At 56.0% G+C, this 133,265-nt stretch overlaps 2 protein-coding genes and 1 pseudogene across 17 annotated transcripts; 2 read left to right on the top strand and 1 right to left on the bottom strand.

Annotated features, from left to right (window-relative positions):
- Window positions 1–13,139: 13,139 nt before the first annotated feature.
- On the bottom strand, window positions 13,140–33,844 carry CA5A (carbonic anhydrase 5A; the record flags this gene model as incomplete). Its single annotated transcript, XM_080702864.1, has 11 exons — window positions 13,140–13,283; window positions 15,410–15,565; window positions 20,045–20,107; window positions 20,233–20,328; window positions 21,992–22,110; window positions 29,192–29,389; window positions 29,821–29,861; window positions 29,909–29,943; window positions 30,637–30,760; window positions 31,436–31,580; window positions 33,706–33,844. 11 exons carry the CDS (start codon window positions 33,842–33,844, stop codon window positions 13,140–13,142), a joined length of 1,260 nt encoding a protein of 419 aa, XP_080558990.1.
- Window positions 33,845–37,583: 3,739 nt separating this feature from the next.
- BANP (BTG3 associated nuclear protein) lies at window positions 37,584–115,514 on the top strand (the record flags this gene model as incomplete). 15 transcript variants are annotated; one of them, XM_080703151.1, is made up of 13 exons in its annotated part: window positions 37,584–37,692; window positions 60,911–61,033; window positions 63,423–63,514; window positions 66,641–66,840; window positions 74,512–74,628; window positions 76,035–76,210; window positions 83,708–83,947; window positions 90,845–91,012; window positions 95,193–95,323; window positions 97,295–97,366; window positions 98,736–98,774; window positions 113,079–113,222; window positions 115,443–115,514. In XM_080703151.1, 12 exons carry the CDS (start codon window positions 60,964–60,966, stop codon window positions 115,512–115,514), a joined length of 1,521 nt encoding a protein of 506 aa, XP_080559277.1. The 15 variants fall into 15 exon arrangements, with proteins under 15 accessions (XP_080559277.1, XP_080559276.1, XP_080559279.1 ...); XM_080703150.1 differs by having other exon boundaries at window positions 37,586–37,692; window positions 60,897–61,033; XM_080703153.1 differs by lacking the exon at window positions 37,584–37,692 and having other exon boundaries at window positions 60,964–61,033; window positions 66,665–66,840; window positions 97,304–97,366; window positions 98,736–98,778; window positions 112,993–113,222.
- Window positions 115,515–116,040: 526 nt separating this feature from the next.
- LOC308267916 (small ribosomal subunit protein mS27-like) lies at window positions 116,041–120,642 on the top strand (annotated as a pseudogene). The gene is made up of 4 exons: window positions 116,041–116,192; window positions 116,647–116,735; window positions 116,817–117,059; window positions 119,439–120,642. The product of its transcript is annotated as a small ribosomal subunit protein mS27-like (transcript).
- Window positions 120,643–133,265: the final 12,623 nt, after the last annotated feature.

Raw genomic sequence — 133,265 nt, 5'->3', positions numbered from 1 at the left:
GTTTCTGCCTAAAAGCAGGCAACTATTCCAATGTAAATTAACATGGCTAAAAGTAATTAACAAGTCAATAGGAGAGGAGAACTAGGCCTTTCTCTATCTAAAGACAGATCGACATGATAAGCCAGCTAAGATGGTAGGAGGGGTCGACCTTCATGAAAGGAGACACCTTGTCACACCTGGCTGGGGGAGGTACCTTACAGGGACGTTCACTACGGCAGAATTACGCAAATAAGATGGAGGTCATGGGTATAAAAATTCTGGTCCACGTGCTGTATCTTGGGAGTGGTGAGCATGGGGCTGTAACTATTTTCTGTATTTCTATCTTTTAATAAACTTTTAAAAATCTTCAGCAACTGTCCAAGCTATGCATATTTATTCTTAGCTTAGGACAAGAACCCACGGTAATTTTCTGGTTTTGGTCGTTTTGGGTTTTGTTATAGGTTGGGGGAAAGTGTGTCCGGGACCCTCGCAGAGGTTCCCGGGGAACAGTTTCCCCACAACCATACTCTCCCCAAACCATAACATGTTCCACCCCTAGTTCCACAAAATAAACAAATAAATGTATAAATGAGTGTGGCTGGGCGCTGCATGGCCAGCCTTTCCTCGGGGAGCAGCCGCCTGCCCGCCAGGCCTGGCGTTGGACTCTGCGCCATTTGCGTTCCTAGGTTGAGAATGTGTGTAGGGCAGCCCTCTCGGGAATTTCCAGAATCCCATAAAAAAAAGATCTACGGAGTTTACATTGCTCAAAAAGAACTCCCGAGTTCAGAAACATTTCAGCGCTACTCAAAAGGATTCCCAAGCTGACTGAGGAAATCCTGACAAAGAGACTAATCTTGACTCTGGAAAAACAGCCAGCCTTGATCCTCAGCTGGGGGCCAAGATGTCACACTTGGCGGGAAACAGAAGAGCTCTATTTCCTGTTGACACACTTGTTTGTGTGTGTGGTTCTGATGATGGACCCCAGGGGCATTCTACCTCCAGGCTACACCTCCTGCCCTATTTTTTATTCTTTATTTGGAAACAGGGTCTCACTAAGTTGCGGAGGCTGTCCACAAACCTCGATCCTCCTGCCTCAGCCTCCTGAATGCTGGGATGACAAGCGTGCGCCACCACGCCGGGCTCAGGTGACACACATTTGGGGGTTAAGACGTGGGAGGTGGGCCTGGCCACTGCCTGGCCTCCATTCTCAAAGCCAGACCGGACGGTACGAAGCATCGGGTCCTTCCTCTCTGCCCTGAGCTGTAAGGAGACCCCCCGCGACAGCTAAGGCGCTGTGCTTGGAAGCAGAAGAGCTCAGCAGCTCTGAGGGTCTGTGCTCCGGGCGCTGTGGTGTTCACAGCTTGCTGCATGGCCCTGAGCTTTGGGGGCAGCAGCCAAGGCCAGGGGCCTCACCGCTGGGTCACCGAGGAAGGTCTGAGCCATGGAGGCAGAATTGTTTAACTTTCTGTTGATTTTTTTTTTAGTATGGGGGATTGAACTGGAGCATTCTACCTCTGAGCTACACCCACCCCACCCCTGTTTATTGTTTATTTTGAAACAGAATATTGCTAAATTGCCAAAACTGGCCGGGCATGGTGGCGCACCCTTGTAATCCCAGCATTCCGGAGGCTGAAACAGGAGGATCGTGATTTGCACACAGCCTCAGCTACTTAGTGAGGCCCTCTGCAACTTAGTGAGACCCTGTTTTAAAATAAAGACTAAGCTAGGTGACCCCCCTCTCCACCCGGAAGGACCCTGTGGTCCAGGCCCCCGGACCCAGACCCTGGGCGGGTGGGCAGGCGCTGGCGGGGCGTCCCTAGGCGACCCCCTTTCCACCCGGAAGGACCCTGTAAAAAAAGGAAAAGAAAAAGAAAAAAGGAAAATATCGGAGAGGGGTCAAGGAGGTGGCGGATGCCAGGATACTGGAGATGCAGACAAAACTTATCCAAATGAACTGGAATTATTGGAAAAATTCCCCGCTAAGGAGGACTGTTTCTTCTCTACACTGTTAAGAATCTTGGACATCACCTGTAAGGAGAGAGACTTTAACGGAGACCAAGGAGAAAGGCGGTGCTGAAAGCGGTCTCCGCGTTGGCGGTGGAGACTTGTATCCATGAGGAGCAGAAATCGGAGCCTACCAACCTTATTTTTTTTTTTTTTGGAGAAATTACACCAAAGGTTGAATGCTACCGTCTCGCATGCTTAGGAAGACTGGACAACATTCAGAGTGGAAAAAGAACTTGGGAAAGACTTGAAATGGTGGAGACAGTGGCAGTGGCCAGTACTCAGGGGAGGCAGAAATCTGATGCATTACACCTGGAACCTTTGAAGTAATGACCCCAGAGGCAGACTGATACCACTACGCACCCTCGAGAACGTGGGACAAATGGTTGGGCAAAGAGGGTGCTCGGATTAGAGCCTGCCGAGGGTTGAGGCCAGCGACAGACACAGCAAAGCTGGGATCGGAGCCTGCCATGAGGCAAGGCCGGTGCTGGGGCCTCCGAGGCCGGGATCGGAGCCTGCCGAGGGGTTAGGCTGGTACTGGGGTCAGCGAGGCCGAGATCAAAGCCTGCCGCGAGGCAAGGCCAGTGCTGGGGCCTCTGAGGCCGGGATCGGAGCCTGCTGAGGGGTGAGGCCGGTGCCGGGGCCACTGGCTGGCACCGGAGCCTTCCGTGAGGCAAGGCCATTATTGAGGCCTCCAAGGATAGGATCAGAGCCTGCCGAGGGGTTAGGCCGGTGCTGGGGCCAACGGCCGGCATCAGAGCCTTCCGTGAGGCAAGGCCATCATTGAGGCCTCTGAGGCCAGGATTGGAGCCTGCCGAGGGGTTAGGCCAGTGCTGGGGCCAACGGCCGGCATCGGAGCCTTCCATGAGGCAAGGCCATTATTGAGGCCTCCGAGGCCGGGATCGGAGCCTGCCGAAGGGTTAGGCCAGTGCTGGGGCCAGCGAGGCTGGGATCGGAGCCTGCCGTGAGGCAAGGCCGGTGCTGGGGCCTCCAAGGCCAGGATCAGAGCCTGCTGAGGGGTTCGGCCGGTGCCGGGGCCACTGGCCGGCATCGGAGCCTTCCGTGAGGCAAGGCTGCTATTGAGGCCTCTGAGGCTGGGATCGGAGCCTGCCGAGGGGTTAGGCCGGTGCTGGGGCCACTGGCTGGCATCGGAGCCTTCCATGAGGCAAGGCCGCTACTGAGGCCTCCGAGGCCTGGATCAGAGCCTGCCGAGGGGTTAGGCCGATGCCGGGGCCATCGGCTAACATCGGAGCCTGCTGTGAGGAAGGCCGGAGCTGGGGCCTCTGAGGCCGGGATCGGAGCCGGCTGAGGGGTTAGGCCAGTGTCGGGGCCAGTGAGGCCAGAACCGGGGCCTCCCATGAGGCAAGGCCGCTGCTTGAGCCAGCGAGGTCTGGATCAGTCCACCGGGTAGCCAGGCCACTACTGGGGCCGTCAAGAGTGGGATCGGTACTTGCAATGTGGCATGCACAGAGAAATATCGCAGAAAATTAAAACCAGATGCTTCCTCTAATCAGCAAAAGCTAGGAGGAAAGGGGCAACAGGAAGTGGTCAAGCTATAGAAAGGGCCTATAGTGAAGCAACTAAGGTGACCAATCAGAGGGTATGGAATAGGGGAGGATGGAGCCTCTTTAAAAAGCAGGAGGTAGCCAGGCGTGGTGGCGCACGCTTGTAATCCCCGCGCTTGGGAGGTGGAGACAGGAGGATCATCGGATCTCACTGGTTCGGAGCCAGCCTTGCTGGCTTAAGAGACCCTGTTTCCAAATAAAAATTAAAAAAAAAATAGGTCTAGGAGTGTAGCCCAGATGTAGAAGGGCTTCCAGGAACCCCAGTACCACCAAAAAAAAAAAAAAAAAAAAAAAGCAGGAGGTACATAAATATATGTATCAAAGTTAATCACCAAACAAGCATGGGATCGAGGGAGGAGGAGGGAATGGGATGGGGGCTGGATGAGGGCTAATTGGATGATGTGTGCTTGTATATCCTCTCAAGTCTTGTATTCCAATGTGATGTATGATTACAATGCACCAATAAAAATAAATAAAATAAAATAAAATAAAACAAAGAATAAAGGCTGGGCGTGGTGGCTCACGCTTGTAATCCCTGCGCTTGAGAGGCTGAGACAGGAGGATCGCACGGGTTTGAAGCCAGCCTCAGCTACTTAGTGAAACTCTCAGCAACTTAGTGAGACCCTGTTTCCAAATAAAATATAAAAAAGGTCTGGGAGTATAGCCCGAAGGTAGAAAGCCTCTGGGTTCCACCCCCAGTACCACCAATAAATAAAAAAAGAAAGAAAGAATAAAAAGCCAGGTGTGGTAGCGCATGCTTGTAATCCCCGCGCTTGGAAGGCTGAGACAGGAGGATCGCACAGGTTCAAAGCCAGCCTAAGCTACTTAGTGAGACCCTGTTTCAAAATAAAGTATAAAATAGGGCTGGGAATATAGCCCGGAGGTAGAAAGTCTCTGGATTCTACCCCCAGTACCACAAAAAAAAAAAAAAAAAAAAGAATAAAAAATAGGGCTGAGGGTGTAGCTCAGAGGTAGAATGTCTCTGGGTTCCATCCCTGGTACCACAAAAACAAAATAAAATAAAATAAATTGCTGAGACTGTTCTCAAACTGGGACAATTCGGTCCTTCCTTCCTTCCCTCCCTCCCTCCTTCCTTTTTTTTTTCTTTCTTTCTTTGTATTTTTTTTTTTTTTTGTATTGAGGAATGAACTCAAGGGCATTCTACCCTAGAACTACACCTCAGCTGTTTTGTTTTGTTTTTTGTGGCACTGGGGGTAGAACCCAGGGACATTCTACCTCTGAGCTACACTCCCCAGATCTATTTTATATTTTATTTGGAAACAGGGTCTCACTAAGTTGCTGAGAGCCTCACTAAGTAGCTGAGGCTGGCTTCGAACCTGTGCGGTCCTCCTGTCTCAGCCTACAGTACTGGGATCACAAGCGTGCCCACCACCCGGCTAGCTGGTTTTTATTTTGAAACAGGATCCCATTAGGTTGCTCAGAGTCTGGTAAGTTGTTGAGGCCGTCCTAAGACCTGCGACCCTCCTGCCTCAGCCCTTTCTTTTGTTTGCAAACTATCTGGACATATGACCGTGGTGGGGGAGAGACGCCAGGGTGTTTTGTCCAGGCTCGTCACTGCACTCTGGGTGTGCTGACCTCCAAGGTTTCCCCAAATGCGGGAAACTTGACTTCAAATTTGTGCTACCGGAGGCCAGGCGTGGTGGCGCATGCTTGTAATCCCGGCGCTTGGGAGGCTGAGACAGGAGGATCACGCAGGTTCGAAGCCAGCCTCAGCTACTTAGTGAGGCTCTCAGCAACTGAGTGAGACCCTCTTTCTAATAAAATATAAAATAGGTCTGGGAGTATAGCCCAGAGGTAGAAAGCCTCTGGGTTCCACCCCCAGTACCACACACACACACACAAAAAAAAAATTTGTGGTACCGGGAAACTGTGTCTACTCTTTCTGGTATTTTTGGTCTCAAAAAGTCATTTGGTAGGCCGGGATGGTGGGATTATATCTGTAATCCCAGTGCTGGGGCAGGGGGCGGAGGGGTGGACTCACGGTTCACTGCCAATCTCAGCAACTTAGACCCTGTTTCAAAATGAAAAATGAAGCTGGGCGTGGTGGTGCATGTTTGTAATCCCAGTTCTTGGGAAACAGACACAGGAGGATTGCAGGTTCAAAGCCAGCCTCAGCAATTTGCAAGGCTCTCAGAACTAGAGATTCTGTTTTCAAATAAGAAATAAAATTGGGCTGGGGGTGTAGCTTGGAGGTAGAATACTCCTGAGTTTAATCCCCAGTACCAAAAAATAATAATACATAAAATAAAAAATAAAATCTGCTGGGGCCGAGCGTGGTGGCACACACTTGTAATCCCAGCATTTGGGAGGCTGAGACCAGAGGATCACAGTTTGAGGACAGCCTCAGCTACTTAGGCCCTTTGCAAATCAGTGAGACCCTGTTTCATAATAAAGAATAACAGCCGGGCGTGGTGATGCATGCTCGTAATCCCAGCATTTGGGAGGCTGAGACAGGAGAATTACAGTTTGTGGACAATCTCAGCTACTTAATGAGGCCCTTTGCAACTCAGTGAGACCCTGCTTCAAAATAAAGAATAAAAAATAGGGCTGGGGGCTTGGCTCCGAGGTAGAGTGACCCTGGGTTCCATCCCCAGTAGTGAAAACGCATGCTTGTAATTCTAGCGCTGGGGAGGCTGAGACAGGAGGATCGCGCAGGTTCGAAGCCAGCCTCAGCTACTGAGTAAGGTTCTCAGCAACTTAGTGAGACCCTGTTTCCAAATAAAATAGAAAATTGGTCTGGGAGTATAGCCCAGAGGTAGAAAGCCTCTGGGTCCCACCTCCAGTACTACCAAATAAATAAATAAGTAAATAAATATAATAAAAAATAAAAAAAATTGGCTAGGGTGTAGCTCAGAGGAGACAGAATGCCCCTGGATTCAATCTCTATTATCAGAAATGAATCGAAAAAAGGAAACTGTCTGGGCAAATGCTGCACAGTACCTTCATTGCGGGATCGAGGGCGTCCGGCCCTCCCAAGACTTGGGCTTTGGCGGGCCGGCCGTGGCTGGGGGAGGCTTGGGCTGGGGAGAGCACTTGGTCCCAGGTCCAATGAACAGGGAAACGAAAGTGTCAGTTTTACATTTCTCCAGGAAGAAAAAATCCATCCCCTGTTGAGAGCCCCTGGATTTGGAAGGCAGGAGTGAGGCTGGCAGGAGGGGCTAAACCCCGAGGCCAGGAGTGCCCTGCAGGTGGGCAGAGGGAGGGACGCCAGCAGGCGCTGCCAATGCCGGGCTGAGGGCTGACGGCCAACTTGGGCTTTGGGGCTGGGTGGATGGACAGGGCGGGGTGGTGGTGCTAAGTCGGCACACAGCAGTGTGCCCCACAGCCCAGCTGGAGGCAGATGAAGTTCGAGGCAGGCATGGGGCCACACGCCCATAACCCCAGAACTTGGGATGCTGAGACGGGGGATCGCAGGTTCGTAGTCAGCCTCAGCAACTTAGTGAGACCCTCAGAAGCTTAGGGAGGCCCTGTTTCAAAATGAGAGATAAAATGAGGCTGAGGGGTAGCAGGAGGCAGAATGCCCCTGGGTTCAATCCCCAACACACACACACACACACACACACACACACACACACGGTACAGCTGAGTGTAGACACTGCCCGAAGGTGAAGGTGCAGGGCCTTCCCCAAGGGTGGGAGCGAGGCGAGACGACATCAGGCCCAAGGGATGGACCTGGCCTGGGTGGAGGCTGGAGGCCCTGGGTGGAGGCTGGCGGCCCTGGGTGGAGGCTGGAGGCCCTGGGTGGAGGCTGGCGGCCCTGGATGGCTCAGAACAGGCTATGGGGAGAGAGCAGTGGGCAGGGGCCGCTGACCGCAGCCGTGGAGGCCTTCCTGGGGGCCGTAGTCGAGTTGTGTTTCTGGGCCCCGGCTCCATTCCCAGCGAATGTGCAGGAAGGCAGAGGCACAGTGGCGCTGTGCCAGGAGCAGACAACAGTTCTCACACTTTTAGATTCTTACAAAAAGGGAAAATAACATGAAAGCAAAGGCCGGAAGCCTGGGGCTTGAAAGGCTGGGCCGCAATCCCTCGGACAATGGCGGTCGGTCGGCTCTCTCCTCCCAGCCAGGCCACCTCGCGGGAGTGTTTGGGTTTTTTGTACCAGAGCTTTGAGGGCTGGAATCAATGTCTCTTCCTCTGTTTGTTTGTGGTTCCATAGCAATGTGTCCAGGCTTGGTCCACTTCCCAGGAGCAGGTCAGTGTCTCAGAGCTACCATCAGAGTTCAAAAATAGCAGACAGAAGAGAACGTTTTCAGGAGGCAAAGATGCCCGCGCAGGGCGGAGCTCCCGCCAAGGCGAGGACCACTGGCTGTGCGCCATGGGGCAGTACAGCGGGGCCTGCGGCCAGGACGCCTGGCCCGCTCCTGCCGACACGCGGCTCCTCTCTGCCCTGACATCCAGCCTCCAATCCCACACAGCGGTTGCTCCTTCAATGGGGCTCCCCTCAAAGTACAGCTGAGAGTGTGGAAGGAGCTGCCCCTAGTTTTCCCTCTCTCTCTCTCTCTCTCTCTCTTTCTTTCCTTCTTCTCCTCCTCCTTCTTATGGGGGTTGAATCCAGGAACATTCTGCCTCTGAGCTACAACCCCAGCCGTATTTTAGTTTGCATTTAGAAACAAGTTCTTGCTAAGTTGCTGGGCTGGCTTCCATTCTCCTGTCTCAGTTTCCCAAGGACGAGGATATGAGGATTACAGGTGTGTGCCACCGTGCACAGCTTCCCCTGGGTTTTAAGGTACAAGAATTCTGTTCTCTGCGGCATTTTCTCCTTACTAACTGCTTGAGTCAGAGAGGACAGGAGGAACCTGGAAATGCCCCCGTGCCTGGAGGATGGCCAACAGGCTTCTCAACCTCTCGAGTGAGCCTCAGTTCCCCTATTAAAATGGGATGATTTAGCCAGGCATGGTGACACACATTTGTAATCTCAGCATTTGAGAGGCTGAAACAAGAGGATCATGGTTCAGGGACAGCCTCAGCTACTTAGTGAGGCCCTTTGCAACTCAGGGGGATCCTGTTTCAAAATAAAGAATAAAGCCGGGCGTGGTGGCGCACGCTTGTAATCCCAGCATTTGGGAGGCTGAGACTGGAGGATCGCGGTTCGCGGACAGCCTCAGCTACATAGTGAGGCCCTCTGCAACTCAGTGAGACCCTGTTTCAAAATGAAGAATAAAAAATTGGGCAGGGGGTGTAGCTCAGAGGTCAAATGCCCCTGGGTTCCATCCCCAGACCTGCAAAAAAAAAAGAATAAAAAATAGGGCTGAGGGTGTCGCTCAGATGCAAAATGCCCCTGGGCTCCATCCCCAGTACCACACACACACACACACACACACACACACACACACACGGATGATTTCACAGGATGTTCACAGAACTTGTCACAGCAAAGAAAGGGGACTTCGGTGGCCCTTGGCCCTGCACGCCCTCCTGTCACCTGGAGAGCTTTGTAAACACATCCCCAGCCCACAGCACCCTGGGCTCTGGGGTGAGGGCGGCTTCCCCACGGGACGCCCACCTGCAGCGGGCTGAGAGTACGCAGGAGGATGCCAGCCTGGGGCTGAGCACAGGTGGGCGGTCACAGGCGCTGTCACACCCCACCAACCGGTAGATGCCTGCTGTCACTCAGTCGTGAGGGGATCAGCGTGGAAAAGGAGTGGGAGCCGAGCCCCCCGACGCTTTTTCCTGCTTCTGGTTGGACTCTCCCTTGAGCCAGCATGACCGTCAAGCTTGACCCCCTTTTAAGAGCCAAACGGTTTTTACTCTAAACATTTTGTCAAAAAGAATTACCCAGTCGGGCGTGGTGGCGCACGCTTGTAATCCCCGCGCTTGGGAGGTGGAGACAGGAGGATCGCGCAGGTTTGAAGCCAGCCGCGCTGGCATAAGAGACCCTGTTTCCAAATAAAAAGTACAAAATAAGTCTGGGAGTGTAGCCCAGAGGTCGAAGGGCTTCCAAGAACCCCAGTATCACCAAAAAATAAAATAAAATAAAATAAAATAAAATAAAATAAAATAAACTACCCACTTTAGGCCTCAGTAGAGAGCTGACTTCCTGGTGATGTGGTGGCCAAGAGCATCTCATGACACCTTCGGCAGCTGAGAAAGGGGTGCAGGCGGGCCTGTGTGGGGCTGCCACCAAGCAGACGAGGTGTGTCCCTGATCAGCCTCTGCCCTGTCTTCTTGCTGCCCCTTCAGTACATCCTAACCCTGGAGGTCTCTGCCCGCTTCACTCACTCACAGACAGGCTTGGGTGGCAATCCTGGCGCTCGGCGTCTGTCTGCGGAGGCCGGGCAATGTCTTTACCTTCAGGCATTGTGCGTGCACAGTGAAGTTTGCAAAGTGCATGAATATTGATGGGTTTTCCACATACATGCCAACCCTGATACACAGTGCCCGGGGAGATGGCTAGCTAAGCTGCCCAGCTCGGTAGACATGGCTAGCTAAGCTGCCCAGCTCGGTGGACGCTCACCGTTGTTTAAATCACAGCTAATTAAGCCGGGCGTGCTGGCACACCCTTGTAATCCCAGCATCTGGGAGGCTGGATGGAAGGGTCATGGTTCAAGGACAGCCTCAGCTACTACCTAGTGAGGCCCTTTGCAGCTCAGTGAGAGACTGTTTCAAAATAAAAAATAAAAATAGGGCTGGGGGTGTTGCTCAGAGGTAGAGTGCCCCTGGGTTCCATCCCTAGTACTGCATTAAAAAAAAGATTAATAATAATAATAATAATAATAAATATTCTGTTCCTCATTTGCAATGACCCCATTCGAGTGCTCAAGGGACCCGTGCATCTTGGGTCTACTGTACGGACAGTGCAGCTCTGGAACATTCCATGTGCTCTGGGCCAGAGCGTTTCAGCATTCTCCACCCAGTGGCTCCTCCTGCGTTCCCAGGACACTTCACCTCATACCCTCCTCGCCAGAGACCAACTTCAGGTGTCAGAGAGGGGTCAAAGCAGCCAGGCCAGTGGCTGGGAAGATGGAGGGAGGGGCTGTGAGCCAAGGGATAGGAAGCTTCTAGAACCTGAAACAGGTAAGAAAGCAGATTCTCCCTGGAGCTCCAGAGGGAGCCAGCTCCTGGGCCCCAGCTTAGTGTGAGCTCTGGACGCCGACCTCAGAACCGTAAGGGAGTAGGTTTGCCTGTCAGGAGCCCTGGGGTTTGCCACCGTCTATCACGGAGCCACGGAGCACACATCCTGCGGGCCCAAGTCCCTTCACCAGAGACTCGGGATGGCTGCGCTTTCCCAAAGCACCAGGAATACTCTGGGTCTGAACAAAGGTAGACATATTTCTTCCTCTCCTGGAGACCAGAGGCTTGCAGCATCCAGGGCTGTGCAGCCAGTGCGGCCCCAACAACCAGGAGCACCAGGACATGGGCCGGTCTCTGCGGCCTCCTCTAGAGACAGGCAAGCCGGTGCTGCCTCCAGGCGAGCGTGCCGCCCCGGGAGTTGCGTTTTCCAGGAAGAATCAGGTGTCAGGGATGGTCGCTGGTACCAGGGGGATTCTGGGGAGCCCCTGCCACAGTAAGCCACGCGTGCGGCCCAGGTCTGCTTGGATTTGAGCTGGTATTTGTGGACCATGGGAGGTATGTATTCTTTTTTTTGTGTGTAGTATTAGGGATGGAACCCAGGAGCATTCAACCTCCGAGCTACACCCCCAGCCCTATTTTTTCTTCTTCTTCTTTTTTTTTTTTTTTTTTTTGGTGGTACTGGGGTTCTTGGAAGCCCTTCTGCCTCCGGGCTACACTCCCAGGCCTATTTTATACTTTTATTTGGAAGCAGGGTCTCTTAAGCCAGCACACGGCTGGCTTCAAACCTGCGCGATCCTCCAGTCTCCGCCTCCCAAACGTGGGGATTACAAGCGTGCGCCACCACGCCCAGCTTATTCTTTATTTTAAAACAGGGTCTCACTGAATTGCAAAGGGCCTCACTAAGGAGTAGCTGAGGCTGTCCCTGAACCATGATCCTCCTGTCTCAGCCTCCCCGATGCTGGGATTATAAACATACGCCACCACACCCGGCTTGGTATGTATTCTTTATGTTATGGTGAAATATGTTGTGGTGTGGGAATGTTATGGGTGTGGGGAAACTGTCCCCGGGGACACCTGTTAGGGTCCTAGACACAATTTCCCTCAAACCACCACAAAACCCCAAAAACAGAAAAACAGGAGAAAAAAAAAAAACCGCGGGCTCTTGTCCTGAGCTAAGGATAAGTATACGTAGCTCGGACACTCGCTGAAGATTTAAAGAAGTTTTAAAAAGATAGAAATACAGAAGATAGTTACAGCCCCAGGCCAGAATGGCTGAGGTGGGTGGTCTGAGCCAATTCACCGCCCACAGACACTGCACGTGGACTTTTTATACCCCTGACCCCCATTTTGTTTACGTAATTCTGCCCTCCCTGCAAGGTTCCTCCCCAGCAAGGCGTGGCCAGGTGTCTCCTTTCACGGAGGTCGACCCCTCCTCCCATCCTAGCTAGCTTAGCTAATCATGTAGATCTGTCTTTAGACAGAGGAAGCCCTAGCTCCCCTCTCCTATGATTTGCTGATTACTTTTAGCCGAGTCAATCTAAGTTTCAACAGCCGTTTGCTTCCTGACCGAAGCCAAGCCTTTCTCTCTCCAGGTCTGCCATTTTGACACAGTTATTTCTGAAATACATCTATTGACAATCAGAGCTTTCTCGAGTGTTCCTAAGCCATCCCCAACACTGGTACACTTCACCCCCTCCCCGCACAATGGAGGCGGTCCTTGTTTGGACCCTGGGAGACAAGCTAGCGCTTGCTTATTTTTCTGTGCTGTTTTTCATTGTTTATCTGACAGTAAGGTAATGTTCAAAGATCACAGGATTAGGTTGTTTGTAGAACAGCGTCTCTACCCAAGGGGGAAACATGCTATAAATATAGAAAATACAACGCAGTTGGGCGTGGTGGCGCATGCCTCTGAGAACGCACTGCTGATATTTTTTCTTTTTTTCTTCTTGGTGGACTGAGTCTGGGGGATTCTACCTCTGGGCTACAACCCTGCCCTTTTTTATTTTTATCTTTTGAAACAGGGTCTTGCTAAGTTCTGAAGTTCTAGCTGAATTGCCAAGGCTGGCCTCGAACCTGCAACCCTCCTCTCAGCCTCCCCAGTACGGGGTTACGGCACGCACCACCATGCCTGGCACCGCCATGCCTGGCACCGTGCTGTTATTCCAAGCCACCAAGTCTGTGGCGCTGTGAACAGCAGCCGGTGGACACAGAGATTTGGAACTGGGGAGAAAGGTGCTGGTTCTGGTGTCGTGTCCCCCAGACTCTGGCACAGCCTTGAGCATGTCGGGAGGAGGTGGGGCGGAGAGAAAAGAACGTGTCTGAGCTGAGCTGCCGTGGCCAGGGGGCTGGACCAGCCACCGTGCCCTGCCCGCCCAGGACCCCAAAGGATGTCCGTGTCCCCGTGTTCTGCTCACTGGCACACCCTCCACAGTGAATTCTCTTACTTGCAACTAAAAGCCCATTGGAACGATGCTCTCCTTCTGTCTTTTAATGCAGGAGTCACATGTGCCGGGACCAGGGACGAGGGGAGCAGTGCCTCCTGCTCCTGTGGACTTGACGGCGTTAGGACCCCGCTCCTGCTTGAGGGTCCCGGAAGGACGACCAGACCTTCCGGTTCATCAGGGGCTGACGTGGGCGATAGTTGTCCACCATCGCCTCCTCCTCTTGACCCGGTGCAGAGAACAGGAGTCCGCGGAAGGCCGACAGCTGGGATGGAGAGCGAGTGTGGGTCCTGCGCAGGTACAGTGGGATCCAGCTTCCGGCACAGGTGGGCCTGTGTGGACTCCCACACTGCGCAGGGACGGCCCCCAAGGCAAGTGGGCTCACCCTGCTGCTCATTCTGGGGGAAGCCAGTCGCCATGAGGGTCCCAGAGCAGCCCCTGGAGAGGCCCACAGGGAGAGGCTGAGGCCCCAGCCAGCAGCCAGCCACCAGGACTGAGTCCTCCAGCCAGACAAGCCTACAGATCATTGTAGCCCTGCTGGCACCTGAGTGCATCTCCATGAGGGCTTGTGGCCAGGACCACCTGACCTGAACTGACAGATAATCAGAGAAAGAACCAATAATTGTTGCTTTCTTAATGGTGGCGCACGCTCGTAATCCCAGCATTCAGGAGGCTGAGATGGGAGGATCATGGTTTGTGGACAGCCTCAGCTACTTAGTGAGGCCCTTTGCAACTCAGTGAGACCCTGTTTCAAAAATAAAGAATAAAAAATAGGGCTGGGGGTGTTGCTCGGAGGTAGAATGCCCCTGGGTTCAATCCCCAGCACCACACACACACACACACACACACACACACACGCACACAAAATGGGCAAATACTATCTAGTTTTAGGGAAAAAAATAGAATGTTTGGAGAAGAAAAAGAACACTAAAAGCACTGCAGAAGCAGGGCCTTAGAGGAGAGCGCCCACTTCTTGGTGGACATGCATGCGACGGCCTCCCTGCGGCCAGGCCTCCGGTGGCTCTGCTGCCTCCTCCGCCCCGCTCCGCAGAGGCAGCCTCACCCTGAGAGTGGCTCTGGCCTGCAGGGCGTGGGCACATGACACAGGCCGAGGCTTGGATCTTGCCGTGCGGTTAGGAAGTTTCTGTCAGTGACCATGAGAACTGCCCTGGGCAGCTGCTGGTCCAAGAAGTGTAAGAGATACTGGGCCAACACGGCTGCCAACCCCAGCCTCCGGTAAGCCTGGCCGTTGGAGCCCAGGACCCTCCCTGGCCAGCCAGGAACCCAGAGCAAGAAGGCTCAGTGCTTGCTGTAGGCTACGGCAGCATGGACAGCTTGTTACGCGGCAGCTCGGTGGCAACAGCTGACCGGTACAGCCTGCCTGGACTCTTTCCTAGATACCACTGCTCAGCAAATCGTGAGAGGATGCCCTCTGCCCACTACATCTCTTACTGTTCCATCATCCAAAGACATGGATCAACCTCTAAAACGCTCTCTTCTCCCTCAACAAGCCGCCACCGCCGCCTCCTCCTTCTCCATCTCCAGGTCTGCCATTTTGATAGTTATTTCTGAAATACATCTATTAATAATCAGAGCTTTCTCGAGTCTTCCTAAGCCATCTCCAACACTGGCACATCTTTTGTAGAGATGGGGATTGAACCCAGGGCCTCCGTGTGCTAGGCAAGCACACTACCACTGAGCTATGTCCACAGACCATTCCCGCTCCTTTCCAGCCACACATCAATAACGCCACTTTCTTGGCTAATACATTAACCTACACACACCTGCTGAGTCCCCACAGTGGGCGGGGACTCCTGCCCAGTTTCTGGGTTCTTTGCCCCGACCCCTCCTGGGAGCCAGAGCTGCCCTCCTCCCCGTGTGTCCTCGGGGGGCTTGCCAGGAGACCAGCGCAGCACCGTGGGACTCGCCCCATCGCCGCACTAGCTCAGTGTCAGAAGAAAAGCCGTGGTCATCGGAGCCCGGCTCCATCTCAGCGAGCTCCCGCGCAACTAGAACATTCTTCTAGGTGATGCAGAAATACCCAAGATGCACCAAAGGCTGTAGGCCCATGATGCGCTTCCAGGTATTGGTTTTTTGTTTGTTTGTTTGTTTGTTTGTATGGTTTGTTTGATACTGGGAATGAACCCAGGGGTATTCTACCTCTAAGCTATACCCACAGCCCTTTATATTTTATACGTTGAAATGGGGGTCTTGCTCAATTGCTGAGGGCCTAAGTTGCCGAGGCTGTCATCAAACCCGCGATCCTCCTAGCTCAGCCTCCCAAGTGCTGGGATTCCAGGCGTGTGCCACCATGCCCGGCTTCCTTCGCAGTACCCAGCGATACCAGGAGGGATGCCCCTCCCAGACAGCCGAGTCAGCGCTCCTGCTCACCTGGCTCGGGGCCACCTCGATGGGCTGCTTCTGGATGATCCAGGTGACCGACTCGGCCAGCGGCGGGGTGGTGAGGGAGCCCACGTAGGTCCAGTAGTCCCGGCAGGCGGGCAGCAGGCAGGAGGGGTCGAAGGGGCCCATGGCAGCTCGCACGCCCTGGGAGTGATTGCCCCAGGCCGGTCAGTTCTCAGCCAGGGCAGGTGTGGAGGGAGCGGAAGCGGGGTTCCACCTGATCACGCTCTCAGCTCCGGGGGAGGGCGCACACGCCCAGGTGAAGGCTGTGCGGCCACCACAGGCACACTTGGAAGCAGGGATAAAGAATGTGGCCCGCGCGGGGGTGGGGGGAGGGACGTGGTGGGTGGCAGAGCGCCGGGCTCGCGTGCATGCGCCAGGCCCTGCTTCCATCCCAGCTCTGTCAAGGAATGAGGGAGTGAACAAGCGCAACCCTCTCCACAGAGCACACTCCACCTAATCTTATATATATATTTTTTGCGGTACTGAGGATTGAACTCAGGGGCATTCTACCTCTGAACTACACCCCAACCCTCTTTTATTATTTTATTTGATTTTTTGCAGTACTAGGGAGTGAACCAGGGGCACTGTACCTCTGAGCTACACCTCCAGCCCTATGTTTTATTCTTTATTTTGAAACAGGGTCTCACTGAGTTGCAAAGGGCCTCACTAAGTAGCTGAGGCTGGCCGTGAACCTGGGATCCCCCTGTGTCCGGAGTCGCTGGGGTTACAGGCGTGTTTCTACCTTATTGATGAAGATAACACAGGTATGAATAAGCTGCCCAGGGCCACATCGTCAGACAGTGGCAGGGAGCTCAGACCCCCGGGGCTCCACGGCTCTTTCTGCCTCTCGGGGCTGTAAGAATCACAGGTCAGCGCCCGCACCCCAGGCTTCGCACCCGTCTTCAGCCTGAAGGACACGTGTGCACTGGAAGCATCTGCTCGTCCCCGGAGCTCTGTAACTCGCTCCAGCATGCACCAGGCTCAGCGCAGCTGTGAGCTTACAGAAAGCTGCTCTCCCGGGGTCCCCAAAGCACGTGCGGCCAGCCCAGAGGGCCGGACTAAGCTGCTGGCCGGACCTGCTCTGGGCCTGTCCCCGCAGCGTGTGTGGCCCGGCCAGGGTGGAGTGTTGGGCGATGAGTTCATTTTCCTACGTGTGCGTCCCGCGTCTCCCACAGGGGCAGGAGGGGAGCAGCCTAAAAGCTCCATGCATTTCAGCAAGAGACAGCAAAAGCGAGGAGAAGGCCACAGTCACAGCTCAGGCCTGGCAGGTGGGGCTCAGGGCCTGTGCTACGCCCCGAGGTGCTGCAGAACCTCCCGGCAGCCCCTGGTTTGCAGGTGGGAACAGGGCCGGCCCTCCCCTCCTGCACTCTGATGAGGCCTTTTAAGTCTTCAAGTCCTTTTATCTCTAGGAGCCTGACTCTTATTTTCAGGGAGGAGACGGAGGCCCCCCGGCAGCGCTTCCTCTGTTGCAGAGAAAACTCTGCTGGCCATGGGGGCGAGGTGCTCAGGGCCTCCCCGGGAAGGAAAGCAGACCCTTGAGTCAACAGGCTCGGCCTTGGATCTTCTTTCCCACCCAGAGGGGCAGGCCCCCCATGAAGGGCCGGTGGGCAAACTTCCCCGGCCTGGGTTTATTCTGGCAGCCATCCAGTGAGGAAAAGGACGGCCCAGCCCTGGCCTTGAGGTGTTCCCAAAGTGGACCACGCAGCAGGCAGGGTGGACATCACAGTCCCCAGGGCGCCCCAAGGCCGGCGCAGGGGTCGCAGGCTGCAGATCAAAGGCCTCCGCTAGCGGAGGGAAGGGCTGGCCCGGCCTCTGTGCTGAGCAGCTGGCACTGTGGTGACGCAGGTGAGGGCGGCATCCGGCCCCTGCCGGCCGCCTCGACTCCCTGGCCTCCTCGGCATTCTTTGTTTGCTGCTGAATAAATAAACCTTGTTTCTTGGCAGTTTCCACTTCTCCACCAAAGTACCCCCCTCCCGGGCTGACTGTGGAGAAGAGGGACCTCCTCATCCTTGGCCTGATGTAGGATAGATGAAATAAGTAGGTAGAAAGGAGACAGACAGGAAGGAAAAGTAAAATACAACTTTAATATCAGAACCTGGAGCTGAAGCGCTTCGGCCTCTAGTCCACACACCAGCTCTCTTTCCCAGGCCTGACTCTCCCAAAATTCCTGGGAAACCTGTAGATCTGAAGTTAACAATATTTCCAAGGAAACCTATAATTTAGGATATCTCAGCTTATCCGTCAGTCAGCTAGTGAGGACCCCAATCAACTGGAGATCATCTACCCTAAGGCTCCCAGATCACCTGCCCACCATAAACCGCCCCGAGACTACCTGACCGAGCTCATCCTCGCATACCTTCTCCAGCCCACCCCTCACGAAAGTCCCCTATAAGAGAGCCCTGAACTCCCCAAAATGCCTTCCTCATCTTGAGGGCCCGCATTCTCTCTTGAATGCGTATTTCCTCCCCTTTTCCCCAAATAAACCTCTGTCCATGTCTCTGCCTGGCACGTGCTGGAATTCTTTTCCGTCACGTTAGCCAAGGACCCTGCAGAACCCGAGCTCCTGAGCTGAGGGCTCACCCCAACAGACCAACTGGGGATGGAACCCAGGGCGCTCGCCCCGGAGCTACAACCCCAGACCTATTTTTTTATTTTATTTTTTTATTTTTTTGGTGGTACTGAGGATGGAACCCAGGGGCCTTCTACCTCCAGGCTACACTCCCAGACCTATTTTATATTTTATTTGGAAACAGGGTCTCTTAAACCAGATGAGGCTGGCTTCAAACCTGCGTGATCCTCCTGTCTCAGCCTCCCAAGCCCAGGGATTACAAGTGTGCCCACCACGCCCGGCTTATTTTTTTTTTTTTTTTTTACTTTGAAACGGGTCTTGCTATGTTGTTAAGGCTGGCCTCAAACCTGTGATCCTATTTCAGCCTGCCAAGCACTGGGATTACAGACATGCTCCCTAGTCCTCCTCTGAGCTGCGCTAGGACCAAGGCCCTAAGTAGCTGAGGCTGGCGGTGAGCCTACGAGCCTCCTGTCTCAGCCTCCCAGGTGCTAGGATTACAAGCCTGCACCACCATGGCCTGCTCTATTTTTTTGTGTGTGTGGGTCTGGGGATGGAGCCCAGGGGCATTTGACCTCCAAGCTACAGCCCCGGCCCCATTTTTTATTCTTTATTTTGAAAATGGGTCTCACTGAGTTGCAAAGGGCTTCATTCACTAAGTAGCTGAGGCTGTCCGCAACCGCGATCCTCCTCCGGTCTCAGCCTCCCGAATGCTGGGATTACAAGCGTGCGCCACCACGCCCGGCTTCTATTTTTTATTCTTTATTTTGAAACAGGGTTTCACTAAATTGCAAAGGACCTCACTCAGTAGCTGAGGCTGTCAATGAATGGTGATGCTCCTGTCTCAACCTCTCAAATGCTGGGATTACAAGCTTAAGCCATCACACCCGGCTCTGGGACAGTCTTAATGACATTCCTTCCCAAAGATGGTGCTGGGTGGAACAGAGACAACATTCCTAATGTTAATAGTTAGGGTTTTTTTTTTTTTTTTTTGCAGGTCTAGGGATGGAACCCAGGGGCATTCTACCTCTGAGCTACACCCCCCAGCTGTATTTAGTATGTATGTATGTATGTATGTATGTATGTATGTATGTAGGACTGGGGATTGAATCCAGGGGCATTCTACCTCTGAACTTCACCCCTACCCCTATTTTTTAATCCTTTTTTAATTTAATTTTTTTTTTTTTTTTTTTGGTGGTACTGGGATTCCTGGAAGCCCGTCTACCTCCGGGCTACACTCCCAGACTTATTTTATATTTTTATTTGGAAACAGGGTCTCCTATGCCAGAGCGCGTGGCTGGCTTCGAACCTGTGCGATCCTCCTGTCTCCGCCTCCCAAGCGTGGGGATTGCGTGCGCCACCATGCCCGGCTAATCCTTTATTTTGAAACAGGGTCTCCTAAATTGCAGAGGGCCTAAGTAGCTTTCCGCTAACCGAGATCCTCCCATCTCAGTCTCCTGAGTGCTGGGATTACAAATGTGCGCCACCACGTCCAGCTCTCCAGACCTATATTTTATTCCTTATTTTGAAACAGGGTCTCACTATGTTGCAGAGGGCCTAAGTAGCTGATGGCGAACCCATCATCCTCCTGTCTCAGCCTCCCAAGTACTAGGAATATAAGCCTGTGTCACCACACCCACTTTATTTTTTAAAACAGGGTCACACTAGATTACTGAGAACCTGATTATGTTGTGGAGGCTGTCCTCAAACCTTTGATCTTCCAGTCTTAGCAAGCACCTCCACGCCGGCTAGCATCCCAAGAATTTTGAAACAAGGTGTGATCCTCCTGCCTCCCCCTCCCAGCCACCCCACCCTCTTATTTTAGGGAGGAGAAATCAGGGCCCTGACAACATCAGTCACACTTAGAGTCCAGTGTGTGTCTCTAAAGGCGCAGGGCCTGTCCTCAGCCAGCTGCGGACCCTCCGGGATCGGCCTGTTCAGTTCCAGCCCCACAATTGTAGCTGCATGCCAACCCAACCCGTTTCCCCATCAGTGTGTCTGAACCCTCGACGATTCTGCTTGTTAGCCTGATTTTGAGGCACACAGCAACCTACCTTATGCTTTATTTCCGGCAAGGTGTCCACCAACCTCTGCAGGGCCTGGTGATGGGCCCCCAGCTGCACAGACACAGGAAACGTTAGGTCCCAAGGCAGCGGGCGGGGAGGACACACTCCAGGAACGGACTGTGTCCAGGGCGCCGTTCTTCTTCGCGGGGAGATCCTTAGTCCCAGGAAGCATTTACCTTTAGAAACACACCAATCACAGCCAGGCCCTTCTCTCCCAGGGCAGCCTCCTGGTAACTTGGGTATTTCGCAGAATTCCAGTGAACCAAGTGCAGCTGAAACACAGCAGAAAGAGAATTCAAATCTACCGCCAGCGGCAGGGCATAGTCACCCTGCCCCCGGGCGGCAGGCCGGCGGCCACTGCATGACTGGTGTGTGTGCGGGGGTGCTGGGGATGGAACCAGGGGCAGCCGCCTCCAACCCGCACCCCCAGCCCTTTCTTTTTACTTTATTTATTTGGTACTAGGGATAGAACCCAGGGGCATTCCGCCTCCAAGCTATACTCCCAGCCCTATGTTTTCATTCTTTATTTTGAAACAGGGTCTCACTAAATTGCAGAGGGCCTCACTAAGTAGCTGAGTGCTGGCCACAAACCTGTCTCAGCTTCCCAAGTACTGGGATTACAAGTGCACACAACCATTATTTTATTTTATTTTATTTTATTTTACTTGGTACTGGGGATGAAACCCAGGAGCCTTCTACCTTTGGGCTATACTCCCAGACCTTTTTATACTTTATTTGGAAATAGGGTCTCACTAAGTAGCTGAGGCTGGCTTTGAACCTGTGTGATCCTCCTGTCTCAGACTCCCAAGTACTGGATTACAAGCATGCGCCACCATGCCTGGCTTACTTTTGCATTTTTAAAAAATTTTGATTGGTGCATTGTGTTCATACATCATAATGAAGCCGAACACTTGTGTAGACATAGATGCCCACACCACCCAGCCCTCCCCACCCCTCACTCTACTGCTTGGCTTAGTGGGTGACGATTTACTTTTGCATTTTAAAACAGGGTCTTTTTTTTTTTTTTTTTTGCAGGTCTGGGGATGGAATCCAGGGACATTCTACCTCTGAGCTACACCCCCAGCCCTATTTTCTATTCTTTATTTTGAAACAGGGTCTCACTGAGTTGCAGAGGGCCTCACTAAGTAAGTAGTAGCTGAGGCTGTCCGCGAACCTCAATCCTCTGTCTCTGCCTCCCCTACGCTGGGATTACAAGCCTGTGCCACCACGCCCGGCTCAAAACAGGGTCTTGTTAGGTTGCAAAGGATGTTTCTACTTGTTGAAGCTGTCCCTGAACCTGCGATTCTTCCAAGTACTAGGATTACAGGCATGTGCCGCTGTACCTTGCTTACAGCACTATTTAATTTTTTTTGGTACTGGGGATGGAACCCAGGGGCATTCCACCTATATTATTTTTATTTGGAAAAGGACTCTCATTAAGTTATGGAGGACCTCCCTAAGTTGCCGAGGCTGGCCTTGAACCTGCGATCCTCCTGTCTCAGCTCCCCAATACTGGGATTCCAGGCCAAGAAGCCCAGTGAGCCAGGGCGCCCTGGGTTGGAAGCACAGGGCACAGGGGTTGTGGTGGGCAGGGCAGTGACTCGGTGGACCCGGGAGCGTGCCCATCGAGCATGGGACAGCACCTTGTGTCCTCTCACGGCCCTGGCCTTTCTTTTTTTCTTTTTCTTTTCGCGGTACTGGGGATGGAACCCAGGAGCATTCTACCTTCAAGCGACACCCCCAGCCTGATTTTTTTTTTTAATTCTGTATTTTGAAACAGGGTCTCACTGAGTTGCAGCGCCTCCTCTTGGGCAGCGGTGTGCTTACATGGGCAGGCTGGTGCTAACCGGTCCGGGCCGGCGCCCTCACACCCGGGCTACCCGGTCACACAGGGGAGGCGCCCAGGTGCGTGTGCTTGGGGTGACACCTGCGAACCTCTGCGGGGTACACGTGGTCGTCCACCGTGTGCTCGGAGCCCCACTGGTCCGCTGCTCCCCAGTGAAAGTGGAACTGCTTCAGCCTGTAGTGGGTTTCCAAGGGCCCGCCGCTGATCCCTGCAGACGAAGCGGAGACACTGCTGATTTTGTGTATTCGCCCGGCTGCGGAGCTGCTCGCGGCCATGTCTACATCTGAGTTGCACGATTTCGCCCCAAGGTATTGGGGCACTGAGAAATGAGCAGCTAAGAGGCAGGCTCCACGAACAGCAGGCCGCGGGGGCCGGGTCCTCGCCCAGTGTTGCCCTAAAGAGCCAAGGTTTGAACGAGTGCAGGTCTGGGCCGGCCACGAGGGGGCGGTGAGGCCGCGGCGCCCTGCACCTGCGGTGCGGCACCGTGCAGACAGCGGGCAAGCGGCCCCACGGGTTTCTTCAATTAAAAGAGCGGTTTAGCCTGTCGTAGAGGTGAACGCTTGTAATCCCAGCTGAGAAGGGAAGATCGCGCGGTTCTCGGCCAGCCTCAGCTACTTAGGCCCTTTACTACTCAATGAGACCCTGTTTCAAAATAAAGAATAAAAAATAGGGCTGGGGTTGTAGCTCGGAGATAGAATGCCCCTGGGTTCCGTCCCCGGGACTGTCAAAAAAAAAAAAAAAAAAAAAAAGCAGATTACATCCTATCACCAAGTAATTTACTAGTACAATATGGAGTAAGGAGGTCTCTGGATTAACAAGTTCCAAGATGCACCAAACTGCCCTCCCCAACCCATCCTGACCGCACGCATTTCTCCCACTACGGGATCAATACTTGTGACTCCTCCCTCCCTCCCTCCTTGTACTGGGGATTGAACGCAAGGGCATTCTACTTCTGAGATACACGCTCAGCCCCTTTTATTCTGAAGAAGCGTGCCACCGCACCTGGCTGCCCAGTTTTTAAATCACTTGATTGTTTGAGGTTGTCACCTGCGTGAGCTGGGCATGGTAGCGCATGCCTGCAATCCCAGTACTTGGGAGGCTGAAACAGCAGAATCACAAATACAAGGCCAGGTTCAGCAATTTAGGAAGACCCTGTTTCAAAATTTAAAAATAGCATGGTGAGCCGGGCGTGGTGGTGCACACTTGTAATCCCCGCGCTTGGGAGGCTGAGACGGGAGAATCACGCAGGTTCAAAGCCAGCCTCAGCTACTTAGTGAAGCTCTCAGCAACTTAGTGAGACCCTGTTTCCAAATAAAGTATAAAATAGGTCTGGGCGTATAGCCCGGAGGTAGAAAGCCTCTGGGTTCCACCCTCAGTACCACCAAAATAAATAAATAAATAAATAAAAACAAAAATAAAAATAGCATGGTGGCGCACACTTGTAATCCCAGCATTTGGGAGGTTGAAACAGGAGGATCACGATTCACAAACAGCCTTAGCTACTTAGTGAGGCCCTTTGCAACTCAATGAGACCCTGTTTCAAAATAAAGAATAAAAAATAGGGCTGGGTAGCCAGGCGTGGTGGCACACACTTGTAATCCCAGCATTTGGGAGGCTAAGACCAGAGGATCATGGTTCACGGACAGCCTCAGCTACTTAGTGAGGTCCTCTGCAACTCAGTGAGACCCGGTTTCAAAAAATAAAGAATAAAAAGTAGGGCAGGGTATGTAGCTTGGAGGTCGAATGCCTCTGGGTTCCATCCCCAGACCCGCAAAAAAAAAAAAAAAAAAAAAAAAAAAAGGGCTGGGGGTGTAGCTCAGAGGTAGAAAGCCCCTGGGTACCATCCCCAGTACCACACACACACAAAATTAAAAAATAAAAAGGGCTGGGGTGTGCGACTAGAATGCCCCGGGGTTCAATCCCCAGTAAAACAAACAAACAAACAAACAAATGTAAATAAAAATAAGGGGAGCTGCTGGGCATTAGCTCAGCAGGAGAGGAGGAGGGCTGGAGGGCCAATGTGTCTCAGGCTGGGCTGGAGAGGCCCCTGGTGGCCATCGAGTTGAAGATGCCCCAGCGACCTGGCCCTGCAGCCCGCAGGGTGTGGAGCCTCTCTAGCCCTGCTCTCCAGGAGGAGTGCGCTGGACAGAAAGCACGGGCTCTTCCTGGGAGATCGCCGGCCTGCGTCGCCTAGAACCGCAGAGGGGCCGTCAGATGTGGCCCTCTTGAGCCCTTCCAAGTTGGAACAGAAGATTCTCCTTGTGGTGATGTTTCTAAAATTAGATCTGACTGGCAAAGACTGCAGCCAGCAAAATGACAAGCCTGCTTATTTAAAGGCTGGCAAGGCAGGCGGGTTGGTGCGTGCCCAGAATCCCAGCACTCGGGAGGCAGAGACAGGAGGATCGCAGATTCCAAGCCAGCCTTAGCAATTTAGCAAGACCCTTGGTAACTTAGAGCTACTCCAATTCAAAATAAAAATAAAATAGGGCTGGGGTGTACCTCAGAGGTAGAATGCCCCTGGATCAATCCCCAGTACCCAAATTATAAATAAATAATAAAATATAAAATAGGGCCAGGCGTGGTAGCACACACTTGAACTTCCAGTACTTGGGAGGCTGAGTCAGGAGGACCACAGACTCAAAGATAGCCTCGGCAAGTTAGTGAGGCTCTCTGCAACTTAGACCTGTTTCCAAATAAAAACACAAAACAGGGCTGTCGGTATAGTGTGGAGGTAGAATGCCCCTGGGTTTCACCCCCAGCCCTCCCCCCAGAGAGGTAGAAAATATAACATAGGTGGGTGTAGCTCAGAGGTAGAATGTTCTGGGTTCCATCCCTAGCACCATAAACAAATAATTTAATAAAGACTGGAAAAACCTCGATTTTGACTTTTCTGTAGCCGCGTGCCGACAAGGTGGCAGGGTGTAGGTCCAAATTGTCTGCCCTGGCTCACATACTGAGCCCTCTTCTCAACTGTGTGATCCTGGCTCAGGACTTTCACTCCCCCAGCCTCAGTTTCCCCATCTGTAAAGCGGGGGCACTCCCAGGACCTGTTCCATAGGGTTGCTGTAGGGATGAGGCCACAGGGGAAATTCAAAGTTCTTTTGTGTGTGTGTGGGTACTGGGGATGGAACCCTGGGGCGTCCTAACTCCAAGCTACACCCCCAGCCCTATTTTTTATTCTTTACTTTAAAACAGGGTCTCACTAAGTTGCAGAGGGCCTCACTAAGTAGCTGAGGCTGGCTGTGAACCTGTATCCTCCTGTCTCAGCCTCCGGAATGCGGGGATTACAAGCGTGCGCCACCACGCTCGGCTTTGTGTAGGGAACTTGATGTCCCCAAGGGGCTGACCTTTACATGCTGACCCTGCAGGGCAGGCGCCCACTCTGAGATGCAGCCGAGGTTACCTGGCCCCCCAGCCCAGGCCGCAGCTGCCCCGCCCTCCAGCCTTCACAGCAAGGTTGAGCCAGGGCTTCTGCTTTGCTTGCTAGTAAAGTAGGGTCACTGACTCAGAGAAAGTAATTTCTAACGGAATGTTGGGAATGAGAATCCGGTGTCAGGGCTGTTCCCTTTAATTAAAAAAATGAGAAGGCCGGCCGGCGTGATGGCGCACGCTTGTAATCCCAGCATTTGGGAGGCTGAGACAGGAGGATCACGTTTTGAGGACAGCCTCAGCTACTTAGTGAGGCCCTTTGCAACATAGTGAGGCCCTGTTTCAAAGTAAAGAATACAAAAATCGGGCTGGGGCTTGGAGATAGAATGCCCCTGGGTTCCATCCTCAGTACCAAAAGAAAAAAAAAAAAATGAGGCCCGCCTGAGTCGGGCGCGGGACTTTCAGGTTGCCAGCCCCACTCTGCCTCCGCTGCCAGCAGAGCCTCCGTCAGCCTGGCCTCCTCGGCCAGCAGGTGCATCTGATACAATAGCGCGTGTGGAGATATAATTGGGCAATTGCATAGCGAGTGTGAGATTCTCAAATTAAACAGCAGGTGACTCCACACCCGGCCCACTGGCCTCATACACAGCATCTCCGCAGCTACAACAGGGCCGCTCCCAGCTGCCTGTGTACGGCTCAGGTCTTTTACAGGAACAAGCAGCTGTTTGGCAGGTGTGGCTGTTTAAGGCTTAAAATTAGTAGCTGAGATGTTTTCATTAGTCAAAACTGCAAATGCCAGGACAGTTCGAAAGACAGCCCATTCTTGGGCTGCTCTGGAATGTGACTGGCGCTCCCAGCTGTCCCTTGCAGGGAGGAGGGTGTGTGCTGCCCCCCCGGAAGTTTCTTTCTTTCTTTCTTTTTTTTGCTGGTCTGGGATGGAACCCAGGGGCATTCGACCTCCAAGCCACACCCTCTGTCCTATTTTTTATTGTTTATTTTGAAACAGGCTCTCACTAAGTTGCAAAGGGCCTCAGTAAGTAGCTGAGGCTGTCCAGGAACCACGATCCTCTGGTCTCAGCCTCTTGAATGCTGGGATTATAAGCGTGCACCACCACGCCCAGCTGGGAAGGCCTTTCAGTTCCCTCCAGGCCACTAAGGGCCACAGCTGGCGGCCAGAAGGCTGTCCGTGCTGGAGGGCACCGAGAGCCCGCTCCCAGAACCGTGAAAAGGGAGCCCGTTTGCTCCCGGGGATCGGCCCTAAAGTTACCCAGCCGGAAGCTGGGTGGATTTGAGCTTAGCTCTTGGAGTCATGCAGCACGGAGCAGCATGGGTTATTCTCTGTCGACATCTTGGACCCAACATCACCTGGGAACGATGCCTACTTCATAGGAACAAGGCAAAGATCAAATACAGAGGTGGGCGCAGGTGGTGCCAGGTAAGGGGGCTTAGGTGCCTGGAGGTTGTAGTGTTTAGAAAATGGACACACCGCTGGGCTGGTGGAGCACGCTTGGAATCACAGTATTTGGGAGGCTGAGACCGGAGGATACAGCTTCGTAGACAGCCTCGGTTACTTAGGCCCTCCACAACTTAGACCCTGTTTCAAAATAAATAATAAAAAATAAGAATGGGGGTGTAGCTCGGAGGTAGAATACCCCTGGGTTCCATCCCCAGACCCGCAAAGAAAAAAAAAAAGTAAGGAAAAGAAAATGGACATACCGTACACGTCACACGCTTGTAATCCCCGCGCTTGGGAGGCTGAGACAGGAGGATCGCACAGGTTCGAAGCCAGCCTCAGCTACTTAGTGAGGCTCTCAGCAACTTAGTGAGAGACCCTGTTTCCAAATAAAATATAAAAAAGGTCTGGGAGTATAGCTCCGAGGTAGAAAGCCTCTGGGTTTCACCCCCAGTACCACCAAAAAAAAAAAAAGAAAAAAGAAAAAAGAAAAAAGAAAGAAAAGAAAAAGAAGATGGACACACCCAGCGCTGCCCACTATTTGGCTCCTCCGGCTCTGACCCAGAGCTCAGCCCTGGCGGGGCTGTGGGAGGAACCGATCTATCTAGAGCGTGGACCTTCCCAGTCCCTTGCAGGTCACCAAGTGGCCGGATTGAGCAGGGCGCCTGGAGGCCGCCCATGCCCGTTTGATACAGGTAGGGACACACACCGCCATGTGCCGCTCCGCCGTGGAGACAGCAGGAAGCGGAGGGTCACTGAACCTAGGAAAGTAGGATGGTACCCTGTCGGGAACAAGGTCGCACTCAACTTATTCCAAATTCCCGGGCAGCGGCTGGCCCAGCCCTGCCTTAGTCATGGGCGGGGCTCAAGGAGGAACTGTGATTGGTCCAGCCCTGCATCCGTGGGCGCGGGGCTCGAAGAGGAGCCCTGATTGGCCCCGCCCTACATTAGAGCGCATCCGGGAAGAGCTCTGATTGGTACAGCAGGGCTCGAGTGACGGGGGCGGGATCATGTTAAAGAGATTGGCAGCTGCCGGAGCCCACTGCGGTTAAGCTGTGACCGGGGGGTTCTGGTCGTCCCGCGCAGCTCCTTCTGGCGGCGCGGGAGAGTGCGGACGGGCGGACTTTTGTAAGGACAAAGGATTGTGTCTTTGGCCTGCAACTGAGACCGCCACCGATGGAAGTGTGTAGGCTTGAAGCGACACGCCTGCGTCGGCCGTCGAGCGCCTGCTGTCTTGACCGCTCTTGGCGCTGGGGATAACTCCACTGTCGGAGGACAGAGTGCCCTGCTGGCCCCGCGCAGACCTCTCACGGCCTGAAGTTCACCGCGAGGCCGGCAGGAGGTCCGCAGGCGGCCGCAGTGCCCGTCCCTGTCCGCGAGTGGCCCTCCGCGGCCACCGAGCTCGGGTTCCCGCTTCTTCCCCGGCCGCCTCTCGCGCTCCCCCTGCTGGACAGCATCGCGCATCTTCGAGGACCCCCGCCCGCTGGGCCCTCGGGCTGGGCGCGCTCGGCTGCGCTGGGCCGGGCGGGGCCCGCTCCTGGCTCGCCGGGTGTGACCCCGCGTGGCCGTCCACCGGGCCTGTCCATCGGGCCTGGCCGCCGCTGGCGCTGCCCGGCCTCGGACCCCAGCGGCCACGCTCCAAGCCAGCCCGCCGCCTGCTCCGTGCGCCGCCTGTCTTCCCCGCTCTCCAAGCGGGTTTTTGTTTTATTTTGTTTGCGGGTCTGGGGATGGAACCCAGGGGCATTCTACCTCCAAGCTTCACCCCCAGCCCTAATTTTTATTCTCTATTTTGAAACAGGGTCTCACGGAGTTGCACAGGGCCTCACTAAGTGACGAGGCTGGCGGAAAACCGCGATCCTCCCATCCCCACCCCGAGAATGCTGGGATTACAAGCGTGCCCACCACGCCCGGCTATCTCTGTTTTAAATTTATGAGGGTGTCGCGTTACTTTTATTTTCCTGCTGGAAAATCTTTCAGTGCTTTAGTCTCTCAACTGCATCCATCCATCTTTCTTTCTTTCTTTCTTTCTCTCGTTTTTTTTTCTCTGTCCTGGGAATGGAACCCAGGGGCATTCTACCTCCGAGCCACACACACCTCCGCCTTATTTATTTATTTATTTATTTATTTATTTATTTATTTGCGGGTCTGGGGATGGAACCCAGGGGCATTTGACCTCCGGGATACACCCTCTGCCCTGTTTTTAATTCTTTAATTGGAAACAGGGTCTCACTGAGTTGCAGAGTAAGTAGCCGAGGCTGGCTGCAAACCGCGACCCTCCTGTCTCAGCCACAGGAATGTTGGGATCACAAGTGTGCCCCAGGTAAACTGGGGGGTGGGATTTGTGCCGCTAAGCCTGTGTGCAGCAGGCCCCTCCTCTAGCGGGGCTCCTGGGCCCCACCCAGCTGACAGGAAGGCTGAGTCCCTGCCCTTGTCGTTGTCCCCCCCACCCCCCCACGCGCGCGCTCACCTGACCGCCCTGTGGCATCATTGAATTCCACCTGGAAGAAGTAGCCGGTGTTCCAGATGTACTGACAGGACGCTGCGTCGTAGGAGACCCTGAGCGGCCCCAGCCCGGGGTCATAGACACTGTCCCTGCGCTGGATGTCTATGGGAGACTGCCTGGTGCCCCCTGGCACCGGGACCTGGCCCGTCCAGAGGGGGTGACCTGGGGATGGAGGAAACCCAGCTGAGGCACCAGAGGACGGAGGGACAGACAACTTGTGATCGGAGGCCCTGCAGGTGTCAGGGACATCAGGGCCTCTCCCTGGTGCTGCCCGAAGCCTGAGGTGCCACCAGTAGAATTGTGTGAAGCCGGGCATGGTGGCACACACCTGGAATCTCAATACTTGGGAGGCTGAAGACAGGAGGGTCACACGTTTGTGGCCGGACTCAGCAACTTAGAAAGACCCTGTTTCAAAATAAAAATAAAAATAAAAAATAGGGCCAGGGTTTAGCATGGAGGTAGATGCCCCTGGGTTCAACCCCCAATACCACAATAAGATAAAATAGAACAGACTAGAATAGCGTGTCTGTTTCCCTTTAAGGGGCTGTGCTGCGAGGCAGGTCCTGAGTGAGGGAGCTGCAGCGGGCCCTGACCCTCATCCTTGCCCTGGGTAGGCAGCTGGGAGAGCTGGCGACTGCGGCAAGCGGGGGCGCGAGGCAGCCCAGCCGCCACTGCGCTCACCTGGGCGGCGCGGGCCCTCCGTGCCAGACCTTGCGCTTCCAAGAGAGGGTGAGAGTGCGGGTTTTTACGTGAAGTTTCCCCGTGTTTCAGTGTTGCCAAGCAATTCTGTTTGGGTGTGTGTGACTGGGATTGAGCCCAGGGACATTCTACTTCTGAGCTCCCCCTCCAGCCCTTTGCTTGCTTTGCTCTCTCGCTCTTTTGAAGGACTGGAGACGCAGCCCAGGTCATTTTACCTCTGAGATTCTCCCACAGCCCTATTTTTTATTCTTTGTTTTTTTCCTGTACTGGGGGTGGAACCCAGGGGCCTTCTACCTCCGGCCTACTCTCCCAGACCTATTTTATATTATTTTATTTGGAAACAGGGTCTCACTAAGTTGCAGAGAGCCTCACTAAGTAGCTGAGGCTGGCTTCGAACCTGCACGATCTTCCTGTCTCAGCCTCCCAAGCACTGGGATTACAAGCGTGCGCCACCACGCCCGGCTAGTTTTTATTCTTTATTCTAAAACAGGGTCTAAGTTTTGGAGGGCCTCACTAAGTAGCCGAGGCTGGCCGTGAACCCGGATCCTCCTGTCTCAGCCTCCCAAGTACTGGGATTGCAAGCGTGCGTCACCACGCCTGTCTTCCAATGGACACTTAATGCAGCTGCACAGGCCTTCATGTAGACCCAATCTGGGAGCTGCCAGATACTGGGGAGGCCCTGCCCAGCCTGGAACCCCAGCCTCCCTGACCTGGAAATGCAAATGTGTGGCAGAGCTGGTATTTTTAGGCTCAGTTAACCGAGCGGCACACAGGACATCACCACTGAACATCTGTGTCAGGCGCAGCGTCTGCTGCCGAATCCAAGGATGTCGCCTGTCGATGCATGCAACGCGGTGACACCGCCTGAATACTGGGGAGGCATCAGCCATTCATGGGTGTCACCTCGGGTCTCCACGGCCACAGCTGGTGCTCAGCAAGGTAGATCTGCCCATGAGAGTGGCCTCGGATGGGAAGTACTCAAAGTATCCAGCGCCACCTCGCCATCTGTTAACATGTGCAGAGCTGGGGCGGACACACACAGCCCCAGTACTCTGGAGGCTGAGACGGAGGACCGCAGCTCGTGAACAGCCTCAGCAAGTAGTGAGACTTGCCAGGCGTGGGGCGCAGCCCGTAATCCCAGCTTTTGAGAGGCTGAGCCTGGAGGATCACGGTTCGCAGACAGCCTCAGCTACTTAGTGAGGCCCTCTGCAACTCAGTGAGACCTTTTTTCAAAAGAATGAAAAAGAGGTCCAGCAGGTGGCGCCCCCACCACCCAGCGCGGGGAGAGTGCCTTGGACCACGGCCGCCTGCGAGCATCCTGGCCACCGCCGGGGGCTCGCTCGATCTCAGGCACAGACCCCCCACATGAAGCATCTTGCAGGGTGCCACCCAGGAAGACGGCCAGCGCCAGCACGGCGTCCGGAAGCCCTCGCCTCCCTGCCGGCGGAGGGACGGTGCAGAGCCCTCGGCTTCTCCCGGGAGTGGTTTTCGGACCATAGCACAGTTTACATCGGCACGTGGCACGGAATGGCAGTCCCTCCGGCACAAGTCGTGTGCACTGCATACGAGTGGGGTCTGCCACCAATGTCCACGGGCAAGGCGATGGCCAGCAGGGCACCCGGGGCCACCCGGGAGCAGTGACCGCGGCTGCCCTCTAGAGGGCGCGCGCGCACCGGAGCCCGCGCAGTTCTAAGTCCTGCCTGCAACCCCCTGAGCCAGCGCTGTTCTTAATCACCCTTTACAGGCAACGGAACCGAGCCTCAGAGAGGTTAGGACCCTTGCCGGGGGCGCACAGCATGCAAGGGCTGGGGCCAGGATTCTGATCTTGTGTTGTGGTGCATATTTATTTATTTAGGTATTAGAGATGGAACCCAGGGACGCTCTACCTCTTGATTTCTTGTTTTGTGGCAAGATCTCGCCAGGCTGCTACGAGTCTCCTGTGTTGGTGAGGCTGGCCTCGAGCCCATGATGCTCCTCTCTCGGCCTCCCAACCCCTGGGATTACAGGCGCGGCCACCATGCCGGCCTCGCTCTGTGCGCGTGATGGTCTTAAGGGTCATATCCCACGAAGAGTGGAGGAGGGCACAGGTTTGACTACACTTCAGGCAAGAAGATGGAGAACGGCCAGTACCGGACAGGACTTCTTTGTGGGTGTGTGGTGCTGGGAGTGGAACCCAGGGGCTTTTCTGTACCAGTATTGGGAAGGGCCTAGGAAGATCTGAGAGAGCTATGATTATTAATATATTAAAAAATTTGGGTGAGGGGCAAATCTGTGCAAGGACTTGGTTTCTGCCTAAAAGCAGGCAACTATTCTAATGTAAATTAACGTGGCTAAAAGTAATAAGTCAATAGGAGAGGGGAACTAGGCCTTTCTCTGTCTAAAGACAGATCTACACTATTAGCTAAGCTAGCTAAGATGGTAGGAGGGGTCGACCCCGGCAAGGGTCCTAACCTCTCTGAGCCTCGGTTCCACTGCCTGTAAAAGGTGATTAAGAACAGCGCTGGCTCAGGGGGTTGCCACGCCTTGCTGGGGAGGAACCTTGCAGGGAGGGCAGAATTATGTAAACAAGATGGGGGTCAGGGGTATAAAAAGTCCACGTGCTGTGTCTGTGGGTGGTGAATTGGCTCAGACCACCCACCTCAGCCATTCTGGCATGGGGCTGTAACTATCTTCCGTATTTCTATCTTTTTAATAAACTTCTTTAAATCTTCAGCAAGTGTCCGAGCTACGTATACTTATCCTTAGCTCAGGACAAGAGCCCGCATTTTTTTTTTTCTGTTTTTCTGTTTTGGGGGTTTTGTGGTGGTTTGAGGGAAATTGTGTCCAGGACTCTAACTGGGGTCCCGGGGAACAGTTTCCCCAAAACCATATTCTCCCAATCCGTAACAATTCACCATAACATTTTCTACCTCCGGGCTATGTTCCCAGACCTATTTTATACTTTATTTGGAAACAGGGTCTCACTAAGTTGCTGGGACCCTAAGTAGCTGAGGCTGGCTTCGAACCTGTGTGATCCTCCTGTGCGTCAGCCTCCCAAGCGCTGGGATTACAAGCGTGCGCCCCCACGCCCGGCTAGGACTTGTATTTTGAAAAGCCTTGCGTATGTGACCAGAGTCGGAAGGCCAAGGCTGTGCCCCAAGCTCCTCAGGGCGGTGACCTCTGGGAACAGGGCTCAGGGCCCCGGGGAGAGGGGCTCTGCATGCGGCGCCCCCTTCCACATCACTTGGACCTTACAGGCCGCTTGGGCCGGGGTGGGGTTCTGCACGTCCAGCGGGCTCCCAGGGCCTGGAGAGCTGGTCGCGTGTACGCAGGGCCGGGTGTGCACCAGGGCTCCTACATGCCCTTTCTTCCTACGCTTGCGCCGGGGCGCACCCTCCGCTCACGGCAGGCCTGAGGCTCAGGTGGGGCAGCTCCGCCAGGCTGTCCCCTCTCTCTGGGCTGCTGGTTCCAGCTCCAGTGTGTCTACCTGGGAGCCTGAGCCCTGCCGGGGCTGGAGTCGGGCCAGAGCCCACACACACCCTTGGTTGGCAGGGGAAGCATCTGAGACCAGAAAGAGGCAGGGCCCGGCCCAAGGTTGCAAGCGTGGCATACCCCTCTTTCCCAGCACCCCCTTTTCTCCCAACCTGGGAGACTGAGGCTCGGGGTCACCCCAGGCCAAAGAGACAGAACCGAAGGCTGAGCCCAAGCCAGCCAGCTCAGGACAGCGTCCTGTCTTGAAAGCCCCCCTAAAACCAGGCACACTTTATGTTGCATCTGGGGGAGCTGGCCGGTCTACTCACCAGTGTCGTTCTGATTTCTGTGGGCGCAGAGGCGCAGGGGGCAGCGCTGTGCCGCCGTGGGCCCCCGGGGAGGCCCCCGCAGCTGCTTGAACAAGGAGGGCTTGAGGGGGCCTCCCCCCAGCACTGTGGCTCTGAGCATCGGGCGGGCTCCTCGGTCACAGAGGGCAACTGTCCCCCGTCTGGTCAAGGGCACCTGTGGAGTGGGGTGTACCACCTGGAAGAGGGCACCCATGCCCCAGCCTCAGGGTTAAATTTCAACCCGGGCCTGTCCCAGCTCGCTGGGTGACGTGTGGTCTGGCTTAGGGGTGGGTGCCGAGGGTGAGTGTCCTTTCCTGGGGACAGGTCACGTAGGTCACTGCGCTTCGACCTGACAAACAGCTGAGCAGGTCCAGTGGGGAGGAGCTGGAGAGTGGGGAGCACATGGGAGCACTCGGGGCCAGGCTGAGTCCTCGGCCCCTCTGGTGTTGACCTTGGGGGCCACGCCCTGGGACACACCAGAGAAGCTCAGAGCTCTGTCCTCTCTGAGCGGTTGACACAGGGTCAAAAGCACAGGCGCAGGCCTGTAACGGCAGTACTTAGGAGGCTGAGACGGGAGGGTTGCAGGTTTGAGGCCAGCATTGGCAACTTAGTGAGACCCTGTTTCAAAACAAAATAAAATAAAAATAAAATAAAAAATAAAATAAAAAGGGGCAGGGGGGTGTAGCTCAGAGGTAGAATGCCCTAGGTTAAAGGCACAGAGATGGGGCCTGATATAGTGCTATGGAGAACCCACCACCCCTACTTCCACAAAACAGACCCAACCTGACCCCAAGCCACTCTCCTGAAGTGAGGTGCCCGTGGCTGGGCTGCCGCGGGTTATTCCTGTCGCTTAGCATACACTCAACCTTGCACGAAAGGGGTGGCACGTGGACGGTGGGCCGCCGCGTCCCCTGGCCACGCGATGGGTGATGTTGCCATCTGCGGCCGCAGAGACCCGCCGGCCTGTGACATGGAGCCCGCGGGAAGGAAGGTGTGTACCGCTGGGCTTGCTTGGAGGTCAAGCTCACGGCACGCGGAGGGCACAGACCGCTCGTTCCTGAGGCCGAATCGTAGACCCGCTGATCCCGTGAATGCGCAGGGTGCGGGGCAGGTCCGCCCGGGGCCGTGAGCCCAGTAAACCCAGGACCCTGGGAGCCAGCTCAGGGCTCCGCTTCTCTGCTGGTGTGCTGTCACGGAGCAGAATCACCTCTGGGTCACTCGCGGTCCACAGGGTGCTTTCAGCAGCTGTATTCATTCCTCGGCTCCAGCCCCACGTCCTGGGCTGTAGGCGGGGACGGTCACTCTGCTGCCCTGAGGGTCCCTGCAGTGCCCCGGGGCGCACTCCGCGTGGACCCCTGTGGCTGCAGGCTGAGCACGCGTCAGGGTTCTCCGCTGTGTCCAGTGGTCAGCAGGTCCGCCTCGGGCTGTCCTCGGCCACCCACCCGCAGCCTGACGCATCCCTGTGTGCCTGGGGTCTCCTGGACCCCAGCCCCCACTGACAGGCTACTCTTTGCGGAGAAAATGCCCCCAGCTGGCTGGTGGGGCACCGTTGGCACACCCATCGCCCCGGGTACCCGGGCAGCACCGATGGAATTCTCTGCCCCTGAAAAAGGGCGGGTGCCGCACCCGTGGGGACACCAGGAGACCTCTGGAGCAGCTCCAGAGAGGGACGCCAGAGCCGTCTATCCCAGGGTGAGCCGCTTAGCTATCGTCCCTCAACTTTCCTACATGTGTGTCCTTTAGCTTTTTATACAGGATGGGTCAGCGGGGCGTGGTGGCGCACGCTTGTAATCCCCGCGCTTGGGAGGCTGAGACGGGAGGATCGCGCAGGTTCGAAGCCAGCCTCAGCTACTTAGTGAGGCTCTCAGCAACTTAGTGAGACCCTGTTTCCAAATAAAATATAAAAAAAAGGTCTGGGAGTGTAGCCCGGAGGTAGAAAGCCTCTGGGTTCTACCCCAAATACCACCAAAAAAAAAAAAAAGTTTATATAGGATGGGTCATATAGAAAGATGCTTTCTCAATCACTTTTTTTTTTTTTTTTTTTTTTGCTATACTGTACTGTGGATGGAACTCAGGGCCATTTGACCTCCGAGCTACACCACCAGCCCTATTTTCTATTCTTTATTTTGAAACTGGGTCTTACTGAGTTGCAAAGAGCCTCACTAAGTAGCTGAGGCTGTCCGCGATCCTCTGGTCCCAGCCTCCTGAATGCTGGGATTCCAAGCGTGTGCCACCAGCCTGGCTTTCTCAATTACTTTCTGTATATTCACGCAATAATTTATTATGAACAACTTATATCCTCTCACATCTTTATTTTGGTGCTGGGGATGGAACCTAGGAACACTCTAACTCCGAGAGCACCCCCTTCGCCCTATTTTATTGTTGACTTGGAAATGGAGTCTTGTTAAGTTGCTGAGGCTGGCCTCGGACCTGTGATCCTCCTGTCTCAGCCTCCCTAGTGCTGGGATTACAGGCATGTGCCATCATACCTGGCATAGTTCTTAAAAAACAATTACAGAGCCGGGCATGCACCCTTGTAATCCCAGCATTTGGGAGCCTGAGACAGGAGGATCCCGGTTCGCGGCCAGCCTCCGCTACTTGGTGAGGTCCTCCTCAACTCAGTGAGACCCTGTTTCAAAATAAAGCTGGGGGTGCAGCTCAGAGGTAGAATGCCCCGGGGTTCCATCCCCAGTACTGCCAAAAACAAAAGTAAACAAAAACAACCAGGAATATTCCTCCAGAAGATGAAGTGTATTGTTACTCCCCTCAGGCACGAACATGGCACTTCCAGGCTGCCTGTTGCTTGTCTTGGGCTTTACACACGACGCCGGGCGGCACGTCTGTGGGTAGCATCCTCAGCCTTGGCATTCACGGGCCCAGGGATAATGCGCTTAACCTGCTGATGCGCGCCCGACTCGCGGGTATCCCAGGCGGCCCACCTGGGCGACAGGTGACCCGGCGGGCGGGCGGCGGGGGCCTGGGGTTTGGCTAGCGATGGGCTGGCGTCCGTCTCTGTCTGTGGCTTCCACGCGGGGACTACTAGCCAACGCCGCCGCTGCCCCACGCCGGCCCTCGTCCTGTCCACTCCCAGACCCCTCGGTTGTCAATCGGCCGTCTGCTGCCCGGTGCAGGGACGGCCGGGCGCGGCGGCGGCGGCGGCGCCTCTCCCTTCCCGAGCGCAGGGGCGCCGCAGGCCCGGGCTTCCCGCTCGGCGCCAGCCCAGGCGGGCAGCGCCTCGACGCGGCACCGTGCACACACGCACGCTAGTGTGGCCGCGGGTTCGAGTCCTGGGCGCGCAGCCCGCCGCACGGGACGAGAGCGAGGCCAACGTCCGGGCGCAAGACCCCGTCCGCGCCCGTTCCTTCGAGAAGGGCCGCCGCGCGACCCCGGAACCTCGGCGCCCGGGCCTGGGCGGGAGCAGGGGGGACCCGCGCCACTACAAGTCCCAGCAGCCCTCGGGGCGGGCACGGGACGCGATGGCCGGACTCTGGAGGGACTACAAGTTCCGGCATGCACCGCCCGGGGCGCGGGGACTACAAGTCCCAGAGCGCACCGCGCGACAGCACCGGGCGTGCTGGGATGTGTAGTTGGGGAGACCGGGTCTCTATTAATTCCGACTCAGAGGGCGCGCTTTCCTCACACGGTCGCGCGGAGGCGGTTTCTCCCGCGCTAGGGAACAGAGCGGCAGAAGGCCGAGGAGCGGGCGCCGCGGGAAGCCAGCCCGGGGAGCGGAGCGGCCGCCTGCGCAGGCTCGCCAGGGAGCGCCGGCCCCGCCCCGCCCCGCGGCCCCGCCCCCGCCCGCGGCCCCGCCCCCGCCGGCCGGCGCCCAGGGAGGCTGCGCGGGGGGCGGGGCCCGGGCGGCGGGGAGGCGCTCGCGGCGCCTGCGCAGAGCGGCGGCTTCTCTCGCGAGGACGGACGCCATTATCGCAGCTCCCCGACAAACACCACGAGAATTCCGCAGCCCACACGGTAATTGCAGCTCCCGCAGCCGGTCGCGCCTCCACTCCCCCTTCCCGCGGGGCGAGAGCGAGAGCGAGATCTCCGTCCGCCCGCCCCGCCCCGCCGCGCCGCCCCCCAACGGCCCGCCGCCGCCGCCAGCGCCATCGCCGCCGGCCCGGCCGGAGGGCGCCCAGCTCGCGCCCGCCGCCGCCCTCCCCTGCGCCGCCGCCGCCGCCGCCAGCGCCGCCCCGGGCCGCGGAGCCGCGCGGCCCTGCCCGCCGGCCCGGATCGCGGCGCCCGCCCCCCCTGGACGTCCCAGCATCCTCGCCGCCCGGCGGGCCTGGCGCCCGCGCCGGGAAGGGTCCGGGAGGCTCTTGAGCTTTTCTCGGGCTTTGCTCTGGCCCCTTGAGTTCCCGTGCGTGTGTGATACACGGCTTGGATTGGCCCCGTGTGTCTCGTATTTTACTTTTCTGCCCCGTGCCATTTTTCTTCTCATCTTGGAAGAGGGCTTCAGTGCATTTTCTAATCCCGTTGGGAAGTTTTTGCTTCCGCAGTCAGACTCAATTTCTACGCATGTAGGTGCCCTGTTCCTTTCCCACCGTACCGTATTGCTTTATGAACGTGTTCTCTCTCCCGGTGCTGATGAAATTAAGGACTCTTCAGTTCCCTTTTACTTTAATTTCTTGTTTATTCTAGGGTCACTTTTTTGGGTAAATATTGCCTGGTTTTGTACTGCAGGCCCTTCTCCAATATTGGTTGTGATTGCCAGCTCCAGGGTGCACGCCTCTAAGCATTTGGGAGGCTGAGACAGGAGGATCACGGTTCGTGGCCTACCTAAGCTACTTAGTGAGGCCCTCTGCAACTTAGTGAGACCCTGTTTCAAAATAAAGAATAAAAAAGAGGGCCGGGAGTGTTGCTCAGAGGTAGAATGCCCCAGGGTTAACTCCCCAGTGTCACGAAATAATAAATAAAAAAATAAGCTGGGCATGGTGGTGCACACCTGTAATCTCGGTACTTGGGAGGCTGAGACAGGAGGATTACAAGGCCAAGGATAGCCTCAGTAAGTAGTGACTCATCAACCTAGTGACACCCTGTTTCTAAATCAAAATAGGGCTGAAGTTATAGCTTGGAGGTAGAATGCCCCTGGGTTTAATTCCAAGTACCACACACACACAATACAAGAATAGGGCTGGGGGTTTAGTTAAGAGAAGAAGCCCCGTCCCCAGATTCAGCCCCCAGTGCCACCAAAAACTCCGATGCATAGGTTGATCGTGATGAATGCCAGAGGCAAGCGGAAGCTGGCACAAGGCCCGGTCTGGCCTGGTTTTGATAATGGGTGCTTACCCCTAGTCACAGAGTTTGTAGAGGTGGGACCTGGAATGTCAAACCACAGATGTCCCTGGCCATTCAGCTTCTCTGGGGAAGCCCCTTGGCTTGGGAGCTGTTCCACTTTGTAGGGGCCTTGGGAAAAACAGCCCCAGTGTTCCCCAGACTGATTTCCAGGAAGCAGACCCAGCGCTTCTGCTTGGGCTCTCGGCTTCTGCGAGTCCAGAGCCCACCCCTGTGTGCTCTGTTGCTCTTTCCTTCCCGTCTTTCTTTCTTTCTTTCTTTCTTTCTTTCTTTCTTTCTTTCTTTCTTTCTTTGTTGTAGTACTAGGATGGAACCCAGGGGCATTTGACCTCTGAACTATACCCCCAGTCCTATTTTTTATTTATTTTGAAACCGGGTCTCACTGAGTTGCAGAGGGCCTCACTAAGTAGCTGAGGCTGTCCTCGAACCGCCATCCTCCTGTTTCAGCCTCTTGAATGCCGGGTCATAAGCGTGCCCACCGCGCCTGGCTTGCTCTTTTCTCTCTTGTTGTATCCTCTCTGTGAGAAGTCTTTTGCCCACCCCCACAGTCTCTTGTGGTTCTATCATACTCTGTAAAAATAATTAATCATTTAAATAGGGCATGTAAAGATCACTGTGTGGTCACTCACCTCCAGCAGGAATTCCAAGCCTGGTCTCCTTGTGCCACTCTTCTGCCTCCTTGTGGCCCGGACATGGCCACTGTCAGAGGGACAGGATGGTGCTGCCTTCCCGCAGCCTTGGACGGGTGCCCGGCCCAGCTGGGGAAGGCCAGTCAGGCAGGTTGCACCGAACGCCATGGCTTCTCACCCTTCCCTCGGCTTCTCCTGGGACCTGAGGCCTGAGCTGGGGGTTCAGCGTGCCAGTTCAAGCTGGTCCATGGTCCAGCGGTAACTGCACTTGGAGCACAGCCTCGCTGCGGTCCAGGCCACACTTGCAAGTTATGCGGGTGAAGGGTCCCGTTTGTCAGAGTGGCCGTAGCGATCCTAGGTGCTGATCCACATCGCCTGGGGGTTGTGAGAAATACAGGCTTAGGCCCATCTAGACTTGAAATCGGAACCTGCAACTCGGTGAACTTAATTTTCAAGTAGTTTTCGTCTTTCCAGAAGAGTCGGGAGAATACTTTGATGAATTTACCTGTTTCCTTTGCCTACTTCCCCTCACTTTGACATTCATGTAAACACCAGACACTGAACATCAGCACAGCGCTATTAACTAGATGATAGACCTTACTCAAATTTCAGTTTTCCACTAATACCCTTTGTGTTTCAGGATCTGTTCAGGATCCCATGTTACATTTAGTTGTCATGCTCCTCCAACCTGGTATTTACACAATCCCAAAGGATTTTCCCCAGGATATTTACAAATCACAATAGAAAAATAAAATAGTAATTTCACAGGGGGAAAACTCGGCAAGTACCACCTGAAGCAAATGGTGAAGGTTGGCATCGCCAGGAGATGCTGGTATCAAATCTCCTGAGACACTGAGGACGGATCACTTCTCTGGTGGTGCCAGAAAACGTTAGGCCCAAATGGAGGAGCTTCACAAGATGCTGACCAGCGCCCCTTGAGAGTCTAGGTCTTGGGAGTCAGGGGGACGGAGGGCCAAGTAGTATGTGCACGTTGATTCCCAGGAGGCAAAGTGCCAGGGCAATAAAGCACCATAAGCCTCGCTCTACAGACCGGGGCTCGGGGAAATGGGCTTCCGGGCACGAGTTCTAGCCCTGTTTCCAGTAGTGGTGTGGCATGGTTCTTCCTCATAATGCTCATCTACGGTAGGTAAATGCGCCAGCTCGCACACTTAGAATAGCGATAATGGAGGCACCCTTTGGAACCTCCGCGTGACTTAAAGCACCACTCCAGCTACTGAAATCTCGAGCAGACATTTCCTCTGGAAGAAAATTACTTCTGGGGAAGAATCTGTACTGAGGATCCCGACAAGAGGTCTCGGGTGAAGCGGTGGTAAATAAAGACCTTTAATGTTTTCACGGCAGATGGTCAGAACACTGCGCTTGCTCACCAGCAGTCTCCTCAGCAGTGGGGGGGCGTTAGGGAACCCGGAGAGCCGGCGGGGTCCTCACGGGGCACTTTCCTGCCACCACCCCAGCTCCCCTGGTCCAGGCAGGGTGGGCGGAGTGGGCTCTGTGCTTCCGGCCTGCAGGGCAGCGCTCTGCAGCGAGACGCTCCGCCGTAGGCGCCCAGCCTTCCTGGCTTTGGCCCTCTGCACCGAACCTTAACTACTGGTCGGTTGCACAAGACTGCCCTGCCCGCCTCTCTGTCCCTAGTTCTCAGGGCAGGGATACTGACCCCTTTGCCTCCATCCTGTGTAGAGTGTTGTCCTGTGTGGTGGACAGAGTCTTAGAGAAGAGCTTGAACTGGCACTTGGCCCCAGCGGAAGACTCAGTGTCTTTGCAGTGTGGAGTCTGTAACCACTTTAAGTCAAAATGTGATGCGAACATTGACTGCTCAAGCCACAAGCACGTTGTATGCTTGAATACTGTGAAGTCACGCGAAATTGGTTTCTAGTTGGAGTTAGCTGTTCCATCCTTCATGTCTACAGCCCACTGTCCAACATGGACCCTTTTCTCCATGGTGGAGTGGACGTAAGATTCTCTTCTTCCCCGTAAGCGGCCTCATGTCTGGGGAAGGGAATGGGGGGTGCCCCAGACAGGGAGCCTGCAACGTTGATATTTATGAAAATATCACGCATAAGCTCTGGAAGAATATGGTCAGGCAGAAAAGGCTAGAGAAGGTAGAAAGACGAACAGGTTTTAATTAAGCCACTGAAAAAGTTGATCGGTGGATGAAGTGTCCATATGAGAGGCCGCTGTTCCCATGCTCAGGTGCTCATTGTCACCATTAACTTTGTGTGTGTGTGTGTGTGTGTGTGTGTGTGTGTGTGTGGTAATGAGGGTGGAACCCAGGGGCACTCATCCTCCTACCTATACTCCCAGCTCTATTTTTATTCTTTTATTTTGAAATGGGGCCTCACTAAATTGCAAAGGGCCTTACAAGTTGCTGAGGCTGTCCTTGAACCTGTGATCCTCCTGTCTCAACTCCACACCAGGCACCTTTAACATCTTTTGAGAATAAATAATGCATAGGCTGATCTCATTAATTTTCACCAGTCTCTAGCCCTGCAGCTCTGGCTGTTGTCTGCGGAGGGGGCCGACCCTCCGCTGCTGCTGCCCCTGCCAGCATTCACTGCCATCGGCGACTCGTACCTAATCCTCCAGTTGTTTCCTGCCAGTTGCAGCCATTGGTGCCATGTTGAGTTATTTGAGTGACCGAGACCGCAGTCAGGATCGAGGATTTGGTGCCCCTCGATTTGGAGGGAGTAGGGTGGGGCCCTTTTCTGGAAAGAAGTTTGGAAATTCTGGGGAGAAACTAGTTAAAAAGAAGTGGAGCTGGGCATGGCTGGCATGGTGGTGCATGCTTGTAATTCCAGTACTTGGGAGGCTGAGACAGGAGGATCGTGGTTTGCGGACAGGCTCGGCTACTTAGTGAGGCCCTCTGCAACTTAGTAAGACCTTATTTCAAAATAAAGAGTAAAAGATGGGCGTGGTGGCGCACACTTGTAATCCTGGGAGGCTGAGACCAGAGGATCGCGGTTCATGGACAGCTTCATCTACTTAGTGAGGCCCTCTGCAACTTAGTGAGATCCTGTTTCAAAAAAAAAAAAAAAAAATAGAGCCGAGTGTGGTGGTGCATGCTTGTAATCACAGCATTTGGGAGGCTGAGACTGGAGGATTGCAGTTCGCGGACAGCCTCAGCTACACTACTTAGTGAGGCCCTCCACAACTTAGTGAGACCCAGTTTCAAAATAAAGAATAAAAAATAGGGCTGGGGGTATAGCTCAGAGGTCGAATGCCCTGGGTCCCATCCCCAGACCCTCAATAAATGAGTAAATAAGTAGATAAAATAAAAAATTGGGCTGGGGGTGTAGCGTGGAGGCAGATTGCCCCTGGGTTCCATCCTGAGTACTGAAAAGAAAAAGTGGAATCTTGATGAGCTGCCCAAATTTGAGAAGGATTTTTATCAGGCACACCCTGATTTGGCTTGGTGCAGAGCACAAGAGGTGGAGACGTGCAGAAGAAGCAGGGAAATGAGAGGTCACAACTGTCCAAAGCCAGCTCTGAACTCTGAAGCCCACTTTCCTGCCAAGTCATGGACGTGATTGCAAGCAGAGCTGCACCGAGCCCTCTGCAGTTCAAGCCCAGGATGGCCGCCCGCTCTCAGTGGTTAGATGTGGTGGGAACAGCACACCCTGGGTCCGGGAGGACGATGTCTTATTAGTCATCAGCCATTCCTTGAGAGACGCGATGGGCCTATTTGATGCTGGCCCCAGCTTGGGGCCTGGCCTGCATATGCAGCAGGGAGCTGCTGAACACTGAAGAGCCTGCTGCGTGGAGTCGACTGCATCTATGCTGATGCTCCCAGTGGGCCACGGGTATGTGATCTGGAGAGAGGTGTGGGAATCTCCTGTGACACCTGGAAGACTGACGACTAGAGTGGGAAGGCCAGTCTGAGAAGAACAACTATCTTGAGATAGAATGCTTGATATGGGCTTTGAGCCTAACTAAGGAAGATTGTGGATCAGCGAAGACCCGATAGGCAAACCCTAATGTGGAGTGCAACTTGGCCCAAAGAAGGAAGGCAGCTTGCTGGAGATTGCCTAAAAGACTATTCGTGTGAACGTTGGCGCACTAGAACTGAGCGCAGACCACGGCATTCTCAATCGTAGATGTGCGTCATGATGTACAGAGGGACAGAAGACTCTTCCTCTAATGGGAGAGATCGTGAGTGAGGAGGAGAACAAAGCCATTGTTTTTGAAACCAACAAGATGCCATGAGCTTCCCAGAAAACGGAGGCGAGCTGGGTGGCCTGCTGTGGGTGTGCACGGTGACAAGGATCGACAGGAGCTCAGACACAGCAGAGCTCCAATTCTGATCGCTGCAGAGGGCGATACGTGAAAGACGTGAAGTTTCTCATCAGTTAGGACCACCCCAACTCCGCAGGATTATAAGCCCGAATGGGAAGAACTGCTCGAGTACCAGGACAGGCGCAGCACATACTTTACGCCCAACAGCAAAGCGAGTGAGCGGCCTTGCTCTGTACTTTGGGAGGCGAGCCAAGCAATTCCAAGTCGCTTCCATGGATCAGTTTGCTCCGGGGTAGAGGAGGCGTGAAGCGTGACTGTTGGTCGGGACAGGTACTCTGTGGGGAAAAAGGGGTGGATTAATACCTCCAGAGATAGGGAAAATTGTGACACAGGTTATTCTAGTCTGCTTAAGAGACATTTGGGGGCAAACACTCAGAATGGTGTTTACAGTGCTGTAAGTTGCAGCAGTGGGAGCTTTGGAAGTGATTTTGTGTCTGCTGGTCTACAGACCAGTATACTAGTACTCGTATAGGACTAGTACTGCAGCGGGGACTTACCAGGAGGGTGTGATCGCACTCAGCAGTATGGAAGTAATATCTGGAGTATACACACTGAGCCAGCAGGCGTGCGCATATCCTGCTCCTGCAGCTGCACTGTGGCTGGCTACCCAGTGCCAACAGGAGACTCAGTAAGGCTTCACAAGAGATGTAAATGTCTGTTTTTCATAATTGCTCTTTATATTGTGTGGACAAGATAGTGTTTTGGGGGGCAATATTGGGGTTGGAACCCAGGAGCATTCTGCCTCCGAGCTACCCACCCCCCAGCCCTAATTTTTATTCTTTATTTTGAAACCGGGTCTCACTGAGTTGCAGAGGCCTCACTAAGTAGCTGAGGCTGTCCGCGAACCCCGATCCTCCGGTCTCAGCCTCCCGAATGCTGGGATGACAAGCGCGCACCACCATGCCCGGTTAGGCAGTGTTTTCATAAAAATAACTGTACAGTTATTAGAAATACAATATAATGAAGGCAATGCATGGCCTTTCAGTGAGAGATATTTGAAGACTTAAAAACAAATGCATAGGCTGGGTGTGGTGCTATATACCTCCCATTGTAGTATTTGGGAAGCTGGGCCAGGAGGGTCCCAAGTTTGCTACCAGCTGTAGCAACTCAGTGAAGCCCTCAGCAGCTCAGTGAGACTCTGTTTGAAAATAAAAAATAAAATAGGGCTGGGATGTAGCAATGTGAGATGTCTCTGACCCCGCCACATGCATAGAGTGTGAGTGGGCGGGGAGCCTGGGAGAATGGAAGGTTTTGAGCCAGTGCAACCTTTGCGCAGGGCCTTATGTTGGCAGACCCTTTAGTAATATTTAGACTTACTGTTCTAGTCTCTAGTACTGGGCATGGAACCCAGGGGGCATTCTACCTCTGAGCTCTACCCCCAGGCCTATTTTTTTTTTTTTTTTTGGTGTGTGTGTGTCTGGGGATGGAACCCAGGGGCATTTGACCTCCGAGCTACACCCTCTGCCCTATTTTTTTATTCTTTATTTTGAAACCAGGTCTCACTGAGTTGCAGAGGGCCTCACTAAGTAGCTGAGGCTGTCCGCGAACCGCAATCCTCTGGTCTCAGCCTCCCGAATGCTGGGATTACAAGTGTGCACCACCATGCCCAGCTTCCCAAGATCTTTTCATAGGAGCAGGGTTTATATGTTTGTTTTTAATAATTTTAGGCTTAGAAGTTGTAAGAAAAATGGCGAGAATTGTGGCCTCGTCTCCTCCCGTTTGTTCTCTGGAGTGCTCCTGTTTTGTCATGGATCCTCCTCCTTCCCTCCCGCTGTGTTCTTTCTGAGCCCGAGCCCAGTACACCTGCCCACAGGGTCTCTTCTCACTCTGGTCTCCTTCCTCAGCTGCCCGTGTGCAGGGTTGTGTAGCTGAGAGCCTGCGGTGGCGTGCAGTCCGCTGCCCACCATGACGGTGGCCCGTGGACCCCAGAATCTGGGTTTGCAGCCCATCCGTATCTCTGTTGTTACTGGCTTTGGAAGGTGGGAGCTAATTTTCTAAATTTTTTGTTTTTGTGTTTGGCTTACGATGACAGGTCCCTTGCGACTTGGGCACAGCCGCTGTTCTGTCTGGTGTGAGACTGCGAGGTGGCGGGCTCCCTCCAGGCGGCGTGCAGAGGCGCTGGGCTCTGCCTCGGGAGGGCTTTCTCTTGTACACTTTGCTGTAAACTGTGATGGATTCCGTTCCTATTCCTGCATTATCTGTTACTGAATGATGCTTGATTGATTATAAAATTGTAAGTGATTTTAGACAATTTGCAGCGTTTAATATAAACTTTAATAATTGTAGGGCCAATATTTCTTTTTTTTTTTCGGTACTAGGAATTGAACTCGGGGGCACTCTGTCTCTGAGCTACCCCTCCCCCCAGCCCTGTTTTTTATTCTTTCTTTTGAAGTAAGGTATCACTAAGTTGCAGAGGGCCTCACTAATTAGTTGAGGCTGTCTGTGAACCTGCGATCCTCCTGTCCTAGCCTCCCAAAGTACTGGGATTATAAGCGTGTACAATAATGCTCTGCAATTTTTTCTTTATTCCTTTTTTTTGGTGGTGGTGGTAATGAAGATTGAACCCAGGGGCATTCTATTTCTTTTATTTTGCGAGTCTGGAGATGGAACCCAGGGGCATTCGACCTCTAAGCTATAGCCCCTGCCCTATTTTTTATTCTTTATTTTGAGACAGGGTCTCACTAAGTTGTAGAGTGCCTAAGTAGCTGAGGCTATCTGCGAACTGCAATCCTCCAGTCTCAGCCTCCCAAATGCTGAGATTACAAGCATGTACCACCATGCCTGGCTTGGCATTCTACTTCTGAGCTGCATACCCAACCCTATTTTATTTTATAATTACTTTTAATTTTTTTAATTTTTATTTTTTTCATTTTCATTTTATTTTGTGGTACTGGTGGTAGAAACCAGGGGCTTTTCTACCTTCGGGCTATACTCCCAGACCTATTTTATATTTTATTTAGAAACAGGGTCTCACTAAGTTGCTGAGGGCATAAGTAGCTGAGGTTGGCTTTGAACCTGTGCGATTCTCCTGTCTCAGCCTCCCAAGCGCTAGGATTACAAGCGTGAACCCAGCTATTTTTATTTCTTATTTATTTATTTTTTTCTTGTGGTATTGGGGCTAGAACCCAGGGGCATTCTACCTCCCAGCTACATCCCCAGCCCTATTTTTTATCCTTTATTTTATTTTATTTTATTTTTTACAAGTCTGGGGATGGAACCCAGGGGCATTCGACCTCCGAGCTACACCCCCTGCCCTATTTTTTATTCTTTATTTTGAAATGGGGTCTCACTAAGTTGTGGAGGGCCTCACTAAGTAGCTGAGGCTGTCCGCGTACCGTGATCCTCCTGTCTCATCCTCCCAAATGCTGGGATTACAAGCGTGTACCACTATGCCTGGCTATTCTTTATTTTGAAACAGGATCTCACTGAGTTGCAGAGGGCCTCACTGAGTAGTTGAGGCTGTCCTCCAACTGCGATCCTCCTGTCTCCACCTCCCGAATGCTGGGATTACAAGTGTGTACATCCACGCCTGGCTTCGTAGTTTAAAATTTCGTTCTAATTTGAGTTATGATCTCTGGAGATTTGCCTAATAACAGTGTAACAGGTAACCCCCCCAGAAGAGGGGCTGGACCAGAGTGGTTGGGGGCTGGGGACCCCTCCTCTGCCCAGTAGGAGAGGGATTGCAGCTGGGAGCAGGGGGAGGGTCCAGGAGGGTCTCAGCATGAGTCTGCATGTGTGGGAGAGGGAGTGGTGCATTGCCTGCCCCAGGGGAAGGTCACTGTGGAGGCCACTGCCGTGCCAGATGCCCAGAGGGTGGCACGTTTCCCATTGAAGGCTGGCGTGCAGCTGCTTCTGTGGGCACAGGGTGTCTGATGCGGCTCTGAAGCTCCTGGCTCTGCTGCTGTGTCGGGAAGGCAGCCACGGAGAGTGCAGATAGCGGCGTGGCGTGCCCACAGAACCCATCTGTGCGCATTGGAATCTGAGTTTCATGTAATTCATGTTGAATTCATGTTGTGAAATACTGCTCTTCTTTTGATACTTTCCCAACTGTTTTAGGTCATAAAACCATTCTTGGCTCACGGGCTGCACATACATAGGTGGGCGGGCTTCGGTCAGTGGGCCGGATAGCCACCCGCCCTTGGCTGTGTTTGTGGCACGAAGGAGGGGAGGGGCCACAGGCAGGCTGGCAGGCAGGCGTCCATGGGAAGGGCTTGAGCCCCGCGGAGGACTGTCACCGTCACCGCAAGCCGGGGAAGCTGTCACCGGTGCTGGGGCTGGACTGGATGGGGCTTTGGGCTCCTGTGCAGCCTCCTGCGGTCTGGGGGGACACACCCAGCACGCCATCAGTGTGTCTGTCGTGGAGAGGTGACCCTACACTGTGGAGCCATGGGAGTTTGGGCGCAGCAGAGATGCTAGTGATGACAGGAGTCAGTAGAGAAGGGAGGGTCGGCGAGGACTCGGCATGGGGTCCCCAGGACTAAGGTTGCAGAGCAGGAGCGGTCCACAGCACATGCGGGCTTCCTTCTCCTGGAGCTGGGGGCTGCGGCCGATCGGTGCTCGCTCCCTGGAGGTGCTGAATGGATGATCGGTGCTCGCTCCCGGAGGTGCTGAATGGATGATCCGAGTGGCCTAGATGTGGTTGGAGTCTGAGGCAGGTGGGAGGTGAAGGTGGGAGGAGGCTGGAGTTGGCTGGTGCTGCCCGGCAGGAGCGCGCACGCCTGGCAGTGCTGCCAATGCAGGGTTGTCTAAGTGTGGCCTGCACAATGCAAGGAGTAGCGGGCCTTTCCAGGGGTCAGCAAGGGCCACACAGTTTCCTTGCGAAGCCCCGAGATTGTGTCTCTTTTCTCTACACCACTCTTTGCAGTGATGACGCAGAGCCAGTGGTGCTAAGATTGCTCCAGCCTGGGCCGAGTCAAGGCTGCGGCCCCGCAGTCTACAGTGTTGTCCTGTTCTCCACTGCTGCAGCTAAAACAAACGTCACTCACCAAGAACGTCATGCGTGATGCCGTAAAACGATTACGGAATCGCCGCCCTGGAGTACACTCTCTCTCAATGGCCTGTGCCGAGTGAATTGCACATGACCACGCCTGCACTTCCAAACTGGGACAAGCCTTGTGTAGCTATTCAGGTTGTTAGCGAACTAAGAAAACCTGGCAAACTTAATATTTCTTGCAAAATCAACAATGCCTGTCACTTGAAAGAAACCACTAACAGAGTTTGTTGCTAGTGATAAAATTCGAGCAATCAAGAGACACCGGGATTTTGGAAAGCTTATGTCTGTCAGGGGAGCCCGACAGCACCCTCAGAGGATGCCAGCTCTGGCCGTCGTGATTGTGACGCTGTTGTTACGCCCAGGCCGAGGGAAAGGCTGCGGGAGAACAGAGGAGAGCCCTGGAGATGGCGCAGGAGGCCGCGGCTGTCCTGAGCGGCGCCCGTGGCCAAGTCTGGTGATGCGCTGCCCTCCAGCTCTTGGCCAGGCAGTGCTTCCTCGCCGAGCGGCGCCGGCTGGACGAGTGGCACGTGTCTTTCCCCGGGGACCTCGGTTCCGTGCAGCCGCCACCTGAGAGGGTGGCTTTGTGTGAGGTTGCGAAGCAGTGACGTACCAGCGTTGGCTTGTTCAGTTTGCTTGTATGCGCAGCATCCCACGGAGCGGCCGTCCTGCCGAATATGCAGGACAGAGGCTTTCTACAGATAGCGCCGCTGCTCCAGGCCCCAGGTGCGCCGGGAGCCGCGTCTTCACGGTGACGTGTAGACACACGCTGCACACCCTGGCCCGGGCTTGCTCGCTCTGCCCCCTTGACTCGGCCGCTCACTGGAAACCAAGGGGCACCGGGAAGGCAGTTCTGCCGCCTGCCTTCTTAGGGCCGGCACTCGTGAGAGTGTGGCACTTGGGGGACCTGTGCAGCTCAGTGGACCAGGGGCATTCTACCTCTGAGCTACACTCCCAGCCTGATTTTTTATTCTTTAGTTTGAAACAGGGTCTCACTAAAGTGCCGAGGGCCTCACTAAGTAGCCGAGGCTGGCTGCAAACCTGCGATCCTCCTGCTCAGCCTCCCAAATACTGGGATTATAAACGCGTGCCACCACGCCCAGCTTTGGTGCCACTTTAAAGGAGACTCTCCAAGCTAGGCATGGTGACATAGACCTGTAATCCCAGTATCTGGGAGGCCGAGATAGGAGGATTGCAGGTTCAAGGCCAGCCTTAGCAATCTAGCGAGATTCAGGACTTACTGAGACCCTGTTAAAAAAAAGGGGGGGTGCTGGGCTGGGGATGTAGTTGGAGGTAGAATACCCCTGGGTTTCAACACACACACAGATTTTCCTTGTCATGTCGGAAAGCTGTTGACTTCTGCTTCCCTTCCAGCTTTCCAGCGGCATCTCCTTGGGAGGCTGGCCTCTGCCAAGGGAGCCGAAGCCGTCCATCTTGACAAGCTGAGAAACAGACACGAGAATTTAGTGGGTTTTTTTTGTGTGTGTGTGATACCTGGGGTGGAACCCAGGGACTTTCTACTTCCGGGCTATACTCCCAGACCCATTTTATATTTTTATTTGGAAACAGGGTCTCACTAAGTTGCTGAGAGCCTCGCTAAGTAGCTGAGGCTGGCTTCGAACCTGTGTGATCCTCCTGTCACAGCCTCCCAAGCGCGGGGATTACAAGCGTGCGCCACCACGCCTGGCGAGAATTCAATTGTTTGCCATTAAACCTGGCATTAGATGTGTAAAAGTACAAAACATTGTCTCTCTTCATGTTTAAGTTTTATTGTTATTTTTGAAACTGTAGTTTTTTTTGCCATAAAAAGATTTTGTATGTTATATATGTAATATATGAAGCTGTGTAATTTTTTATTTTCTTGGTGGTATTGGGGATTGAACTCAGGGGTATTCTACCTCTAAATTACACCCCCAGCCCTATTTCATTTTTTATTTTGAAACAGGATCTTGCCAAGTTTTGAGGCTGGTCTCAAACCTATTATCCTTTGTCTCAGCCTCCAGAGTACTGGGATTATAGGTGTAGACCACCATCCCCAGCTTATAATTTTAAAATAGTCAGCTGGGCATGATGGTCCACATTTGCACTCTGAGTACTTGGGAGGTTGAGTCAGGAGAATGGCAGGCTCAGGGCAGCCTCATGACTTGACAAGATCCTATTTCAGAATAAAAAGGGCAGGGGTATAGCTTGGAGGTAGAATGCCCGTGGGTTCAGTTCCCGTACCAAAAAAACCCCAAATCAAACACCTCAATAAATACCTAATAAATATTCCAATATTTTATGCTCTAATTTCAAAGTGGTAAATATTGATAGGCATACTTATTCAAGTACAAGTTCTTTGTGGGCTAATTTTAAGATGGTGAAGGGGTCTCTTAAGACCAAAAGGTCATAAAATCACTGCGTTAAAGTCATCAGACCTTTCCATTTGTCTCACTACAGTTTAGTATGTGTTCAGAATTTGATTTCAGCCACTTTTAAAAACTTGAGCCCCATCTACCCCTCTATTTGCTTTTCTTTCTTTTTCTTCTTTTTTTTTATTGTATTTTAGTTTTTTTAGTGGTACTGGGGGTGGAACCCAGAGGCTTTCTACCTCCGAGCTATACTCCCAGACCTTTTTTTATATTTTATTTGGAAACAGGGTCTCACTAAGTAGCTGAGGCTGGCTTCGAACCCGTGCGATCCTCTTGTCTCAGCCTCCCAAGCGCGGGGAGTACAAGTGTGCGCCCCCACGCCCGGCATCATTTGCTTTTCTTTTGATGACCTTTAGATTTATTCCTTGAACCCTTGAAACCAGGGCCTGTGGGGCGTGGGCGGCCGCCCCTGGAGGCAGCCGCCTGTCTCTGCGTCCGGCCGCGCCCCTCCCGCTCCCGTGGAAGTTCATATTGTTGGGAAACATGGATGAGGTGGCAGAGTTAGCCAGTGCCTCAGCCCGCGAGCGGGAAGGCCCTGCCCTCTGAGGCTGGCGTGCCTTCTTTGCCTACTTTTATTTTTTATTTTTATATATGTTTTTGTGGTACTGGGATGGAACTCAGAGGCATTCTACCTCCGGGCTATACCCCCAGCCATATTTATACTTTATTTGGAAACACGGTCTCACTGAGTTGCTGAGAGCCTCCCTCAGTAGCTGAGGCTGGCTTCGAACCTGCGCCATCCTCCGGTCTCGCCTCCCAAGCGTGGGGAGTACAAGCGTGCGCCCCGCGCCCGGCTCTAGGGGACTTTCTTAAAGAAAGTGCCACCTGTCTCTTCCTAAGCACAAGTTGGGACCCCTTTCCTCCTCTGATTTCCTAGTTTACTGCATCCCTGAATGGCTACTTACTTGTTTTTCTTTACCACTTCAGTGTTGCATATTCCTCCTCAGACTGAGTTTTTTTTTTTTGAGAAAGCTGTTTTTCTTATGTACAATAAAAATTAGTTTACTTTCTGACTTTGTACTGACTTTCTGTTTATTTCTGTAGTTTGAACTGCTCGCGGATTTGGCTAAATGGGATGATCTTGGGCCTCCTAGCAGTTTCCTTGTTGCTGGGTTCTTAGCTTTCCAACTGCAGGCTACTTATCCATTTTTCAAAGTGAAATGAAATGAAAATTGCTCTCCCAATTTTTATGGCATCCTGGACAGGACGTTCCGACTCAGATGGGCCACAGAGACTTGAGGGGAAAGTAGTTTAAGGGGAACAGGGACAGCACGGGGCCTGGGATGGGGCTCTCCCTACCACGCTTGCTGTGTTCCGGGGTCTCTCGGGCTGTCACCACCCCACACACCTGTGCCTCGGATCACGTCTTACGGTGCTCCTTCGGGGCTGTTCCTGATCCCAGGCTCTTTGTCAGCAGGGCATCACCTTGTGTCGTCTGTGCAGTGACGGTGGACCAGCAGCACAGGATTCCGAGGACCTGCTCAGATGTGTAGGGAGCAGGCCAGGTTCCCTCCCGACGGCAGGTGCAGTCAGACTAGGTGCCGGCAGACCCCTCCAGCAGAGGGAGCCCCACCCCAGGGGGTTCTGTGTCTGGATCCGACCGTCCTGCTTCCTGTGGACACAACCTGGTCCAGGTAGGATGCTGCCCGAGCTCCGGAGGAAGGGCTGGCTGCCCCGAGTGGGTGTGAGGAGCATCCGCTCTGCCGTGCCGTTGCCCTGAGCCTCCCGGCCACGCTCCTCGGGAGGGTGCCTGGTGCCAGGCATTTCATGTTACTGCTTTTGTCTTGCTGCTGTCTTCCATGTGCCGAGAGCTGAGGAGCCGTAGTGTTTTATGTTTTCACCTTTACTATTAAAGTCAAGCCTCATGCTCAAATAGCCTTTCTTCCTCTTGATGTCTTCATGGCTGTATGTTATGGGTGCCCCAAGTATTTGAGTAAGATCAAGGATAAAAGTATATTTGCAGTTACATATTTCAGCGGATGAGCAGCTTCCACACCCATTGCTGATAGGTGACGAGCAGCTTCTCTTTCAGTGTTAACCAAATGTGTCCTAGACATTCATGAAGGAAGCAGTTAGATTTATGTAGTTAGTTACACTTCAGCCCTAATTGAAATCAAAAGGCAGACACAGACTTTGATCACCATAGTCTATGGTTTTGATACTTTTAACATTTTTGATTAAATGTTAATGGGGAACAGTGTGATACTTCTGACATGCCTGCAGTACACACTGATCAAATCAGAGCCCTCAGGCTCCCCCTTGGCCTGGGGTTTCCTGCCAGCACCCCTGCAGTGGTGTCTGTCTGGAGCAGCTTGCTGTATGGGGCCACTCACTAGGGTCGTCACAGGCCAGGCCTATGCCCCCCAAAGCTCGCCTTCTAGCCCGGGGCAGGTGCTAAGCAGCAGATGTGCCAGGAGGGGAGGCCCCGGGGCCTGGGGAGGCAGGTGCTGGGGATTGATGGGTATGACCCCAGCGGGGTGAGATGAGGGCAGGTGGGAGTGTGGCTGTCAGCACCTGTGCTGGGCCCTGCCTGGTGAACTTGGAGTGAGTGTGTCGGCAGGGAGGGTATGGGTCTGCACAGCTGGCTGCAGAGGACCGTGCCTGTACTGAGGTCTTTGGAGGACACGGGCTGGCCCACTGCGGGTGACCTTTAGCTGTATTGGAAGTGTCCCAGGCCAGGTGGAAGCAGGGGGCGCAGGGGAGCAGTGCGTGCCCAGGTGAGAGGTGGTGGGTCTCGGCCCAGGGGGCAGTGCCAGATGGTGCCCTGAGGCCAGAGTGTGGAGAGGGGGCGAAGCACCAGCCACATGGGGAGTGGGCGTCACTGTCTGCTGAGATGGGAAGGCTGTGCCGAGTGCCAGGGGCACAGCTTGGGTGTGTTCACATGAGACCAGAGGCCCAGGGAGATGTCCAGGGTGGTGTGCTAGGTGCACGTTGCTGTTAGGTCTGCGTTGGGAGGGCGGGCTCAGGGCAATGGCAGTGAGATGCATTGAAAGCCACCAGGCTGCACTGCCAGTGCCCACGGAGCCAAGGGCCCAGTGGTGGCCTGGGGAGCCATCCAGGCCAGGGGTGCAGAGGCCCACAGGAGTGCCTGGGGAGGATGGCTCCTGGGGACGCCTGACGGAGATGGCTTCGTGACCAGGAGGCTCTGGAAGGGATGGGCGGGTGAGTGGAAAGTTGGGCGGGGCGAGGTCCTGGAGGGAGGCGGGGCGGCAGGCGGCCGCAAAGGCAGCCCTCGGGGAGTGCTGAGCTGAAGGCGTAGAGGAGCCAGGCTGGCATGGCAGTGTCCAGAGCTGTCACGGGGCAGGGGCTGGTGGGGCCTGATGGGGAGAGAGCCAGGCTGTGAGTGAGCCGTGGGAAGGAGGAGGGCGTGGAGGAAGTGCGCTGGCTGGTCAGGAGCGGAGCAGTCGGGTGGGAGGACGCTGGGGGCTGGGTTCGCCCATGCGCTGCGGCCCTGTGCAGCTGCGTGGACCCCTCGCCCGTGGCCTGGGGGCCTGAGGCAGGCTAAAGGGAGGCGTGTTCACGTTTCTCCCCGGGAGAAGGGCCAGCCTCCTCTGCTTGCCACTGTTTCTCATCAGGAAACTGAGTTTTCACAGATAGTCAGTCCTAGGTGTTTAGAGAAACTGAACATTCGGAGGGTGGAGCCCAAAGCGGGAGCCCCTCACAGAGCCCCTTCCCTGGCAGGGCACCGGGGTCTGGACTGTTTCCACAGACACACCAGGACGCACATGTGCCACGGTTGTTAGGGAAAGACGCGTCCGTCACCGGCACTGCTCTGGAAGTTTCCACTCACTCCTGCTGGTATGTTCCGGAGCTCGTTCTGCCCTGCCTTGGAGCTAAGTCATTCTTGGGCACCGGCACGATTTGGTGGCATCTCAGCGGCGGCCGTGGCCTTCCGCCATAGGTCCTGCTGCGGAGCCTCGGGTGCTTACCGTGCTGGTGGGCTGCCCTGGTTTCCGTGTGCACCCTGGGAGCTGCAGGGTCTCAGCGGTTGCAGGAGTCTTTATTGGCCACTGATCTTAACCCAGCTGTTTTATTATGTTCATACTGGACTAGCCCCAGGACTTCTGAGAAATGGCGAGTTTAATTTGCCAGAATGGCAGCTGCACGCTTAGCTCTGCCCCAGTTTTCTTGGGCTGGTTGCCGTGGTCTTTTTCTGTTGAAACCTTCTCTGTTAGCAGAATTTTAAATGACTCTATCCTGGCAGTAGGGTTGGTTGGGTAAACAGCTTGGACAAGGGTGGCGTCCTCATTTGGAGGAGGCTGGCTCCGGGTTTTATGGGGAGTCCAGAGTATTTTCCTCACTGCCTTGCAGAGCCTTTAGCAACCAAGAAAAAGCTTGACTTGGGCATTTAAACATGGTTTCCATTGGCCGTCTAGGAGAAAGACATATTTAACATGGACTCTGTGGACCAGGGCCCACATGGGGATGCCGCTCAGGGCTAAAGTAGTGTGTGTGTGTGTGTGTGTGTGTGTGTGTGTGTGTGTGTGTGTACTGGGGATTGAATCCACTACCTTGTGCATCCTAGGCAAGTGCTACCCCACCGAGCCACATCCCCAGCGCTTTAAAACCTTTTTACTTTGAGGTTGGGTTTTGCTAAGTTGCCCAAGCTGTCTCACCACATCCAGCTTAACATAGGTTGTTTGATGGTTGGTTCTTTTTGTCAAGGATGTTGGGACAGGGACAGTGAGCATCTCCCTAAATATGAGTGGCCATTTCAGCTCTCTGACCCATCCTCAGCCCGGCCTGGAACCTGGCAGGAACAGGCCACGGCGGGTTCTCCTTGCAAGGATGCTCCCCAGAGGCTCCTGCGCCTGTCTCCTGGGTGGACTCTCATCCCATGGCCAGCTTGCTGCAGGGACACGAAGAGATGTCTCTGTTGGGCGGCTCTCTGCCCTCTCCGGCTCTTCACTGGGCAGCAGGGGTGTTTGTGTTGGTGCAGTCTCTGGAACTCCATAAACGTTTGCCTGCCTGTGATTTTTCCTGGAAAAGAGTCCTTATGGTATTAAAATTTAAAAGTATTACACCTGAAAGCAATCTGACCGGAATATTTTGTGTGTGTGAGTGTGTGTGGGGGGGTACTGGGGGTGGAACCCTGGGGCTTTTCTACCTCCAGGTTACACTCCCAGACCTGTTTTATACTTTATTTGGAAACAGGGTCTCACTAAGTTGCTGAGAGCCTCACTCAGTAGCTGAGGCTGGCTTTGAGCCTGTGGTCCTCCTGTCCCCGCCTCCCAAGCGAGGGGATTAGGAGTATGTGCTTCCACCCCCGGCTCCAACCGGAAATGTCTTAAACCATGACACAGAGTTCAGTGGGTGGTGTCCTGATTGAGGACCCCTGCCTTCATTAAGAAGTTTGGTTAAGCCCTTCACTTTGGGGAAGACTGGCTTTGTGGCGTGCGCAGCGTTGCTCTTCGAGCTGACTGCCAGTCGGTCTTTCCTGGAGCCAGTCCTCTGAGAGCACAGGTTAGAGCGGCGCGTGTCAGGCCTGGCAGGTCTCTGTGTCACTTAGCGCAGCTGCTGCCTGGCATATGTAGTTCCTGGCTGGCCCCTGGGGTTGGTGGCCGAGGCAGTCCTGGCGCTGGCCGCAGGCACCTCATTCTGAGGAACTTGGCAGTGTGTAAGTGACATTGGGGTGGGATGGGAACTCTCCCGCCGCTTAGACCTGTGTTTACCTGCCTGATCTGTTTTCCTTGGTAGTGGGAATTGGTCCCCTCCAAGCTATACCCCAGCCCTTTTTATTCTGAAGCAGGGTCTTGCTGAGTTGTTGAGGGTCTGAGTTACTGAGGCTGACCCTGAAGCTGTGGTCCTCTTGTGCAAGGCTCCCAGGGCTGGGTGAAAGGTGTGCACCGTTGAGTTGGCTTTGATCATTTTAAAAAGCGCGCCTTTGCGGGCGTGGGGCCCTGCGCTTGTCACCCCAGTGCTTGGGCGGCTGCGACAGGGTCACGGTTCATGGCCAGCCTCGGCTACTCAGTGAGGCACTTCACAACGTAGTGAGACCCTGTTTCCAAATAAAGAATAAAAAATAGGGCTCCGGATGTCGGGGTGCAGCTCAGAAGTAGAATGCCCCTGAGTTCAATTCCCAGTACTGCAAAAAAAGTTTACTTTTTATTTTTGAAAAGGCAATAGGTACTTATAAAGAATGAAAGATAAAAAATGAATGGAAAATCATTTTCTTTTCAGCCCTTATGTTGCAGTCTATTGAGTTTTATGTATCTTAACCTGTGAACACTCTGTGCGTATCTGGCATATTTCTTTTAAACAAGCCGATTGCTTTGTCTTGGGAGTTGTCTCTGGGGCTCTGCTCAGCAGGCGCGTGGCATTCCAGTGCTTAGCGTGCCATGCTGACATCCATTCTTTTGCCGGTAGAAACACCACTTTAGTTGTTCGGTTAATGTTTCTTAGTGCATGTAGATCTTGGCACAAATCCTGAGTCTGTGCTGGGGAATCTCTGCACGGGGAATGCAGAGTTCAGGGCGGGCGCTGTTCTCTGTTGCTCTTCAAAGCACCTGCTGAAGCGTGACTAGAATCCCAGTGCGTGCGCGGTTAAGACCAGAGGGTCTCAGGTTCGAGGCCAGCCTCAGCAGTTTGGTTAGGACCTCAGAACTTTGGCAAAACCTGGCTTAAATTAAAAGGGTTGGGGTAGTATAGCTTGGAGGTAGCCTTGATTTCAATCTCTACCCCCCGTCCCAAGTAAAAGAGAAGCAAGGCAACTGGCAGCTCTGTGCCGTGTCACCGTGCCTCTGTGCTGTGCCGAGGGCATGTTTTCTTCACGTCGGCATTGATACTTACCGAGGAGGTGCATCTTTCCATATTTAGACTTTTCTGTGAAGTCACCTTCATTTCTTTTCTTTTTTTTTTTTTTTTTTTTGGTGGTACTGGGGTTCCTGGAAACCCTTCTACCTCCAGGCTACACTCCCAGACCTATTTTATACTTTTATTTGGAAACAGGGTCTCTTGAGGCAGTGAGGCTGGCTTTGAACCTGCACGATCCTCCTGTCTCCGCCTCCCAAGCACAGGGATTACAAGCGTGCGCCACCACGCCTGGCTTGTCACCTTCAATTTCTTTTCTTTTTTTTTTTTTTTTTTTGGTGGTACTGGGGTTCCTGGAAGCCCTTCTACCTCCGGGCTACACTCCCAGACCTATTTTATATTTTTGAAACAGGGTCTCTTACGCCAGCGCGGCTGGCTTCGAACCTGCGCGATCCTCCTGTCTCCGCCTCCCAAGCGCGGGGATTACAAGCGTGCGCCACCACGCCCGGCCACCTTCATTTCTTATGCTCATTTTTGAGTAGGTTTATGGTCTTTTATTTCTCTTGCTATGAAAGAAGGAAATTAGCTCTTTGGTTTGTGTTTAGCAAGTATTTTTTTTTCCAGTTTGTTTGGATTCCCCCCCCCCCCTTTTTTTTTGATGGTACTGGGGTTCCTGGAGCCCTCTACCCCCGGGCTACACTCCCAGACCTATTTTATACTTTTTTATTTGGAAACAGGGTCCTGGCTTCAAACCTGCACAATCCTCTTGTCTCTGCCTCCCAAGCGCGGGGATTACAAGCGTGCTGGATTTTCTCTTTTAAAAAGCCCTTTGTGTTCAGTACAGTGCAAATATAGAAAATCGCGTAAGGTAAGTGAGACGTAAGGACTTGTAACCATCCTGGGTTGGGAGCCGTGCTGGCAGCTACCCCTGTGCTTGCCTTTGCCCTCTGGAAGGCCACTTGTCTTAGAATTCCACTGCTCTGATCTGCATTCTGTAGCCCTGTAGTTTAGTTTGGTCATTTGTTGTTGTTAACTGTTAAAGTCTCCTGTGATTTCTGCACATCCCTAGTCACGGCTTGGCTCTGGAGCACCCCTGAGAGGCTCCTGGGCTCACAGTTGGTCCTGTGTAGCCGTGTGGGGAGGCAGGCTTTGGGGAGGTGATGGATGCCTGGATTAAGCTGTGGATGAAAGACTTGATGGCATTATTGGGAGGTGGTGGAGTCTGGAGGATGTAGGGCCTAGTTGGAGAAGGAGGCCAATGGTGGCATACCTTGAAAAGGTATGTCTAGGTCCCAGGCCTCTTCCTCCTTGCCCAAGAAGTCTGCTTCCCTCAGGCCCAAAGAGTTAATTAAGCCTCTGACCATGGGCTGAAACCTGAAACATTGAGCCAAAGCCAGCATTTCCTCATTCAGGATGATTTTCTTAGGTGTCTGTCACAGTGATGCAAAGCTGACCAGCACAGCCCATCCTCTCCTGCCCCGCTACCTGCAGCTGGCTTGTTCATTAAATGAGGTTGTTTGAGCTCCCCAGTCTGGGCTCACTTTTGCTTCCCGAGCCTCTGGTGTGGCTAGGCATGTTCTTGCTCCCTCTCCACTTCCTATAGGGGCAGGATGGGTGCTCATCCACTCACTGCGGGGTCACTTCCAGTAAACTCGTCCTAAGTTCACAGTGCTGTATTGGGCGTACATTGAGCGCACTTGGCCTCCCGAGCAGGGACTGCATGGTTCAAGCTGGGAAGGACCGAGGTTCAAAGTGGGGCTCCTTCCTTGCCTCCTTCCTCTGGTTGCCGGATCCAGGCCCACACTTGCTCTCCCCAAGCTATCCCTGGGTCCCAGAGAATTACGGCCTTTGCAATTGCATCTCATTGTTTCGGTTTTCGCGTCTCCAGGCTCCTGTTATATGTGTTTTGGTTCTTCTTTGCCTGTCTTCTATGCTACCTCTTCTTGAACGCATCATCTATTTCATTTCTTTTTTTCTTTTGGTGGTACTGGGGCTCCTGGAAGCCCTTCTACCTCCGGGCTACACTCCCAGACCTATTTTATATGTATATTTTTTGGAAACAGGGTCTCTTCAGCCAGTGAGGCTGGCTTTGAACTTGCGCGATCCTCCTGTCTTTGCCTCACAAGTGCAGGGATTACAAGCGTGCGCCACCATGCCTGACCTTATTTCTTTTTATTCTTAATATTTTTCTTTTTTCTTATTTTGTTTTTGTGAGGACATATCCATTGTGTTTATTTGCCCAGGGTTCCTTCTAATATAGTCTTTCTGAAACTAATTATATCTGTGTGGATAATGTGGTCTCATCTTTATTTTGGAAAATAGGGTCTCTAGCAACCTAATCAAAGTGTCACAGGAGCTGAAAGAAAAGACCCTGGAAGGGTTTGCTTAGGAGGATTCTGGAGGTGTGACTCTGGGTCCCCTTGGGGTTGCCTGGGGTGTGGCAGTCATCTCAGGGCTAAGACCCCTTGGGACCAGGTGATATCCAGAGACTCTTGGCTTGGGGAAGAGGCTCCCCAGCCTGTCTAAGAAGGTGGAGGTGGTTAGGGAGTGGACTGGGCCATGCTGGCTGTCAGGTGGGGCTAGTCCTGCCCCAAGGGAGGAAAGGGGCAGGGAGTAGGATTGCCAAGCTATTTCTTGATGCTCAGAGGATGCTCGTCTGTGCTGTCTGGGGCGAGGAGTATCCTGCATTGAAATCCATGGCACTGGGGTCCCCTCGGGCACGTGCCATGGTCGTTTTGCCAGAGCACATGTCTGTGTTAATCCCTCCCTCCCCTTTCTTGGCTGCTGTTGTAGGTGGCGGACACCAGCCCCTGTAAGTTGGATTCCTGCTCGCTCGCTGGCCCCTCCCCTCTGCTTCTGGATGATGTCAGAACAGGACCTCGCGGATGTGGTGCAGATAGCAGTGGAAGACTTGAGTCCTGACCACCCAGGTACAGAGTTCTGTGACAGTAGGTGAAACCATGCGCTCTCCAGTCCCTAAAAACGAAACGCAGCCGGGTGCGGTGGCTCACGCTTGCAATTCTAGCATTCGGGAGGCTGAGACAGGACGATCATGGTTTGCAGACAGCCTCAGGTACTTAGTGAGGCCCTTTGCAACTCAGTGAGACCCTGTTTCAAAATAAGGAATAAAAAAAATAGGGCTGGGGGTGTCACTTGGAAGTAGAATGGCCCTGGGTTCCACCACTAGTATGGAAAAAAAAAAAAGTGGCACCGATGCTTTTCTGTTCCTCAACTTAAGCAGGGGATGGAGATGCATGCTAGGTTGATGGGTAGTCTCGGTACGTGGTGGGCTGTCCGGGAACCTGTGATCCGCCTGTCTCAGCCTCCTAGGTAGGAGGATTACAAGCGTGCTCCACCACGCCCAGCTGGGATCCTCGCTTTCATCAGTCATCAATTGTGCTGACTTTAAACTGAATAGGAATTTCTTTCCTTTAATCCTAAAAGTAATGCATACATAATTATAAAAAGCAGTGAGCACCAAGAAGAAAATAAACATTGCTCTCTACCAGCAGGCCCGCAACCTGTAGGAAGTTACTGCTGGAACCTCGATGTGTGCGCCTCTGTCTTCTTTCATGAGAGCATTTCCTGTGACGCTATGAGCTTCGCCTCATTTCCTTACACCTCCAAGGTGCTTGGTGCTGCCAAGGGCATACCGTCTTGCATTCTTCTTTCTCTAGTCACAAAGGCCAGCGTGTGACCCCAGACACGCCACTGACCCTAGAAGGTTAAATAACAGCAAGGTCTGTGTCCCCATTCCCAGTCGACTTGTCAGTCTCCAGGTGAGAGTGAGTGTGCTTCAAATGAGGTCCACAGAACCTCTGAGCAGCCAGCCACAGACAGGAAGGGGGGGGGTGTTTCCCCTTTGTCGGGGAAAACAACTCTGCAGGGCTTAGGTGCGCGGCGGGTGCTCCCTGGCTCCCACCGTGGGAGCCGGGGCTTGGCTCAGACGCCTTGCCCCTGCCGTGGCAGCCTTCGCTCCTCTGCCTAGGACCTGGGCTTCCTCTCAGAGACGCTGTTTCGCTCTCCCCTTGTTCAGGTCTTGCTTGTTGTGAGTCAGTTTCTTTTCACTGTGACTGACAGCAGCCTAGAAGAGGAAAGGTTTACTGCTTCATGGCTTCAGGGGTGGCCGGCCAGGCAGAAGCCTCAGGGCATCGGGTGGGCTGAGGAGAGGAGGGACAGAGCCAAGGTCACGCCTGAGACCCGCCTCCTGCAGCCCAAGCCCCCTCCCCGGTGCACTGGGGAACCTCCTTCATGGGGACGTGCTCTTAACAACGAGCTTTCCAGGACACTTGAGCAGTCACTGTGTCTGGGGGCAGGGATTGCAGACACTCCGCATCTGGTGTTCCTGAGTGCCAGCCAGCTGTGCTCTGCCCACCATGTGGGCAGCCTTGTGTGAAAGGCACTTGGGGACGGGTCTGCTCGTGGGGTGGCAGTGTGGTCGGGAGAGTCAGAGTGTGAGCAGGTGTGAGTTCCCACTCTTCTAGGAATGGCTCCTAAACCAGGCGGCCCCAGCTGCAGGTGGGTGGGCAGTTGGTGGTAGGGAAGAGCTGGGGTCCTGGCCATTGGGCCACATCGGAGCGAGGGCGCAGCTGGCGGGTCCTGCGTGACCGTATGGGTCAGTGTGGGCGTGTTTGAAAGTGGATGGGGAAAAGAATTCCCCTGGGGTGGCACTGTGGCTACATAAGATGCTAGCTCAATTTATTCTTTATTTTTTTTGTGTGTGGTACTGGGGGTGGAACCCAGGGGCCTTCTACCTCCAGGCTACATCCCCAGACATATTTTCTATTTTATTTGGAAACAGGGTCTCACTAAGTTGCTGAGAGCCTCACTCAGTAGGTGAGGCTGGCTTTGAACCTGTGCGATCCTCCTGTCTCAGCCTCCCAAGCGCGGGGATTACAAGCGTGGGCCACCACGCCCGGCTCTAACTGAGAATTTTACATTGAAGCTTTAACCAAGTAAAATATGGAATGGATTGTTTTGTTTCTCATTTAACTTTAAGACATCAGACTGTGTATTGTTTTTACATTAAAAAAATTCTATGGGCTGGGCTGGTGGTGCATGCTTGTAATTCCAGCATTTGGGCGGCTGAGACAGGAGGATCATGGTTCACAGACAGCCTCAGCTACTTAGTGAGGCCCTTTGTAACTCAGTGAGGCCCTGTTTCAAAATAAAGAATAAGAAATAGGGCTGGGGGTGTCACTCAGAGGTAGAGTGCCCCTGGGTTCCATCCCCATTACCACTACTGCCAAAAAAAAAAAAAAAAAAAAAAAAAAAAGAATTCACATTGTTCAAGTTTGTGTGCTCGCCATTGATTTTCAGTTGTCTTGGAGAATCATGTCGTGACAGATGAAGATGAGCCTTCCTTGAAACGCCAGCGCCTAGAGATCAATTGCCAGGATCCCTCGATAAAGGTAAAAACAGAATGTGTGTGCGTACTGTATCTAGGTTTCTAACCCAGTGGGGTCACTTAGAACAATAGACCTATTCGTCCTCCGTGGTGGGGCTCAAGAGTCCAAAGTCAGGGTGTGGGCAGGCGGGCCCTGGGCGCTCTGGCCACCTATAGGTTCTGAAAGTTAGAACACGGAGGTGCCGTTGCCGGGACTCACCATTCAGCCTTCTACTTGAGAGTGTGAGGCCGCTCCCCTGATGGCCTGAGGGGTGACATTGGGGGCGCCCTCCTGGGGCCTTATGTGCAGGTCAGGGGTCAGGTGGGAGCAGCCGCCTGTGCAGGAGCTGGGGCAGCAACGCGAAGGGAAGCCAGGCACTTCCCACACGCTGCTCTGGTGGCTTTTTTTTTTTTTTTTGGTGGTACTGGGGATAGAACCCAGGGGCTCTCTACCTATTTTATACTTTATTTAGAAACAGGGTCTCACTAAGTTGCTGAGAGCCTCACTCAGTAGCTGAGGCTGGCCTGGAACCTGTGCGATCCTCCTGTCTCGGCTCCCAAGCGCAGAGAGTACCAGTGTGCGCCCCGCCCGGCACATCCTGCTCTGTGTATGCAGGGCCTGCGTAGACATGCTCAGGCCATTGTGTTGACCAGGGAGGGCAGCGCAAGCTCGCAGGAGAGATCTAAACATACATTCACAGTGGGGCTCCCATTTTAGATCGGGGGATAGAAACTGGTGGCGTTAGTAATGCTACGTTATCAGGCTTTACAATAAAATGCATTGTAATTTTGTCACAAAAGACACATTAGTTGTAAATTATATGGGAACAGATAGAGTCGAGTCCAAGCAGCCCACTCAGTGCTGGTGGTCGGGCTGTTTCTTAATGAGGTTGGTGTATTTATTATTATTGAGCCCCGCCGCACACCTGCCTCCCCTTCTGTGCCGAGGGCCTGGATGGACGGGGCCAGCCTTTTGTGGGAACTGTCACAGGCTTACTTAAAAATACGGCTTTTTCTTGTTGTTTGGTAGTTGGTTTTATTGGTATATAACAGGACGTTCACCCAAATATCAGGCAGAATGATTCCTAACTCAGAGTTAAGTTAATGCACGTGAGTGGCAGTACACGCCTGCAATCCCAGGACAGGAGCCGGAGACAGGAGTGCAGGCTCGAGGAGCCTCAGCAACGCAGCTGGACTTTCAGCAATCTAGTATGGCCCTGTTTCAAAAACAGAAAACAGAAAGGGCCGGGAGTACAGCTCAGAGGTGGAATGCTTGGGTGCAGCCGTCAGTGTGCCCCCCACACAGAAAAAAAGTTAAGTTTGGTTTTACTGTGTTGAAAGAATTTAGGAGGCAAATGCATGATGTCTTAAATTATAAAAGATAGTGGGGTGAAGCCGGGTATGGTGGTGCACACCTCTGACCCTAGTGTTTGGGAAGCGGAGACAGGAGAATTGCAGGTTTAAAGCCAGCACATGGAAACGTAGTGGGACCCTGCTTCAAAATAAAAAGTCAAGCCGGGCGTGGGGGCGCACGCTTGTAATCCCTGCGCTTGGGAGGCTGAGACAGGAGGATCGCGCAGGTTCGAAGCCAGCCTCAGCTACTGAGTGAGGCTCTCAGCAACTTAGTGAGACTCTGTTTCCAGATAAAGTATAAAATGGGTCTGGGAGTATAGCCCGGAGGTAGAAAGCCTCTGGGTTCCACCCCCAGTACCACAAAAAAAGAAAAACAAAAAAACCAAGTGAGAAGGGCTGGGGTATAGCGTGGAGACGAAACACCCCTGGTCCTGTTTCTCAGTGTGTCAACAAAACAAAACAAAAACCTGGAGCAAAACAGAAAAATAGCAGAGTTGTCCTTGGTTTTGTCTTGAGTCCAGCCGCCAGCCAGCGTGCATGGCGATGTCTGTCTAGTCACACCACTGTCATTGCCGTGGGTCAGCAGAGATGGGCCCCGCCACCTGTTGCTAGTTTCCTCGTACACGCTTCAGTGCCCGTTCCCATGGAGATAGCTGGCCTGGGGGTGAACTAGGTGCGGGCGGTAGTCCTTGCCTTCATATAGGAGCCCTCGTGTGTGTCTTACTGCAGGCTGGGCTGGGGAGTGTGAGCGAGACAGAATTGGGTGGGGTGGACTTCCTGCGCTGCCCTGGGCACTGCTCCCCACTGTGTCTTCTGGGCAGGAATTAGGCCAGGGCCTTGGGTCCTCCAAAAGATGGGCTGGGCCTGTTCAGAATGCCCAAGGAGAGTGCTCAGTCGTCCTCACCGGGGCGCGAGCTCCGGTACTGCTCTGCCGGCTGCTGCTGCAGTTTTCTTGCCCCGCAGCTCCTCCAGATTGGGAAGGGTGTGGTCCTTCCTGCCTGGGCCCGAGGCCTGGGTCCGCAGCCTCCGCTCCCGGCTGCCTCCTTCCTGCACGTCCACATGGGGAAGGGGAAGAGCAGAGCTGGACACAGCCTTCACGCTCTTGGATCTTTTCAGATGCTGTCTCGCTCTTCAGTGGTGGCCTGCTGCTGGCCCGCACCTGGGCTCTGGCACAGGGGGCTCTGCTGCTGTGCTCCTGGCAGGAATGGCAGCTGGGGAGAGAAACTGTTCCTGCCTGCTTGGTGTCTGAGCCGCTCAAGGCGCACCGTGCTGGGTGCTGCTGGCTGTGACCCTGTGGACGCAGCAGTGCCCGGTGGAGATGCTCCTCTGCTGGCCACTAGGTGGCAGGCGCGCCACTCACAAGTCCAGTTCTCACAAGTCCCGTGGACATTTCTCCCAGATCTGTCAGGATCCCTGTGCACGCCAGCCATCTTCCCGGGCAGCCGGCACGCCAGGCGCTGTGGGTGTAGGGTTGGGGTTGGGCACTGTCCGTCTCACTGCGAGAGATGACTAGGTTATGTGGGGATCAACGGGCTAATAGAGTAGCCTTGAAGACCAGGAGGCTTGCCAGGTGGCTCCAGCACGGCCGAGCCTCACTGCTGCAGGCCTGAGGAAGTGCGCCGCCGTCTCGCCAGCGCAGGAGTCCAGCTCGTCACTCGGTGCGGGGGCGCCCGCCAAGGAGCTGCCACTGCACGGGGACTGTTCTCGGGCTTGGACACGTGGAGCTGGTATGACTGTGGTCCTGAGTGTGCCGTCCAGTGCAAGACCCCTTCTGAAGCTTTCTCTCTTCCACTTCCAGTCTTTTCTGTACTCCATTAACCAGACGATATGCCTGCGGCTGGATAGCATTGAGGCCAAGCTGCAGGCTCTCGAGGCCACCTGCAAATCCTTGGAAGAGAAGCTGGACCTGGTCACCAATAAGCAGCACAGTCCCATCCAGGTCCCCATGGTGGCGGGCTCCCCGCTCGGCGCCACCCAGACCTGCAACAAAGTGCGATGGTAAGGATGAAGTGGGGGCTCTCCCCAGCCCGAGGGCAGGGCCCCCTCCTGGCCTGGGCTGCCATCGTCCATCTGCCCTGGACACGGGGCAGCTCCTCTCAGCTAGCCTGAGCCGAGCAGGCCTTCTGCCGCAGCCTTCCTTTTGGCCCTCCAGCGGGCGCCTCCCTGCGCGTCCAGAGTGTCCCAGTGGCGTATTTGTTTCTTTGCTTGCCTGCCTCTGTCTGAATGGTCTTCAGATATTTTTTCTTCAGAGGTGGTATTATAAATTTCATTTGAGTATGCCAAACTTTCCATTCAAGCTTTTAGCTTTTACTGTGCCTACTTAGAAACACTAAAGACTCATTGTAGAGATTTGTGAAGTAGTTAATATACGGCTTGAACTAAAGCTTTATGAATAGTTCAGTTAGAGAGGTGTTTCAGAGGGTCTTCGACCTGCTCGCGTATCCTGTGGCCAAGGCAGTGCGTCCTGAGAGCTCTGGCTCGGGGTCTGGCGCGTGACCAGAGCCCTGCCCCGCTCTCTTCCTGCAGCTGGCTAAGAAGAAGCATGATAGCAGTCAGAAGGGTGTCTTTGTGCTCCGTGTGAGCTTGAAGCCTCTTTACTGAAGGTGCTCTCTTGAGCTTCCTGGCCAGGCAGCCTCCTGCCCTGTGTCCGGGAGAAGCAGGCCAGTGAGGTGGCGGGGGAGCCCGGCAAGCCAGGCGGGATGCAGTGGCCTTGCTGCCAGTGTTTATGGTGCGCTTCTGCCACCTTGCCCACGTGGCTGTTGGCCAGAGCAGCACTGGGTGCTGTGGGCTTTAGAGGAAGGGAGAGGAGGGTCCCATTGCCGGCTGGCTTTGGGGTGCTGCCCGGTTGGTTGGGGCAGCTCCCAAGGATGCCATGTGCTCGTGTCATCTGCGGGCCTCCCGGTGTGCTTGCAATGCTGCCGGCCTTTTGTCTCCAGCTAGCAGGGGAGGAGTGTGGGCATGTCCGTGCTCAGCCCTCAGGCGAGGACTGCGCCTGGTATTACCGTGCCCGGCCTGCGCCCTGCGCTTGCGCTGCATCCTGCAGCTCACCCTCAAGTCCTCCCCTGAGGTGCCTGTTGGCACGCTCGCCACACAGGTGTTCCGTTAGGCTCCCAAATGCAGCGACAGGCTGACAGAGTGCCTGAGTGTGCTGTAAGGGGACAAAGGGCAGCAGAGTGCAGTAAAATAGCACATATTCGTCATGACTAAGCCCTGCACCCTGCTTCCCACGTGACATCCCGCGCGGCTGACCCAGTGGCTGCGCTTGGGTTGCACATACCAGCCGGTGGTCGAATAGCGAAGCTGGTCACTAATGTGTAGACATATATAAATGACTGGGAAGTATGTTTAAGATGTGGGCAGTGAGGCAGAAGTCTCCCCAAACGGCCAAACACTGGCTGACATGTGAGTAGTAAGGTACTTCTACGCAGCATTTATTTTGGGCCTCAGATACTTAAAATCAAAGAAATAAATCAGATTGTCTTATATCTGGGTTCTATGTTCTTCTTCTTTTTTTTTTTTTAATTGTGATCCTGGCAGTTGGACCCAGGGCTGTACTAACACCGAGCTGTCCCTCAGCCGCTTGTGTTTTTTGTTTTGAAACAGGGTCCACTAAGTTACTGTTGGCTAGCTTTGCACCTGTGGCCCTCCTGTCTCGCCTCCTGACTGCTGGGGTTACAGGTGTGCACCCGGCCTCCAGATCATATGTTTTGAAAATAACTTAGGATCCTTGGGCCCACTCCTGATTTGTTGGAGGTCTGAGAGTCTTCTCACAGAACAGAGGTAGATACTGTGCCTTCCGGGTATAAGGAAGCCCTGGGAGTGCACATGACGCTGTCCCCTGGATGGCTACTCGCCTTCCATTTGCAGATAGGCTGTTTGTGGCCCAGACCCCGCAGCAGGACCCCCACCCAGGCCCTCTGTCTGCATGCCAAAACCCACTCCACCTATCAGTTAATTCTAATTAAAACTGGCCTGGACTAGTCTGAGCTATCAGCACTGAGAACTATTTATTTATTCTTTTCCTGCTTGGAACACAGAAGGTGGTGGAGTACTGCCAGCCTCGGTTGGCATTTAGAGTCCAGATTTTCAGATTCTACACTTGAATGAGATTCTTTAAATAAATTCGAGAAAAACAGAAAAGAAAAGAAGGCTTGTTTTCTTTGAAGTTGGAGTGTAGTCATTATAATAAAGATGTTTGTGAGGCTGCTTGGTTAGCACCTCTTCCACAGCGGCGGTGTATGTGAGGGCAAGGGCAGGGGAATGGACCTTAATTCTTTTTTTTTTTTTTTGCGGGTCTGGGGATGGAACCCAGGGGCAGTCAACCTCCGAGCTATACCCCTTGCCCTGTTTTTTATTCTTTATTTTGAGACAGGGTCTCACTAAGTTACGAAGGCCTCACTATGTAGCTGAGGCTGTCCGCGAACCGTGATCCTCTGGTCTCAGCCTCCGAATGCTGGGATGACAAGCGTGCGCACCACGCCCGGCTTTGGACCTTAATTCTTTTAGGTCCACTTTCCCCCTCATTTACTTGTGTGAAGTCATGGAATCTCTGCTAGTGTAAATAGCATTTCATCTTGCAATTAATCATTGGTTAAATTAGTTGTGGTTCCTGGGTAGTGACGCGCAGTGTCGCCCTTGGCGCGGCGGAGGAGCGCCCTGTGCCGGGTGGCTGGCCGGGGCCGAGGCAGGCGCCCCGTTCGAGGCAGGCCGTGGCTGGTTGAGCGGGTGGCATTTCATCACACGGCCTCGGGTGCCAGCGCGCGAGCAGGTGCGGTGCGGCCGGCGTCAGAGGGGCTTTCTCTCTCCACGAAGCAGGGCGTGCGGAGGGGAGCCCGTTGCTGAGCGCGGCACGCTGCAGGATGCCGGCACGGCCGGGCCGTGTGTGGACGGGGTGGGGTGCTCGGTCCACGGCGGCCTGTGGTCCAGGCTGCTTGGTAGCACAGCCATCTCACACCCAGTGTCCCTCCTTTCCTTGAAGTGGGGTCGGGCTGTGTCGCCAGCTGCTCTTGGCTTCCGAGGCTTGGCTTGCCTCCCGCCTCAGCCTCCCGCCCGAGTGCCGGGGCTGCAGGCACTGCTGCCTGCTCCGTGCAAACCCAGCTGCGCGGTCTGTCGCCTCAGCCTCTTGGCTTCCTAGGAAGGGTCTGTGCTTCTTCCCTCCTGTGGCTAGGGCGCTCTACCTCGAGCTACCCCCCAGCCCCATCTTACGTTTTATCTTTAAATCTTGAAGCAGGGTCTAAGCTGCTGGGGATCTCATTAAGTTTCTGAGGCTGGCCTTGAAACTGCAATCCTCCTGTCTCAGCCTCCCAGGCATTGGGATTAGAGATATGTGCCTCCACATCCAGCTGATGTTTTTTATTTTTAAAAGCTATATATTTTAGCAAGCCTGGTGGTGCATACTTGTACTCTCCGTACTTGGGAGTCTGAGACTGGAGGATCTCAGGTTGAGGCCAGCCTCGGCAAGTAGTGAGACTCTCATCAACCTAGTGAGACCCTGTTTCAAAATAAAGATAAAACAGGGCTGGGATGTAGCTGGGAGGCAGAATGCCCTTAGGTTTAATCCTCAATACCACAAAAAAAGCAATATATTTTATTTTATTTTATTTTTTTTTTTTGTGGTCCTGATGGTGGAACCAGGGGCTTTCTACCTCCGGGCTGTACTCCCAGACCTATTTTTAATACTTTATTTGGAAACAGCGTCTCACTAAGTTGCTAAGAGCCTCACTAAGTAGCTGAGGCTGGCTTTGAACCTGTGCGATGCTCCTGTCTCCGCCTTTCAAGCACAGGGATTACAAGCGTGCGCCACCACACCAGGCTATTATATTTTCATTTTTAAAAGTTTAAAAATTTAATAGCCAGGCGTGGTGGCGCACGCTTGTAATCCCTGTGCTTGGGAGGCAGAGACAGGAGGATCGCGCAGGTTCAAAGCCAGCCACGCTGGCTTAAGAGACCTTGTTTCCAAATAAAAATATAAAATAGGTCTGGGAGTATCGCCTGGAGGTAGAAGGGTTTCCAGGAACCCCAGTATCACCATAAAAAAAAAAGTTTAAAAATTAAAAAATGTGTTTTGGCATGTTTCTACAATTTAAAAACAGTTGTAATAAATGAGAGACTTCTGTATAATACTGCTTCTCAAAATAAGAAGCGATGTAAAGGCTTCCTGGAGGCAGCGTGCCATGCTGCGTCACAGGCAGGTCTCTTCTTGCTTGTGACCGCAGAGCCCGGGGTCGCCAAGGGCCGGCTTCCCTGGCCACTTGATTTCATTGTATTCACTTTAGAGTTGTTCCTTTAGCTCAGGAAAGGAGAAGAATGTGCATGCTAACTGTCTGTCCCCCCCCCCCCCCCCCCCCCCGGGCTCTGCTGGTGCTCAGCGTGGCTCTGCGCGGGAGTGCCAGGCCTTCCAGAGCTGGGGCTTCCTCTGCCGCCAGCATTTGAAATGTGTTACGGTGGCAGTGGTGCTTGGTGCAGTTGGTGTTGGGAGGTCGGTCAAAGCATGTTTATCTCAGTGTGTGTGTGTGTGTGTGTGTGTGTGTGTGTGAGTGTGAGTGTGTGTGTTTCTTTTTTTGCCGTACTGGGGATGGAACCCAGGGGCATTCTACCTCTGAGCTACACTCCCTGCCCAGTTTTTTATTCTTTATTTAGAAACAGTGTCTCCCTGAGTTGCAGAGGGCTCGCTAAGTAGCTGAGGCTGGCTGTGAATGCTGGGATTACAAGTGCGCACCACCACACCCAGCGTATCTCACTACTGGAAAGAAATTTTAATGCCAGCTTGTCTCCAAGAGTATTTGTATAGTTTTCGATTCTTTTTTATGAATTTTAATTTTTTTTTTTTTTGGTGGTACTGGGGTTCTTGGAAACCCTTCTCTGGACTACACTCCCAGACCTAATTTTTATATTTTTATTTGGAAACAGGGTCTCTTAAGCCAGTGAGGCTGGCTTCGAACCAGTGAGATCCTCCTGTCTCCGCCTCCCAAGTGCGGGGATTACAAGCGTGCGCCACCACCACACCCGGCTGAATTTTAAATTTTAAACTGCAAGCAATAGAAATAAACCTTTTTTTTTTTTTTTTTTTTTTTTTGGTGGTACTGGGATTCCTGGAAACCCTTCTACCTCTGGGCTACACTAATTTTTTTATTTGGAAATAGGGTCTCTTAAGCCAGCAAGGCTGGCTTCGAACCTACGCCATCCTCCTGTCTCCGCCTCCCAAGCGCGGGGATCACAAGTGTGCACCACCGTGCCTAGCTAGAAATAAACCATTTAGAACAAATATCTGACCAGCTTTGGCTAGTTGGAATGCTTCCCACATTGACTGGGAAGCCGTAGGCCGATGGGGCGTGGGGCTGTGGGCTGGCACTGTGGCAGGTGCCCCTTGCCTGTGTGTTTGGGGAGCTCTAAACCTGTCAATATGTAGAAAGCAGAAAGATTACTTGAATTCTTGAGTGTTAGCTTGCTTTTGAGATTTTTCTTTGAGATAATTCACAAAAATAGAAAATTAATGTACTACAGATTTCCCCAGCCGGCCAGGAGCGGCGGCAGGAAGGGCTGGCCGAGTACAGCGCGGCGAGCGAGTTCCTCCTCCCTGCCACGGAGGCCCGAGTGGGCGCTCTGCGTGGTCAGCAGGCACGGCCCCCCAGGACCAAGGAGCAGGCTCTCCGTCTTAGGAGGCCTTGCAGGTGAGCTCGTGTCACGCTGGCCTGCGAGCCCTCTGATGGCTGGCAGCAGAGCGTGTCCTGCTCCACTCTCGGCCACTGCATAGTTTTACAGCTCTCTGTTTTAAAGCAACTTATTTTTAGTTTCCTTTCATATTAAAACATGGCAGGCGCAACTTGTGGAAAGTGGTATAACCCTGCGTTCTCCAGGGAGAGGCTGTGTTTACGTCTCTCACTTTGTCGCCTTTGCTTCCGTTGCACATGCTGAACTTGCTGATGTGCGTTCAGATGGCTTTCCAGTGTAGTTGATGAGCCACGAGGAGGGTGGTCTTCTAGAGCAGTGCGGGCTGGGGGTGCGGCTCTGGGACCCCGCCCCTGGGGAGGCAGGAGGCAGGGAGCCAGAGGCACTCGCCTCCCATGCGTGCCTCTTCCCGACTCCACTCTGCCCCGGAGCGAGCGTGCTTCAGCTGTTCTCCAGGCACTGGGGACGAGCCCTTAACAAAGCAGACAGAAGGACTCTGTGTAGGGGAGACAGAGCAGAGCAGGATGTACCAAGAGACCTGTCTACATCCCCAGTGTTCTCCAGGCACTGGGGACGAGCCTTTGACAAGCAGACAGAGGGCTCTGTAGGGGAGAAAGAGGGGAAGGCGCGGCCCGGTCCGCGGGTGGGGCTCAGCTGCGTGCAGTGGAGGCTGGGGGGACTGGCGGAGGTGGGACTGGCGGAGGTGGGACTGGCGGAAGCAGTGGGTCCCGGGGCCCTTCCTCTGCCTCCTTCCTGGTTGCCAGGAGACCAGGATGCTCTGACCCCAGGCGCCCAGCTCTGGAGCCGTGCACCAAGGCTGAGACCTCTGAAAGACTGAAGTACTAGCGACCCCTTGGTACACTCTATGTTGATAGAAGCGCACTGACACCAAACCCATACGGCCACGCTCCGGTCCTGTTGAGCACGTGGGGCGGCCTGGCGCTGCTGGAGCCTGTGCGCGCAGGGTACCTGGGGAGGGCCGGCTGCGGCTCAGCGCCGAGTGCTGGCCTGGACTGACGAGGCCAAGAGAAAGCCACCCTGTGGCCTCTGAGACTCTTTGTAGGTAATCTGCCATCACCTGGTGGGGCATTTTAGGTGTCACCAAAGAACTAGTGGAATGGTTGAAAATATTATCTTTGAATGGCATGCAGTTGGCGTCATTTTATCTTGGAAAATCAGCTGAGGCCCTGCGATCGACCCGGGTGTGGTGTACCATTCTTGACCTGCTGGGGGCAGTTACAAGCCGTGGCTCTGATGCCAGGCTAGATTTTCCTGTGTGCAAATCACAGAAGAACAGCCTTTCCCAGGAAGACTGGCGTGTCCGTCTCCAGCAGCACGGCTCTGCACTCCAGTGTCGCTTCTTTTCACTCCCCACCCTCACAGCAAATGCACTGGGGGCTTTCCGGCGGCCACAGTGTGACGGCCATCTGAGTGAGCGTTGGGGCTGCCCTTTCCCACCCTGGCACTCCTCGGGGGCATGCTGGGCCCGGCAGAACCTGGCTTGTGGCTAGCTCTTCTGTAGAATCTTTTTCTGCAGCTGCGCTCTGAGGCGATTGGGTTGTGCTCCTGCAGTCTCCAGCAGCGCCCACGGTGGTATGTGCTATGTGCGCCCTGCACCGACGTCCTCTGTGATGGCTGGCCCTCCCTGCGGGGTGCTGACATGTGGGCCACACCAGCACTCCGGCACGGGCTGCTGTGAGCACTTCTGGCCTGGGGTGGGTGAGGGACAGAGCTGCTTTTCATGCCCACTGGCTTGCAGGGGCCTTGTGGTGCGAATGACCAGCTAGAGCTGCATGGGACCACTCGTGGGGCCTCTGCCTGGCACATACAGTGTGCTGTCAGGAAGCCAACCTGCAGGGCCCCTCCTCGCCCGCGCTCACCTGGCGTAGATAAGCGCCCCCCGTGCAGGGCTGGAGCCCTGTAGTGAATGACTGATGTGCTCTGACAATGAATGTTGCTGTTTTAAGGTCTTCTCTTTCTTGTGATTCTTTTGTTCCGTAGCGTCGTCCCCCAGACTACAGTAATACTCAACAATGATCGGCAGAACGCCATTGTAGCCAAGATGGAAGACCCCTTGAGCAACAGGGCACCGGATTCCCTGGAAAATATCATTAGCAAGTCAGTAGCCACGCACACCCCACCTCTCCCTGCCATTGTGATGGGAATAAGCCAAGGTCCCAGCCAGGCACAGCCCAGCACGTGCCCCCCTGGTCCCTGGGTGAGGTCGGAGGGCGGGCAAGGCCGCGGGCCCTCCCCCAGGCAGCCCGGCAAGGCACCCCTGCACCGCAGACAAGTGTGGAGGGAGGTGGCAGCGTGGTCACAGTGGTCGCTGGTCACTGTCCCTGCTGCAGCATGTCGTAACCACACACCTTTCCGAGTTGCAAACGATGGACACGTGCTGTTTGTGGCTTCTCTGTGACACCTTTTCTTCCGAGGCACGCTGAGTAGAAACACGGCCCTGGGCGTGGATGAAGTGCTGTCGCCTTGTGCGGGAGGCCACTGCAGCCGTGGCAGCCGCGCCCGCCTCCTCGGGCTGCTGTCGCCTCGTTTCCTGTCTGCTTCCCAAAGTCCCTTTGCCTTCCTTTTAGTGTCCCCTGCACGTGTTGCTCTTCCGGTTTTGTCTTGGCTCCTGTTGTCGTGGTCTAGCCCTCTGGGAGGCAGCTGTGGTCTTCGGCCTGACGTGTGGCGCACCGGGCAGGTGCGGGGGCCGAGCTGAGCCCGTGCCCGCAGAGGACGGGCCAGGCTGAGTGTGGAGGAGCCGGTTCGGCTGGAGGACCAGGTCCAGAAGGTGCCATGTGCAGCTCCCTCCTTGGGATGGCCTGGTCCGTGTGAGGTTGCTGGCAGGGAGCTAGTGCTCTCCCCGGCAGGGTGCTCAGAGGCCAGCCGGGGTGCTGACAGGGCCGTCCAGGAGGCAAGCCATCAGCCTTGGAGGACCTCTTTTGAGCAGTTCTGCAGCTGGCCTGCGGTCCTGCTTAGCTGGCAGGACTGTGGCTGCGTGTCAGGGTCTTGTGATGAGAGTAGGTCCTGGGAGCCTGGGCCGGGCCTGGAAGCCCGCTCTGTGGCCTGTCGTGGGAGGAGTGAGGAGCGTGTCGTGGTTTTGGAGGCTGAGAAATCTCGAGTGTCTGACAGAGTGGATGGTCAGTCGGGGCTCTGGTCTCCTTCCTCGGCACTTGGTCTTTCTTTTGACACAGCCCTAAAAGGGACTGTTAGTCAGCTGAGCGTTTTGTAGCATAAGCTCTGAAGTCAGAATGCAGCCTCCAGGCCCGAGTCACAGTGAGTTGTGGGTTCACCTCTCTTGTAATGTAAATATTTTCTTTAAACATTTGTTTGATTGTGTACCATTTCTTCCAGCCCCAGACTATTTCTGCATTAAACTGGTGTCACTCTGTAGAGAAAGCTGTGTGGGGAGGCACGTGGGGCTGGGGTCCGTGCCCCGCCGGGCGCTGAGCTCCCCGGGCGGGCGGCCGTGACCTGCGTTCAGTGGGGGCGCTCGCGCTCAGGCTGCTGTGCTTGTCTCCCGCCAGCGCGGTCCCCGGGCGTCGGCAGAACACCATCGTGGTGAAGGTGCCGGGTCAAGACGACAGCCACAACGAGGATGGGGAGAGCGGGTCGGAAGCCAGCGACTCCGTGTCTACCTGTGGCCAGCCGGGCGGCCAGAGCATCGGCAGCAACGTCACGCTCATCACCCTGAACTCAGAAGGTGCGTGCTGGCCAGCTGTGCCGACCGCAGCCAGTGGTGGGGCCGGGGCGGCTCAGCGCCGTGCAGGGGGAGGTCTGGGTCAGGTGTGGGTCGCGGAGAGCCCGCCTGGAGCTCCCTCTGCTGGCTCCAGGCTCCCTTTCCCCTGGGGCGGGGCCTGCCGCAGCAGCGCGCGGACCCTGCTCCTCTTCAGTGTCACTTACTTGGCTTTTGGGTGTTCCCGTGAGGGATTGGTTTTTCTTTTTTGTGGTACTGAAGATTGACTCGGGCATTATACCTCCAGCTCTGTTTTTTATTCCTTATTTGGAAACAGGGTCTCACTAATTTGTAGAAGGCCTCACTTAGTTGCTGAGGCTGTCCACGAACATATGATCCTCCTGTCTTGGCTTCACAGGTACTGGGATTACAGGTTTGCACCAGCCTGTGGTCCTTCAGTTTTGTACCCTGGCTCACCGTCTCTGAGGAGGCCTGCACCTCTCTGATGGACATCTGGGTGCAGGCTGCTGCGGGGATGGCTGCAGTTGCAGCCTGGCATGCCGCCTGCATGCTGAGGAGGCGGGGCAGCTGGGTTTGGAGCGGTGGGTGTGGCCAGGGTGTGGCCAGATTCTGGGTCTAATCTCCCCTGGACCCTGGCCTGGGCTTTCTGGGAGCCTGAGCTGGGGAGGGCCCTTTTCTCCTGGGATCCGCAGTGCCCTCTGGCCTGTCCCTAGGCTTGTGGCCAGCCCAGTGTGCCGTCAAAGGCTTCGTTGCAGCCAGAGCCCCGTGTGCCCTTGGTGCTGACTCTAGTCATCAGAGTGACTGAGCTGCTGCCAGGACCAGAGCAGACGGCGGACCCAAACATGGGAGGAGGAGCGGGGATGCCTGGGCCACGGCTGGCGCCTGCGCCTCATCTGCTAGCGGAGAGGGCCCAGCCGAGGCCCGACTCAGTCCACAGCTGCTTAGAAGTGCATAAAAGCATTATGCAGATTTTTCTACGCAACCAAGATTTTCTTGTTATACTTGTTATTGTGTCTGAAACATGAATAACAGTGTTTTTCAAAAATCACTTTCATTTCTAAAAATTGTTAGGAGGAAGATGGCAGAATCGCTGAGAGAAAGGGCAAAGGGTGACCTTGACCTTTGTGTGTGTGTGTGTGTGTGTGTGTGTGTGTGTGTGTGTGTGTGTGTATGTGTGGTACTAGGGATGGCACCCAGGGGCATTCTATTTCTGAGCTATACCCCAGCCATATTTTTTATTCTTTAGTTTGAAACAGGGACTTACTAAGTTGCTGAGGGCCTCACTAAGTAGCTGAGCTTATCCAGGAACCTGCAATCCTCCTATCTTATCCTCCCAATTATTGGGATTACAAGGTATGTTCCACCACGCCCAGCTCAAAGAGTAACTTTTTTTTTTTTTTTTTGGTGGTACTGGGGATGGAACCCTTCTACCTCTGGGCTACACTCCCAGACCTACTTTATATTTTATTTGGAAACAGGGTCTCTTAAGCCAGTGAGGCTGGCTTTGAACTTGCGTGATCCTCCTGTCTCCGCCTCCCAAGCGTGCCAGGATTACTACTAGCGTGCGCCACCACACCTGGCATCAAAGGGTAACTTTTTAAAGAGAAGTTTGTGTACTGTAAAATTGACCTTAAAGCATAATGTTTTGCATGACATTATTTTTTCTTTTGTGGTACTGGGAATTGAACCCAAAGATATTCTACTTTTTTTTTTTTTTTTTTTGGTGGTACTGGGGTTCCCGGAAGCCCTTCTACCTCCGGGCTACACTCCCAGATCTATATATATATATATGTATATATATGTGTATATATATATATATATATATTTTTTTTTTTTTTTTTTTGAAACAGGGTCTCTTACACCAGTGTGGCTGGCTTTGAACCTGTGCGATCCTCCTGTCTCCGCCTCCCAAGCGTGGGGATTGCAAGCGTGCGCCGCCATGCCCGGCTGAGATATTCTACTTTTGAGCTACATTCCCAGCCCTACTTTTGATTTTTGAATAGGGTTTTGCTAAGTTGCTGAGGGCTCACCAAGTTGCGGAGGCTGGCCTCAAGCCTCCTGACTGTGACATCTTGAAGTATACATTGTGTGCGTTAGATGTCCCCAGAGGCCTTCACGTTGAAGACTTGGCCCCAGTTTGTGGCGCTGCTGGCAGGTGGTGGGACCTTTAAGAGGTGAGGCTAGTGGGAAGACATTTGGTGGGTGTGTGCTCTCGAGGGGCTCTCAGCCCCCTCCCGGCGGCGTCCCGGCTGCCCGCAGCGAGCAGGCCTCCGGGGCTGGCGGCAGTGCACTGGCATCCCTGAAGCCGTGAGCTGGACAGCCCATTCCTCCTCAGTTGTTCTGTCTCAGGTACTTGTTAAAACTGGCGCCCAAGGTCGCACAGCGGCACCTCTGTTTAGCTCCTGGGTCTTTTCGCCCCTGAAGAAGCCGCCTCCCTCCGAGCAGGCCGCTCTCCTGCCTGCCCTCCGCCCCCGTGGAGGGTCCACGCGAGCAGCATCGCACAGCCCAGGCTGCAGCGTGCGTGAGCACCCCGTTCCTTTCTGTGGCTGGGTAACGGCCCTCCAAGTGGACCGGGGCCATGTTGGCTAACCCTTCATCTGTCGAGGACATTTGGATTATTTCTACTTTTTACTTGCTGTAAATTATGGTGCTGTGAAACTTGTCAGTTTTAGTGCGCATATGCATTGCAGGGTTAGAGCAGCTGGTTTTTTTTTCAGTACTGGGGAGAACCCAGGAGCATTCGACCTCCGAGTGGCCCCCAGCCCTGTTTTGTATCAGGGCCTTGCTGAGTAGCCGAGGCTGCCTGTGAGCCACGACGCTCCAGTCTCTGCTCTCGAAAGCTGGGTGACAGCGTGCGCGCCACCACACCCAGCTCCTGTTTGCTCTGAAACGGTCTTGCTAGGTTGCTGAGAGTCGCACTGAGTTGTTGAGTCTGGCCTTGAATTTGTGATCCTCCTGTCTCAGCCTCCCAAGTAATAGAATTACAGGCATGCGCCACCACCCCTGGTTAGGGCTGGGTTCTTCTACACGAAGCTTGTGGGGAGGAGGGTGCTGCCGAGCCCACGCCCCACCTCGTGGGGCTGGAGTCACGTTGCGGGGCGGCGGGGAGCCTGGTGGCTCTTTTCCATGTGGGGTTCGTGCAAATGTTTCTGGTTAGCCACTTAGGCCTGACGCTCGCTTGGTGTAACCAGGCCAGCTAAGGAACAAAACATTTGATAATTGGGGGAGTTGGGATTATCATGAGAACCAAAATTCCCCCTTTGAAATTTTTGTCTCAGTGTGGTGTGATGAGTGTGGGAAATATTTCCGCTGGGAAGCAGCTGACCATGCTGGAAGGAGCTTAGGGAGAGCAGTCCATGTGGCGCTTGCTTGGGGCTGTTAAGGTCACGAGGGAAACAGCTCCTCCCTGCATCACACGCCTCGCCACTCTGTAAGACATGCTGTAAAGCAGAGGTTCCAGCCAGGCTCCGTGACGGAGCTGAAAGCCGATTGTGTCCACTAATGTGACTTTGACATCCAGCACGTGGTGTTAGATGGGGCGGACAGGAGAACTTAAAGGTCCTGGGATTGAGCGGAGGCTTCTCCCTCCAAGCTGCACCCCTGCCTGGTTTTATTTATTTGGAAACAGGCTCTCACTAGGTTGCTGAGGGCATCCCTCAGCAGTTGAGGCTGGCTTTGAACCTGCCATCCTCCTGCCTCAGCCTCCCAAGTACCGGCATTACAAGCCTGTGCCACCACGCCCGGCTCCCAATTCATGATTTTACTTTGAAGAAGTGGTGAGAACTCAGAACCGTTCCATTTTCTCATTCCATTATGAGAAAACATTTTGTACTCAATCTGTTTCACACACTGGGAATGCATAGCCACCATACAGATGGCAGGTTCAACGCCTGTAATGGGCGTTGACCATAAATTGGTTGCTAGGAAGTGTGATTGCAGAGAGGGCAGTTGCTGAAGGGGGCCGAGGATGCCAGTGCTCGGGGCCCAGGAAGCGCGGCCAGGGCAGGCCAGGGCAGGCGCCACCTGTACCCAGCAGGCCACGTTCCTTCCCGGATGCTTGCCTACCCACTCACAGCTGGGCATGCGGTCGTCTCCACACATGGGAGGCAGCCAGGCAGGATCCGCCTCTCACTTGACGCCTTGGCCTTGCTGTGTTCTGTCCACATCATCGTGACCAGCCAGGGGGCAGCAGTGGGCGGCCGTGTGGCCCAGCGTGGCAGAGTCCTTTTTATTACTGGTTAGTTTCACACGTTAGGAGATGCTTGTGCATTCCTAGTGAAATCTTCATAGTACAATTGTTGTTCTGAAACAGCTCCTTAAAAAAGTGGAACAAAAGTAGCCCATACCAAAAAATTTTCTTGAGAGAAAATGGTAGAAAGTACCATTTCTCAATTGAAACACCTATACTTTACGTAATAGACAAGATTTCTAAAATTCTCAAATTTTATGCTATACAGTTACATGGGTTAGGCCAGCTGGTTCATGTCAGAGTGTTATTGGCCCGGGGTGCTCAGGGCAGTAGGCTTGTCTCTGTACTTAGTTTTTGGTTCCTGATGAGAGCCGAGAGCTGCAAGTAGACAGATTGCTCTCGTCCTCTTGTGTTTTAGGTGCATAGGGCGGGCCGCCCCGGCTCTCACGGCCGTTCTCTGGGCCAGGGCCTTCACTATAGCGCTCGCTCCTCCTGCTCCTCATTCCCGTTCCAGAGAGCAGATGGGTGTCACGCGTGGCGATCCTTTCAGGGAATTACTGTGACATCGCAGAAGTCTGGCTGCAGGCGTCCGGCAGGGATGTGGTTCGTTTCCCCTAGTGCCCTGCAGCTCACACGTCTTTATGGGGCAGATGATTGCTGGTGGCACAACAGGAATGTGCCTGGACCACAGAGCTCCTGCTCCGCACCTGGTGGAGGAGTCCACGTGCTGGACACATTTGGGGCCATGATGTGTGTACAGCAGTCAGCCCAAAAGGCAGGGGGTGCTGGCCTTTGCTTTCCTGCCTCGTGAGTTCCATGGGGACTTACTCTGCTGCCGTTCATTGTTGGAACCATTCCTCCCACTTGAACTTTTGGTCTCGATGGAAAGAATCACCTGGTATTGGCTCATGCCCATGAGTCTGTTCTCTGAAAACTCCCCCGGAGTTGCTGGGGTCAACTGCGAGAACTGCTGCATGTGGTGTTGACCTGGGGCCTGTCTGCGCAGCCCCAGCGGCTCACAGCGCTGACTTCTAGTTTGTCACCTGCTCAGTGGAGTCCCGAGTCACGGTCCTGCAGGCGAACTCGTACTGAGGCTGGCCAGCAGACAGAGGCCCCCACCGCCGCTTCGAGCCGCTTTCCGTCTCGGGGGCTTACTAGTCCTCAGCGGAGACCAGGAAGAGGAGCCTGGGAAGGTCTGCCCTTAAACGCTGGCTGCGCCCTTCCGTGTAGACTGCAGGCCTACACACCAGCACAGATGAATAACGGGGCTTTGTGGTCTGACAGTGCAAATTCCTGCCTAGATTTTTAGATCACTTTTCTGTTTCTTTTCTCTTTCATTTATTTCTTATTACTAGGGAACTTTGAATATGTAGAAAGTTGAATAATGCAGCAGATTCTAACAGGAAGATATTTGGGAAAGGCCTTTGAATCCAGTATGGAGAAGGTATCATTTCAAGTCTGACAGTGTTAAGGGCCAGAGCCTCTCAGCAGGGTGGGGCAGGGTGCCCGACCAGGGCCCTGCGACCCTGGCACCATGCCTCTGTGCGCTCTGCCTGACTCATGCTGAGCCCTTAGACTACTAACCCTGTACCCCGCAGAGCTCACCGACCTTGGTGCCTCATGGGGAGCTCAGCCCTCGTGCTTTCCCTTGGGAAAAAGTACAGGGTCTGCATGAGGGGAAGCTCTTCTGGGACAGGCCATGGGCTCCAGAGCCCTCCTTGCTAAGTGGGGCTCCCTCACGGCGAGGATTGGCAAGGCCCGGGAACAGGCATGCTGAGTAAACCCCTTTGGGTGCTGCTGCTCTGGGAGCACTGGCCCCAGAAAATTCTCCAAATGCCGCTGAGTGATATCCCTTGGACTGTTCTCCCCGTCCCCCATGGCTGTCCAGGCTCGTGCCTGGGTGGCCGTTGGCCAGCTATCCTCCCGCTGGGCTTGGTGACTGAACCAGGCTGTCCCAAACCTTTGTGTAGCTAGGTTAATAAGTCCCCCAGAGCTGCGGTGTTTTCAAGCACGCCAGCCGTGCCCTCTGCACAGCCCTGCCAGAGCCGCCCTCCCCATCGCACGCACCTGCTCAAGATCCCATCTCCACTCGGCTCCTCAGACCCACCCTGTGTGTGATGGTGGCTGACTGATGTTCAGAAAAACTCCCACATCCTGGTGTGTGCCTGTAATGCCACCCTCCACCTCTGGGAATTGACACTATTTCCTCATCTCTTGCATTCTAAAAGTGAGAGTTGTTTCCATCTCAGACATGGCTGGAGCCCATCCCGGGACCAGGGTCTGCAGCGGCAGGGCTTCTGCCTCTCCCTGATGGTCCGGGGACCCGGAGAGGCTGTCTGCGGGGGCCGGGCCAGCTTCTTGCGCACCTGCCCAGTGCGAGGCGTGGGGCGTCCACTGCGGCCACGCCCTTAGTGATGGTGAATCAGTGTCCCGTTCCTCAGGGCTGAGGACTGTATGTGGCAAGGACGCTCGGCCTGAGAGGAGCCATGGTGCTCCAGGCAGGGCGCACAGCCACACCGAGGGCTCTGTGGTCACTGCTGAGGTCGCGGGAGGCAGGGAGGAGCACCCACAGAACAGGACTGGCGTGCTCCGCTGCTGTGTGGGACCTAGCCGGGGGGACAGGAACGTGCAGAGATGGCACATCTTGGACCTGCAGCGTGCACAGTGCCAGCACTGCCTCCTGGAGGTGTGCTGGCCTCCCAGCCCCTGCCCGGTGGGATCCAGAGCGCATTGCTGTGCCAGGCCACCACGCTCAGAGTGGAGAAGACCCACCGGGTGGAGCTTGCAGGCCGCTCTGCTCGCCCCGACTGGGGGTGGGGCCGAGCTCCTGCTGCAGGTTGGGGGGATCTGGGGCTCCTGTCTCCAGCTCTTTCAGCACCCTTTCCAGACTGGGGCGACCGTGCACGGAGGCTCCGTGCAGCTTGCACTGGCAGCCATGCCGGCCTGTCGGCTCGAGTGTGGGGCTTTCCGTGTGTGGGGAGTGCCCTCTGCGCCATTGTTTGCTCCAGCCAAGCTAGCTGACGGGCGTCGCCCCGTGGAAGCCTGCTGGTCCAGATCAAGCTTTACACACGGTCTGCCACATTATCCTCCGACCTGGACTAGGGAATCGGGCACCCTTCTGGAGATGGCCTGTTTCCGTCTTCGTCAGACCTCAGCGCCCGTGTCAGGGCAGCGGGGGCTGCAGCACTCGTGGCAGTCGGAGGGGCGGTGGCCAGGGCTGTCTTCCTCCAGCGTCTCAGAGCACTCTGCCCGTCAGGAGTGTGGGGCTTACGTGGGCGCCCAAGCCTGCTCACCAGGGCTCCCTTCCTTTTCAGAGGACTATCCCAACGGCACGTGGCTGGGCGACGAGAACAACCCCGAGATGCGGGTGCGCTGTGCCATCATCCCCTCCGACATGCTGCACATCAGCACCAACTGCCGCACCGCCGAGAAGATGGCGCTCACGCTGCTCGACTACCTCTTCCACCGCGAGGTGCAGGCCGTGTCCAACCTATCGGGCCAGGGCAAGCACGGCAAGAAGCAGCTCGACCCGCTCACTATCTACGGGATCCGGTGTAAGCGCTGCCCGCTCCCCGCCTGGCCGGTAGTGGGAGGGCTGCGGGGCGGGGCGGGGCGTGGGGCTCCAGTCAGCGGTTCCTCTGGCACCCCATGACCAGAAGGACATTTTGGAGTGTGTCTCTCTGGGGGCTTTTAATCCTAGCCTTTCGAGTCCTCGGGCCGCTCTTGAGGGATGGAGAGGAGGGCTGGGCACACCTCCCGGTGGCCGGGGCTCTCCTGAGCTGCCCAGGGACATGAGTGGAGTGCTGCCTGCCTCCTTCCTGCCAGGCCAGCTTGGCGCTGTGTCTGTGTCAATGGCCACGCCCGCCATGCTGACGCTGGTGACCAGGGCGGCCTCTGGTCTTCCTCCTCCCTGAGGGCTGGCACTTGCTCAAGCCGGTCACCACTGGCCCCTCTGGTGTCCCATGAGAAGGACACAGAGGCTCAGAGCTCTTTCCACCAGCCCCAGCCTGCGTCGCCCTGGGCCATTCATTCCAGAGTCTTCTGCCTCCAGGAGCCGGCTGATGCGTCTGATGAGGCCCGGCACGTGGTGAGTGCTCTGGAGCGGTGAGAGCCCAGGCCTAGGGAGCTGCAGTGAGCATGCAGCTGCAGTCTCGGTTAGCAGAAAGCAGAGCAAACCTGATGGCAGCGTTCCGCTCTCACACGGGTGCCCGCTCCGCGGGAGGGCGCCCTGCCCTTAGGAACAGCTTACTGGACTGACCGGGGCCCTTTCTGTTAGGAGGGCCAGCAGCATGAAGGCGATGTTCTCAGTGCTGCACAGATGTGGAGGAGTCCTTGTATGTGTAGCTACTGTGCTTACCTCTGGCTCGACCCCAGGTGGCTGGGGAACTTTTCTGGGACGTGAGACAGGAAGATGGCAGGTCCCAAGCCAGCCTCAGGAGGCCCACATCAACTTAGCACGGCCCTGTTTTCAAATATAAAATAAAATAGGGCTGGGAGTATAACTTAGAGGGTTCAGTCTCCAGGAACAACAACAAAACAACACAAAACCACCTATGTGTTTTGTTGACTGCAGAGTTCCCTGAGCGTGCAGCCCAGGTCCCACTGACCCTTGAGTGTGGGGAGGGGACTTGTCATCCCAATGTTGTCACGCCAGGAGCCCTGTGTACCTTGGGTGGGATGGGGCAGTTCTTGGATGGGCAGAGTGTCTGAGCTTGGCTTGGAGCAGGGCCCTTGGAGTCGGTGTTTCAGTCTTTGCGAGCTACTGGGTCTTCTTTCGCCCACACCCTGAGAACGCCACAGACAATGGCGGCAAGCAGGGGACTTGCTTGTCCCAGGCCAGCATGGGGCTGTGTGTGGCAGTGGGCCAGTGTGTGGCAGTGGGCCGGGGTGTGGGTGTGATTGGGGTGGAAAGAGGAGTAAGAGATGGCTCCCAGTCCCCCAGCGTGCAGGCCAGCACGGACCAGCGCCTGTCCCCTGGAAGGCCATGTTAGGAGGCGCTTGGTGGGCTGCAGCAGCCCCGGGGGGCTGCCAGGATGAAGTGGGCGTGTCGGTGCAGATGTGGCAGTGGACCTGGGCCCTGGCGTACCCTGGCTCTGGCGTGGAGTGCTGTGGAGTGACAGCGGGTCCTGGCCCTGCTCCCTAGGGAGGTGACGGGTACCAGATGTGAAGCTGGAGGTGGTGGTATGCTGAGATTACAGAAGTGCCTCAGATGTCAGCATTAGGACCGTGGCTTCCTGGTCAGTGTGAGGCTGTGGTTTGCAGGCTTTTTGGCAGGGCCATGGAGATATTCTGGTGAGGGATGGCTCTATGGTTAGTGCCTAGGACCCACTGTTAGAGAGTGAGTTGGGGCTGTTAGAGAACGAGGCAGCCATCTGTTGGAGCTGGAGCAGGCTGCGGCATGGATTCCTGGGCTGCCACAGGCATGTGGTCTCACCAGCAGGGGGTGCTGCCAGGGCCCCGCATACCTGGGGCCACGCCTTCGGCTGACTAGTTCTTCATCCAGAGGGAGGGCCTCTTTAGCGGGGTGCAGCTTCCAGGTCCTCATTGGGACGTGGCACGTGGGCAGAGGGACTGTTCTGAGGCCACACCTTTAGGACATGGCACGTGGGCAGAGGGACTGTTCTGAAGGGCCACACCTTTAGGACGTGGCACGTGGGCAGAGGGACCTTTAGGACATGGCACGTGGGCAGAGGGACCTTTAGGACGTGGCACGTGGGCAGAGGGACCTTTAGGACGTGGCACGTGGACAGAGGGACCTTTAGGACGTGGCACGTGGGCAGAGGGACCTTTAGGACGTGGCACGTGGGCAGAGGGACTGTTCTGAGGCCACACCTTTAGGACGTGGCACGTGGGCAGAGGGACTGTTCTGAAGGGCCACACCTTTAGGACGTGGCACGTGGGCAGAGGGACCTTTAGGATGTGGCACGTGGGCAGAGGGACCTTTAGGACGTGGCACGTGGGCAGAGGGACCTTTAGGATGTGGCACGTGGGCAGAGGGACTGTTCTGAGGCCACACCTTTAGGACGTGGCACGTGGGCAGAGGGACTGTTCTGAGGCCACACCTTGCTGCCTTGGTATTCAAAGTGCACAGGCGCCCCGTGTCTCCGGGGCTCTGGTGTCCACATGGCCCAGTTAATTCTTACTGCTGAGTTGTGCTCAAAACACAAGCAGAACAAGCTGCATGGGCCTGCTGGTGCTGAGAGCAGCGCCAGCTCTCCCCTGCGCCCTCCCCGCCGCCCTTCAGTGCCCAGTGGCAGCGCTGGCTCCAGAGGCATTACGAGCAGGTTTTCCTTTAAGCCCCTCCTTCCTGTTTGTTAGCAGAAATAGTTTCTCCTTTCTTTTTTTCCCCCTGAAGACAGAAATCTGCGTTTTGAAATGTAGTAGACCATGTCTGTAAGTTTGCCTTTGTGAGATGAGGGACATGTGTTTTTGGGGGAGAGAAATTTGCTTTTTGGGGTGTTGTCTTATTGAGGGTTCCCCAGCATTGATGGGGCCCCCAGAATTTGGGCAGCCAACCAAATAGTTCTGTGCCCAGTGCAAAAGTAGCACATTCTTGTAATTTTGAAAACCTTGGAACATCTTCATGAGGAATTTGCTCTTGTTTTTTTTGAATTGAGAATTAGGCTCAGTTCGTAAGCAGTTGCTTCTTTCTTTTTAAATTAAGAATGCAGATTTAGTTCTTAAAAGTTTTACTAGTGGATCATATAAGCTCTGTCTGAACTCTGCAGAGAGCAGAGCCCTAGTCTGGAGGTCCCAGAAACAGGATGAACATAGGCTCAGACAGCAGCCTTCAGGGAAGAATGCCGGTGTGGGCGGGGCCGCCAGGCGCTGGCCCTGTGGAGACTTGGATCACCTCACACAAGCTGGAGATCATGCGCTCACAGGTACGCAGCAGGTGGCAGGAGCGGTTCCTTTTGAATCACCCTCTGCACGAGCAGGCACCTAGTCTCCCCGGCCGGCAGACGACAGGCCATTCACCGGCACCATGTGGGCCCTGCCTCCTTCTGGCTGGCGCGGCTGCAGGTGTGCCAGGCTCCACGACGGCCACGTTCCTCTGAAGGGCCTCTCTGCTGCCACTTCTGCCGGTGACCGGCAAGTTTGGGCTCCCTGTCCAAGAATTACACGTGGCATCTTCCCCTCTTTTGTCCGAGTCTGTCTCTCTTCTCTCCTGATAAGGGCACTAGTTCCCCTGGAGCCAGAGCCCAGTGATATGACCAAATCTCATCACGTGTGCAGAGCCCCAGGCGAGTTCACACTCTGAGGTCCTGGAAGGACACTGCTCAACCAGGGCACAGGACACGGTGCTCCTGAGCTTGGCTGGCCAGAGGCTGTCTCCTGTCCAGGTCTGCTGTGGGCAACATGGTGAGGCTGGACGCCGCGTGTCGCTGCCGTGGCATGTTTCTGGTTGCTGAGCTTTGACTAGAGAGCGGGGCACGGGGGTCCGGTCAGTTCGGGCTGGGAGCCAAGGAGCCTGTGAAGTATGAAGACCAGCAAGCAGGAGGCCCCTCCTTGCGGGACCCCGGGCGATGGGCGGCCCATGGTTTTCTGCATCACTCTGGGTGGGAGTGAGGAGGGCTGGCCTGGCTTGGCGGTGGGGCTTAGACACACGTGCCTTGAGCGCCCACCTGGCAGAGGGGCGGCTCCCTGCTATTAAAGTCAGGTCTGGCCGGGTGTGGTGGCGCACGCTTGTAATCCCCATGCTTGGGAGACTGAGACAGGAGGATTGCGCAGGTTCAAAGCCAGCCTCAGCTACTTAAGTGAGGCTCTCAGCAACTTAGTGAGACCCTGTTTCCAAATAAAATATAAAATGGGTCTGGGAGTATAGCCCGGAGGTAGAAAGCCTCTGGGTTCCACCTCCAGTACCACACACACACACAAAAAGTCAGGTCTGTAATTTCAGGAAGGAAGTTGTTGGCACCCGGTTCCAGCGTGGCTCCCCTGAAGACAACATTGTTAGCCAGGATAGTGTCTGCGGTCCTTTGCAGCTGATAAGCCCAACGCACCACCCACGAGGACAGACTGCAAGCTCTGTGTGCCCCTTGTTACCCGTCCCCTGTTCCCACGGCGCTTCTCCATCCCTGTGCCAGCTCCGTAAGGGACAGCTGGGAATCGGCCTCATGATTTGACCCCCGGCCAGCAGTGCTGGAGAGTGGGAAGACAGTGAAGTGGAGGGCTCACTCACGCCGAGCCCTGGGCCATGCCGGGCGGCAGGGCCAAGGCCGGCGACTGCTCTTTCTGCCTTCCCTTTGGAGCACCAGCCAGGTCAGCGAGGCCGGCTCTGCGCTCAGAGGCACGCGGTGACTCGGTGTCCTTGGTCGCCCGTGCCGTGGCGGAGCGCAGTGGAGTCCCCCGTCTGTGCTTGACGGCACTGGAAGGGCGGCGCCGCGGCTGTCTCTCTCTCCTGGCCCGTCACTTGACTCCCACAAGTCCCTTCTCTTTTCTTTGGCTTTTGCCTCAATACTAACATGGGATGAATGACATCCTCATTCCGTGAGGGTTTGAAACGTGTGAATCAAGTAAACGTGAGGTAGTTGGTCAGTCGTGGGTCCGTGGTGACTGGCCGGCAGCTGGAGCCCCTGTCACTGCCCATCGCAGGTTCGGTAGTGGGTCTGTGGTGACCATATCAACACTGGCTTCTCCGGTCCCTAAAGCTGGTAACAAGTGGGGACCCTGCGAGGCCTTCTGGCGCTTAGGCCACGCAGGCGCACCGTGACTGCCCAGTGGAGACTTAGGGAGTGACGGCTCGGTGGTTATTTTAGAGGTGACCGGACGTCAGAACTCAAGAGCTGCCGCTTGGCTTATGACCCCCATGTGAGGAGAAGTGCAGCCTGCGGCTGTTCCTTCTGACGCGGGAGTTCTGCTCCATCTTAAGCCCCGTTCTGTATAGAGCTCACAGAAACTTTTAATGTTACAGTTAGAGTCAAATCTGCCCCAAGCATAAGCTCACAGAAAAAGTGAAAAAGAGCCGAGCGTGGTGGGCACGCTTGTCATCCCAGCATTCGGGAGGCTGAGACCGGAGGATCGTGGTTCATGGGCAGCCTCAGCTACTTAGTGAGGCCCTCTGCAACTCAGTGAGACCCTGTTTCAAAATGAAGAATAAAACAAAGAGAGGGGGGGTGTAGCTCAGAGCTAGAATGCCCCTGGGTTCCATCCCCAGTACTGAAAAAAACAAGAAAAAAAGTAAAAGAGCATCTTTCCAAAACAAAGAAGCTATTGATACTTAATATAGTACTTAAAACAAACACTTCCCTTGTTTTGATTGTTTCTAGTGTTTTGGTCTCAACTTGAACAGATTTTTGGGGATTTCAGCAGTAATTTAACACTCAATATATGGTCCAGATTCAGTGCTCTTGGTAGTCAAAACAGGAAGTTTTCCAGCATAATCTTTTGGTGATTACAATTTTGAGTTCCATCCTTCTTTTCCTGTTAATCAGCGGCTTTGCATGAGCTGTTGAAGGAGGAGGGAATGTCCTGACTTGCTGCTCCAGCAAAAGCCTTCCTGTCGCCCTGGGCACAGGAAGAGTCACGTGGGCTGGCGAGAGGCGGGAGGCGGCAGGGCTCCACTCTGCCACCTGCCTGCATGGCTGCCAGTCCTCGCTGTTCTCCCTTGAATGAGGGGCCTCTGAGGCTGCCCAGCGCTGCCCGAGAGCCCTCTGAACACGTGACCGGCACACGCGGGCGCGATGGTGCTCTGCGATGCCCTTCAGGGAGGGCGTGGCCACACAGCCTCCGCCAGCAGCGCAGGGCCTCCAGGGCCCCACATGCCCACAGAGCCCCAGGCCTGCCCCACAGGAGGGCGTGGCAGCGCACTTGTGAGCGCCATGCTGAGGAGCACTAGGGGCCGCCTCCAGACCCGCCGAGGTAGCCGCTCACTGAATGGGCAAGCTGTGCCGTGTGCCGAGACAGCCCAGTGTCCTGCCGCACGCAGGGCACGGCGCAACGCTCCCTGTGGTTGTGAGGGAGACGAGCAGAGTCTTGGTGCACTAGAGGTGCTGGCCGCCCTGCGAGCGGGCAGAGCGGGGTGGGGGTGCGAGGCTGGCAATGAGGAGGATGAGGGGGTCTGGGGGCACAGCTCTGGAGACTCAAGCCTGACAACATCCCAGGCCTCCTTGATCAACTCCAGTCCTTCAGGATGCTAGGTGCTGTCCATGTGTTCTGGGCAGAGAGAATGAGGTGTGGAGAGCCTTGGCACTCCTGAGGACCTCATCTACTGGTATCGGGTCAGGCTATTTAAGAGTGAAATAAGCAGAACATGAGCTATATCTGCCAGTCTTTGTATCTGATCTTGGGAGATCAGTCACCAACTAGCCGGGCCCTTCTCTGCTCCAAGGCTGCCGGTTCCCTCCCCAGGAGCAGCTGCAGCTAGGCTTTCCTAGCTGTCCCGGTGTGCTCCAGTGGCCCTGGAGGAAGGCCTGGCCCTCACAGCTCCTGTTTGGGATGTGTCCTTTCAGGTCACCTTTTCTACAAATTCGGAATCACGGAATCTGACTGGTACCGAATCAAGCAGAGCATCGACTCCAAGTGCCGGACAGCGTGGCGGCGGAAGCAGCGAGGCCAGAGCCTGGCGGTGAAGAGCTTCTCGCGGAGGACGCCGTCCTCATCCTCCTACAGTGCCTCAGGTGAGGCTGCCCTGCCCAAGCAGGTGCATGGGAGGGCACTCGCTGGAGGGGTCTGCGCTTCCGCCGGAGCCAGTGCCTGGCAACCTGCGTTCCGGGTCTGGACCCATGCGGCGGGAGCTGCTTAGAGAGCCCAGCGGCCCCGTGCCCGCGGCTGGCTGGTGGGACAGCCTTGCCCCAAGGCTGAGAGCGGTCTGGAGAGCGGCGGGAGCCAGGGCCTTCGGGTGTGGCGCAGTCCCTGGGTTCTGGAGGCGCGGCTCGCTCAGCCGCCCTGTGCCCTGCCGCCCCCGCTGGCTCCTGTGCGTCTCGTGGACTCAGCGACAGCAGTACTGTTACTTGCACGGTGGCTGCAGATGAGGGGTGCCGGTCCGTCGTTTCCTGGGCTCTTATTTTGAGTGCATGGATCCAGACTTCTCAAGATGATGGAAGCCAATTCTCTTGGCCCTACTCTCCGGCGTTGCTGGTGGGGTCATTTGCCTGGGAAAGCTCACTGGGATGATGATGAGGCTTTTGACTGGATACTGCTTTTCACCCAAGACACCGCAAAACATTCAGCAAGTATTTGAATTAGAACACTCTTTTTAACTCCCCGCAGTAGCTCCCTTGGCAGCAGTTCCTGGAACTTGAGCCCGGTCGGGGTCAGCTCAGGAACCCAGGCAGCAGCGGGCTGGGCAGGCTGGCCTCTGAGTGGAGTCTTTATCAGAGACTGCTGTGGAAGCTCTAGCCAGATCACCCGGAGCGCCCGTCCTTGGGGAGTGGCTTTGCTCCCAGTTGTTGTCGGACACTCGGTGCTCTCTGTTGCCAAGGATCTGCAGGACTGGAGGTGGCAGTGCGGGCCACCCAAGTCGCAGCCTGGCTGTGCTCCGGGCGGCATGCAAGCAGAGCAGAGCCCGCAGGTGGGGTCCGGGCTGCCGCAGCAGTTACTCCTGCCGTGGGGACGCAGCGACGGAGCGTTCGGGATGTGGACGAGAGGCTTGGTGAAGCGTGACGTAGCGGCGTGGAGCCGTGGGGTCTGGGCCAGCAGCTCGAGATGCACTCTGGAGTACCGGCAGGCAGGAAGGCCGTAGTTACGCTGGGTTCCTGTTGGGGAAAGTACAGAGCCACGTGTAGAGGAAGGTGGCTACAATCGATATGCGGATCGCACAGGTTCAAAGCCATCTTCAAGGCTGGGCGTGGTGGCGCACGCTTGTAATCCCCGCGCTTGGGAGGCGGAGACAGGAGGATTGTGCAGGTTCAAAGCCAGCCGCACTGGCTTAAGAGACCCTGTTTCCAAATTGAAAAAAAAAGTATAAAATAGATCTGGGAGCATAGCCTGGAGGTAGAAGGGTTTCCAGGAACCAGCCACTGTGTGACCCGTCTTCAGGGTCCTAGTCCTAGGCCGTTTCCTGCAGCTGGCCAGCCAAGTCCAGCAGGGCTTCTCACTGCCCATGAACGGACCTTTCTCAAAAGCATGCCACTCTTGTGCCAGGTGGCTGGGGCCCTCCTTGCCTGTCTGGTGAGCTGTCCCAGCCCTCTGAAGAAGGGTATTGTTCCTTTTTTTGGCTTTGGAGATTGGACTCAGGCGTATTCTACCTCTGAGCTGCACCCCCAGCCTGATTTTATTTCTTATTTTGAAGCAGGGCCTCGCTGAGCTGCAGGGGCCACACTGAGCTGCAGGGGCCTCGCTGAGCTTCAGGGCCTCGCTGAGCTGCAGGGCCTCACTGAGCTGTAGGGGCCTCGCTGAGCTGTAGGGGCCTCGCTGAGCTGCAGGGCCTCACTGAGCTGTAGGGGCCTCGCTGAGCTGTAGGGGCCTCGCTGAGCTGCAGGGCCTCGCTGAGATGCAGGGCCTCGCTGAGCTGTAGGGGCCTCACTGAGCTGTAGGGGCCTCGCTGAGCTGTAGGGGCCTCGCTGAGCTGCAGGGCCTCGCTGAGATGCAGGGCCTCGCTGAGCTGCAGGGGCCTCGCTGAGCTGCAGGGGCCTCGCTGAGCTGCAGGGCCTCACTGAGCTGTAGGGGCCTCACTGAGCTGCAGGGCCTCACTGAGCTGTAGGGGCCTCGCTGAGCTGCAGGGGCCTCCCTGAGCTGCAGGGGCCTCGCTGAGCTGCAGGGGCCTGGCTAAGCTGCAGGGCCTGGCTGAGCTGCAGGGCCTCGCTGAGCTGCAGGGCTGGCTGAAAGGGTGGTGTTCAGGAGGTTGCCCTCCTAGGTGTTTGGAGGAGGTGTGAACACAAGGGTGGCAGGTGAGGGTGCGCTCGAAGCGGGTGGCCGGCACAGCGGCATTCCTGTGGCGGCCAAGTGTCGTCTGCTCTTCTCGAAGCAATAAGACCGTGCTTCCCAGCCCTCACCCAGGTTCCACGCCTCTGCTGGTGCACCCAGACAAGCGGGAGGGTCTAGGGAGACCCCCTCGCCAGTGATCAAAAGAGTTCAGAGACACAGAGACACTTTTTTGAAGTACATTGCTTCATAAGCTTGTCTGTTTTATGCACTACATTCTCGGCTAATTAGATAAACAAAAGGAAGTTGGTGAGGTTAAGGGACTTCTGGAATTTGTCATCGCATCTACTCTTGGCCTAATAAATCCATTCTGCCATCTTGGCCTAATAAATCCATTCTGCCATCGTGGGCTATTTTAGTGATGGAAATAGCCCAGTAAACTAATTGAGCTGGAATTCCATTAATTTGAAATTGGTAGTAATTCCATCTGGGATTGTCTTATTTACCTTTGGATTCTCAGCAAAGGAACTTCCAGATAAATACTATAAATGAGACTGAGTCGAGACTTACCTGTTTATAGATGAATTAGTTACTGCTAATCTGAATACAGAACATCAAAACATTTTCAAGATTTGAACATTGAGGTGTATTGTACTTTCCTATTTGACAGTAGTATCTAGACTTATACATGTGCCTGTTTAAGGTGGCTGGGGTTTACTACTTAAAATACACACACCCTCTCCCCCAAGTCTACCCGGTGACTTGGAGACCTGAGGTGGGCGCCCACACAGTGGCTAGTATGTCGAGGTGAAGAGGGGGGCTCTTGAAGACGTGCCGTCTAGGCACTGACGTGCGTGGCCGCCCGTGCTGCCATCAGCCTGGGTCCCGCGACTGGGTGCTGATTGGAGTGTACTGTCTCACGTGGACGTTGGAGCAGGAGCTGATTAGTTAGCTTGCTTTTACTAGGTAGTGGAGTGCTTTTATGTATTTTGCTCATGTGGTCTCTTAATGAAATTTGAAATTTTTGTTCTTCATTGCATATTTTAAAATTGATGCCTAAAGTTTTTTGGTATTGTTGGAAGTAATGTAAAGATTGTATTTTTAATATTTTGCATATATGAGCATATATTGTAATATTTCTTTAGGAAATGTATTCAGGGGACTCTGTGCCAACGATGTGGTGGTACACACCTATATTTCCAGTACTTAGGAGGCTGAGACAGGAGGATCACAGGTTGAGTCTAGCAACTTAGTAAGCCTCCTACCAAGCAGATCTCACTAGACCCTATTTCCAAATAAAAAATAAAGAGGAGCTGGAGGTGTAGCTCAGAGATAGGATGTTCCTGGCTTCAACCACCAGTACTACAAAATAAAAAAGGAAGCCAGGCGTGGTGGTGCCCGCTTGTAATCCCTGCTCTTGGGAGGCGGAGACAGGAGGACAGCCGCGCTGGCTTAAGAGACCCTGTTTCCAAATAAAAATATAAAAATAGGTCTGGGAGTGTAGTCCAGAGGTAGAAGGGTTTCCAGGAATCCCAGTACCACCAAAAAAAAAAGGAAAAATGAAAAAAAAACGTACCCGATACATCCTAAAAATCCTGTCTTCTCACCCTGTGAAATGCAGTCTGCTCTTGTTGTCTGTGGCCACCAGGCAGTAGTGTCCCTTCCCTGGCTGTAATGTTTTTCATGACAGATATTACATGGTATCTGACAGCGTGAAACACGGTCGTGCCCCATTTCTCACTTCTGCAGTTACATCCTGGGGCCCTTCACCCGCTTGCTAGGCTGATGGCAGTAGAAGGGCCTCCGCAGCAGTGCCATTGATTCTGTACGCCCTCTGCTCTTGGCGGCGGGAATCTGTTGCCCAGACGTAGTATTGATGGCTCTGTAGAGAGAGTGGAGACCCGCTGACCCGAATCGAGAGTGAGGGCGCTTGTCCTCTGCTGTGGCGGTCGAGGGACGTGAGAAGGGTAACGCTGGTTCCTCGTGCTCCCGCAGAGACCATGATGGGCACGCCGCCGCCCGCCAGTGAGCTCCAGCAGCCGCAGCCGCAGGCCCTGCACTACGCGCTGGCCAACGCGCAGCAGGTGCAGATCCACCAGATCGGGGAGGACGGCCAGGTGCAAGTAGTATGTATCTTCTCGCTGGCTGTCGGGCACGGGAGGCTGGGGGCTGGGCGGCAACCAGGGCAGCCATCACGGTTCTGCTGCCTGCGGCCATGAGGCTCCTGTAATGGGCGTGCCTGGCTGGGTGGGTGGCCCCTCCCTCAGGCTCACTCGGCGGCCTGCAGGAATATAGACGGCAGTTAGCTGCGCGTGCGGCCTGGTTGGGGTCAGGCAGTCTGGGGTCCCTGCTTCTGCCCGGGAGCATCAGAAGCACACTCCTGTTTGCTTGGGAGAAGAGCCATTTCCTTCTGGGGTCAGCAGGAAGAGCTAATGGCCTTAGCGCCTGTCTGGTGTTTCCTGGGAGCACCATGTCTTTAGTTCCTTGGCCATCATTATTTCATTCACTATGAGCAGTGCGCTTGCCGCTCAGTTTACATTTTTAGAGGTGCTCATTTTTATTGGCATGGTGGGGCGGGCTCCCACGAGCACAGCGCACCCATGAGGCCTATCTCGGCTGTTTGGAATTCCCTTATGCCGGGATACTGTAGCCAGCACTGAGGGCTGGGCCAGGATCCTCTCCAACACCCGCGGGCTCCAGTGCAGAAAGGGCAGGAAGACCTGAAGCTCTTGGCAGGAGCGAGGATGCTCGCTGCTCACCCCGCGCTGCAGGGCTCTCCTGCGGCACCGCTCTCTTGGGGTCATCGTCCTGCTTTCAGACCCTGCCTGGAAGGGACGGCTCGGGACCATGAAGGGTGGCACTCCTAGGTGGCTTTTCCCTTCTTCCCAAGGAGAAGAAATGGTTGTCAATAGTGAATTGACTGAGCTTCCTGCATTTCTTTTTTTTTTTTTAAATTTAATTAAAAAAATTTTATTGGTGCATTATATTCATACATCATATTGGGGTAAAAAACTTGTGTGGACATACATGTACACATCACCCATTTAGCCCCTACCCAGTTCCCACCCCATTCCCTCCCCATCCCCCCTTTCCATGCTAAATGAGGGGGGATGGGAGGGGGAAGAAGGAAATTCTCTAAATTCAACCACTAAGCTTCCTGAATTTCTGCACACAAAGGCATTCATTTTCATCTGGATGCTGGGAAAGGTTTCTAAGGGTCCTGAACAGGCCGCCTTGATGTGGCAGTGACAGCGACAGCAGTGTACCTAAGACCGCCATGCCCGAGGTGCGGTGTTGAGTAAGAAGTTAGGCGTTCATTTCATTTCATTCCGCGAAGCTAAGGCTCATAGGAATTACTTGCTAGTGTCTATAAACAAGTGCATTTTAGCTACTTTCTTTGAATTTTTGTAATCACATTTATGGTCATTTGCACAAGTTGTTTAAAAAGTGATTTGAATGTTTCTCTCCTTAAAAAAATCCCTGCCCTACCAGGCATGGTGACACACACCTTTCATTCCAGCTACCCAGGAGGCTGAGGAAGGAGGATCGAAAGTTCAAGGCCAGCCTAGACAATTTAGTGAGCCCCGTCTCTAAATAAGGCCTTGAGATGGAGGTTAGCAGCGCAGCGGTTCAGTCTCTGGCATCACGCACACGCACACGCACGCCCCCGTCTCCTGCACAGACACAGACACGCATGGCTCTCTCCCAGGCACCCGCTGCCTGCGTGGCCTTCCCAGCTCCTGGATTGCTGGTAGATGCTTTCTGGCATTTCCACTAGATTTCTACTCTTCTGACCTAAAAATATTTTTTGGGGGAAAAAGAAAGTTATGTCTCTGTCTCCCTTTTGCGTGTCACTCACATTCCCAGATTTCCTGCCTGGTGCATTAGACTCGGCACACTTTCCCGGGACGCGCTCTCCAGCAGGGCCCGGGGGTGTTCGTGGTGCCGTGTCCTGAGGGTCTGGTTGCAGGGTGTCGAGGAGCCGCCGCGTGGCCCTTCTTGAGTTTTGAGCAGAGCGGGGTCCGGGTGGGGAGGAGGCGCGCTCGCTCCCTGGGTCATTTTCCTTCTGATGCTTCTTGGTGTCTTCTCTTATGTGGATTCCACAGGGCCACCTCCACATCGCCCAGGTGCCTCAGGGGGAGCAGGTGCAGATCACGCAGGACAGCGAGGTAAGTGGGCTGCCCAGGAGACAGCCTGGCTGGAGCCGAGTCCCTGGAGTGAGGTGCGGCCGGGCTCAGTGGGGCTCCTGTGTGGGGACCCAGTGGGGGCCCCACCTTCAAGACTGACTGCCTTGGGCACCTGACGGCCATGCCTCAGCACAGGACAGGGCACGCCAGACTCCAGGAGATGGGCTGGGGGCAGTGTCTGGTGGCCGCGGCTGGCCTCGACACCCACAAGCTGTCGGGCACATGGGTGGGGCGCAAGGCGACAGGAGGAGGGAGCTTGGGACTCGGCAGCACATGGGCTCCCAGGGGTGGCAGATGAAGGTGCCGCGTGGGCGCCCATCACTCTGGTCTCACGGATTTGCCTCTGCCCGAAGGTGCAGAAGAAAGTGCCAGAGGCTCCTGGAGAGGAGCAGAGCTGGAGAAGGCGGGGCTGCGAGGTCCTGCTGAGAGCCACTGGAGAGGCCCCGCAGCTAGGGGACCTGCGCTGCTGTGGGTGGCAGAGGAGGACCACTAGCCACGAGAGCCTCAGCCTTGACTCCGCAGGGTTCTCGAAGGCCTAGACATGTACCAGAATTCTTGAGCTTCTGTAGTCACTAGAATGAGGACAACTAGATGCTGTAGTAAAAGAAATCAGCTCGTTGTATTGTTTATGCTGAAGGGTCTGTAGATACGTGACTTTCAGTTTCTACTATGTTTTGATCTTTTTGCAGCTTTCAAAACCAAATCCCTGCTTGTTTTTTTGTTTCCAGTAAGCAACAGATGCAATAGATGAGAATACTTTGCAGATAGCATTAGTGGTTCCTTTGTGGTGACCGTAGATGCCAGTCTTATCGCAAGAGGCCCTCATCGTGTTCATTGACGCTGAGCATTTACTTTGTTGGGGCTAGGGTCTCTGCAGAGGTGCGGAGCGCTGTCCAGACCTGACCGGTCCTCTTACAAAAGTGAAAGCGGCTTCTGCCTGTGGCTTCCGCAGGGCGCGTGCCCTGGGAGGCTGTGGCACTTCCTGCTGGAGCTGAGGTGACACAGCCGTAGGATGCCCCGTTGGGAGCTGGCCACCGTGCACAGCCCCTCTGCACCACCATTTGTGTTTCCAGTGAATCCAAAATGGCTTAAAAAAAAAGAGACATTCTCAGTTGAGATCAGTGTAGTGGGGATGGGCACAATGTTGGCTTTTCTGTTTTTACAAGAAAAAAGTACCTTGGAAACTCAGCTTAAAAATATGTTGTCTCGTGGTTTTATTGGTACGATGGGCTGAGTTTTTGTAGGGTGAGTGGTTTCCTAGTCACTCCCGAGTGGCACAGGGAGCTTTGAACCTCTAAGTTGGGCACGGGTTGTTTTAGGGTTGACTGTCTCCTCTCTGTTCACTTTGCAGGGCAATCTGCAGATCCACCACGTTGGCCAGGACGGGCAGGTAGGTGCTCGCTGCCTCGCTCACACCCATGCTCGGCTCCCAGCTCGCCTGGTAGGTCTGCGGGAGGGTGCTGGTGAGAGGGGCCGCGGCGTGGGCTGCAGGGCGGGCTCTGGGCTGCGCTGGTCTTTGTGGGATTTCACAGCTGCTTCCGCCTCATTAAAGGCAAAACTGCCCCCAGTTGGTGATTGTTTTCTGAATATTGACATGGAAGTTGAGGCTCTCTCGCTTGACCCCCCGGGCAGCCTGGGCAGAGGTTGCGTGCCCCAAAGAACTGCTTTCAATCCAGGTTTCTTTATGTGAAAGTGTCATCTTTACATGCCCACGGGCGGGGCTTTAGTTAGCGCTGCAGCACAAACACAGCGGAGTGCTTGGGGAAGGCCAGAGCCAAGGAGACGCCACAGCGCGGGCTGCCTCGTGCAGCCGGGCCCGGGCCTGGCGCTGCGTGCTTCTCACGCCAGCGGGGCGGTGGCGGGCCAGGATCCGCGCGGTGGCTTCTCTGTGTTTTTCCTAAGCGGCTTGTGTTTGGAGGGCAGCGGCATTTCACCATCGCTGGGTTGTGCCTGGACTCAGACACGAGAAGAGCAAGCTGCCGCACCCTGCTGTTCCCGTCCTTTCTGTCTCTGCTGAGCAAACTCCCACTTGGAATTTTAAAATACAGTCGAGCTTTTCTTCTCCATCAGTGCATGCTCGTGTCTGTGGTTGCAGACACGCACTCTTGCACGAGGCAAGGCCGGGGCTGGGCTCCAGCAAGGCTCTGCGCTGCTGGAGAGCCTCGTCTGGCTTGGGAAGCAGTCTGCTCCTGAGGTCTCCTCCTCCCCTCCTGGTCTGCTCAGCAGCCTCACTGCCAAGCAAACCACCATGCCGATCGGTTTGTTTTTTGGTGGTGCTGGGGATGGGACCCAGGGCCTTTTCCCTCCGGGCTGCACTCTCAGACCTATTTTATACTTTTTATTTGGAAACAGGGTCTCTTAAGCCAGCGCGGCTGGCTTCGAACCTGCGCGATCTTTCTGTCCCCGCCTCCCAAGCGCAGGGGTGACAAGCGTGCCCCACACCCGGCTGGCTGATCGCTCTTTATATTGAGTGCTGTGTGAGCCAGCTGGTTCTTCCCTGTTAAATAGCCCGTTTCCTTCCCACCTCCGGATTCCCACTGTGGGTCCCGTTGTGGGAGCTCAGATCAGAGCCAGCGCCTGTGTGGCTGCGGGCTGTCCTACCCGGTCCTGCTCCTGTGCGGGAGAGTGCTTGCCACTTCGTAACCGTACGTGTTCACAGGGGCTGCCTTCCCTGGGAAGTCTGTCTCGCTAGTCCCTTTGGTTTTCCACTTGTGCCATTGTTTTTACATAACCAAATGGCCAGTTCTGGCACCCATTAAGTTTCCCTGCTCATAATTTAATAGTGGTCAGTTTCCCAAACTGACCAGGTAACTGTGAAGCAGAACGATGTCTCAGGAGGCACAGGACACGCTGGCCTGATGTCCCAGGCGGAGTGGAGGCTGGGCTTTGCCCGCTCCTCTGTGCCCACAGAGGACAGTGCTCCTGGGCTGGCTCCGGCCCCTCCAGCCTGCCGTGGCCTCAGTCCTCCTTCATCCCGGCATGGGTGTTAGCGTTTGCTTTACAGAAGATGGACAACGAAGGCTTGCTGCAGGCTTATGGGGAGGAGATGTGTAAAAGGATGTTTTTCTGAGTTGTCAAAAGCCCTCGGAGACATTTAGTCTCCTATATCACAGACTTCTTCAGCCAGATGTGGATGGGCAGCAGGAGAGGTGCTGGCCTCAGGCCGCAGCAGGAGGGCAGGGCGGCCCCACTATGTGGGAGGGGCGTCGCAGGAGGCCCCGGGGCCGGCGGTTTGGCCTGGAGCATCTGCACAGGGTCGATGGGGGCAGTACGAGGACGGTGTCTGGAGAGCAGCCGTGGGGAGCCGTGGGGCAGCCTGGTGCTGCCTCCTTCCCTGCCCACCCCTCCAGGACCACTCACCCCTGCTGCTCGCCCTTCTGGGCCCCTGGCCCCATGGCGTCTGCGCTCTGCCAGCTGACGGGCTGTGGCCACAGGCTCACACTCAGGCTGTCGGTCTGTAGTGATCATGGTGCCTTCTAGTGTGTGCGGCACTGTCCGGTATTCCGCAGTGCTGGTTACAGGAGGGAAGGGAAGGTACAGAGACTCCTGGAGCACAGAAGTTAACCTGCAGCTAAATGTGTGTGTGTGTGTGTGTGTGTGTGTGTGTGTGTGTGTGTGTGTGACTGAGAACTGAATCCAGGGGTATTTCTACCTCTGAGCTGCACCCCCAGGCCTATATTTATTTTGAAACAGGGTTTCACTAGGTTGTGGAGGGCCCCACTAAGTTTCTGAGGCTGGCTCAAACTTGTGGTCTTCCTGTCTCAGCTGCCCAAGTGCTGGGGTTACAAGAGTGCACCACCATACCTGGCTGCAACTCCATCTTTTTAAAAACTCCCTTGGAGGGATTTGGTGGCACATAGACATACCTTTAATCCTGGTTCCTGGAAGGCTGAGACAGGAGGATCACAAGCTCAAGGCCAGCCTCAACATCCTAATGAGACCCTTTTATTAGATAAGTAAAAACAAAAGGGGCTGGGGTGTAGCATGGAAGTAGACCGCCTGGGTTCAGTCGCCAGTACACAAAACAAAGCAAAACAAAGAATAGTCCTTTGAACCACGTTGGCTGGTTTCTGAAGTTGTGCATGGACTCACCTACGGAGTGACACTCGCGAGCGAGTGCAGGCCTCTGGAGAGGCAGGGGTGTCTCCCGAGTCCAGTGCGGGCCCGCCACACGGAGCCAGCTGTGCATGGAATCATGTCCGTTCTCCCTCCCTGCGTTTGGCGGGCATGGCGCTGCTTCTCGAGTGACCGCCATCGTTCTTGACCTGGTCCTCTGCTCTAGGAGGAAGGCGCAGACGCTGTAGTCGTCGAGTGGAGGAGACGCAATCACAGGCCCAGCCGGGGCTGGGAGCGAGCGCGCCCGCCACCCGCAGGAGTCGCGGCGCTGTGCAGGCCATTCTTTTTAAAGTCACTTCTGAAAATTGGCACGTTATGAAGCCGAGTACAGCTACTGGTTTCTTCTGTCCCGTGTGAACCATAGATAGCACTGGAGTGCGGGCGATACCTTAACGGCTTCCTATCCTCAGAGCGCCACCTTCGGTGCTTAGAGTGTGGTAAAGTTGTGAAGGTCACACGAGCAGATGGGGGTGGTGCTGGTGCGGGTGGCTGGAGGAGGCGGTACTGCCTTATGGCTGGGTTAGGGAACCCTCCACCCTCTTGGCCTGGAGCTTGGGCTTTGGGTGGTAAACCAGATCGGGACCGGAGTCCAGGCCCCCTAGGAAGACTCCGGGGCTAATGAGAGAGAGATCATCTGACCGAGTGATTCGCAGGGTGAAAGTCGCACGTGTGAGCAAGCTGCCAGGTGTCTCCACTGATTTCTCACTGAAGGGATTTCAATTTTCACAGTTACAGGTGTAGTAGAATTTTAAATTTTGTGTGGATTCATAGAAGAGTCTGAAAAGTAAAGCCCTAAAATATCGAGCCATAGGGATTGAAATTTGCAGTGAGGTGGATATAACTTTGGGTGTGCACTTTATTTTATTTTTTGTGGTACTGGGGGTGGAACCCAGGGGCTTTTCTACCTCTGGGCTATACTCCCAGACCTATTTTATACTTTATTTGGAAACAGGGTCTCACTAAGTTGCCGAGAGCCTCACTAAGTAGCTGAGGCTGTCTCCTCCTTTTTCATCCTCCCAAGCGCTAGGATTACAAGCGTGCACCACCATGCCCAGCTGGGTGTACATTTTAAATGTGGTTCTTTTTAAAGACTTAATGGTAGGCTGCTTGCCTCCTGCCCTGGGCAGCCCCCTGGCGGCTGCACTGGCATCGCATAGTTTCTGCTGTGGGTCTGAGCTCCGCTGTGAGTCACAGATGCCCCATGGGTTCCCTCACAGAGGTGTGTACCTGGGGTGCCCTGGCCCCTGAGCCCCGGTGGCTTCCACAGAAAAGTAGCATGCCTGTGGTAAGACTGCACTAGGCAGCGTGTGGTTGATCTGCCAGCCACGCCAGAAAGTACCTTCCTGTCCTGACTCCCGAGTCCACCCATCCCTGCACACACACTTTCGCAGTGTTTAGCCTTACTGCGTGCCAAGTGCTTTGATGAATTTTCCTCTGGCAGGCATGGTGGCACACACCTGCAGTCCCGGGCCTGGCTTAAGGCCCATTTTGATGGATTGCATTCTTCTCAGGTAGACCCTAAGGGGCTAGATGAAAGACTGGTAGTAACAGGAGGAGCTTGGTCCAGCCTACCCTCACCGTGCCAGCGTGGGGTCAGTGCCTGCCACACACCTGCTGAGTGCATGAGCACTGGCTGCCGCTCACGGCTGACTGAAGACAGCTGGAAACTCTTCCATTTTTATGCCATTTAAAAATGGAGGGCTGGGCAAGCATTTGGGAGGCTGAGACAGGAGGATTGCACAGATTCGAGGCCAGCTTCAGCTACTTAGGCCCTTTACAACTCAGACCCAGTTTCAGAATGAAGAATAAAAAAAAAAAAGGCTAGGGGTGTCGCTCGGAGGTAGAATGCCCTGGGTTCCATCTCCAGTACTAAAAAAAAAAAAAAAAAAAAAAAAAAAAAAAAAAAAAAAAAAAGCACATATCTGCTAAGTTAAATTATGAGTGATGGGCTGGTAAAGTACAGGACAGTGTGCATTCAGAACCTTCCATCCAGTGAGCTGGGGCACCGAGGCACACTTCTGACAGTTGCACACTTCTCGAGAGGATCGCATCTGAGATGGGGTCTGGTGGCTCTTGGGCTTTTCAGGAGCTTTTCTGTCGCCTTCTCTTGAACATGGCTCTTTCTTGGCAGTGGGTGCCTGTGTCACGTTGGGGAGTGACTTCCCTCGGCAGCCGGGTCGGGCTCATGAGCCACTCCTGGCGCAGGCCCAGTGTGCCTGCCCTAAGGCGGTCAGCAGAGCAGCCAGTGAGCACGCAGTGGGCTCTCCAGCCCAGGGGCTGTTGATGCCCGGGCTCAGTCACCCGGCTGTGCAGCCGCTCAGTGTCTGTGATTCTGGCTCCGGGCGGTGAAGGTCTGGAGCTGAGTGTCGCCAGTGGGCCTGCCTGTGGAACTCCTCATAGGCAGAGAGAGTGCCTCTGCAGGCCCAGGAACCGGCTGGTCCAGGCCGTATGAAGCTGGGAGGATTCTCTGACACCTTACCTTTGCGGGTGTTTGGGTGTCAGGGTCACTTCTGACACGTGGAGGGGTGCTGGGGGCTTGGGGTGGGGAGCGTGAGTGTCATGCTGGCTGCCCACCCGTGCTGCTCCCTCAGGGCCTGGGGTTTCAGAGCGTGCAGCATCCTGCCAGACTCTGGTCCTGAGGAAGTGGCTGGAGGCGTCAGCAGAGCCATCGTGAGACAGTGGTGGAGCGCACGGGCCAGCGTGGGCGAGAGGCCGAGCCGGTCCAGGTGGCACTGACCCTGGCTTACTTGGCAGCGGTGTCTGCGAAGGGAGCAGGGCCACACGTGATGCCGCCGCCGCCGCTTTAGCTCCCTGTAGAGCGAGCCGCTGGCGACTGCCGGATCCGTGGCGTGCTTCCGGGAGTCTCCCTTCAAGTCACAGATCTGGTACTGAGTTGGGTGCCTGGGTACTGACGGGTGTTGAGGTGGCTGAAGAGGGCTGTGTTGACTCACTGAGGGCCGTGAGCCCGTTGCCGGGCGTGGCTACCCCTGGCCTCCCCAGCATCCCCACTCAGCTCAGCCTCGCCAGCTGGGAGCAGCTCGCGCACCCAGCCTTGTCTCCCACAGCCCACTCCGTGGCCGCGCGCCGAGGCTCCGTTGCTCACTGGCTGATGGCGGTGCTGAGGGAGAGCAGTGGGGCGTGGGTGAGCTTGTGTGCTATGCAGTCAGACGTCCTGAGTCAGGCCCGTGTGTTCAGGTGACGTCACAGTGGAGACCTCTAGGGCCACCCAGGTGCGGGCCGACAGTAACCACCGTCAGCTCAGCCACAGCCCTGCTGCCTCGCGACTCAAGGTGAGGCGGTGGCATGAAGCTGCGAGCGAGAACCCGCGGAGGCCACGTGCCAGGCGCTGGCCCCGGAGCCTCCACGACGCTCGTCGGCCACGCCAGGCCCGGGCCTGCAGGAGACAGCCTTCCACAGGTGGTGGGTAAAGTACAAGGCTGGGCTCCTCACACTGGCCATGCTGATGGGCGCCGCCTGCTGGCAGATTGCTTGAGTGTCTCCTTTAGGGGTGCCATGGTCATCTGAGTTGGCCTCCCAATAGCCCCCCAGACACTGGGGGACATGCCGTGGGAAATGGCCGACCGCCGCAGGTGTGCAGCCGGTCCGAGCTGAGCCTCGGCCTGGAAGCCGGAGTGTAAGGGACCCAGTGGAAATCACTTTTTCTTCTCTGTTCCTTAGTCCTGCCCTCCCTTGTCTCTTGTTCTGGTACTGAAGCTTGAACCCAGGGGCTTCTCTTCTGAGCTATACTCTCAGCTCTTTTAATTTTTATTTTGAAGCAGTCTCACTGGATTACTGTGCTAGCCTCAATCCTGCAATCCCCCAGTCTCAGTCTCCAAGCACTGAGATGATCAGCGCCTGGCCGTGCCCTGCTTTGAGGGGAGCTGTGGGTCAGATGAGGCTTGGGGTTCTCGGCACGCTTCCCAGGACTGTTGCCTTCTCACTTCTGGCGCGTCCGTCGCAGCGCCACCTGGGCTCAGGCCCTGGGCTCAGGCCCTGGGCTGCGGCGGGGCAGGCTGCGGGCGGGCTGGGCCGGGCGGCATGATCACGGCCTCGCCTGTGTTCACTGGAGTTGGCTGGCCCATGATCCTGGGCCGGCGGTGAGTCTTTGGGGCTTCGTTTCTTCACTGGCAGAGTAGAGCTAGTAATAGAAGACGAGTCTGTGTGCCAAGTACCAGTGCTGGAGCTGGTGCCGCCATTCCTTGTGTGTTCTAGGGCACCTTGGACTGAGGCCTGGAGGTCCCTGCTGCCCCCTCCAGCCCCACCCTGGCCTCCCATTCCATTACTGGCATCCAGGACTTTCATGTAGGTTCAGGCCGATTGATGGAGTTGTCATCACCAGGGGCATTCAACCTCCAAGCTACACCCCCAGTCCTTTTTTAAAAATTTTGAAACGGTCTCACTGAGTTACAGAGGGCCTCACTAAGTAGCTGAGGCTGTCTAGGAACCATGGTCCTCTGGTCTCGGCCTCCCGAATGCTGGGGTTACAAGCGCGCCCCACGCCCGGCTGACATGCGACTTTGGACCTGGCTTCCAGGCAGGATGCGCCCTGGGAGGGCATCATCTCTGTGTGTAATGGTGCACCCCACACACTGGCCTCAGCCAGTGGGGAGAATGTGTTTCTGGCTTCCTCCTGGCTGCCCTTGGGCCTGGCCCAGGACCACAGCTCCTAGCAGCTCCTCCTGCCCGCGCCCTGTGGGGCCCTCCTGGCCCTGGCTCTCGTGCTGGCCTCTAGTCCTCAGCCTCCCCAGTCCCTGGCCTCCTGCACCTTCACAAACAGTGCAGGTGTTGTGGACACGTGTGGAGGGTCCCTGGGACTGTTGCACTGCCCAGCAGACGAGCTGCCCAGTGTCCCTTGAGAGGAGACGTGGGGCATCGTGTTACTGCTGGCCAGCCATCCCAGCCCCTGCGTGTGTCTGGGCAGATTGCCTTTTTCAGTCGCATGGTTAGACGTGCTAGGCTTCTTCAACAGTTTGGGTTTAGCAAGTTCAGGGCCTGCCTTCACCTGGCCTGGGCTGGGCCAGCACCAGCGCTATGCACAGTGCATCCGCCAGTGTGGGGATTGTTTTGGTTTTTGCATCTGGGTGGGTTCTTGGCGGGATTGGGGATTTCATACCTCGAGAGTACTAGAAAGTCCTTGGGTTCCTTGCATGCATTTTGGGGTTGGCACTAGTTTTGCTTTCAGAATTGGCAGTGCACGGAGGGAACCCAGATGAGAGTGCGCCCAAGCGCAGTGTGCTTGGCCCCGCTCCCTGAGTAGGCCGTTCCCACTCCTGCCCCGCCATTTCTCTTCTGTCTGAAAGCAGTTGGCCCTGGTCAGCAACACACAGGGGAGCGCTCCACATGGAGCGGGAGCACACCCCGCCCCGCCCGGGCTCACGTGAGGGCACGCGCTGCCCCTCGGGAAGTCCTGCCGAACGCAGCCACAGGCCAGCTGGGCCGGATGCCTGGAGGTGAGGCTTCTGCCCCTGGCCTGGGAGCCGGGACGCACTCCATCCCAGCTGGAGAGTCTGCGTTCCAGAGCCTACTTGGAAAAGCCTGCAGACGAGGCTCCACTGCAGACGCGAAGCAAGCAGAGCGGAGGGCGGAGCGCGCCTGCTGGGAGGTGGAGGGATTCGTCGTCTGCTGTGCCCTTGCCGGGCTGCATCAGAGCATCCTGGCAGAGCAGGCGCAGGCGGCAGGTTCCCCAAGGCTGGGCTCTGGCTGCCATGCGCCCCCGACACTGGCAGAGGGCCCCAGTCAGGGGGCCCCACGCTGCCGGTGCTCCCAGGTGCCGCCAGCTTTCCTCGCCATCGCGGTGCTCTGAGAGCCCACCTGCGCCAGCTGGCGCACCTGCCAGAGCATGCTGGGCAGGAGTCCAGCTCGCCTTGCCTCCCAGCCCCGCCTGGCGTGGTCGCCTGCCCATCCACCCGCGGCCGTCCCTGCCATCCAGCTCCACCCTGCCCATTCTTTCGTTTGTGGGCTTGGGTGGCAGCGGGTCCCTACCGTGGGCAGCAGTGCCTTTGCAACTTCCACCTAGCTTTGCGTGTGAGCCATGGAGGGCTCGCTGAGCCCCCAGCACGCTTCGCTGCACACTCTCGACAGGTACACGCCCCCTGACAGCGCCGCTGCTGACCGGCCTTCTTCCCGCCGCGACGCCGGCCCCGGCAAGCCCCCGTCTTTGTCATCACACGTTTTCTGCCAAGGACGGTCTGAGGCATCCTTGCCCCTGAGCGCCTTCAGCCTTGTTGTTTGTGGGACGTGTGGACTCTGTCCTGTCTGTTCTCCTGCCCCCGGTGGCCTCTCGCTCTGACCCACAGCGCCTCGGTGGATGAAGGTAGCCCGGCCTTACCATGCTTCTCCACAATTGTCATCTGTGACCAGCGGAAGTTCCCCTCACCCCAGAATAGGGTTTCTACATGCAGACTGCCCATCTGGGGGTGCCCTGAGAGGTGTCTGAGAACCAGCTCCCCCGGCTCGAGTCTGGCGCAGGTGTGCCCTGTGGCTGGGACTGGTGGGCATTGCAGCAGGAAGCATGTACCTGCCCCCGGTGCTGGGAGGCTGGCCACCAGTGGCCCCTCCTGCCTGGGCAGTGGCCCTGAGGGGTGTGGCAGAGCCGAGTGGTCTGGGTGGGCCGTGCCCTCCCGTGGGCCTGGGGACAGCACCTGCCTGTGTCCTAGTCTCCAGGCCTCTAGCAGCCAGCCGAGGCGGGCCTCGGTGGCCTGCGGCCTGTCCCACGGCATCCTCACTGGGAGACGAGGTGGGCCTGGTGGGGTGTCTGCCCACGCCGTGGCTGAGGCCCACTGCCTCACACAGGGCTGCCTCATTTTCCTGGGCCAGATTCCTAGGCACACGGAGTTATTCCCATTTCCAGCTTCCCCAGATAAGGTTGGTGTGGGATCTTTGTTTTCTACTCAGGATAGTAATTTAAGCAAACTTAAGAAGTTTTTGTTAGACTTCAGAGTAAGAGATTTCTTCTAAAAACATGCAGTGGCTGCGTTGTTGACGTGGTGAAAGCAATGGCAGGAGGCTTGTCTATTGGTGGGAGCTGGCGCTTGGAGGGACCACTGCAGCCTTGGGGGAGAGGGAGGCGGTGCACGGGCCCACCTGCACGATGCCGTGTGCGCGCGGCCGTCTCCGCCCTTGACCCAGCAGCTGGCGCCCCGGGTGCAGCTGGCTGTGATCGTGCCTGGTGTGGAGCGCCCTGCTGGAGGCTCTGAAGTGGGCCCGAGACGGGCCTGAGCACGGCGCAGCGCAGGCGGCTCGGTCAGCTGTCGCTTCTCCTGCTGTGAGGCCGTGCGCCACGCACCTGGGTCCTGCAGCGAGGCTCTGGCTGGTGTGCTCTGTCCTGGCCGCTCTCTTGTCCAGGCCTCCCTCCCTCTGCGGCTTGGCAGCCAGCGAAAGGTGACTGAGCGGCTGGGAGACCTTGTTTCCCGGCTCCTGCACCCTGAGTGGGATCCTCCCTCAAGCACTCATTAGCAGCAGCCGACGCTGCTGTCATGGCTTTTCCAGTCACTGGCCACGTTTCACCTGTTGGGATCTGCAGGTTTTAGGCGGGATGGCTCTTCAGCTTTACCCGGTCGCATGGCCCCGTGAGAAGTCATCCGTTGGGCCTGTCTCCAGGACAGCCACTGTGGGGTGCCGGGAAGCACCTGCCCGTGGGTGGCTTTTAGCCAGAGCTGGGGCGCAGGCAGGGCCTGCTCTGAAGTGAGTGCCGCGGTTCCGTGGGGGTGATGAGCAGTAGTTGGGCCTTGACCTTGGCCTCCTTTATTGAGGCCTCTCTTCAACTGTGAAAGGTTGCAAAGCCCTAACTCTGTTACGATGCCTAACATTTCAACTTAGAATTCCAAGGTGTTGTGTGAGGGGTTTTAGGTTAGGCTAGGAGTTCGCCATGAGGCGCTGTTTGAAGAGCACTGGCACGGTCCCGCCCTCCTCCACCAGAGGCAGCTGGAGGCCGAGCGGTCCCTCCCAAGGCTGTGGCCTGCCTTTCACCACGCTGCCCTTGCTAGCTGTGGGCCACGTACTTCCCTGGCACCGGGTCCCCAGCTCCCCAGCTGCGACTGGCCCACTCCTCGCCAGCCTGGGCCCGGGAACGCTGCTGTGTTTCCATCAGTGGTCACAGTCATGGGGCTTGCCGCAAGTCCATGTGAGATCAGAGGGACGGCGGGAAGGGCCTGCCTGTCACAGGGACCTCCCCTCCCCCAGCTGGACCCTCCACAGCAAGGGGGTAAGAACTGGGGGTGCGCACCAGCCCGGGGGCCTCCGACGCCCACAGGTGGTTTAGCAGAGCTGACGTGGTGTGGGGAGCAGGCATACGTGTGCGTGGCTGTGCCCACGTTAATGTACACATGTCGGCATGCGTACATGAGCACGTGTGTGCAGGTGGACGTGGAGCTGCTCATGGCATGGGAGGCGTATTTGCTGACTGACTGGTGAGGCGGGCCCATCACCTGGCCATGCCCTTGTGGAAGTAGCGGTCAACACGGGGCCCCCGGCGGCCAGCTGTGGGCGGCTCCGATGCTGGCTGTCCAGCCTTCTCAGAGCCTGCTGCTGCCTCCCCACGAGTGGGTATGTGCCATGGCCTCAGGCCAGGACCCTGCTCCTTCAGCTCTGGCTCGGGCCCCCCGGCCCTGGCAGGTGGGCCCAGGGCTTGCCCTCTGGCCCTCACCCCAGACCCGGAAGCTCTTCCTGTGGCTCACTGGGTGGTGGGCAGAGCTGGAGGTGGGAGGGCTCACTGAGCCACAAGCGGGCAGGTGGGTGGTGTGCGGGCAGCACAGGTGCAGGAGAGGAAAGCTGGACAGCAGCCCTGTCTGCCCACACTGGGGGGCAAAGAGGAGAGAAGGGTCACGTACCTTCTGGAATGTTCTGTCAGCCAAGGGGGTCAGCAACAGGAAGGCCACAGGGACGCTGCAGAGGCAGAGTTGGGGACGGGTGTTCAGGCCACTCAGCACATCGGCGTCTCCGTCCTGCATCGGCAGGTGCAGACACCGCCCACCGCGCCAGGCCCGGTGCGCCGGCTCGCCGTGGTGGTTAGCAGCTGTGTGGACCAGGGCCTGGAGGCACGCAAGGCCAGCCCCTGCAGAGACGGTGCTGGGCTGAGCTGGGGGTGTGCCACCTCCGATCCCCAGGGCGCAGCGGAATGCAGACATCACCCAGAGGGAGTGCCGGCTGCAGACACTGGACACCTGAGTGTGCCGGGACGGTGGCGGAGGCTTGAACCAACGTGGCTTCCGTGTTCACTGTGGCAGAGGAGGGAGCCGGCCACCCAGCTCAGGGCAAGCAGCGGGTGGGAGGGAGGGAGGGAGGCACCTCTGCCCAGCCCGGGCCAGTGTGAGCTAGGGTGCTAGGGACTTGGCCGGGAGCAGGGTGACGGTGGGGGAGCTGTGTGGGGTCTAAGACATTCCAGAGAGTGAGAAGATGTCAGGCTGGGGAGGGAGAGGAGAATTCACTTAGGAAGCCCTCCCCGTGTAGGGGGTACTGACAGGGCTCAAAGAACATCAACGTTCAGATAAAACCCATGAATCACAGAACTGTCTAATAAACTTATTAATTGGAAATATTTAGGGAACATTCCAAAGCTCTGAGGCTGATGTTTGTGATGGGCAATAACCCCGCTTTGTGAAGCCCAGGCGCCCCATGTCCCTCCTCAGCTCGGGTGGGTCTGCAGCGGGAGCAGCCTGCTGGGCCCAGCACCCAGCGCGGGCACCTCCGCCCCAGGTGAGGGCAGGTGCCCAGGCCTGGGCTTTGGACTCACATGGCGGTCAGGGAGCGCCGAGGCTCTGCTTCCCAAACAAGAGCCCTGTCTCCCCTCCTGAAATTCTGAGTTTTGTTTTAAACTGAGCTGCTTGGTTAAAATAAAGCAAAACCACATTGCCTGGAAAAATGTAGTTCTGAGGCAGAAATAATAAAACTTTACCCTGTAAATCAAAGTGGAAGGAGGAACCAGAAGTTTCCATGGCTGTGTTCTTGAAGAACGCAGTCGAAACACTGAGTCATTTTGTTTTGTCCGCTTTTCCCCAGAAAGGGGCCGAGCTGCATCTGGAGTGCGCACGCCTGTGCTGTGGTCTCCACGCCAGGGCAGCCAGGCTCTGCCCGCTCCTGTGGAGTGACGCGTCTGCAGGGCCAGGTGGCCAGGTGGCTGCTGTGCGGCTGGGTTGAGCTGGTGGCCAGGTACATGGTGGCAGCGTCGAACGTGTTTTTGGATGGAGGTGCCAGGCAGATATCTTTGCCAGGTTTTGGACTTGCCTGGAAACCAGTTATACAGAATACTTGTGTGTTTTTTCTCCCCTTCTCCTTTGTAATTAACGATGGACACACAGCGTGGAGGAGGGCCGACCCTCGAGGGAGGGGCCACGTGTTGCCCACCCTCCTGGTTTTGCCCAGCCCCATGCTGCCTGTTCAGTGACGTCTGTGGCCAGTGGAGTCGCTGGCCAGAATATGAAGCCAAGGCACCGGCCTGCCCCCCTGGTGCTGGAGCGTGGGGACCTGGGAGGGCCAGCGTGAGAGAGGCGGGCGTGGGTCTGGGCGCTAGGCTGGCGTTTCCGGCCTGAGGGGCACTGAGCATCATCAGGACAGTACCCTCCCCGGCTGGAGGAGAGGAGCGCCCCGCTGTGGTGCCCGTGGTGCCCAGCGTCACGGTGCACTGTTGCTTCTTTTCTTTGCCACTGGAAAGACTTTAAGAAGTCGTTTCCATTCTGTGTCATGTAAAGAGCTGCAGACTTGGGCGGTGGGTGTGGCTGGCCTGCCAGTTGCCCTGCTTAGACTCCAGGCCACTGGCAGGCAGTGTGAGCTGGCGTAGCTATGAGGCACCCTGTGCCCTTCAACAGGACTGCTCGGGGACGCCGGGTGTGTCTGAGGGCACGCGGCCCTGCGTGGAGGGGCCTCTGTGGACGCACAGGCCAAGTCGTGTAGGGGTTGCAGTTGTTTCTGCTGGCCTCTTGGGAGGGGGATTGATCCCTGAGGAAAGACCCCTGGTGCCTCTCGGCAGTAGAGGCCCTGTCCTACCTGTCCCGGCCACCCTGCCTAGCTGCCTGGGCACCCGGAGGGCCTGGGCACAGGGTGCTTGGTGGGGTGAGGTCAGGCTGAGCCCACCCAGGGGCTCGCCACAGTGCCCTTTTCCAGGCTTCTTGGCTGTGCACTCGAAAGGACGGAGGGAAGTGGGAGGTTGCAGCTTGCCCTGGGCTCTGGGTCCCCAGCCCGGCATGCGCCCATCTGTCCTTTAGTGGTCAGAACTCTGGTGGCTGCGCTGCTGCTCTTGAGGTGCTGGGCTTGGTGCATTCTCGTGTCTCTGTCCTGTCTCGAAACCTGCCGTCAGCTGCGGGGCACAGATTTGGGGAGGCCCTCGCAGTCCCCTCAGCTCACACTCTGGACATTTGGGCTGACTCCTTGCGGGGGCCTTAGGAGACCCGTGTTCCTGTCTGCTGCGAGGGAGGTCACATGTGAGTGCACCAGGCAGACTGACCACGCCTGCACACTCACAGCCGCGGTCAGCCAGGTCTGACACTGCCCCGACACAGGCCGCGTGGCCTGGGTGCCGGGGTCCCCGCAGCGGGGAGGACGGCTCTCGGTTGCCGCGCTCACGAGGCTGGCTCTGTCCCCCCAGGTGCTGCAGGGCGCCCAGCTGATCGCCGTGGCCTCCTCAGACCCGACTGCCACAGGCATGGACGGGTCACCTCTCCAGGGCAGTGACATCCAGGTGCAGTACGTCCAGCTGGCGCCCGTGAGCGACCACACGGCCGCGGCACAGGTGAGTCCTCGGTCCCTCTGGAGAGGTGTTTGTCGGCGCCCGCAGGGCTCACACGGGCTCTGGGGCTCGGCCTGGAAGGCTGAGAAGTGGGGACCAGGCGCTGGCCCCGCCCAGCTCTGCTGCAGGTGGTTCTTGCGGTGCCTGTCACGTGGAAATGCTTACCTGCAGATTGAGGAGCAAGGAGGACGTTCTGCCCTGTTCTCCCCGCCTGTCAAGGGTCACGTGGCTGTGGGCTGGGCGCTGGCTCTTGGGACCCCAGCCTGGCCCAGCCTGTTTCTGCTTGCTCTGACTGGTGACGATGCAGGCCACTCCTCCCACCAGAGGCTACCGTCCTGCAGGAGCACCATGTGCATTCCCCCTTCCGCTGAATGCTGAGCCCGCTGAGCACTGCCGTCAGCGGCACGCGTGGCTTCCTCAGGAGCTCTGGCCATCTGCACTGCAGGGCTGGGCTCTGCTGTGCCAGCTGTGATCGCGGCTTCTCCCAGAAGCTAGGATACCACAGATCCAAACCCCATGTGGAAATGCTGGTGAGGCGTTGTATTAGGTACCTGGAGGTCCTCGCAGAGCTGCCCAGCCAGGTGTCCAAGGGGAGCGGGCACTGTGACCCCAGATGCCTCTGGTCTGCGGTGCCAGTGTGCAGCCATTGGGAAACCGTCAGCTCGAGTCTCGGGCAATAGCACCATGGCTTTGCCAGCTGGGAGTGTTTGGAGCTTGCTCTTAAGCGGGAAGTACTCCTCTTCTTACGGGAGTGACCACGGGGTGGTGTGAGAGCCGGTGGCCGCGCACTGCGTGCCGTGGCTGCAGGAGAACCTCCCTGGGGAAGGCTCCATCAGTGACCTGCCCAGGCCAGCAGCATTGCCATCGTGGAGCAGCCCGGGCCTGGCGGCCTCTTCCCACTGGGCCATGCCCGTCCTGGGCCAGGGCCGGATCTGCCTTCTCTCTGACCCACCTAGGACTGAAGCCCAGGCGTCTGCCTGAGGCGCTGTGCTGCACGGCGTCCTGAGCCCTTGAGAGAGCCGGCCCTCTGAGGCAGGCGCTCACGCAGCAGGCTCAGTGGGCCAGACCGGAGGCCCAGGGCAACCCAGTGGTGGGTCTGAGGATGGGGCTCTGGTGCAGGCCACCGCCCAGGCCTTGTGGCTGAGCCGCAGGAGCATGGCCACAGACACGGGGCAGGGTGGGGCTGTCGTATGTGGCTGCCTCACTGGAGATAAACCAAGAAGGAATGGGAGGCCAGAATCTCAGAGCCGGGGCTGCGGACAGCACGTTCCTGGAGTGAGGCGTCTGCGTGGCCAGGCCCACGTGAGCCTGGGCGCTGGCCACAGCAGTGAGGCTGTCCCTCAGCCGGCCCTGACAACCGGCCGCGAGGGCAGGGCCTTCCCAGGTCCCCGGCCTATCTCCAGGGTGGACCGTTCGTGGGGAGCCGCAAGCTGGCCCGTCCTGCTGCGCCGTCACACTCGCATGGGGACGCGTGGGTCTCTAGGGACTCACGGTGAAGGAGCCACCTGCCACCGACACGAGCGCCTTTCTTTTTGTAATTCCTGCCGACTGCACGGACTGCCAGCTGTCTCCCTCCCTCCTGGACTGAAGCCCCTCTTTAGGGAGACGGGATGTCGAGCGCCCCTTGTCTCCCCGTGCTCAGCCCGAGACCTGCTGCGTTGCCAGGCGCCGCCCTCCAGCGACTCGGCCTCCTGGATGGTCACTGCACCAGCTCTTGACACAGAAGCCCAGGACGGGGCTGGACTGGGGCTCTGGGCGGCTGAGGCAGGGGCTGTAGCTTACGCCCAGGCTGCAGTCTTTCTTTAATTGTCCTGAAACACTGGTGTGAGTGGGTATGTGAGCCTTCTGATGTCCGACTCGCTGACTAGAGCCGTGTTGAGGGAAGAGAGGCGGCCGCCCCTGCAACGCTTCTCTTGAACTCGGTGACGCCGCAGAGAGGCTGCTCGATGCCGGGCTTCCGGGTAGACATGTCAGGCTACGGACTGCTGTGCGCTCGCCCCGGCCCTTCCCCAGCCTCCACGAGGCAAGGCCGGCAGCGTGGTGGCTGCACCCCTGTGTGGGGTACTGGGCCGGGCCGAGTGCTGCCCTGGGCGTCCGGCCTTCCACTGGGTTCCTTGGGGCTCTGGCCCGTGTCGCCAGCTCTGTGTGTGGGAGTTGCCCGTTGGTGGCTCTGAGGTGTGTGCCAGAGTGTGTTCTAGAAAGTTCTCTTTTCTCCCTTTGCAGACGGCCGAGGCCCTGCAGCCCACCCTGCAGCCTGAGATGCAGCTTGAACACGGAGCCATCCAGATCCAGTGAGCAGGACGGCCTGCCCTGTGATCACCAGACCACACCCACCCCACGCAGCTGCCGCGCCCGGCCCCGGGGCCCCTGGTGGAGCTGAGCGGCCACCACAGGCCGCCTCCTGCCCTGAGGGCGTCCTGACTGTCCTCGCAGGCGCTCCCTGGGTTTGAGTCACACTGCGTGTCTTAGGAAAAGCGTGGCGCCAAGTGCGTTGAGTACGCTCGGAAAATCAAGAACTACCATATTTTGTTTAAACAGCTTTTTTTAATTTGCTATGGTGTTTATAACAAAAAAGAAAATTAAAAAAAACCACAGTGGAGCCACAGAAGCCTCCGCTGTCGCCTCCTCGGTGTCACGGAGCAGGCGTTTGCAAAGACAGCTAATGCTTTTGATGAAAAGATTGCTTACTACTTTTCTAGGGGGCATCCTCCCACCCACTGTAATTATGCATTTCTAGTGAAATAAAGTGTATTTATGGCCATGGCAGCTGAGGTGCCGTTTCCCCAGGGGCGGCGCTCGTTGGCACGAGGGCTGTCGGCCCATGCCGCTCGGCCCTCTGCAGCATGGACGGCCCCGGGACCGGGCCCCCCAGGACCAGGGAGGCGTCGGAAGCATGGCTGACTGCCGGCTGTGCTCTCCTGCGTGTGCCAGCTCTGGACATGCGGCCCCGGGGCCTCGAAGGGACGGCGTGCTGTAGCATCTGCAGCCGTTCTGAAAAGCAGAGAAGATAGTTTCAACTAGAGGTAGGAGAACACTCTAACAGGACCAGCAGCGCCGGCCTGTGTCTGCCGCGCTGCTGCCGTCGTTAGTGGGCTTGATGGTACTCACTCAGAGTGCGGTGCTGGACACTCATTGTGGAAAGAGCTTGCCATCGCAATCCCAAATTGTGCCTTTGCCCTGCCTACCACGTCAGTCCCCTGGGCTGGGGAGCGTGCGCCAGGCGTGCTGAGCCGTGATGGCAAGGGTGAGCAGATCCCTCCCCGAAGGGCGGCCGAGTGGGTGCCCGGGCCAGCTTGGTGAGGAGACGGCTGCGGGTGCCCTGGTGGGCCTCCGCTGCCTCAGTGGATCTGGGGAGGATGGAGAGAGAAGAAAGGGGGAATTGGAGCCAGGAGCCAGGGGACCACAGTGAGCCCGTGCCCGGACACAGGACAGTGAAGGCCACGCAGGAGAAGGGAGGAGCCTTTAGTAGACGGCAGCGACCCCTCCCAGCCAGGAGCCAGGAGCATCGAGGGACAGGTCAGCACAGGACTGGCTTCTCAGAGAGCCACGGTTCAGGAGCGCCAGGGACCAGCTGCCACATGACCTGCTCCACCCCAGATGCACCCCCTGGACTCGCGCACTCACCCTGCGCCTCTGAGTGCGCGCAGCAGCACTCGTCACGAGAGCCAAACACTAGAGCAAGTTTCCAACAGGCGGGCTGCAGCGAGTGGACGTCCATCCAGCGGGGACTCGGCCAGGAGGGGCTGGAGCACATGGATGTCCATCCAGCGGGGACTCGGCCGGGAGGGGCTGGAGTGAGTGGATGTCCACCCAGCGGGGACTCGGCCGGGAGGGGCTGGAGTGCGTGGATGTCCACCCAGCGGAGACTCGGCCGGGAGGGGCTGGAGTGAGTGGATGTCCACCCAGCGGGGACTCGGCCGGGAGGGGCTGGAGTGAGTGGACGTCCATCCAGCGGGGACTCCGCCGAGAGGGGCTGGAGCGAGTGGATGTCCACCTAGCGGGGACTCTCGCCGGGAGGGGTTGGAGCGCCGACGCCCCCGGCGCAGCGGAACCCAGAATGTGCTGAGTAAGGCAGCCAGAGGCGGACGACATCCCCGCACAGCTCCATTTCTATGAAATGCCCAGGAGAGACCAGGCCTGGGATAGCAGACTCGGGCGAGGGGGCCTTGGGAGTGACACAGGGACAGGATTTCTTTGAGGCGGTGAAAATGTCCTGGATTAGACAGTGGTGATGCTTGAACAACTCCATAAACACACTGTGAGTCATCGTGGTGCTCGCTTAGGTGGGTTTTGGGGTATATAAGTTATATTTCAAAGTTACCAAAAGAATTGGATGACAATTGTTTAAAAAATCAACAAAAATTGAGGTATCGCTTGCTGAAGATACTGCCTAAAAAGAGAATTCTCTGCAAGTCCAGGAATATGAGCCCAGAAGGAGTTCTTAGAGCTCAGAGATATGGCCAAACAACCCAAAGAGATAAATTCAAGTGTTTATATAAAATTGACTAATTGAAATTTAAAAGACTGCTGGGCGTGGTGGCGCACGCTTGTAATCCCGGCATTCGGGAGGCTGAGACAGGAGGATCGCGGTTCATGGACAGCCTCAGCTCCTTAGTGAGGCCCTTTGCAGCTCAGTGAGACCCTACTTCAAAATAAAGAATAAAAAATAGGGCTGGGGGTGTTGCTCGGAGGTAGAATGCCCCTGGGTTCCATCCCCAGTGCCGCCAAAATAAATAAAAAATAAAAAACAAAGTTTGGAAAAGGTTATTTAACTTGAAACAGGCAAGAAGAGAGGCGCACTGTTTTACCTTTATTGTCCGGGAGAAAAAGCCTCACAGTACCATTCAGTGTTAAGACATCAAGTTCGGTATCTGTGACAAACACTTAAAACACGGTATGTAAAAATCTGTAACAATATAGGGTGCTTGAGCGAGGGCATCGCCTGGTGCCTGCTCAGCCTGTGTGGACGTGGTACCCAGCAGCCAAGGGTGAACATTCCTTTCAAACGCTTTGTGGGGCTTTATCAGAGTTGGCCACGCGCTGCTCACGAGGGCTGGAGTCATGTAGGACACTCCGGCCCAGAGGAGTGGGGGCGAGAATTATTCAGCAACACACTTCTTTTTTGGTACTGAGGATGGAACCCAGGGGCATTCTACCTCCGAGCTACACCCCAGCCCTATTTTTTATTCTTTGTGAAACAGGGTCTCACTGAGTTGCAGAGGGCCTCACTAAGTAGCCGAGGCTGGCCTCGAGCCCGGATCCTCCCGTCTCAGCCTCCCAAGTGCTGGATTCCGAGCGTGCCCACTGCGCCCGGCTTACTAGCTCCTATCTTTATGAAATATCTCCTGCCACTTAAAATATTGTCACAAAAGAAAAAATCTGGCTCCTCACTTCACTGGTGTTTCCAAATGAGTAGGAAGCCAGGCATGGTGGTGCACATCCGTACTCCTAGTACTTAGGAGGCTGAGACAGGAGGATCACAGGCCAGCCTCAGCAATATTGAGACTCTCAGCAACCCAGTGAGACTCTGTTTCAAAACAGCACATTAAAAAAAAAAAAAAAAAAAGGTAGGGGTGCAGCTCAGAGGTAGAATGACCCTGGGTTCAATGTTTCCTATGCCCTGCCCTACCACACACAAAAGTAGCAATCATTCCCAAACTTCCAAGAATCAGATGAAAGAGCCTTATTTCTCACCTTGCTTTTTGAGGCAGTATAACCTTGCTTCAGGAGCCTGAGTCCAAAGGGGGAGAGAGGAAAGAACCATTAGCCAGTGTCTGGAATGTTCTAGGCGATTGTAAACAAAACACAAGCAAGTTGGATTCAGTGATAATGTTGACATATCACGCCAGGGTCAGACTGGGCTCAGGAACTCAAGGTTGTGTGACATTTTTAAGAATCAGTAAACCTGCCAGGCGTGGGGGCATGACATTGTAATACCAGTATGAGGGGGCTGAGATAGGAGGGTCGCAGGTACTTAGTGAGGCCCTCTGCAACTTAAGTGAGATCTTCAAAATAAAAACTAAACAATAGAGCTGGGGGTGTAGCTTGGAGGTAGAATGCCCATGAGTTGCATCCTCAGCACTGTAAAAACAAGAAACCAGTAAACATCATTCACTGTTAGCAAAACCCTATGGTTATCTTAGTGCGTGCAGAAGATTTTGTAACATTAAATACCCACTTGCAGGCGGAAGATCGTGACGCCTCACCTCTCCCCCACAGGTAAAAGATGCCTGCTTTCTGCAGCATACGTGGACAGCCACAAATTGGAAGCAAGAGAGAAAAAACACTGTCACCTTGCTGACCTTGCATCTTTAACGGACAAAACATGAGAGAAAGTTGCCTGCTAGTTCCTTAACAATATCACGGTTTGTGGGCATCATTGCATCACAAGAACACATAGGCCATGCAGAGTATTACCTTTACAAATTTCGACACAGTCCCAACTGCTGGTACCTACGAGAATGGACTATCCACGCCTGGATTAGGCAGTGTCTAAAATACGGTGTACAAGACAAGGCCTTATATACCCTTGTAAATAAGGATCAATATGGGATTTTTCCAGATAACTTTACATTGAATTTACTGATAGATTCTTTCATAAAAAAAAGAAAATTATAAACATGCTTTATCTGTGGTTTTTGAGGTCCTGATGCAAGAAGCCTTTGAAGTACCTTCCACCCCGCTTCTCTCCCTCTGTTTTATACCACTGCCTGGCAAAGGAGACAGACCTCCGCTGGGAAGAGGAGAGGAGCTTCGGTGCATCCCTGTTCATTGCAGGCCTGAAACAAAACAACTCAGTAGGCTTGAGTTCCCAGCTGTACGGCTGTGCACTTCTTGGGAAGGTGGAATTGCAGCGGGGGATAAGGGCTGTGTACCACAACATGCCTCTCCTATGGAAACCAGGCTACCTTGACAGAGCCCTTCAAGTGATGGAGAAGGCGGCCTCTGCCTCGGAGGACAAAAAGCTGTGTGAAGGAGCGCTCAGTGCGCTGGACGGAGTGCTGAAGGTGCTGACTTCCCCAGCCGAGGGGACATCAGAGGAACAGTCCCAAGAGGGTGAAGAAAACCCGCGCTCAGATAGCCTGGTGGAGCAGCTAGACATAGAGGAACCAGAGCAGTCCAAGCTTCCCCAGTACCTGGAGCGATTTAAGACCTCAAAATCTAAGCTGCAGGCTCTGGGCAGAGTTGAGTCCAAAAGCCTTTTGACTTTGACCACCCAACTTGTCCAGGAAAAGCTCCCCACCTGTGAAGCAGAGGACCTCGCAGCCTGTGAGCAGAACTGCAGCAGTGGGATCAGAAGCGGCTGCAGTTGGTGCAGAGGGAACAGGAGCAGAAGAAGGCCAAGCAGGAGTACCAGGCCAAGCTGGAGCACCAGGCCAAGCCGGAGCACCAGGCCCAGAAAGCAGCACAGGCAGCAGCCTGACAAGCCAGGCTGTCCCTGCACAAGGCCCTCCCCATACCTCACAGCATTCTACAGTGACAACGCGGGCCTCTGCCCCTCTTCACATAGCAGGTCACGTCTAGTCTCAAGGCCACAAGACACTGTGGCTACCTATCCAGATGCCAAGAAGGGCTGGGAAGGAACGAGGCAGGCTGAAGTCACTAGCCAAGTAACTGAGAAGGGGCTCCTGAGGCTCTGGTGGGGTCCTGGGCACAAGGATGGCTCATGAGCATGAGAAGCCCTGGTATATAGTGAGGATGGTGGCGAAGCTGTGGCTGAAGTCAGGTCTCCAGCACAGCGCTCTGAATGGCCTCCCTGTCCGGCCCTGGCACGTCGAGCCCAGGCCGCAGTGGGTCCCAAGCCCCTGCGCCTCCCTTGCCCTCTGGCACAGGCATCCCCACGAGCCCCGTGATGCCTTCCCATGTCCTCCTTCCCGCACATCCTGCCCTCGATTCTGTGCTGGGAGAGACCCGGACAGGAGTGTGCTCAGGATCATCTTCCCACTGGCTTCAAATATTAGGCATCCAGGGTGACAGTTTTAGAATGTAAGGGCTTTAAGAAGAAACCTAGACCTTAACGTGGCTAGCTACTTGACTGTGATGGGCTAAATTTTTCAAAGCCTTGTGGAACTTCTTTATCAAAAAGATAAAATGACCCTTTTATGTATTTGCTCACACACACACACACACACACACACACAACTTGTAAACACATGTTTGGGTTAAAGAGATTTGAGAAAATGAGCTGAGTGCCATGGTACACAATCTTTTTTTTTTTCCTTTGCAATAAGTACTAGGGATTGAACCCAGGGGCATTCTACCTTCAGGCTATACCCCCAGTATAAATACCCCTAGTATTTATTTTTGAAACAGGTTCTCACTAAGTTGCAGAGAGCCTCATTAAGTAACTGAGGCTGGCTGCAAGCCTGTGATCCTCCTGTCTCAGCCTCCCAAGTGCTGGGATTACAAGCGTGCGCCACCACGCCCAGCTTTGGTACACGCTCTTAATCCAGTGCTTGGGAGGCTGAGATTGGAGGATTGCAGCTTCAAAGCCAGCCATACGCTGTAATTTAGTGAAACCCTGTTTGAAAGTAAAATAATGAAAAGGGCTGGGGTAGCTCAGAAGTGTTCACTCCTGGGTTCAGCCCCCAGTGTCATGTACACGCACACACACAAAGAGGTTGGAGGAAATAAGAGGTGGGATGGGCTTAAAGTGCGTCGTTGACATGAATAATTGTAAAACTGTCAGGAGACGGAAAATTCCTTCCTGAAGTTTCTCTGTGGAAGGGAACAGCTCTGCTCGCTATGGAATAGCCTTTGTGTACAGTGGCGCGTTGTTATTCAAGGTGCGCTCTTTTATCAAGAACCTGTGGAAGTAGAGAATATGCCCCCCAAAAAAAAACCCACTTGCAGGCCGGGCGTGGTGGCGCACGCTTGTAATCCCCACACTTGGGAGGTGGAGACAGGAGGATCACGCAGGTTCGAAGCCAGCCGCGCGCGCTGGCTTAAGAGACCCTGTTTCCAAATAAAAAATGTAAAGATAGGTCTGTGAGTGTAGTCTGGAGATAGAAGGGCTTCCAGGAACCCCAGTACCACCAAAATAAATAAATAAATAAATAAATAAATAAATAAATAAATAAATGGCATCAAAGGTATCTATTAGAAACCCAGGCCAAGTGACCCTTAGCTGTGGGTGGGAAACACCATCCTGAGACGGAGCAAGCCCAGACGCCCAGCATCCTGCATGCTCAACACGACAGGCCAGGCAAGGAGGTTGGAAGGCTGGCGTGGGCAGCAGACATGGATGCCCACAGAGGTGGCCGTTGAACGCAGCTGGCTGCACGGTGGGCAGTCCGCTGGCCACAGGGACGCCCAGGGATCAGTGCCTTTCCTGCCGCTTGCTTCTCCGTGCTGTTGTTAGACTCTGGGAGGTTAGACTCTGCTGGAGAGGCGGTGGCGGCTCGGTGGCTGTGCCGGGCTTCTGCCTTGCAGCCGGGCAGGCCCATCACTGCGCTGGGCTTGGGTCCCCGGGGCGTCCTCGCCTTCACATCCTCTGCCAGCCACGAAGGGCTGACGAGAGCCAGGTTTGCAGCTGCTGGGTGGATGGATACGAGCGCTAACCCTTCTGGAAAGACGACACTATCCGATCACACCCACAGGTGGTGGTTAAAGTACGGGGCCCAGCAGACCCCTGGGAGGACAAGCACAGGGCACCGCGGCCACAGATGCCAGAGCTGCCCACCACACAGCTCAGAGGAGGAGTGGAGCTGCCCGGCCCCAAGGGCGAGTTGGAAGGGGGATCGGCGTGCGCGCACTTACCCTGCGGTTCAGCTGCACTTGATGGGGAAGAGTAGCGCCCGCAGGGCACAGCGGCATGCACTTGGGAGGGCTGGGCCTGGGGCCAGCTCGGCATCTGAGACCCTCAGCCGCTGGGGGAGACCCTATTGCGAAAGAAAAAGGGCTTGGGGTCTTAGCTTGAAGATAGAAGGGCTCTGAGTTCAGTCTGTCTGACATACACACACACACACACACACACACACACAACCTCAGAATGAAGCAGGCTCTGTCAAGTGTTTGAAGAAGACACGGTCTGGTTCTTACAACAGCTCCAGAAAATAGGAGGTGAGACAGCCCACCTCATCTCTGGAGGCCGGCACATCTTTGGCTTTAAAACCTGACGGGATGAGCAGAGAAAGAAAGTCGCGGTGATCTCACTCAGACACGGAATAAAGAAGACATTCCAGGTGAAATATGAGCAAATCAAATCCTGCCCCAGCAGACTCCCCCCGCCCCCACGGCTGCTCTGGCCCCGAGTGCGCGGTGTTGCGGGCCCTTACCTAGCTCCCCGGTCCTGACAACATGTCCCTCTCACACCTCGGCCCCTGGGCTTCCATCCCGACCCCATGTGTTCTCATAGCTACCGCGGTGTGACCTGTGGATGCCACCTGCTGTTCTCAACACTGAAGGGTCAGAGAGGGATGGGCGTGGGGCCATCTTGGCAGAAGTCAGTAGCTACTCCCTGGGACAGCGGCTCCACCAGACGGGTCTGTCCAGAACGGTGGATGGGCACTGCCCAGGCTCCCACAGTCCCTCGGGTCTCAGTTTACCCAGCCCTGGCCACATTTGCCTTGGCTCGGCGTGCCGGGGTGCCGGGGCTTGGGCAAAGTTACCATCTTGTTGTTTTCGCCATCTCAGAGGCTGGGGCGGCGCTGTCCCTGCCTGTGTGTAACCTCCTGGCATCCCCACTGCGGCCCCTGGAGAGCTCATGGGCCCACCCATAGAAAGCAGCAGGCGAGGGGGCGGGCGGAGAGGTTAGGCAACACAGGCAAAGCCACACGGCATCGCCACCTCCAATCCGCGCTCGGCCTGCCTGCTGTCATCAGCACAGCGGAGCTGCCGCAGCCCCAGGGGCCGATCCCTGGCAGCACTCTGCTCCTGCCAGTCCCCAGAAGTGTTTTTGCACATGGTCGGGTCCCATGCCCGCGAGGGCTGCGTGGCTGGGGAGGAAGTCACTTACGTAATCCTCCATCCCTGTGCCATGCACATTCTCCCGCCTGGTTGCAACGCCAGGGATCAGATGCCAGGAAATTCTGAGGTTGCCATTCTGCCTGGCGCCTGGAGCCAGCCCTGCCTCACCTGTGCACCGCCCTCCTGGGCCTCATTTCTGGACGAGCTCCCTCCCGCCATCACCCTGTCGCCCGCAGCGGCTGTGCCCTGCTGCAGACCTGTGTCTGGGCTGGGGAGGCAGGGGTGCCTGAGCACCCGACGGGCCTTCCCTACACACCCCTTCTGCCAGGGGGGGCGGCCCACCGGCAGGGCAGCCCACCCCCAGGGCTCACATCCCCGGGGGCTCTCAGGGACCTGGTGTCTCCGCAGCGGCCTGGGGAGCCCGGACCAGCAGCTGGCGTGGCTGTGGGTGGCAGTGGGTGGCAGTGGGCCTCAGTGCCAGAGAATGGAGGCGTTTCCCAAAGCACAGCAGGGAGCTGCTTTGGGCGAAGTTGCCATCTTGTTTTCACCGTCTCGGAGGCCGGGGCGGCGCTGTCCCTGCCTGTGTGTAACCTCCTGGCATCCCCACTGTGGCCCCTGGAGAGCTCACGGGCCCACCCATAGAAAGCAGCAGGGGGGGCGGGCGGGAGGCTCCAGCCATGGACCTGCCTGCTCTCAGAGCCGCTTCCTGTCCTGCCAGGCGTGGGGTGGGATGGGCCCTGCAGCAGCAGACCCCTGGCCTCCTCCCCCGGCCCAGAGCTGAGGACACCCTGGGCGGGAGCGAAGGGGCTGCCCCTCTGCCTCCTGCGGCGCTCGCTGAGCTGGGGCCCCTGCCCTGGCTTGGTGGCTGTGTTGTGGGCCGGCTGTCTCTTCTAGAGAGAGGCTCTGCTCTGGGTGTCGGAAGTTCACCCGACAGGGACACTCGCTTTGCGTGGTGTTCCTCTGAATGACTTGGATTCGTGTCTGGGAGAGGGGCCCCGAGATCAAGGGAGTTGTAGCCCCCAGAGCCTGGGTTTGCCTGGGTTTGGTCGCCCATTCAATTATTCAGACCAAAGGGTTCTGGAAACCCCATCCTTGCTGGGCCGAGGATGCAGAGGTGCAGCTGCTAGAACACGTCTCTGTTGGAGGCCCCCAGGCCTTCTAGCTACAGAGGCTCAGATAAGCCACACAGTGCCATGCTTGACAGTGGGGTTGGCTGCCAGCCTGCCTGTGCCCAGGAGCAGGCGCTGGGCCCGGCAGTGGGCAACGCTTCCCTCCAGGCGGCCTGTCACAGAAACGGGCCCAGAGCCAGACCCCACCAGGCCCACCAGCGCCAAGTGGATGCTCAGCCCGACCCCACCCACGGCCATTTTGTCTCTGTGCTGGGGGCCAGGCTGTCAGAGGAGGAGCCTGGTGAGCCCTGCCCTCTGGCCACTCCGTGAGGACCTCGGGAGGACCACACAAGCCTGCTGACCCCTCTCCAGACCAGGGGGAGCAGGCACTCTGCAGTCTAGCTCCCTCCGCCTCCACGGCTGGGAGGCTCTCTTTTGGGGGGGGGGCATCAGGTCAGCTGGCAGGCCCTGGAGGCTGTCTAGCCCGGGAATCCCCGTGGTACCCAGCCCAGCCCAAGCCTACAGCCAGGATGCTCGAGGGTGATCTCAGCTCCACAACCTGCCCCTGACCCGCTGAGAGCCGGGTCCTGCTCCTAGCGGAGCATCTCTCTGCGCCCGCTTCAGCCGGGATGAGGTGCTGGCTGGCGAGGCGGAGCCAGGAGTCTGGGTACAAGCGTTGGGAGAGAATACCAAAGACCTCTGCTCTCCCGAGAGGCAGTGGTGAGCGTGGCGGGCTTCCTATCTGCCGCACCCCTTTCCTTAGTGGGACTTGGAGGAGCCAGGGGTGCCTGCCAGGAGTGCCCTGGACCCCCTGGCTCACGGGCACTTTGTCCCACAAGAGGTCCATTTGCGGTCATGCGGGTCCCCGCTCTGATGCCGGGCCCTGGGGGCCCTCCTCACCAGCTGCCCGGCCCCGGCTCCGGCCCTGGACACACGGTGCAGAGCGTGCGCTGGACACTGGCAGGAGATAGCTCGGGCTGGGAGAGACCCGCGCAGCCCAGATGTCCAGGTTCCCAGAGCCTCTGGGCGGGACTGAGACCCCCCGCCACGGAAAGCTCTAGTCCAGCCCAGGGCTGCCCTGCAGACAGCGGTCTCAGCCGGGGGCGGAGCGCTGAGCGGCAGCGCGGTGGCTAGCAGAGCTGGGCCCTCAGCACTGTCCAGAGTCTGGCCTGGCCAGTTGTCCCAACAGAGGGCAGAAGCCCCCAGTGGGTGACACTGGTGGACATCCGTCCACTGGGTCTGGCAGGGTGAGGCAGCTTCCCCTGTGCCCTGTTGGTGGGGGGTATTCCCACCGCCGGCCTTGGCTAAGTGGCCCGTCCAGAGCTGCCGCTGCTCCCCAGCCCCACAGCTAGTCCTCTCTGCCGATGAGCCGTCCACACTTCACACCTGCACCCTCCTGCCCGCCCGTGAGCGCAGGTGTGTGGCCTCCGCCACGCCAGCCCACCGAGCCGGCCCCTGGGGTCCTGGTCCAGGTGTGCTGCGAGTTCCTGACCCTTCCCCACCAGGCAGGGCCCCCAACTTCTGCCAGGAGTCCTGGTTGCCTCAGTGAGAAGGGTCCAGAAACCAAGACCTGAAGCCGGGAGTGATGGCACACACACCTGTAACCCAGTACTTGGGAGGCCAAGACAGGAAGATCGCAAGTTTGAGATCAGCCCCAGCAACTTAGTGAGACCCTGGGTCAAAATAAAACAGGGTTGGAGGTAGAGCTCAGAGGTAGAATGTCCCTGGGTTTAGTCCCCCAGTACCAAAAGCAAAAAAGAACCAAGACCTGGCAGGGACGTGCTTCCTGCCGTTGAGCTGGGGTGTCAGCGCCCAGCGCCCACGTGGACAGAGCCATGTGAGAGAAAACACACGCACAGAGGTTGGTTTACAGAAGGGCTGTGTCCAGGCGGACTCTTTGTACGAACAAAGCGCCCAGCGGTGGGAGAGTCGGTGGACCATACCGGGCCTGCCATGAGCTTCGGCACCTGACGTGGTTGGGGGCAGAGGGCAAAGCCGTAGGCCCCAGAAGGAAGCCCGAGAGCAGATTGGGTTTTGTCAAAACAGCCAAGAGGAGAGCCCTGGGTCCAAGGATGGCGATGTGTCCTGCCTTTGGGGTCACGGAGACCCCACCCCTCCAGCCCAGATCTGAGCAGTGCAGAGGGCCCTGGGCTGAGGCCGGCCATCTCTGCTGTTGCAGGTGGGCCCTATTTTCGTCACCTTCACGGGCCTCCCGCCTCCACTACCAGGGTCGGCCCGCCCACCCTCGGGCTCTGGCCCCGCCCACCCTCGGGCTCTGGCCTCTCCGCTCCCTTCTCTCTGGCCGCGGCTTCCAGGACCCCGGGTGGAGAGTATACCTGCACCCCGTCGAATGGACGGATGGACGGCTCCCGGGCGTGAGGATGGAGGATCCAGCAGGTGGGTGATGAGACAGACACCCTAACGACCCTGGGGCGGTGGCACCTCCTGCCTGGAGTTTTGACTCGGCTCCCCTGTGTGTGGTTCCTGGGAGGGGCCTGGCCATGCCCCTTCACAAGGCTGCTCGCACCCACCGCCTGGGCAGCCGGCACTCGGTTCTCAGCTCTCCCTAAAGGTCAGGCACACGGTCACCAGGGGCGCTCCTGTCTGCCTTGCAGAGGAGAAGGTGCTGTCTGAATTTCCTAACTCGGCCGTGCTGTGTAAACCACCCAGCCTGGGCCAGGCCTTGGAGTCGCCCAGGGAGCTTGGAGCACGCCAGTGCTGCCCTGGGGGTTCAGGAGGGACCCAGGCACCGGAGGCCCGAGGCTCCCAGGGCGAAGAGCTGTTTGTTTTAAGTCCATTGGGTTTGTGCTTGCGGTTTGTTCCCCAAATCTTCTCTATAAAATAGAGGCCTTTTTTTAAGGTTCTAAGGCTTGAATCCAGAGGCATCCCACTGCAACCTTCCTGTCTCAGCCTCCCAAGTACTGGAGTTGCAGACACGTGCCGTGGTGCCCGGCTAAACTAAAAGGGCCCTTAAGAAAACAGAGCAGCCGAGCCCAGCGTGGGGTCTGGCCGGGGCTTAGTGTGCTCACTGCGTCCGGCAGAGGTAGAGCCTGTGCTCGGCAAAGGGCGGGCCTTGCTCTGCACCGGCTGGGCAGGCTGGGCCTGCACACCGCCAGGTTTCAGCTGTGCGTCCGACGGAGCTCAGGAGGGGCGGCTCGGGCACAGCTGGGCGGTAGAGAGAGCGCTTCAGCACGAGGCAGGCACGCAGGGCCCGGTGGGGAAGCCCCGGGGGAGGGGACCAGGCTTCTTCGCTTGGCACCGGGACTGTGGGCCTCGCCGACCAGTGCCTTCAGGACAGCACGCAGGTCAACGTGCGATTCAGTAACAGTTGCAAGGCTCAGCCTGCAGTGGTCTATCAAGCTGACCACCCTGAATTTGTCCCCAGGCTCTGAGAGGGAAGCCTGGCCCCTCCCCGTGGAGCCCACCTCCACTTGGTCCTCTGCCTGAGCTCTGTGCAGACGCCCCGGTGCGCCCTGCTGTCTGTGAAGTGGCATGTCCCCCGGTCGGCACAGTGCCCGAGAGCAGGAGCCACCGTGCTCTGGCCACGTCCTGGGTGCTTAGACCAGCGCCTGGTGACCACGAGTGACCGGGAACATTCGCTATAGAGGGCCGGGTGTGAGTCCTGAGCCCTAAAAGGAAATAGGGTCCTGGTGGATGGGACCCAGGCGTGATGAGTCGGTGGCCCCAGTCCCATGACCCGAGGCTCACAAGAGAAGGGAGCCGGGCACGGTGGCACACACTTGCAACCCCAGCATTCAGGAGGCTGAGACAGGAGGATGGGGGTTCAAGGACAGCCTCAGCCACTTAGGCCCTTTACAACTCGGTGAGACCCTGTTTCAAAATAAAGGATAACAAATGGGGCTGGAGTGTAGCTCAGGGGTGGAGTGTCCCTGGGTTCGATCCCCAGCAACACACACACACACACACACACACACACACACACACACGCACACACACACACGCGCGCGCAAAAATAAAAGTAGACGAAAACTATCGGGTAAGAATCAGGGTGTGTGTGAGTGTGTATTGCACATCGTGTATGTCCACACGTCCTGGCCGTCTGTCATTCCTGCCCTGGCTCGGGTCGGGGGTGGGAGCGCATGTTCTGGGAGCCCCGGGACTTTGGCAGAGGCTGGCGGGTAGAGAGGGAGACCGCAGCGGCCCCGGCACGTCCTCTCCTGCGCCCAGGCCAGCTCTGCCCCCAGGGCTTCCCCCAGACCAGTCCCTGGCCTTGGCTGGCAAGTAGGGGGTTCACGTGTCCTACCACAGCACAGGAACACTTTCTAGAAGTTTCCGGGATGCAGAGCCAGTTCTGCGCAGCATGATGGACGTGGTTTCTTAGTGTGACAGGTGCCCCTCCCTGGCTTGAGCAGGGACTGTGCGCCGGGCGGGCCGGGGCTCGGGAAGATAAGAGCTGAGATAGTAAAGTGGAAACAGTGGGGGGTGCCCCAGGGAGAGCCGCTAGAGACGGGAGGCACGTCGTTTGATTTGTGCCCGTTTTCTGATTACAACATTAATACGTGTGCATTGCAGGCACCTCCAATGACACAGAAAAGTAGGAGGAAGAGGGAGAACCATGATTCCACCTTCGGGCGCGACGAGGCGAGCATCTGTGCCTTTAATCCCGAGGGTCCCTCGCTCTCATCTCTGCTGCGTCCACCACCCAGTCTCCCTGTCAGTGTGGCTGAAGCTTGGAGTATTTGTAGGATACATTATGGCCGTGTCTGAGCTCCCGTGACTCAGTTTCCCTGGTAGCTCATGGGAGTCAAGGACACCCGAGAGTGGACAGCCGGGAGCCCGGAGGAATGCCTGACCACCCTGTGCTCCACAGACAGCAAGCTCCTAGACGGCCGCACCCCGACTGCAGATAGTGGATGCCTCTGCATCTTCTGATGGAGGAAGCCAAGGCTTCAGGAAGGACGGAGGCTGGCGGGATCCCCACCGAGCACCGGGCGGTGGGTGGAATCCTCCCACAGCGCCCTGCCTCCCCGACCCCGGGGCTCTGAGCATTAGACTCTGCACGGGACGCCGTGCAGAGGGAGGACCCCCAGGCCCCAGGGCCGCACCCCCAAGGAGGACAGCCCTGCTAGCAGGTGGTAGGTGTGCCCCTCGGCCTGGGAAAGGAGAGCCCCACGCCCTGAGTGTCCGCCGGCCCCCGGCCACGTGTGCAAGTGTGTGCAGGAGTGAACGGGCGCGAAGTGCAGAGGAGGGAGGGCGCCCCGACGGAGAGGCAGTTGCTTGGACCTCTCCTGACCAGACAAAACAGGGTTAAGCGTGTGTGCGTGTGTGCGAGGGAGAGGGAATCTGGAACTGAAACTTCCCAGCCCAGAGCCAGCCGGAGCAGCGAGGAGGCGCAGACCCACACGCCGCGGCCGCCCCGGGCACCTGGGCGTGAAGCCGCGCTGGAGGGCGCGCTGCAGGGCAGGGCACGCCAACGCGACCCGGGCAACTGCAGGGTAAGTGCCGCGCCGTGACCCGGGCGCCGGGCTCGGGACGCCGGAGACCGAGCGTTCCCGAGAGCCGGGATCTGGTGCCGGTGGGGCAAGCCGTGCCTTTTGTTATGAATGCATTCAGACTTGCTAGCAAGTCACATAGACATGCAATCTGGGACATCTTCGGGACGAGAACAAAGCGTTTTGTTTTCCGGTTGGAAATCCCTGTCGCTGGACGGAAGGCCGGGGCTCCAAAGGCAAATGCCTTCGCGGGAGCGGAATTCCGACCAGTCCTAGATCACTGCGGTCAGGAGCCGCCCCTTGGTGTTTTCTGCTCGTCGCCGCCGTTATTCTTCCTTTATCGTGATGCGTTCCAGTTGGCCGGCTTATCTCTCAGTACCTGGGTGGGGGACGTGCCGCGGGCAAACCCCATCAGCTATACGTTTTGTGAAATGTGCTTCTTATTACTGCTGGCTTTTCAACACAGTGGGCAGGCGGCAGGGCTGGGCGCCCCGACCAACCAGGGGCAGATGGCCGCACAGGACAGACAGACATTTTGCAGCTGCGGGACCCCATCTATCTCAAGCATGCGCTACCAATAGCAACCCGGTTTATGACACTGATGAGTACTGATGTCCTTGAGACCCTTGTGTTTGGCGGCATCTTAAGGCAGACCCCTTCTCCGCACTTACTAGGAGGGTCTGTTTCCCATTACGAGGCCGCTGTGAGCGAAAGTGACAGTTGTGGTTTCCCAACATAAACTTCCTGAAGCTCCCTGGGAAGGCCCCAGGAACTCACAGAGGCAGCCGGGGAGCCCCGAGGGGTTGGCCTCAGGAGCGTCCCAGCTCGGCCTCGCTGGCTGTGACAGGCGCCACCCCACTCGCTAGTGAAAATTCTGAGTAGGGGTCTGTGAGATGCCACAGTGGGGAGACACAGAGGAGACGCACGGAGGCCCCTCTCCGGAGTCACACTCTCCCCAGAGTCGTTAGTTTTTGTGCAGAAGTCTGGTGTGACTTAAAATATCAGTGGACGGTCTCGCTGCCGTTCTAAGTGGTAAGAGAAGAGAGGGCAAGGGTGACTCCTTAGATGGATGTTTGACATCCGTGGGAGTCCTCGCCGGGGCGATGGTTGGGAACATGGCGCTGTCCGGGCCTGCCAGGCAGCTGCCCGCCACGTCCAATGCTGAGGCCCAGCGCCCTGTCCCTCGTCTCCTCCCAAGCCTGCGCTGCCCAGCCGTGAAGGGCAGCCATCTCCCTGGGCAGGCGTGTGCGAGTGGCCGGGCCCCTCAAGAGTTCTCTGCACCCATCCGCTGCGCCCGCCCCCTCGGCTTCCTCTGGGGTCAAGGATGGCGGTTTGGAGGCAGGTTCCTGCAGCTGTCTCTGGAGGTGGCCTCCCTCGCCTCTCCTGGGGCGGGAACGGCTCTCCTCATCTCGAGGCCCGTGGCTTGGGCGTCACATCTCCTGCCTCCCCTGACTCTTCAGCGCGGCGGGCTCTGGAGCTGGCGGTCCTGGCGCCCCCCCATCCCCCCCGCACGCAGGGGCAGCAGGTGAAGGTGCCCACAGGGCTGCGGTGCCGGCTCCAGTGTGGGCTCCTGGCTGGACGCACACACCGCCCTCCTCGTCTTCCCAACGTGCCCGGCGTAAACCGGTGGCATCACTGGTGTTCACACCCACTGGCTCCGCGGGGAGCAGGCAGGGTGGGAAGGGCTGCCCGGGGCTCGATGGCAGATCCTAACTCCTTGTCTGCGCCCGGTTTGGACAAGTCTCACGCTGCCCAGGGCTGCTCCTCTGTCTGGACTTGCGCGCCCTGCGGGTGACGCGTGCGTGTGCTGTGGTTCCCTGTCCGTATCCTGCTCCCGAGGCTCCCGGCGGCCGGCACCGTCCCCGGTGAGAGCCAGGATGCTCTGAGTTGTGTGCAGAGGTGTCCACGCGTCTCGCGGGACTCCTGGTGCCTTCTTTTGGTTTTGCCCGGCGTGGACAGTTCCACCCTTGTCTAGCGGACCCCATTCTCTCCTGCATCCCTCATCCTGAAGAAGTCCTCCCTGCCCAGGCATGGCCGCGCTCCCTGGAGGCTTCGGGCCAGGTGCTCTTGGGCCAGGCTGACCGTGCTCAGCGTGTGGTCTCTGGCTGTCTCCGTCCTGGAGAGGGTGCCCTGGGATCCTAAGAGCGCTGGTCCCTCTGCCACACACACAGGCCGCCGGGACACCTTTAGAACAGTGTGTGAGGGGTGAGTGTCCGGCACTGGGGACGCAGGCAGGATTAGCGGGTGGACGTCGTGGGTGGGGTGCCCCTTGCGTGGTGTGCACGGTAAGGAAGGGGTTCCGAGGCCCCTCCGAGGTTCAGCGACTGAGGACTGACTGGGTGCCTCGCCTTGCCTGCGCGGACGGGCCCTGGCCTCCCTTGGTCCCGAGTGACCGCACCCAGGAGCCCTTCCCGTTCTCTTTGAGCGCGCAGGGGCCACTGTGCTCAGCAGGCCAGCATGGAGGTGCCAGGCAGTCCCCGGGGCCACTCCACCTGCTGGGCAGCCTGCGGGGGACGGCGGGCTGACACAGGGGGCCTGCGAGTGGGCGACTACCTCCGCAGCGCCAGGTCTGTTCC

This window comes from Muscardinus avellanarius (assembly GCF_963383645.1).
Source record: "Muscardinus avellanarius genome assembly, chromosome: 10".
NCBI classification, from domain to species: domain Eukaryota; kingdom Metazoa; phylum Chordata; class Mammalia; order Rodentia; family Gliridae; genus Muscardinus; species Muscardinus avellanarius.
This window is presented reverse-complemented; position numbering and strand designations above follow the sequence as displayed.